The 103,832-nt window shown below is 47.3% G+C and overlaps 2 protein-coding genes across 4 annotated transcripts; both read right to left on the bottom strand.

Moving 5' to 3' along the window:
• Positions 1-3,215: 3,215 nt before the first annotated feature.
• Positions 3,216-16,591, bottom strand: PCMTD2 (protein-L-isoaspartate (D-aspartate) O-methyltransferase domain containing 2). Of its 2 annotated transcripts, none has more exons than XM_075108433.1 (6): positions 16,473-16,591; positions 13,011-13,345; positions 11,614-11,716; positions 9,662-9,833; positions 8,592-8,715; positions 3,216-7,044 (listed from the first exon to the last, which is right to left on the bottom strand). In XM_075108433.1, exons 2-6 carry the CDS (start codon positions 13,315-13,317, stop codon positions 6,662-6,664), a joined length of 1,089 nt encoding a protein of 362 aa, XP_074964534.1. In that variant the 5' UTR covers positions 13,318-13,345; positions 16,473-16,591; the 3' UTR covers positions 3,216-6,661. The 2 variants fall into 2 exon arrangements, with proteins under 2 accessions (XP_074964534.1, XP_074964535.1); XM_075108434.1 differs by lacking the exon at positions 16,473-16,591 and adding an exon at positions 15,433-15,656.
• Positions 16,592-28,708: 12,117 nt separating this feature from the next.
• Positions 28,709-92,785, bottom strand: MYT1 (myelin transcription factor 1). Of its 2 annotated transcripts, XM_075108694.1 has the most exons (23): positions 92,553-92,785; positions 73,165-73,265; positions 65,174-65,228; positions 63,283-63,313; positions 59,859-59,921; positions 58,830-59,077; positions 57,151-58,020; positions 56,391-56,525; positions 54,878-54,968; positions 53,135-53,248; positions 51,474-51,688; positions 48,696-48,901; positions 47,733-48,002; positions 46,834-46,988; positions 44,351-44,413; positions 44,067-44,135; positions 39,810-39,872; positions 39,154-39,237; positions 34,831-35,052; positions 34,156-34,247; positions 33,119-33,222; positions 32,858-33,001; positions 28,709-31,408 (listed from the first exon to the last, which is right to left on the bottom strand). In XM_075108694.1, the coding sequence occupies exons 3-23, from the start codon at positions 65,226-65,228 to the stop codon at positions 31,268-31,270; spliced, it is 3,435 nt and encodes a 1,144-aa protein (XP_074964795.1). In that variant the 5' UTR covers positions 73,165-73,265; positions 92,553-92,785; the 3' UTR covers positions 28,709-31,267. The 2 variants fall into 2 exon arrangements, with proteins under 2 accessions (XP_074964795.1, XP_074964794.1); XM_075108693.1 differs by lacking the exon at positions 92,553-92,785 and having other exon boundaries at positions 73,165-73,241.
• Positions 92,786-103,832: the final 11,047 nt, after the last annotated feature.

Here is a 103,832-nt window from a genome sequence, read left to right as displayed (position 1 = left end):
GCCAGTTAACTCCTCACCGTCTTCTCAGGCATTTATCTCAAAGCAGGCAGAATGCACCTCTGGGGACAGTGACCAAAAAAATGATGCTGTGCTTCCAGGGCTGAGCCAGGATGCAGACGGCCCCGGGTCAAGTTTTTTATGTCAAAATGTTTGCCGTAGCACACTCTCCACAAACTAAAGATAGCATCTTATCTAACAGCCTGTCAAACGCATCAGGCAGTAAGACTTTTAGGATAGAGGCTGCCTCTTATTACAAGTAGTTTCAACATCCAGCAAAAATTTGTCTCCAGCTATTGATGGGAGCACAGAATGCTACAGGTAAGTGATTTTAAAGGGGAGATTACTATCAGACCACAAATAAAGACAAAAAAAACCTTCTGATATTATGCATTCTGTAAAGTTTCTTATGCAGAATAAAAGCTGATTAATTTAAAGACCTCTTAGCTCGTATAATTTCTTTATACAAGGATGTCATTTGGAAATAAGTCAGGATTGTGGAGAAATTAAAGGCAATTGAGGGGAGGAGAAGGAAAGAAACAATGAAACCAACTGAGTTTGAGCTGTAGGAAATATAAACCCCAAATTGCTTCTCCCATTAGATGATAAAACTTGAGATGCAAAAGGGAAGACTTGTTTCTGGTTGAATTAATCACCTTTCACTATGATAAAGAAGCTCAGAGTGAAAAGAGCTTGTCTTAGGTTTTAAGTTATTACTACACAAGATCCTAAATGTGCGGGTTGAGCATTAATGCCTTACACTCATGCTAATTAGGATATAAAAGTACTTGAGGAATTCCAAACATGGCACCATTCCACATTACCTGGAAGATCAAACAAAAGTTTCCCATCAACCTGCACGTCTGCTTTATACTGTAAACTACAATATAATTAACGTGACAAAACAGTACTTAACAAGAGTGACATTTAAACTTCCCCGGTTCTCTTCTCCCTTCAAATTCTTTGTCACTTGAGTATTTGGGGAGAGCGCGTTGAGTTTTGAAGTTTCACTTACAAATTTCATGTCATAGATGGTAAAAGCTATATTTTTCCGGCTTTAGAAGGGCATTACACTGCAGGTTTCCTGCATCTAGCCCCCAGGCAAACTGTTGTTTGTTTGCCCTGACATAGCTTTGAAATCTGAGCAAGTTCACGGATCTCCTCCCCGCTCCCTCTGTGGACACAACTCATGGTTTTGAGTAGAGTGTCCTCTAGCGGCCACCCAACCCTTTCTTAGAAAAACCCATTGCTTCAGCCTTTACGTAACAATTGGCAGCTGAAAGCAGATTGCTCCAGGTGAATGACAGCTTTTAAATTCCAATTTGAGCAGTTAAGTGCATCAGAAGTGCCTCCTTCATGTGCATCAGACAACACAACGCAGGTTATGTCAAAGTCTTCAAGTTGTTCTTGCAGCCTGATTTCTCCCCTTATCTCTTTCCAAAACACTGTTAGGACAGGGTAACACAGCTACTTAGGAGCTGCTCTGTAAAGAAGTATTTCCAGGAAACTAAACAAAAATGCTCTCTTCAAACCATGCTTCAGTATTTAGGAAAGTCGTCAACACCTTCCCTGGCACATCTGGCTGCTTTACAATTACAAGGCTTCCCCCTTCTGCCTCTGATTACAGCTTGGTGCATAAACTCTGAGCTCTAAACCAACCATCTGCAAAAAAAAAAAAAAAAAGAAAAAAATCCCTTCCAGGTTTATTTATACTGCTAACAGGAGAGCTACGCTAGGCATCAGTCATGTTACTATACGTACTGTCTTTGGAATCTTATTTCAGTGCCTGGCTGTGCTGTGGGTGGCAGCTTCTCGAAGGATTGATGGGTATTTGCCTATTACTTTGTAGGAATGGGATCTTCAGCCAAGTAACCAGATTTAACAGCGGCCATACCACAGGGGATAATTCGAGTGCAAAGGGCAAGTTCTGCAACCTATACATCTACTTAGACACAGATCTTCACTTGAGCTTGAAACATACCTTACTTATCTCCCCTCTGTGACAAATGGGATGTTTGTGAGATGTTATGAAACACCAGCAATCACAGATCCCTTCATCTTGCATTAATTTATCTTATTCTCCATCAACATGACAAATGTTCAAAAAGGAGTGTGCAGCTCTGAACAAGAAGCAAAAGTTAACTCCTGAGTAACAGGAATGAAAGTTAACACTTGTGTTCCACGCGTAAGCATTTCCAGACTCTGCTGGACAGACTCTTTTACACCGGTAGAATACAAGGAAATTTGGTTTTATTTTTCAGGTGTGGGATCTTAACCGCCACCCTTTTTTGTTTTAACTATCACTTCTGCCCCAGCAGCAAGATTTCACTGGAGTAGGTGCCCTGAAGAGCTCATCACCACTTCCCAGGAAACTGTGTTGTACATTTGACTATGAAGTGAACATAAACATTACCTGACAAATTTAATTTACCTGATACCATTTGTATGACACATCCATGGCTTTCCAAAGCAGAAAAAGATTTTTTTTTTTCAGCAAGCATCACACAAAGGAAGACATTAACACTGAACTGGTCTCATGTTATAGTTGGTAAAATGACATCTATCATACACACAGATGACAGGAAGAAACACAAACTACAGGTGATTATCCTGAGGAATAAAGGTTAACACATACATTTAATTAGCAACAGCTGTATTTGCTACTATGATCAGTTTCCTATTACAGCTGAGTCCTAAAATATTATTCTCAATACTAGTGAAATGGAAGCCTTGAACACCAGCTCTCAAAAATCTGCATTAATTAATCAGCAAAACAGAGCGCAGGAGACAAGAGGAGAGTTGCAGTTCAGAATGCTTTAAACAAGCTCCTGACAAGCTCCTAAACAAGCTAAACCAAACACTGGTTTAGGCAATTCCCTGAAGTACAGAAATGGCCTAAATAACCTTCTGATATCTACTGCCTACTGGTCTAACAGCCAGGTAAGTGAATTCACTCTTTAACTGTTCTGATATATTAAATCTAGATCCGTGCTGAGTGTGCTAATTCCAAAATACATCTTGCACAACGCCATTACATAAAGGTTTAGAAATCATCAGCTGGGCAGGTTTCTTTTGAAAGATTATATTGTGAGGAGTTCATCTAAAACTATGTACCTGCACCATATTATTACGTGCTCTTTCTAGTGTCTTAACCTTCAATTACGGAAATAAGTACTTGTCTACAAAGTATTCTAATCACAACATAATGCAAAGCCATGTTAAGAAGGCTAAAAAGTCTTTACTGAATTTATTGATACAGAAACACTTACTGATAAAGTTTAAACTGCATAACACTTCTGCATGCCTCAGGCCAATTTAATTCTAGTTTCTATACATAGATTTTTCAACTTACACACCAATGATTAAAAGCAGCTTGAAGTTCATTTCTTGCTGCAAATTTACTGCAGTATCGAAACCTAAAAGGATTCACATACAATTAAAGTGAAGACTACTTAGAACACAAAAGGAAACAGTCAAAGCAGGTAAAATACCTAGACAGCTCGCAGACTATACAAAAACAGTTATGCTACAATTACTCTATTAGAAATGCATACAAAACTACAGTGCAAGTGCTGGTGCACAGGGAAAACGTATTTACAGTTCCCCTTCATTTACAGGCTATAAGCAATACTATTTTGCAATTATATTACACATAAAATTTCTACTATGGGTTTGTTTGGATCTGTGGGTTTTTTTTGGACAAGAGGACAATTTTACAACCCAGAACATAAATTTCCTGTGTATATATATTTATTTATTCAACCTTATCCAGGAAAAATAGCAGTATTTTATGCATCTTATAGAAAGCTACAAAAATCTAGCAAATGTAATAAAAAAGGCAAATCTGGTGAAAAATCTGACAAAATATCTTTTACAACTGGGGGTGGGATGAGGGTTTAAAAAAAAAATCAAACAGGAATAAGTGAATGATAATTCTCCCTCAACCGGTCAGCTTTAACAGAATCTCAGCAAGGTTTACTAATACAAACCCAAAGTTTAATGTCACTTTTAAAGCAACTTCTTTAAAAGAAGTTTTGTAATTAACCAAAGGATGACCTGGTAGCTAAAGTAAGAGGCACCCTGTACTATGTAGGGGTGTGGAAATTGTGCCACAATACAGAAAGGCACACACCTGGTATGACAGCTCTTAAGCAGAAACGCCTAATGAAGGTGACAGCCTTTGGGGAAACACAGAGAAACATTACACGTAGATTCTATTAAGCCTCTGTTTACCACCATATTCAGGATTTTCAGTTGTAGAAAGAAATTCATTATAGTTGCCAGATGGGTACTTGTATGTTTACAGGAAACCATCAGCTCAGTGGCCACAGAACTGCCCCATTTGAAAAAAAAAAAAAAAAGAAATAAAAATCTGAGGGAGCAAGATAGCTTGGGGTACTGTTTAGACTGGACATGGAGACTTAGGAAACCGGAGGCAAAACACAGCCTATGACTGTATTATGTGCCAGCAGCTACATGACACCGTATTATGAGATAATATTCTCAAGGACATACAAAAAGCCTATTAAGCAAGGAAGAATTCTCCATTGCAGGCTTAGACATACAGGAGTTGTCCGTTTATTTTTCAAAGCCACGCAGAACTTCGAAACAGTATTTATCACTAAGCAAGTTGTGCAACTCAGTACCATTAATCACAGAATCATAGCATGGTTTAGGTTGGAAGGGACCTAAAAGATTATCTAATTTCAACCTCGCTGCCATGGGCAGCGACACCTTTCACTACAGCCAGCTGCTCAAATCCTATCCAGCCTGGCCTTGAACACTGTCAGGGATGGGGCATCCACAACTTCTCTAGGCAACCTGTTCCAGTGCCTCACCACTCTCAGAGTGAAGAATTTCTTCCTTATATCTAATCTATATCTATCTTCTTTCAGTTTAAAGCCATTACCCCTTGCCCTATCACTACAGGCCCTTATAAAAGTTCCTCTCCAGCTTTCTTATAGGCCCCCTTCAGGTACTGGAAGGCTGCTGTAAGGTCTCCCTGGAGCCTCCTTGTCTCAGAAAACCCAGCATATTTTTGGCAAGACAGTCTTCATTCATTCCTCCTCAGAAAATGAGGAGACTGCATAAAAAAAAAAAAGATATCAAAGTATCAAAGTGAGTGACACCAGCTTAAGTGCTTCTGATGGGACAATACCTTGACACAGCGTTATTACTTACTGAGAGGGGGTTTTTCATGACCTCCCCAGCTTTAGAAATATTTCATATTGATAAAGCTCAAGGGTTTCTTTCCAGCCTTTACCAGTTTAGGCAGATTTTTCAAACAGGCTGAACTAAGTAAACCTCCCCTTCTAAATGGGATTATCTCCTCCCATCACCATTACAGGAAGACTTGGGAATAAAAATTAAAAGAGTTCACATCCATGGAACTGCAGAGCATAAAGTCCTTCTATACAAGCCCGTTAAAACATCTACTTATTTGTTGCAGGAATAAAATAACCTACCAAGTCGATCAACTTTGTTCCACCTATTATATGTGGACTGCATGTACACAAGTTGTATCGTAGCCACCTCGCTACAGCAGGGGCACACACAGAAGAACTGCATCAATTTGGCTTTCTAGACTGTTTTCAGATTCTACATACCCTCCACAACACTACGTTTGGCTGAATTACTGGGCACACGCCACTCCACTCAGGCTCGCACTCTGCACTTCACTCTGTTCAGCCCAGCAGACATAAGTTACCTCACACAACAGCAAAATCCACAGATTCTGCTTTCACAGTCAGTTTTCACAAACTCACTGCTATGCACCAACTCTCTACCCTCTTCCCCATTCAGAATTACTCTGTAAACATTTCCAGAGACAACCGTTGCAACCCTGACTACCCTAGCATCCTGTCAAAGCTAATCAGCTTTGCAACATTTCACTTGCCTCCATCACTTTAAAAAAAAAACAACAAACAAACAAAAAACAAAACAAAAAAAACCCAAACCAACTGTGCATCCCTATTAGACTAACGCACTAGAACAGGTGTTTCCCATTAAGGAAACCAATATTCTGTAAAATATTTTTACCTTTTACTGAAAAGTTTATATGTAGTTTATAAGCAAAACTGAGACCAACCAAAGGTGAGCTGATGCTTTCCTTCTCATGCAGAACCTGGATACCACAAGACCAGATGCCAAAAATTCTTTTCTTTCCTGTCTGTAAAAGTTGTGCTTTTTCAGATTACTGGAAGAAACAAGATTTGCCAGGTCAGTTTTTACTGATAATCTTCATCCTCCATTAAACACACACCATGGTAAACACATGGCAGGTTTAGTGGGAGAGAGCAGACAGCAAAGGTCTTTGGGGAGCTGCTTAAGAATATTTAAAAACTGCAATTCAGTAGAGCAGCCATGAGATTTTTAGAACATCTCTGTGCAGTTAGTTTTAGGGAATTAAATCCTCCTTTCCGTAAGCAGCTGAGCATTTCACCAACTTGCTTCCTAAGGAATCCCTGCTGTAGGATAAAACTATAGCACACAACTGAGAAGAAAAAAACTTTAAAAAGCTATAATGTTTAAGTATACAGCAGCCACATTCCCCAGCTAGCCTACTGCCTCGGGTGGTCGTATTAGCAGGCAAGCAAGTGGTATACATTTGTCAAGCCCTAAGCAGTACTTTATTTTCTACTTCCCACTTTCTCGAAGAAGGAAATTACTTTTCCCTGTAATAAAGCAGGTAATATTTCAAGGGATCAGGCAAAGGCAGACTCAAGACCTTTTCTCTCAAAAAGTTTACAGGGGGATCTGGCTTTAGTTCAGAGGGTTTAGTTTCTTCCTCTTCTCGTCTTTCATCCTCGATATCCTCGCTGTTGTTGTTATCATCTGAAGGGTTGGAGATACGACTAGCGAAGACCTCTTTGTCCAAGAAAACAATAGTTTCCATGCGACGGTGACGCACACGTCTTCGTTTAAATTTTGGGGGGTTCTTCAGCCCATTTCCATTTTTGCTCATTGTTTCTTGATGTATAATTTTTTTAATGGTTCCTCGGATGGCTATGCGAGCCAGATCCTGGAGGCTGCGAACAGCCACTGGGGCTAAAACAAAATGAAAACCATGAACAGATATGGAGAAACTCCCCTCAAGAGCACTCACAGGAAAAGTTGTATTTGCTCAAATTAAATCAGGCCACTTGAATTCCCTGCTGTGATTACAAAAACAGCTCTATTCAACTCCTGTCAACTCAGATAAACTGCATTGTAACTTTCCAAACAAATTTTAATTATGCATTTCTCTCATTAACTGAAGAAAAAGAATGGGATGAAAGCAGAGCTTCATATTTTGATGTCAAGTCCTCACAACTATTTTAAGATACAGAAGTCTTAAAGATTATAAGAATGCAGACTTAGTGACTGAAAATCTGACTGTTTAGTAACTTAGCAAAATATATTCTCCTACTGTAGATAACTGGACCTGAAGCCTACTAAACTCTTCTACAGTATTATTTTTCTACTGTGAAGTTACTTCAGCTTTGGCAAGTTCTCCACTTACAAAACACGAGTACTATTTAGGCTCTTCAAAAACTGCTTCAGACTTAGTGCATGAAGATGGGCAAAGACTGGCTACAAACCATTTGGTGAAAGTAATTATAGAAGCGTACAATAAGTTATTGTATGAAAATACCTCCCACATTAATGGTGTGGAAGCTTGTTCTGTCTTTTGCACTTAACTTGCTGCCAGCCCATAAGCACACAACATAACTCGTGCAGCATAAAGAAAAAAAAATGTATTGATGCACACACATCCATGAACTAAAATGAATTAAAATAAACAAAAAACCCTGTCTTCTACTGACAGGTAAGCACTCCTGTGACCTGAATGAAAGAAAAAAAAAACCCACGTGTAACATACATGCAGGTCTTACTACAAAGCCACCATACAAAGTTTGACGAAATATGCACTTAGTGGACTTTATAGCACTGGATGCACTGCTTACTGAGCTGCGCTTTGTCATGCAAAGACACCTTTCCAGAATAAGAACAAAGCCCGACTAATCTCTTTATGGAAGTATCCTGTCTTCTCGTGTTCTTAGGAGGCCTCTCTACACTGAAGCCTTAATCTAAAGATTGAGGCCACCGCATACCATCTGTATTTCAAACAGCTAACCAAAAATTACACAACTTCTATCCCTCAAGCATTCGAGGTTCAGGATAATTCTGAATTGCTGGGCAGTGAGATCCTATGAGTAGATATGTTTGTCCACAGGTACTGCTTGCATATTTTCCATCACCACATCACAGTGCCTGAGAACCATGATAGCACACAATTCAGGACTGAAACATGTCTGCATGTGCAAAAACACTGACCAAACATCCCACAACATTTAGGTACAATTTCACAAGAAATCATTTGTATTTAGAATCTATTTTACGCAATTCTGATTCTTGCACCAGGCTTCTGCAGATATCCTCAAAACCAGACTGGCATCCAATACAAGACTTAGGCAACCGTTCAAAGAAGGAAGTGGTTGGAGTAATTTTCCTTGAAAGGAATCATAGGGACGTTACATCTAAGGAAGGAAGGTGCAGCTTATAGCCAGATAGCAGAAAAAACCTCCCCCATACTCAAGAATGTCTGTACTCACGCAAGTGAACAAGCCTTGATTTTCCTGAATCTGCATGGTTAGGCTGAACCAAAGGAGCAAAAGAAACAGCAAGTATCTTCTTGGTCTCCCAGGCAGAAGGACCGGTACGAGTTATCTTTGTCAACTAAACCAAAACAAGAAGATTATTGTCCATTGTGTGAACTACAGTAAGATTTTTGAACAAAAATATGAACATACAACTTTTCTGCCCAGACAAGCAGTTAAAGTTCTAGAAGCTACAACAGTAAAAGTTAGGTAGTAAGGAGAAACACTGGGGTTTTTCTGAGAAAATTCAGAACTCCTTACAGGATTAGCCCAGAGTAACTTCATCTGTTGCAACAGAGTATGGGCACTGGCAGTTTGGGTCACCTGCTTTCCCAGTTATTCCTCAGTTCTGAACCAGAAGAGCTATGTCTGACCACTGAGAAAACATGTCAGTCACTGATGAACTTTCACTCTTGAAGGAAGCCTGCTGATCATTGGATTCCTGTTACAGCTCAAATCTCTTGCACTAACTCATTGCACTACATCTCTCTGGGAAGAAACTCTATACTCTGCTCATCTCAACCACTCTGATAGAAGTAAAAGGTCAGGTACCTACACCTCAGCTGTACAAGTCCATTAAAACAACACACCTTTACACCAAAAAGATATTATGAATTACAATCCTGAGTTCACACACAGGACAATTACCCACTTTTTACTAACAAGAATCCACTGACACTTGTAAATAGGGCAACTTGCATGCTCTTTCATAAGCCAGTTAGGGTGCAAAATTGTGTATTTTACCATAAGTGCAACACTAGATTATATAACTTGAACAAAGCCTTGCTGACATCCTTCTGTAGCATGAAAGTAAATTTATAATTAACAGCATAAGATTAGAATATGTCAAAGACCAGTAGAACTATGAATTTTTTAAATATTATGAAGAGTGCAGAGTTCATTTGCCCCTCGTAGTGAAAACTGGTGCACTTAATGCTTTCTCCAATCCGCTACAAGAAGGGCTAACTAAAGGAAGATGAGAATTAAGAATAACAAAGAGAAACACGAGTAGAAAGGCACTCAACCTTCTCTTCTAGAGGCATGACGAGAATTCCCCCAACTTTCAACAGGTTCTTCATGTAGTCTTCATGTTCCTTCTGTACTCCGGCACCACAGTAAACACGGTCATACTGAGTACAGTCCGGAGAAATCTCTAAACAATTGCCAGTAACAAAAGATGGCTCACAAAATTCAAATCTGAAAATGAAGACATATATCGTACAAGAATATTACAATTTATCAAATGCATTATGTTCGTGATACTGAAAAACCAAAACAACAAAACAACAAAATACTGGAAAACAGTTTCACAGGATTTCCCCGCTGAAGCCTGTATTTCCTAGACACTATCAGACCACAGCTAGTCTCAAAACCACAGAACAAGGAGGTGAGAATTCATAGGTTAAAATCTCCAAAGGATAAGGATGCATAATTTCATACTTGAGTTGCACATAACTCTTCAGAACAAGCTATTTTCAGTGACACGATGCTGAGTCAGTTATAATACACAAATATAAATATTAGACCTGTAATTCCACATGTTAAAGTCTTTTAAAGTCTGCAGCAGGGTGGCTTTTTTTTGCGTTTTCAAAAACTTTTAAATGGTTTCCAGATGTTGTGGGGAACTATAACATGATGTTTCAGAAATACACTTTGGTGAAACCAATGGAAGTTTTGCCATTAGCTGCAAAAAGCCTGCCATTTCACCCTTCATAAAAAGAATTTTTGCCTATAGCATTTCTGATTCAGTTTAGAAGAAAAATTAATGATTCTATAATGCTTCTGGTTTTCTTAGATGCTCCAAAATCTACATAAGCTTTAAGCCCCATATTTACAGGCTGATTTTGATAGCAGTTGTACAACGTATCCATTCTTCTACTGGTATCTTGCGAGGCAGCTCAACATAGCACCTATTTATTCCTAAACCTTTCCTGAAGCTTTCTGCCTTTGCAAAGCGTACTAGACATTCAGAGCAGCCAGCTACCAGCTCCTGCACACGGTGTTCTAACAGCATAACCCAGCAGCCATTTCTTGCAGCAATGCCAATTTTCCAGTCACGTTGATTTCTGAATTCAGCTCACTTTTGCTCCATAGCTATGTTTGTCTGGAGAGAGAAAGTCTTCCTTAAAGCACCTATTCAAGCAAGAGCAATGTGACTGAAACAAACCAAAACCAGTCACCTATGTGCAAGCACTTTCTATGCTGAAAACTTTCAGTCTGCTGCCAACATCAAGAAATTACAGCCCTCTCATCAGCAGCTTTCCAGTACAGCAGCAACAGCACAAGGCTGAGTAGCTTAAATTCTGGCATGTAACGACTTTAATTCTCTTCCTCCCACGAGAGGAGGACTATCAAGTATCCAGAGATGCTTTACTTCCTTGTTTGAACAAATTGTGAGATGGATCCAAAAATATGACAGCTACAACTTTTATTGCTGAGGCTACTATTGGCAATGGTTATCTTGCTGGAAAGTTATTACTTGTGACAGCAGCAGAATAGAGGTTCTAAGGAAGAACATAAATCAAATCCCAAGCAGTTTTAGTACCAACTTAATCATCATAAAACTACCTTCATATTTTAAAACATCATTTTTCTTCTTCTCAGATAAAATGTATTTGGCCACCACAGAAATCAGTTCATATTTTTCTGATAACTATGCATGCTCTCAAATCACAAACATTATTATTGTTATTTGCAAGTTTCAAGTTGCTACCTGCAACTGCATTTTAAAATAAGTAACCTTTTTCAGCTTCCTAAGTTCTGCAACAGCAGCACTGCTATTAAAAACACTGCAAAAATTTCTGAAACTCCCCCACAATACACATCCGCTTAGAAGGTCACACACTGCAGCTCAGTGAGCCTAAGGAGCCAGAATCCTCAGATTACCCTGAATCCAGAGCTGCACATGGGAATGAGAACTGCCATGACTAAAGCCAAACGCACAAAATTAATCCCAATGGGCATTCCACGTTCTTACTTGTCAAAGCTGTCACTTGTTTTAATGAAGAAGTCCAATTTCTGCTTCGCATATTCGATCACATCAGAATGAAGCTCCACACCATGGTTAACACCAAAAGGACCTGCAAATTGAGAACACTAGGATAATGGTAACAGGCAACAACGCAAAATCCAGCAGGACCAGATACAGTTTTGGTTACTTCCTATAACAGATTGCTCCCTGAGAGTCAGACAGTCAGCGCTTGTGTAGGGTCAGCTATCTTAGTACCTCAGTGGGAACTGCAACCCTATACCTGCCATTTCTGACAGCAAATGAAGCTGTTTTGCACAACTGATTTTGAGTCACTTGCTCTTAACTACACGCAAAATTCCTCTGTAGGAGGAAACACTGATACTGAAGAAATGCTACTGCTGTAAAACTGACCAGCTTGAAAAAATCCCAACACCAAACAATAGCCTGCATGTTTTAATAAATCCCTCAAAAAAACTGTATTCTATCCTTATACCCCCTTGCTGATATGCTAAAAACCTCCTCAGAAGAATCGGGAACACTCACCACACATTGTACCTCAATTAACAGCAAAAATAAATTGAAAACAGAGAAGTTTTTCAGCACTCATGCTCTTTATTCAGAACTGACTTAGTAACTTTCCCAAAAATTCAAAAGAATCCAAAAGCCCTGAAGTTACATATTGGCATCCTTGGTAATCTCAACAAACCTAGCAGAAAACCACAAATGTGATTCCATGAAAAGCTACGGGAGATGGGAGTGAAGCTCTACCTTGACAACAAACATTTCAGCAGCTAAAATTCTTGACATTCCCACAGAGGGAAAATACATACCCTATAGCCATTTGCTATCTCTTTAGGGCAAATTGCAATTTATAATTGCACTTTGATGCTGTGATTTGTCCCTTCTGTAGATGTGGTCATGAAGTCGGTTCTGATGCACTAACTGCCTTCCAGACACTATTCCCACCTCTATGTTGGTAATAGTCAAAATTGGATCTCAAACATGTTTCAGCCTAGACAGGACAGCGTAAAAACAAACAAGGCAGCAACAGTCACAGGTTTCTGCAGGCATGCTCAATCCTAGTTTAAACATGCCACTCCTGCTCCCAAGCTGGGCTTTTGCTTAGGGGGCAGCAAACTCAATTTGTGCCCAGTCCTGCAGAAATCTGCTACAGCCACCCGTGCAATTACATCGTTGCTTGTTCTGAACTGCCACAGAAATCTGGATCTCATCCAGTTCCAGAGAGCAAGACTTCTGATAAATCAGCCTGTTGGATTAATGCATTCTTTACTTCCCTAGCTACCTTTTAGTTTCGTTACTTGATGAATGCTTCACTCCCAATTTCAAATCTTTTTTTTTTTAACTCTAACATAAACAGTTAACACGATTGAAAGGGTATTTACCCAAGATGAGTCCAACCATAGAACTCAGATAACCAGTGCCACTGCCAAGATTCAAAAATGACAGCCCTGGTTGCAGATCCAAAGCTTCCATCACCTCAGAGTAAATGCACGGTGCTGAGAGATGAATATTTCCATGCTTCCATGCCAAGTCCTTGTAGGCATTGTCTTTGAACTCCTCCAGGTAGTAATCTGCTCGATCAATGGCTCGGAACGCCTGTTCTACCAGTTCTGTCCGGATATATTGTGCCTCCTTCAGGTTATCAATTAATTCATCATTATCTTCTCCTGCACTCACTGCACCTCCCATCTTCAACAGTTTTCTGTAAGCACTAAAACTAAAAGAATAATAAAGGAAGGTGAGGTATAGAGCATGCACTTGAACACTAAATTATGCTGCTGTATATGAAGTACTTTGAAAGAGATCTTTAGGTATTTTTCAGAAAACAAGCATCAGAAAAACATTACCACCACCACCATCCCCCAATCAAACAATGAAAAACAAAATGCAGCAGATCTGGCGTGTAGTACCTGACACTAGGGGGGGGGAGGAAATCACAATGTGCGATGCCTGTCTTCAAACACTACCAAATTTTACTAGCATGTCAGTTTTATCACTGAATCCTTTTATAGAAAGGATTTTTCTAGCTCCTATGCTTATAGGTCATTTTTCATTGCGAATCCAACCAACAGCGCAAGCCTGACTCGCCTGCCAGAGTTCTTGCCACAAGCAGACTTTCTATCTCTAATAGTATCAAGGGAAAATTAAGAGACTAAAACACAGGCAGCAAGAACCAGAAAAATCTCAAATGGCATTTTCTTTGAGGATGCAGCAGGATACTGATTTCACAGAGGTTAAAAACACCCTCTCTGACCTAGAGTACAAGCTTACTTACTTCAGCAAACGCACTTTCACACTGCTCGTCTTTATACCTTGAGCCACCGTCATAATTAAAAAAACCTTAACAATATAGACAGTAACTGCAGAGAGAATTTCCACTGAAGCCTGTGGAATTTCTTAGGTTCATAAGTCCTAGATGAGCTAACCCCCAACATGGAAACTTTTCAGTGACAGATTTGTGAATTACAAACACTTCTGGCTTCACTGACACAATCATCTCCAGCAACCTATTCAGGCTTACTGGTGTGGGGGAGAAAAAAGCAAGCACCTTCCTTGACTCTGCATTACACTAAGCATGGCTACAGGCTTCATCTATTAAAATATCTATACATTTTAAAGAAAAAGGTATGTGGGAGAAGAACATGGAAGAAATTATCATTCAAAATTAATCTAGCTTTTCTTCCCTACCCATATCTTAAAAAAAAATCCTTTTCAGAAAACACGATTTTTAAAAAAATGCATTTATTTACAATGCCTTTCTCTGCTCACAATAACCACAGAAAAAGCAGCAGCTTTAGAGTTCATTCCTGGGATCAGAAGATCTACCTACAGCTAAATTGTTGGGGTTTATTTGTTACATGCAGCAAGAGCAAATTATACACTTTCATTTTCAGAGGAAACAAAGAAAAGCTACAGGAGTCTGAGGAAATTTCAGTTATTCAAATACCATACCACCCTGATTACCTGTAAAGACACACAAAACAGGATATACTTAGGCAGGGAACTCGAGCCCGTTTTTAATACATTCATGTCTCAAACACATTAATCCAGTATCAGACCATTAATAAAACTTAAAAAACCACCACCCCTCTCCTTTCTATAGTTACTCCTTAATTTTCTCTACAAAAAAATGATTGCGTTTTATTCCTTCACAGTAGAAACACACCAAGTTGAAGGCTTAGGTGGGTTCATCAGCCAATCTGAGCCTTTTTTTTTTCCCCTCCTCTTACAAACACATCAATTCATTGCATCTGCACATCTAAGGCTGCTTATACCTTGGTCAGCATGCTTTATGTAACATTTTGCATTAAAATACTCTCTTCCCTGAGGCTACTGAATCCCTTGACTTTCTTTTGTGTATTTTGTTCTTACACTTGCTTTTTTCTTCAACTTAAGGTCTTTTTGCTATTAAAAATCTACACTTTTGGATTTAAAGTATGAATGAAAAGTTGTGTCTTTAACAGTGTTCCACTTTGGATCTCCAACAAATTCTCTCTGATGCATGCAAGCCCCACTGTGACAACTGGTCCGATCTGGTTTTAGCTCAGCAATATGATCAACAACTGTTCATGGAAGACATTCTTCTAATGGAAATCAAGGAACCTCCGTGTTGTGACAGGTGCCAGTGACTTCTGAAAGTGGTTACTTTTACTAGACACTAGCTTACTTCCAATAAAATACATGTTTTACAGGCAGAACATAGAATTCTGACATTCAAATTCCTCTTCGGATAATTCCACATCTTCTTTTAACCTTGTTTCCCTTCTATTGGAAGTGGGAACCAAGGCTATGAGTAGGACTTACGTTTAACAAACTTTTTGAAACAAAATCCTCTTCCTCCACACATTTTTTTATTAGCACAGTTGTACTTTTCATGCTTCCAGTTGAAGCACAGATTTCCACAAATCTGAGCAGGGACAAAGTTCACATGCAAAAGCTATGATCGTTGGCAGAACACCACACAGGTATCAAACCAAGCAGCCTTTTAGTATTGAAACATCCCTTCAACTGCACGGTACCATCTTCCCCTTTAAGAAAAACAAAACAGGAAAAAAAAAAAAAACCACCAAAAGCCTGACACGACAAGCTGCATTGAGACGCCTGAAACAAAACACTGAAATTAAAGCAATTTCTTCCAAGGCAAACACCAGCAGATGCACAGGGGAAGACTCAAAACAATACACAAGGCACAAAAATGCAATTTTTCGCCCTGACACATTTCCAGGGTAACCCCCGCTCTGACATCATACGCTCCAGACGAAATAACAAAAGGTGAGGATGTTTACCGATAAAAGTTACAATTGGCACATATTTCAGTCCCATCCCCTCTAACCCTCTCAAATAACAGATTAAAAAACCCCAAGCCATATAGCTCCACCGCTACCTGCGTTATCGGGCTGCTACCGAGGAAAGTGACGGAGATGAGCGAGTGGGAGGGAGGTCTAGCAAAGCCTGATGCTGATCCCCTCCCCCCGCCCACTTTAATCCCGCCCGGGTGGCCCCGGTCCCCGCACAGCATCGCTGCGTCCCGCCGAGCCCGCAGCGGCCGTGGAGGAGCCCGGGCCACCCTGAGGGGAAGGCGGGGTTGGGGAGGGGGGGAGGCCGCGGGAAGGGCCGTGTCCCCACCGCGGGGCACCCCCGGCAGGACCCCCGTGCCGGAGGAAGGGCGCGGAGCAGGGCTGAGGGGGGCAGCGGCCTGAGGGGGCGGCTCCGGCCGGGGCTGAGGAGAAGGGGGGGGGGGGAAGGCGGTGGGTAGGGGGAGGGCTGCAGCGGCCCAGTGAGGTCGGGTCGAGCCGGGACCGGCCGCATCTCAGCGGACAGGGTCTCTCGCCCACCGGCCGTACCTGAGCGGCGCTCGGCTCGGCTCGGCCCGGCCCGCTCCCCTCCCGGGCCCGGCGGCGCCCCCGTCCCGCCGCGCTCCGGAGCGATAAACACAACCCAGCTGAGCGCTTGCCACGCCACTGCGCATGCACGGCACGCACCACCGCCGCGGAGGGGGTGCGGGGAGCATACCACTGCGGTCCGGCGGGGGGCGCTGTCTGGGCTGTACCATGCCGACCCGGCGCGGGGGGGGAGACTGTACCACTGCAGGGTGGGGGGAAGTGCTGCTTCCCTGAGGGGAGGCCTCAGTGCGGGGGCGGTCGAGGGGCTCCGGGGTCGATCGCTGCGTGAGCTCGCCCTCGACTGGTGGCACTGGGACCTGAATAGAGACTGGGCCTATGTGTGGGATCTACTTACGGGGCCTGCTTATGGCCCCTGTGTATGGGCCGTATGCATAGGGCCTGGGTATGGGGCCTACAGACCACGCTTTCATACCAAACAGGCCAACGCGCTGGGCCTATGGGTCAGAGCTAAATACAGACAGGCCCTAAGTATAAACCACGTGGGTCTAAATACAGCTTAAGGTCAACAGGCTGAGCTCATAGGCAGGGCCTAAATGTGGACCAGAGCTACAGATTGGGGCTAAATGCAAAGAGGGCCAGCAGACCAGGCTTAAATATGGCTTGGTCCAGCAGCGCAACGATATCAGCCAGGCATAAATGCAGACCAGGTCTAAATACAGACGGGTCCAACAGCCTGCACCCACAGATCCAGCCTAAATATGGAGCAGGACTAAATACAGTCCAGGACTGAACACAGACTGGGACTGCCTTTTACTGATATTTCCCATTGCACAGCCCGGGAACATCTCGCCATCCCAGTGCGGCTGCCTTCCCCCAGCCCTGCACCCCTTACCCTGCCCTAATTTCTGGCTCCCTCCCAGCACAGAGCTGCATTTCCACACCTCCTTCAGCTCAGCGCCCAGTTATCCCAGTCCTCACCCCCTGCAGGACACCCTGCTGTGACAGCACATTGCCCCGGCTCCAGGCGGGTCAGGCTGCGGGAGTGGGTGCACGGAGCAGCCCGGCAGCAGGAGCCGGCGAGGAGCTGGGGAGATGCCAGTCTCCAGCTGGCACACACAGTCCTCACGCTGTAGCTAATCCTCCCACGTGAAGCGTGGCCAACACCAGATGTTCTGGTATCGTTAGTCAAGGCTTTGGAAAAAAATCATGGGAATGTAGAATAAAACCCATTACTCGGGGAGCTAATTGATATTCTGTTTTGAGCCTATGAACACCCAACTTCAGTCACATGCTTGGACGGGGTTTTTTGCTGCAACCACAAATGCCAGACAGAAAGAAATTCACTGAGAAGAAAATAAGGGAGATGTGTATTCACCTGACTCCAGGCACTGGGGCGAGAAGAAAACATTCAGCATTTCAAGACTGCCACGATATCTGACTTGCCATTCGTGCAGTGGAGGGATCCCTGTTCCCTGACGTGATGTGGCTGAGGATTAGGCACCTAATTTAGATTTTACCCACTCACATAGGCTCCTTCAGTCATTGTAACTAACACGGCAGGGCTGACAAGACATGGGGGAAAGGTGGTTCCTTTCACCCATCTCAGAATGAGAGAAATTATCCTCTAAAAGCGTGTGTCTGTCTTCATCTGTAAGTGACCAACCCAGTGTTGGCTGAGGCTACACGATCTGTGTGACCTCTAGGGCTGTGGATCAAACAAAATTCTCCGGACTGGCCTTAGATCCAGGACCTGATATTATGCATGTCTACAAAATGAGAAGGAATAACCAGATCTAGACCAGAGGCTTCCTGATTTAAGTTGTCTGGAGACGAATTGTGAAAAAAGGAATAGCTAACCTTCCAGACACAACAAGCCTGCAGTGGAAAAAAGTAAGAATTGCCCTGGTAAACAAGACTTAAATAGGGGAAAGTGAATCAGTATCTGAGATATAGTTATGCTTTAAGGTGATTATCTCAGCTCCCTTCATTAACATGATAACAGCAGACGCTGCAAATAGGCATGGGGTAATACTGTAGATCTCGCAGAAGACAGCTGCCTGGGAGAATGGGATTATTCTTGGAGAGTGAGCGCTGAAACTCCTCCTGCTGATTCAACCAAAACAGGATGCCGTGATTGCGCTCGCCTCGCCTTGTTTAATACAGAAAGCACTCAAGCGTAATGGCAACGCAGTCAAAATCTGCAAAGGCAGAACAAACTCTTTACACATGTGGTTACAGGGCTTCCATTCAGCATCTGCTCCTCTTCCTGCTAGAGCCACTTGAAAAATAGAAGTTCGTTTATTTTTTGCACAAAAATTTTTAAAATAAAAGCCGGGTAAAAAAATTTCTTATTACTGCTAGAGCAGCTGTGCTGTAGGCAGAGAGCTCGCAGTGGCAGGGCTAGAGGGAAGCACCGCTGTGCCTCCCTGCAAACTGTTACTAAGGCAGAGAGTAAGATTCAGCAGCAGCAGCTGCTCTTCCAGCAAGGCCCCAAGATCAGAAGGATCTTGAGGAGTGTGTCAGGGATTCCTAAATACCCTGAGCCCTCCCAGGTGTGTTCATGATTCCTCCAGCCTTTCACTGCCAGGATAGGTGAGACTTGCAACCCCTCCGTTTCCAGACAGACAATTACAGGCATTAGCCAGGAGAACTATGCAGGGAAGACACTTGCCCACCGCAAGTCCTCACCTCATTGCCTGTACCCTGAACATGTCAGGCCGCAGAGCCATGGGGAGGGACTAGCCAAAGGGAGATGGTCACCCCCCGAGGGACAGGTTATTTTCTGCACCTCTGACTCACTCACATCTCTGCAATACATGGCCCAAATCAGGCGCTAAAGCAGGTAATTAACAGAAGAGTCATCCCAAGCTGTGCCCAGGCAGGCATGCTTTCGCTGCTGCATGGCTCACCCCCAGCTTCCCACTGGCAGCCACTGGTTCTGCTCCCCTGGGAGATTTTTCCCCTCTGGGTTCTTTGAAAATGTAGTTATTGGTGAAAACACCCCCATGAAGGTGATAGCACTGGGGTCCAACTCTGGAGGAAACCCGAAGTTGTCTGATAATATTGCAAAAATACCCACATTTAGAAAACCAGAATGGTTGGGTATTTCATGAGTCTGCAATTGCTGATTCTTTCTGTAACTTCTTTCCCCGCACTTTAAAAAGCCCTTCCCTTCAGCCTTATGGCTCACCTGGGGCTTTGTTACCGGTGAGTTATAGTCAGCAATAGATTAGTTACTAACTCCTGTGTCTGCATTGTCTGCAAATGCATGTGGGCAGCTTCCCCCAGCTTGAAGAGCCCCAGCCATCTCTGAGAGTGGAAAAAGCAAAGTGGGATTGGGAAAGCAGGGCCCGGTGGCACTGGTTAAATCCCAGCATCATGATATTTCTCAGCTGTGTACCACAAGGTGTCTCCAGCAGTACAGTCATTGCTGCGGGGTTTGGAGGTTGCACCTCAGCATCTTCCCCTGGGCTGGGGCATGGCAGAGACCCTCGCAGGTGCAGTGCAGTCCCCGTTCCTACTCTCAGCAACTCCCAGCTCTGCAGTCTTACCAGTAAGAAACAGGTCTCCATCCTTCATTAGCTGAGATACTTAATTGCTGAGAGCAAGCAATTTTCATGAGGGCAAGCTGAAGCCAAGATTCTTCTTGCTTTTCCTTCTCTTTACAGTTTCCTCCTCCCTTTTTGTTAAACCAATTTCTTTTACAAATATTTTTAAAACACCAGTCAGCATGAATTAACTTTTGAAGTCCATCTTAGTGATGGTCAGTTAAAATGGGATATTTTTATTTATTTGAAAGAGCAAATAGTAAAAACTCCTTTTAGCGCCCATGCCAGGGCCTGGCAGGCTCAGCTCAGCCTGACCTGCAGCCTTGCAATACAGATGGCTGTTTAAGTCAGCAGGGTAATTTGTGGGTGACAGGATGACTCACATAAATTAACAGCTGGAGAAGCATTAAATCATAGGGTTTCATTTTCACCATTTTCTTTTTGTTATTTATTTATTTATTTTTATTTTGCAAAATATGCTGTGTTGCGTTTTCTGGCCAGTTTGGCACTATACCACTGTCAGGAGGGTATCCTATACATGCGTAAATGCACACATATGCTTATATATAAATACATGCAGACTCACACTTTTACACTAGTATTACTATTAACACACTAATGGCAAATCACCTGAGAACCTCCTGCCCATGTAAAGGGTGTGTGGGTGGGTGTGGGGGTGTGTGTGTGTCTCCTAAAGCTTTCCTCTTGCCTCACTTCATCAAAGGGCTCTGTGAGTAATTGCTGAAGCAAGAGGAAGAACATATGTCTTGATTTCCACTGTACTGCACCATGCATAACCACTGCCACTTGGAAAAAGGACCCATAAAGACCTGGATTCATCTCACTTAACTGCCTTGTCAAAGGAAAGCAGCCCGGAGATGGTGCAGCCTGCCTGAGAGTGGGAGAAAGCATCACCAGAGGTCCCTGCCGTTGGGGACATAGAGCAGCAGGGTGCTTCATCTCTTCTTGGTACTGCCAGGAGCACTGCTGAGCCGTGTTCAGTGCCCTGTCTCTCTCCTGTCTTGTTATGGCCTGTCTGCCATGATTTAGGAGAGGGTTGCCAAATAAAAATCTCAAAACCCAAGCTTTTCATATTTAGGGGAGAAGAGAATGAGTCCTGGATCTTTGAAGTGATTCATGGATTAAATAAAATCAATGGATTGTATGGATTCATAAATAACAAAAATACAACAAGACGGCAGCCATATAATATTTTCCTCTTGCTGCTTTGGCAGTCCCACGTGTCCTACCTGCAGACTGGCCTGCCAGGCTGTGCCAGCCACCATGTTTGTCCATCTCCCTGTAAAAACCACGGGGGCTCAGCTATCCTGCTCAGAGGGCCTTTCCAAAACTTCCCTCCTCCAGGAATAAGAAAACATCTTCAGATTTCCAATGTAAATTTATTCCTGGCCAAGATGCCCCTTATTTGATCTCCTACCTGTATTATCCTCTAACTTAAATCATTCCCCTTCCTCCCAACCTTAATGTATTTATGAAGAGTAATAGTATCCCCTCTTAACCTTTGTTATTCTAGGCTAAACAAGCCAAGCTCTTTTAATCTCCTCTCCTAAGATAGGTTCTCTGTTCTGCTAATCACCCTGCCAGTCCTTCCGTGCACCTGTTCAACGATAAATTCATCTTTTCTTTTTTCAAAGAGAGGTCCCAGAACTACCCACAATATTCCACATGAGCTCCTACCAATGCCGGCACTGCTGTTTCTGTGTCTAACAAATAAATGGTTTGTTGCATGAGCCTTTTTGCACAGCGATGGATTTGCACAGATGCAAATCCATAAACTAATAACCATAACACAATCTTACTCCAGGAGATCGCTGTTTTACTTGGAAGAGCATTCTGCTCCTTTGCACTTGCGGTCCTGGTCCTTAGCAGGCCTTAATTAATGGTTTTCTATATTTCATTTACCCTGGATGAGCATCAAGACCTTGTGTTAAAGGAGGTACTGAGGGAAGTCTAGTCTGTGTGTCACTCAGCCTTTGCTCTGGCAAAACTCTCTTTGAAATCGTGGCTGAGGGTTTGAACTATGAAGATGCAGAGTCAAATGATGAAAAGCATTTTGCATTCGTCTCTTCTCTTTTCAGAATGATTTTCGAGTTTTACTTGGGGTTTAATTAAATTTCTGTGACCCAGGCAGGGAGTTCAGCCTTTCTTGATTAATGCTCTTTTAGGTGGCTCTGATAAGAATTTAGCATCAACAATTGAGCTAACAAGCCCCAGTGAACAGTTTATAGCAGGAGACTAATTCTATTACCGCTTTGCAGTGTCAGGATTCCACTTTGAGCTGCAGCCGAGAAGAGGGATGGGGGACAGGGAGCAAATGTAAAATTTGGCAACTAAATCACCAAGGTTCAGCTTCTTTGTGGGCAGAGCTCATCTGGAAACTGTTTTAGCTGACAACATCAGAATTTCACCTGTTCTTTTTTTTTTTTCTCCTGGCTGATGCTCTGCACTCTCTTGGCTCACTGCGATAACAGCTGGGCATAAGGAGTGGAACTGAATGGTGGCGTTGATAAGAGAAATGAAAGGATAACGCGATGACATGTTACTGGGGTAGGGCCTCTGCAGTTAGCCCTGCCATGCTGGATGTGTACCAGAGTACAGGATGGTCAGGACAAAGATGCTTGTGCTGACAGTTGCAAATTAGTCTGTAGTGAGGAAAAATTGAGGTTAGTGCTCTGCAGAAATATTTCTGTTACTTTCTGATGACAACAGAAATGTCTTGCAGGTCTGTTGTGCCATAGAGCACTGAAGAAGCATGTCTGATTCACAACCACTTTTTTCTCTCTCTTTCCCTCTGCTCCCTGCCCTGCCTAAAGTACCACTAAAATCTCACTCTGTCTGTGCTAAAACACAGCCTGATACCATTAAACCATAGTGCAAGGTCTTGGACAAGACATTGCACTTGATCCACCTGTACATAGCTTCTCACCTCCAGTACCTGGAGACCCAGCTTCATACGTGTCTGCTTTGAGCTGCCCACAAACCTCATGCAAGCTTGTCCTTTGTGGGAGCCTGCAAAAACCAGAATATTATTTCAGGGATGTTTTTCCTTTCTCTCCTGGGCAGCCATTGAGGATAATCTGAGTCAACCAGGTTACCTGGAAGTTGCCTGAAGATAAGGCTACTTGGTGCTCTCTGGGTTGGTAGCAGAACTACAGTCACACCAAATGGCACAAAGTAAAAATCAGTGTCCATCACTGCATGATCTGCAGGCACTTATCATTGCTTCTTGTGTTAACAGAGAGCACAGATGCCTTTCTCCATTGCTGGTCACCGTGTCTCCTGTTGACCTCTCTTACTGCCTCAAGGCACCGCTTAGGGCTCCCACTCATTTCTGCTTTGCCTGGTCCATGTGGCTCTGCTGCCCTCTGAGGCTTTAGGAGGACCAGGGATGCTCACGGACAAAGGGGCTCTTCCAAGGCTGGAGGCTGAACAGGGAGTATGGGCTCTGCAGGGGAGCTGTGGCTCTGTTGGGACAGAGCTCTCCAGGAGCCATCAGCACCCTTCAGTGCCCTCAGAGCTGTTTCTCCTGCCCTCCTCAAGAACAGGGATGGGCACTAAGTGCTGCTGGAGCCGGTCTCTGCCAAGGAAGGCTGCAATGAGGGCTGCCCAGCAGGGCTGAGTAGCTGCACCTGTATATTCATCCATGCTGTGGTCTGTGCCCTGTGCTCACAGTATGTGCCTGGTTTTATTTTATGTATTTTACAAAGCAGGCTAAAGATTCAATTAAATTATTTAGGCAATTTGATTACCTCCACTGTCAGTGCGGTCATCAGGCAGGATGAGCAGTGTCTCGACCCCTCATCAGCATGAGCTGGTGGGGGGCACACATCCCACATCACAAACTGCCTCCTGCTCAAACCCCACCCGCTGTGCACTTCATTTGGATGACAGCTCTTTGCTGTCCCTGGATGAAACTGGTGACAAAATATGCCAAGGGCACACAGACACCCTCCCTCACTCCCCCATCATGATTTTTGCTGCAGCATCACTGCAAATTGTAGTTGTCAGCGGGGGAGCACGTTCAGAGGACTCCATCCATAATAACTATAAAGAAGTTGTGTATATCTACGTCCTGGATGCTCCCCAATATCAGATCACAGCAGGGAATGAACTAATACCCATGTTCCCTCTCCTGAAAATGTGAAGACCCACTGAAAAATCACAGATGAGGGAGCTCTGACAAGGTTCCCGACCTCTCAGGACAAGAGGCAGCCAGAGCATCGGTCCCCAAAGGCGATGCTGCTGGGGCCGGGCTCACTGTGGGAGCCACATCGTGAACAACCGGCGAACACCGACAAAGATCCTCCTGCCTTCATCTCTACAGCTGTTGGAAATGGCCTCGTGCACAAAGGGCAGCGTCCTCATTAAATTTCGTGGAGGGTTGCCATGTGGCCAGCAGAAATTTTGTTTTGTTTTATTTCGGTAAGCGGCACGGTAATATATTCACCACCTCCGAATGTAATGGGGTGACAGATGGGAGCTGGGCTCTGGCTTTCATGGGAAAGGCTCCTCTCAGCAGGGAGGCAGTAAGTTTCCCACCTAATCTTCTGTAACCTTCAGACTGGTAACAACTGTAAGAAGCAAAGCAATGGGTAGTTATTAAATTAATGACTTCATCCTCAAGCTGGTAATAAATATTTTACAGTTTTATCTCTCCACCCTGTAGACTGCTCTAGACAGAATAGACTGTTTATTAATCTAGCTTCTGGATTTATGTTATTTAATTGCTGAACAGCCTCAGCATGGTTGGGCTGGATTATTAAATGTTGAAGCCTAAGAAGGAGTCCTCTGCCAAATGGCAAAACCTGAAGAGCTGATCCTTGAGCTTGGACTTGATGAGCTTCAGGCCAAAACCAAATCCCCTGCGGTGCTAAGGCCAGGTTAGCCCCCGGTTCAGCCCAAACCATTTGGCCATTGCCTCGTACTTAGTTTGGGTGGAGTCTGGGATTCGCTGGAAGTAAGAAGGAGGCAAGGAAAAGTTTTGGCACATCCTGTCTTCAGTAAAGGCATGCTGGAGTTAACCATGGCCATGATGCTACAGGGTCAGACATCGTATCTTAGCACAGACTAGCCCTCCCAGGATGGTCCAGGCCTTCGTGCTAGTCCTGGAGCTCAGGCAGAGCATCTGTCCTTGCTCTCTCCCTTCATGGCTTGTGTTTCTTGAGATCATCACAGATAGTCACTGACATTCAAACAAAAGAGCATTGCAGTTGTATAAATGAAAGCAGGCTTTAATGGCTGTTATACTTCCTTGTTGACAGGGTCGAAAATATCTTTAAATCTGATACCATGATTTTTACAACAATTGGTGATTTATTCATCCCACTGAAAGAAGGGGATGAAGACATCTGGAATAACGAGAGCTATTTGTCTGAAGAATGCATCAATCCGCGTGCTTTCCTACAGCTTCAATCCCACGAGCCCTTCTGTACAAAGCGGAAGGTCGTTTCAGGATATATCTTCTCATAAAAGTGTAGGAGAAGTGAGTGTATTAACAAGTGCAGGCCAGAGCCTTTAATCCAGCCAAGCTGTGCTCAGTGCTGGTTGGGAGGGGAGCAGTTTCCAGCCAGGGGCTGCTCTGTTGGCTGCAGTGTCATCTCCAGCACATCCAATTGCACCTCAGCCTCAACAACATCTTCCCAGGGCCGGAGGGAGGGTTAATTAAAGGCCAAATGGGAGCTCTGAAGAGCAAAGTTGCCTTCTCTCCCCGGTAACTTGATGGAGAATGAGGCAACACCTTCCTGACCACCCAGCTGTGTGTTTTTCGGGACACCTTGATCATGGGAGAAGGATGAGATGGACCGAGCCTTGAGACTTCACCCAGAGGAGCTCTGGGGCAGGGGGAGCAAAAATCAGAAAAAAATGCATGAGGCTGGGAAAGAAACCCCTTTCTGCACATGCGTGAAAGCCGTCGCTAGAGCTCTTGACTCTCCCGGAGAGGCTAGGTAAATGTTGACAAGTGGAAGGTACCACTTGAGCAGGAGAATGGAGGGATGGATCGTTAGCAGCTTTTAGCAATTAACAGTGGCATCAGTGAGGCCAAATGACACTCTTGTTGGTCAATGATTTATCGAGGTGTTTAGAAACAACCGTATGCTGACAAGTATCTTTTCCCTTGCACCCTTGAAGCAAAACACCCACTCTCCTCTGCTGTTCAGCTCTCACCCTCCGTGTGTTGGAGGCTTAAGAGCTCTCTTAAGCACACCTATAAACTGACAGTGTACCATCTTAAACCAATTCAATTCCCTTCCCTGTGATAAAGGACGCCAGTTCAGAGAAGATAACATCTCACAGTGATGGCTCCCAAAGCTGCAATTTAACACAAATCTAACCGCTCTATTATGCAGCACAGCCAATTCGTTAAGAAAGGACAAGTGAGCATGTCTATTAGCTCTATCATCATAATCAAATATTGGCACAAGGAACTGCTCAGCGGTGCAAAGTCTAGTGAAATCCCCCATAAAACAATTATGTGCCCTTCAGAAAAACAACAAGCCAGTTTAGGTCAACCGTTGCATGAGCCTCCCTGATTTTCTCCTTTTAAGATGTGCAGCCCTTTGTGGAGGGGGCAAAGCCCCATCAACTCTAAGTTTTGTCCAGCAAAGCCTCAAAGAGAGCTTGTCCTTGGGGCTTGTGCTCTGCAGCTCCTGGGACTGAGATGGCTCCTGGGCTTCATCTCCAGCAGTCCTCGCTCCCAGGGGTGTTTCTGCTCAGGCATTTGGGATCACATGGCTAGGGTATCCAGAGCAGCTCCTAAACCTGACCGCTCAGAGAGAGGAAAGCCAGATGCTGATAGAAGAAGCTGGAGCAGCAGCTCGGCAGAGGCAGGAAGAGCGCTCACTTTCGGCAGAGCCGAGAGTGCTGCAGTGACGTCTCCGGCTTGTCTCAACATGAAGATAAGGCAGGATGGCTTGTGTCCCAGGACATCTCCTGTGCCAGACGCTGGGGCTGCAGTGGGAGCGGAGGGAAGGTCTCTTACTGCTGCACACAAAAGGGGTAAGCACGAAGGCTCTGAACCAAACCCTCCCCAGTGTCTCTGCCATGGCTGTGTTGCTTCATGGCTCCTAGTACATCCTGATTTTGCTGTCAGTCACAACTGGGAGAGACTGTGGGCCCTAAAATTGATCACTCTTATCAGTGCCTGCTGTGCACTTTTAATTGCACCTGCGATCTCTGTACTATGCCCTGCAAAGGAGGGGGAGATAGCAGAGCTGGCGGCAGAGCTGGCAACCCACTTGTCCGCTACACTGGCCCTGGAAACCCACCAGCACAAAGCAAAGGAATCTACTGCAGCCTCTCCAGGAGGGATGTCCCCTCCTCCACCATCCCCATGAGCCTGTCTTAAGCCTCTGCCAGTTGTCCTGCCCCAGCTTGCTGACACCCAGTGAAGACAGAAAAAACTCCCAATGAACACCCATATACATGCTTGAGGAAAGGCTTTAAAGAATGTTCTTTCTACCCAAAACTTTGCTCCAAATTTTTCTGGCTAGTTCTTACCCTTTTGGCTCCATGTTACTCTGCCTTTTGCCCATGTGTCTTTGCAGCACGGCCACCACCTCCTGCCTTAACCCAAGAGTGCTCATGCCTCTGCACAGGGACGGTTAGGAAAGTTCAGCTCAGTTAATCAGAGAATTTAATTTCTTGGTGATGCACCTGCCTGCAATTCCCATTTGACCCAACTCAGCCAGCTCCAAATTGCCTTAATATGATTTAATTTACTTCACCTTGGAAGCTACAGCTACAGCAAAACAAAACTGAATTTCAGTGACTTCAGAAATGATGTCTCCAACAGAGAGGCTGGTGAGAAATTATCTTCATTGCCACCACTTCAAAACATAAACTCTTTTTCCAGTGAAAAAGCTTCATTCTCCAGGAAGGTAATCTGTGAACGTTGCAGTCAGGCAGATAGAAGTGAGGAAGTCTTGTTGACAAAAAGAAGCCATCTCCCAGCATTTTAGCTAAACCTCAGAGATCAATTTCGTGAGGCTTTTTTGTAAATCCAGAAGGGGAAAGCGTCTGTCTGTGTCCTGTCCCAGCGCTGGCGTCTCCTGCACTGCTCCCGATGGCATCTCCTCCGCTCGCACACTGCCTGCGGGAGCACGAAGCTGCAGAATCCCGGGGATGCTGAGTGCTGGGGGTGCAGGGTGCGACCCCTGCCCGGAGGAAGGTACAGTGCCTGCAGCCCTCCTGCCTTGGGAAAGGGGCTCCAGCAACCAGCTAAATCAATACATACCTTTACTTGGACTCTTGATTCTCCCCATCACAGGACTAGAGGGATTTTAGGCACCCGCTTGGCTGGATGGTGACAGCTCCTTATTCTTCAAAGGCTTCAGAGATACCAAACCTAAATTTCCCCTAAATCCCCCAGTTTATTAGGCAGGGAAAGCCAGGTTTGAGGTGGGCAGTCCCTGGCTGCAGTTCCGAGCAGGGGAGATACACCAACCCTCCAAGCCACAGCGCAGGAGCAAGGATGAAGCCCACCAGGGACCCACTGGGGACACTGGCAGCAGCTCGAAGAAAGACCATAGGAACTAAAGTCACAAACAGAACTGGGTTTTATTATGAAATAACCCTGCCATTACATAAGGAAGTTCTGTCTGCAAAATACATTTCCTGAGGAAAGTAGATCACAGTATTCGTTTTCACAGAATAACATGTAGCCCGCTATAACTTTCAATGTGACTCTTTATTATTTAAATATTAACAGTATTCCTTCACATAAACAAGTACTCAGTCATCACATAACTGACACACAAACGACAAAATAAATATACAACAAGAGCACAGTTCATTTTTTTCCCGACTTAAATATTAAATAAATAATAAATACAGAATTTTCATTTCCTGTTATCAGTGCCTGAAACAATATGAAAGAAAAAGAAAAGAAAAACTGAAAAAGTCTCTCTTCCCCCCGGTGCCCCTGCCCCCACAAAAAAACAAACCAAAAAATTATCAAAATGTCTCAGTTATAAAATATCTTTAAAAAAATTCCCATCGTTAAAAGAATAAATAACAAAATATATAAAAAATAACTTGGTTGCATCAAAATTACAAGTAGGAGTTGTAGATAGGGTTTTTTCTTTTTTTTCTTTTTTTTTGGAATATCTTTTTATGGTCAAAAGTTTTAATTTTTAATTTTTTTTTTTTGCTTCTTTTATCTTCTTTTCTATGGTGCGGTGTCCAGTTTAAAATAAGTATAAAATTAATAAATAAAAAAGTTAAATAAATAGCAAAAAGTTAACATAAGGTGTTGTAAATATAAATTACATACATCTTGCCAAAATTAAATAATTTACAGGATAATTAAACTAACTACTTTTTTTTTTTTCCCTCTCTTTCTTCCAGGAAGTGCAATTTCTCTACTTTTAAATACTAACTGAATTGCAGTCACAATCAATTTGGACTCTATTTACATGTTAAGAACATTGTGTTTTTAACACCTCAGATTTTTCTTTTTTCCCTTTCTTTTGTATTTTTGCACTTGGAATGGGTTCTAATATAAGTGAACTCATGGAGTCTGATCCTGCAAACACTTAAGTACGGAGCAAACCCACTCAGGCCAGCTGCCCTGTTGAACTCAACAGGGGAACCGACACGAGCCAAGTCGCTCGTGAGCTTCAAGGCCGCATCCAGCGGCCACTGCAGTCGCTGGGAAGCTTTCTACTGACTTCTCCGAATCATGGATTATGCCCTAAATATCTGCAGGATTGGGCTCAAAATGACACCACAGTCTTGCCTTTAGTATGGGTCAGCAAAATCTTCCCCAGCTCTGCCCACCCTACCGCCAGGAGGGAGGCGGGATGCAGGATGTGGGATGTGGATGCTCCCCGCGTTGGGACCACTCAGGAGGTTTTGCCCCCTTCCGCTTCCTAAGCGTTTGCAGCAGGGGGACAGCAAGCTCCGGGCGGGAGCGAACGCGGCGGAGGGCGAACCCACGGGGTGACAGCCGGCTCCACGCGCGATGGAGCAGGTGCTGGAGGGCAGCGCCGCAAAGACATTCATAGAGTTGTTCTTTAAGTGCACAGTGGGCTGCGTGTACCGAGCTGCTTAGAAAATGCTTCTTTGGAAGAATACCCAATACCTGAATACTCTTGGGGGGTTTTTCTTCTTTTTTTTTGCCTTTTTTTTCAGAATGGCGCTTGCGCTGTGATTTTGCGCAGAATGTAGAACACCAAACCAAAAAATACCCATTGCTCTGTGGATACCTTTAAGAAATCAACTGCTGATTCACGGTAGGTAAGCACTTTGCTGGCCATCAATTAACATCTCTCTTTTTGTTGTTTTTTTGTTTCTTTTTTTTGTTTGGGTTTTTTTTTTTTTTTTGTTCATCGCAATCTCAAACGTTCTCTGGCATTGATGTATGATCTCTGGACTGGCAGTACTGCGCCACTGTAAGGATGATCACAATAATGAAAAGAACCAGAACTGTCATCAAACAGACTTCCAAAAAATCATATACACCGGACCATGACACATTAAGAATTCTTCTGGATGAAATATCTGGTATTGGCCTATTCATAATAGCTATTCTCATATTTAAGACAGACAAAGGAATACTGTAGTTGCAAACTCCAAAAGCTTCCCTGAGAACCTTTTTTCCATTGCGCTTTCCACTGGAGATCTAGAACTGCTCTTCAGATTTCTTTCAGAAAATAAAAATAAGCTACTTTATAATACTTCAGAGTTCCCATGCCCAGTGGATATCTGAACACCTCAGGGTTGGGAGGCCCAGCACAGGTTCAGATTTACAGGTAGCTTGCAGCTCCAGCACTTGTAGCAACATAGAACATAATTCATGTGTGAGTAGGTGATCTGGACATACAACCATAGACAACATGAGGGTTTAAGCCAGTCATACGCTAGTCTTGGATCAGACAAGACCCTGTTCTTGTAATGTTTTAACTCTTGGATCAACTCTGCAAGAGCATGGCAACTCATGAAAGATGCCTGCTCTTCACCAGCTACCAAGCCCTGATCTACCTCGTGGTCCAGGCAGAAAAATCCCACTTTTCTCAAGAATGTCCAAAGTTAAGTAAACGAGAACATTGAGTTCGATCAGTTCCATGTCTCAGAAATGGCCTCTTGGTTACATTTTGGTCCTTTTTTTTTTTCTTTTTCTTTTTTTTTTTCATTCATTAAACAAGTTTTCTAACTTGTAAACCTGAATACTTGGAGGGAAAGTTCCATCTTACAGTCTGTTTGCTCGCTCGTCTCCGTCCCACAGCGCTAAACCTGGATGCCCTTGACAGCTTGTTTGATGCTCTCCAGCAGGTCCTTGTTCTCTGGGTTCTGGTAGCACTCCTGGTTGGTATACATGTCGGTCAGCGTGTTCACGTATGCATCGAAGTTCTGCTCGCTAATTGGCTCCTGCAGCCAAAACAGCCAAGTAAAAGTGTTAGTAGTAGAGCAGGAAGAGGTTGAGATGTTCCTTTGCAATTAATCATCTGTATGTACCAAGAGCCAAAGGTCTCCACGTCGGCCCGTTTTTGTGTGTGGTGTTGTATGTATGGAAATCTCATTGTGCAACCCATGATCCTGCCAGATCTTAAATGTGCCCTTGATTTTATGCATTGGCCTCATGGAACTACTAACAGCACAGGTTAAGCGTGTGCAGGCAGTTTGACAGGCTTGAGGCCGACTTAAGCCTTGGAAATGAAGGGCTGGAGGACAAGAGGAGGCAGGGACTGCTGAAGCATTATGGAGGGAATCAAAGGCAAAGTTAGGACAGGAGCCCCATCACCTTGGGCTCACATCTTCTCACACCAGCACACTGCTGTGGTACAGCTTTTGCTTTTGAGGGGCATCATGGAACCCTTGCAAATATCTATCTAACCCCTAGTTAATGGGGAGAAAAGAAAGGGAGAAGGAAGAAAAAGAGCAGGAATAAAACGAGTGTACAAGTCCCATGGGCATTATTTAATTGGAGTTGCCTTGAAAAAATATTTGCTGAACAGTTTATTTGACCTTTATGTGTCAAATACTTTACAGAAAGGCACTCAGCGAGAGCATTTCTGCCAGTTAGGCAGCTGGGTGAATACTATCCAAAACTGCTCTGCTGGAGGATGGCTTCTCTCCAACCAGCCTGAAATTAAATACAAACCCTAATGAAAAGGATTACCCCCCCCAAAAAAAAATGGCAGAAAAATTAAATCAAAAGCTCATTCCTATGATCATTGTGATGGTCTTTATGAGTTGTAAGACGACAGCTTCCCCAACAACATGAGCTCCCCCTCCACACACCTGGTTTTGACAACAGTAATTACATTCCTGGGAATAGAGGGAAGGTAATTAATAGCCTTTTGTGGTTTTACTATTTTAATGCAGTCTTTTCATTTTGCAGTAACTCTGTGTAACATGCTGTGGGCTGTTAGACCTTGTGAAATTAAACAAAATACATTCTCTTTAAGAATGCTATTCTTTGGCTGCCAGCTATTCAAAACTGAATTGAAACTACCTGCTTTATAATAGGAGCTGTAAGATCTTTCTGACGTTGAAATCCAATCCCTCCTGATCTCTGCTTGTGCTGTCTTAGCCTAAAAGGCACTGGGTGCCCTTGATAAAGTTTCCTATTTTGTGATAATGCTCCCAGATGTAATGAGACAGAACAATAGATACAAAGGGAGATCAGCAGAAAATGACAACAGAAGGGAGATATAATACATCTTTAGAGATAAGGCAAAGTACTGATCTTATAAAGGACATGTAGGTGTATTTAGAGAAATTCTCCCACTCTTTAATTGTACATAAGCCTTATCGTGAATTGGGTTTGGCACAGCTCCCTTGATCATGCCGGCTGGGGTGAGTGCTGTTTCTTACCATGTGCGGAAGGCGGATATTGGCAAGACTTTGGATTAGAGCCTGGCTCAACCCTGAGAGCTCCAGGAACAGGGCTTCGTTTTGCTCCTCTATGATTTTGTTTTCCTCCTCAATGTTCTTCAGGTTCTTCTCCATGCTGGAGATCTGCAGAGCAAGCGCATGGCAGAGTTACCAACCCTCACGCGATGGCACCCACCACCACCCATGCGAGGGGCTCAGCCATGCATCCGTGGGCTTGGATGCACGTCCAAGCACGCAAACCTGTGACTGCAGTTTCACCATGGCCGCTTCCATCTCCGAGTTTGACTCATTCAGCTCGCTGATCTCCTTGTTCAGCTGCTTTATCTCTTCATCGTTCTCCAGAACTGCAGGAGACAAGGTCATGGGCAGTCAGCAAACGCTTGCAGGATAAGCAAAAATGTTGGGCCTTCTGCTGAGCGTATCCTGTTGCATAGACACCACCACTCACAAAGTCCTCACCTTTGCTTTTACGTCCTCTAAATGGGAGGCACGTCTCACCTGCTTACTTTTATTTTTATTTTTATTTTGTTAGTAAGGTTTTTAGCATCACAGTTCAATGATACTTTATAGGTCAACATGTAAATGCAAAAGCCAACGACAGCGTAGCAGTTGGAGTCCAGCACCTCCATGCACCCTACAAGGTTGATTGCCCTGAAAACTCAGGTCACTCTGTCCTGTCCTGAGTTTGAGAACATGCCATTTAAAAAACTAATGCATGTCTTGATTAGAAATGATGAGGTTTGTAAAATAAAGCAATATTTCTAGAAGAGTGCAGGTATTTATAGATTCCAAACTATGTAAGTATTCAAGTCAAATGCCTGAACCTTGTGAAATACCACAGAAATCTCAGTAATAACACTGGAAATGCAAAGTGCCATCGCTAACAGAATTCCAGATCCAGAAATATCTGCAGGATTAAAAGCCCTGAATAGGTGAAAATAGCTGAACAACTGCAAGTGATCTGTAAAAATGCCAGTGAATATTTCAAAAAATATCTCAATTTCAGCATTAATTCTTTGTGTCTGGAATTTCACTATGGAAACTCCTTTTTTACCATTCCACCTGCTCCCTCGCAGTGTGTTACTTGGGGAGCGGTGCCAGTACCCCACCGCCCCCAGTACCCAGGGAACCCAAGAAATGGGTTTTCATAGGACATGATAAGCTTGCAAATCTGAGGCCAGATTTCTGTGTTGAAACCTCCCCAGTCTGCAAAGAAAAAGATACACGGACTCAATACCCTGACACACTTGCAAAGCAAAAGGAGTGAAAATCCTTACCATCGCTGGTCTTGAACTTTGTGTTGAGAATTTCATCCCCTGAGAGTTTTCCTTTCTTCCCAGCAAAAGTAGCTCTTGGACACCCTGACAAACTGAAAAGCAAGTAAAAAGGGCTTTCAGAAATTCTCGGTATTTATAGGTGCTTATGTTCCTTCCCAACAAGAGCACGTACCATTTGGTGGAGTTCATGCTGTGAGACAGTTCTTCTAAAAGCTTTTTATGGTACAGAAGAAATTGCTTTATGAATAATGCCACAAAACTCCCCATTTATAAAGCGAGAGCAATTTTCTCTGAACAAAGATTAAAAACCACATTGTTTCCTAGAAGAGAGGGCATGACAGGTGAGGAAGGTGAGATGAGACTGGCTGCTTTGGGCGTAAAACCCCCTCTTTGGGGTGCCCAAGTCCTGTTCTGGCTTGCTCATGGAAGGACATTATATTATCAATTTTCATGGTTTTGCCCAATCCACATCTCACCGTTGCAATGTTGAAACTACTACGCATTCTCTTCCATGCAGAAAGCTCCAACCTTGGAGCAACCTGGCTGAGGTCAGCATGAGAGGCACCAGCTATTGAGCCTTGCATGAAAAGCTGAACGATGCTCAAGCGGCATCTACGGACAGGTAGTCCATGGCAATGTTGTCACGGTCCCTGTGATTTCAACCCTGTGATTTACCTTCTGTGAGTGAGGAAGCTCCCGTTGGCATGGCCGGAGCCATCGCATCCTGGAGTAGGGCAGGTTGGGCCTTCATTCTTTAACGACTTCCAGGAGAACGAGGAGCCGTTAAGCGATCCTTCCTTCTGCCTGCGGGCTGCGAGAGGGCACCCTGATGCGCTCCGGTGAGAGGCGTATTTGCCGCTGATGTGTCCAAGCCCAACGCAGCCAGGAACCGGACACCTGGACACAGGAAATTACCAAAAATTACAGCACAGGAATGAAAAGGGATGTAAGGAATTTAGGGATGAGCCAGAATGAGGAAGCCTGGGAAGAGTATTCACATTTGGGGATTTCATCTGGACTTTATGGGGTGGATGCTTAGTTGATGGAAATGGCTGATGGGAAATTAAGAGCTATGACTGCCCCTTCAAAAGACCCAAAAGGAACCAAGGTAAATCCTGCAAGAGGGAAAGACTGTGGAAGTCACTTCGCACTCAGACCTGCAGCAAAAGCAGGTCCCATTGGTGTCCCAAAGCATGTGTTTGGTGCCTGAGTGATGGCAAAGACGGCAGGTAGGGCTGCATGTTGTGGGTTCCTGACGTTACCCCAAGGCTGACATGCTTGCACTGAACCATCACACATTTACAGCTTGCTCTGCCCAGTGTTACTGCTGAGGAACCCAGGGTCATCAACTTTGTCACTCTACACTAGCACGGTCAACCCGATACAGGAGCACTGTCTGTGCCCATGGGGACACAACCCTTCCCTGGGAACCAGTCCCTGACCTGGGAGCCAGTCAGGCTTCAACCTGTGCACCAAAAAGCTGCAAACCTGCTACTGCAAGGAGGGCGTCCAAGGGGTTTCTGAGCCTGTACCCCGTCAGACAGGACAAATAAACCCTGGGGCACCACCCAGCCTGCAGCCGCGCAGGGCCTCGCTTGCCTCCTCCCCCTGGTTCACACCCTGTGGCTACCGAGAGATCAGCCTGTGCTCTCAAGGGGATAAAGGTGGGAACTACCATCAAGGCGGTGCACAAGCCCTCCCACTCCTGCGCTTCTGCCCCTGTTTATGGCCGGTTAAAGTACACAGGAGCTGTGAGGGGCATCATGGAAGCACTGACACAACTTGTGCTAATTGCCAAGAGGATGAGTGCCTCTCTAAAAGGCACCTCTTTCCTCCCTGCTCACAAACCTAATGGCATACTCACTAAATTCAGCCATTCGACAAAGCCCGGTATATCTATTAAGGTTTCTGCTCTGGTTTGCTGTTGTTTATAGATGCTAGTCAATTATGAATAGAGTTAAAAGTTTATTACTCAAGGAAGATTACTCTAGAAAAGGAGGGGTGGGAGCAAAAGTAGGGAAGAAAAGGCAAAAATAACCCCATGTCCTCAGTTTGAAAGCAATTAGGGACTTAAGTTTCCCCAGAAAAATATCCACTGAGCTGCTTCTGAAAATCGCAAGCTGCGTTTCACCGCAGAAATTATTACCCTGATTGTTTGTATTTCGTACAAAAGGGAGATGACAGCAGAAGGGAGGGAGCTGTACACCCAGCCTTTTCCCAAGATAATTTGAAAAATGCTGATCTTGATTTTAATCAGCTGCAAATGCAGCACAATTCACTTATAATATCCCTGCCAGCAGGATCCTCAGTAAATTCATAACATCATTGCTTTTATATGATCACGAGCAAATTACTGAATCCTCAGGAGGAGGGGGGGGGGGGGGAGTGAGAGAGAAAGAGACAAACCCCAGCATTTAGTATGCAGCCATTACAGCCCAACCGTTACATATTTTACGCTGTTAATCTAACTTACATTACATTTTCATTGTTAAAAAATAAACCAGAGCCTTATTGTGCAAAACAGCTGGCTTGGACATTTTTTTATTTATTTATTTTTTAATTATTATTATTTAACGGAAGCACCAGCAGTGTTTGATCCATTAGGCAGCCGTGGATGCTTCCGTTTTATGCCAGGGCTGGGCTGAAGGTTGAGGTGATCTGTTCAATTATGTCTGTAGCAAGTTACTTGAAGGATGAACAGCAAAAACAGGCACTAAATGACTTTCTCCTTGGTGGTGGCGTGCAAAACTTGACCGGGTTCCAAGTGATGGTCGGTGCAGACGGAGGAGGATTTAGAGCCAAAGCTCCTTAACGCAAACCTGTGCTGCAGGAGGCAAGACATGAACTTTTCAAGGGCTGGGGAAAGGTGGCAGCGAAGGGGTTGTTGTGCCGTGGTGTTTTGCACATCTCAGAGGAGCTTCTGCTCCTCCTGGGCACTGTAGGAGCAGGGATGCTGCCTGAACCATGGGACATGGGGGAATGCCTTCATGCCCTCATGCCATGGAGACCCTTGTGCCTGTCTGGCACTGCCTGCATCTGTGCCCACAGTCCCGCTGCCAACAGAGCAGCAGAGCTACAACCAGCCTCCAAGGTCAGTCCAGGGTTGAACGGCATCAGCTTTCTAGGAGTCAGAAAATCCCAGCTCTGATGATGCTCCAACCCCATTTCTTGCCACTTTAGCTCCCCAGCTTTTGCACCTTTAGGGTGGACTAGGAGAGACCCAACCCCTGGTGATGATGCCGGGGGGGGCCGTTGTTCTGCTGGGGACGCCCTGACAGGTTGTCCCGTGTTCCTGTACAAGCACCAGCTTCACCATAACAAAACAGGCGTATAAAAGCCCCTTCCTCCTTGCACTGGGAAGCAATCTCTTTGCAGAGGAACTGCACTGGGGGAGCCGCTAGGCACATCCCCAGCCCTGAATGGGGCGGGCAAGGATGAGGAAAGCCCCAGCTCCCCCAGCCCCGCAGGGGACATGTCCCTGGGGAAAATGTGGAGCGGGGCAACCTCCCAGCTGGGGGCCTCAGACTGCAGTAAAAGAAACAAAGGTGCAACAGCCGGCAGTTGCAGGACAGCATTTGCTGCTTGTCCTTTCCTTCACTGTGTCACTGGTTAATGGCACAGCATTACAATGCCACCAGCAACTTAGTGTATTTGAGCCAAAAAAAAGCATTTTTTCCCACAGATTCTTAAGTAGGTTGCTTAATTTTTAATAAACTCTGCTTACTCCTGCTAATTATCACACGGCTCATTTAACTGGGAGGCTTTCCTTCCTGTAGACTAAGGAGTAAGAACAGAGCAGATGGCTCAAATATCATCTCTTAAAGGTCCTTCGCCCAGCTCATGTATCCCAGTTTCCCACAGCCCCCGCGGGGTTCTTCCACACCCACCAGTTCCTGCTCCAGCTCAGCCTCTGTCCCAGGGCAAAACCCAGGTACACAGAGGTATCCACCTCTGCTCTTCTGCAAGGGCAAGACCTGCCCTAGGGCTAAAATGGGGTAAGAGATACATTTGGGGACAGTTTGCTGAGCCAAAGGGGCCTCTTAGAGAGGTTTGATAAGTTTTTCCATGTTTCTTTTTAACCCCCTCCACCTGCACTTGCTGGGCAAGTGGACAGGCTCCAGAAAGGCTGGAGATGCTCTGGGTTAACAAAAAAGAGGATGCTGAAGTCAGTGCAGGCCCAGCCCTGCTGTAAAGGTTTTGATGTCCTGTAGCTGCAGGGTGGTGGAGACACAGACCCCAAACCTCACATCAGGTCCTGGACACTGAGCCTGTGATGCTAGGACTTGCTAAAAGTCAGGACAAATAGATTTCACAGCAAATGAAAGCTCCTGAGGCAGACTAAGAGATTTAAAATTACTGTTGCCAGTAGGAATAAACCCCCTGGCATGTTTTGAAAAATACAGCCCAAGGCAGCAGAGGAAGCCTTTTTCAGTTCACTTTGAATATTCAGCTGTGGCAAAGACTCTACAAAACATGTCTTATTCAGGGTTACCGGATCCTGACCTGACTCAGTGCTGGGTAGTTTCTACTTCTTCCATGTTCCTGGGAGTTAAACAAGCCCTCCAGCACCCCTCACCTGCCCATTACTGCCCCAAAACCAGCAACATTTTGCTTGACTGTGGCATCTTACCCTCATTTACAACACTGGTGTTTTTTTAAGGAATTATTAAAAGCACAGGTTGGACAGGAACTGTTCATGCCCTACCAGCCTACTTTTCACATCTACTAAAACAAACTAGAAAAAATACACTGTTACCTCCCCACTGCCCAATTTTCCAATTAAATTTCAGAATTACACCACCGTTCTTGGGATCAGGAAAAACTACCCGGAAAGCAGCAGGAGAGCTTTGGCAGGACCCGCTCCAGTGCAGGCAGACAATGCTCCAGCAGCGTGAGCAAGGGAGGATGCGGGATGGATGCTGCTCCCCCACGTAAATCTGTGCGCGGCAAAGGGGATTGAGCAAAAACAGCCCACTTGGGAGTTTCATCCAGACTTACTTCATCAGCTCCGGGTCTTCTTTATCATCCTTCGTCGGGGTGATCTTGATCCCACTTTTCTTGGCACGAGGGCAGCCTGACAGACTGTGGTTAAAAAGAGAAGAAAGGCCTGTCTCACTGGCAGAATCACTGCATTTGCTATTCCCCCGCTTCAGTCATCTTTCCCTTGAATTTCACACTGTTTTTTTGATCTCTCTCGTTTTGCAGCTTCACATCACGAGAAGTCAGGAGAAAAAAAAATAAAAAATTGAGGGAGATGGACAGTAATTAATGGTGTCTAGATAAGAAGATATCTGCTAACAGCCTGCGATGTTTAATGGAATTGTTGAAACAGAAGGCTCAGATCTCTGCTATTAATGTTCTAAAGTGATAATAGAAGTCATAAATAGGTAGCATTATTAACAGGAACATTGCATCAGCTAAAATCTGACCCTTTGTCTTTTACTCTGTTGAAGGGAGCTTCTAATCAGATGCTGGAAACATCAAAAAAATAATAAAAAAAAGAGAAGTTAGATTAAAGAGATGAAAATAGGCTTCAGTTGTCAGTAACATTAATGTTTTATTCAGAACTTTACAACTCTGCCCACTGCGGGGGGGGGGGGATGACACACACACAGAAAGAGGCTACAGAGAAAATAATTTAAGGGAGATCTTACCTTCTATGCGATGCATAATTTCCCGTTATGTGACCAGAGCCATCACAACCAGGAGTAGGGCACCTGCGGAGGAAAAGGATGCTCAGATTAGCCTGGGGATGCAAGCAGGGGATTGATGCTTTGTGACAGCTCATTTCAAAGAGAAATCTAGGGACTGTCAACACAGAAGCAGGTTTTTCTTCCTGCCTCTTCTCCCTCCATAAGAACAACATCTGGTCTGTAATATCCATGACAGCAAAGTCGATGCATCACTGCATGATGTCGGCGTTGGAGAGGAGCATTGGTGGGAAGAGGTCAGGCGTTGGGAGTGCGGCAGGTATCTGCTTTCCAGCCGAGGGACATGGGTCCCAGCCCCTGTCCCCACCTTCATGAAGGGGGCAGCTCAGGAGATGATAACAAAGGAGCCAAAAAACCCCTCCAGGACAGTGTCCATCTTCCTGAGGAAGACATAAGAGATGGCAGGTACCATCCAGGGCCATTGAGCTGGATGCAAGCGTAGAGAAGAAACCAGAAAAATAGCCTACACATCTGGACAACTTGGCCATCGAGCTTTCTCTTCTGGGGCCACCTCATCCAACACCAAGGGGAAGCCCAACAGAAGTTCTCAGCTCAGTTCTGGGTGATTTGACAGGGGCTAATCTCAATGAGGGCAAACAGACACCTCACTGCAGGAGGGTCCTCAGAGTCCAAAACAATTTGATGCCTCTGATGGAAAGTAATGAAGGAAAAGCAGGGAAAAGGTTAGGTTAACCTCATGTCTCCTCCTTCCGTAACACCATGGGCAAGGGACAGTGGGTTCTGCAAGGGGACAGCTGCCTGCAGGGCCTTGGGCTGGGGATCACCAGGTCACCATGCTTGGTGCACCAGCAGCTTTTGGTGCTTCTATGCAAAATCTGCCCCTCAGTCTTCAGCCGCTGCCATTACAAAGGGGTCTTTGAAGATGCAGCATGATCGTGGGTTTGAAGGTAAGCATCCAGCACTCCAGGACATGATTGAAAGCAAAGCCTGAAGAATAGTTCTGTGATCACACAAACCTGCACAAAGGCTAGCAGGGGCTGCAAGCCCTACCAAGCGGCAGCAAAGATAATGGCACGAGTTAAGCACCGCATCATTAAGGGTACAGAAACGAGAAAGGTGAGGGGATATGAACTACCACGAGCACAAAGATGTGCTCCAAATGCTGTAGGTGACGCGGCAGACATAAAAGTTGTCATGGGGACAAGGAAGAGAGGCGAGGAGTGCCTGCCGAGGATGTGCACGCCAGCCTGCCAATTAGCCAGGGCTGTTTGAGTCAAGTGATTAGTGCCGGGGGAGGAAATCCACGGTGCTGCTGCAGGATGAGCAGGAGGGTCTCAGCCACTTGCGTCTGAGCCAGAGCGGGCAAAGCTCACGGGCTGACTGCAAGCTTGCAGAGTGCCCTTTCTCTTCAGTGGAGGATTTTGCTGTGCCCCCACTTTCTCAGTCCTCAATTTTAAAGCCACTGGTGCCTGGTTTGGTAGCACCGGTTGGTACCCCACCACAGAGCAGGGACTGATGTGTCTCCAGGACACCCCAGTGAACAAATTGATGGGCAATACATGACGGTGCACGGGCAGCCCCTGAGGCCAATGTCTTTGGGAAAGCTCATGCTTGACCTAGACAATGGTATAGTTGGGGTGCTCCAGCCCCTGAGTGTCAATGGAGCAATGATTTCTACAGATGCCTTTAGTTCTGCAGCTTGGAAAATGGCCTTTTAAAAAGTCCTCTTTTTTTTTTTGTTAGAAAGTATCAAAATTCTCCTCTTTGCACCATCTGTGAGGAATGGTTTGGCATTTGCGTTGACGAGTCTCCACTGGCAAAAAAACCTGACACCTCACCTAGGATGGGAGACTGGGGACACACCCTGGTCCCAGAAGGGTGACGGGGGACTAAGTCAGGACCAAGGCTTGGCCTGCTCAGACCCAGGAAAACATAAATGTACATAGATCTGGTGCAGTAAGAGAAGGGACACATCCAGCAGGACCCCAATGAGGGTGCAAATTCTCTAACTCATTTAGAAATTACAGGTTTAGGAGATGACTATGACATTTCCCTGTATATGCTGTTAAAATAGAAAGAAAAACTGTCTCTTTGTTGTTCTGACTTCAGGGTGGGATGAAATTATGAAAACGCTAACACCAAACTCCTTTTGCCTTTCAGGACTTGAAAAAGGGAGAGTAGTGATTTGAGTTTTATTTTTAATTATCTGGAGACAAATCATATCGACAGAGACCTTTTATTGCGTGTTCCAGCCTGGAGCTATTTTTTTTATATCAGGGATATTAACCCCTGAAATAGAATTTATAATAGAAACACTGACATGGCCTTATCTGAAGTTGTGAAAAGCGATGACTGTGCTATCTGTAATATCTCAAAATCCTCTTCCCTTCCTCCCTCCTCTGCTCTGATCCTCGCCAGGACATAGAAAAAAAAGCAGTACTTGGGAAATAACATTAAAAAGCTTTGTTTTGGCCAGAAGTCTCCTGTTTTATATAGTATTTTGATAAAAATGCTGACATCAGATGCCCAAGGTGAGCAGGGGATGCTGCACAGCAAGGCTCGGCACGATGCTTGGTCTCAGGGATGACCCCATTTGTGTTTTCTCTGGGCCCTTACTGGAAATAGGCACTGTTCCTGAGAGCTTTTAGTATCTTTAACGCTAATTGCCTGATCACTGGGCTACTCTTTAAGACTGTTGGAGAAACACCAGTTCAGCAAAGATCTCTTAAGAGGTTCTTTCAAAATGTATATCGTCTATAATGCATGATTAAGTGTACTTAGCACTAATCATGCGAGTCCTTTCCCTCCACTAGCATATTCTATTAATATCAACTAATCCAGCTACTTTTTCCACCTCTGTGATAAGCAACAGGCAGTTAATGAATATTTTTCCTGGCACCAGCACCGGCGCTGACGGTGGGGTGCGGAGCAGACCCAGACCCACACTGCCCTCTGAGCCACCAAAACTAGATTTGGGGCCTCACTGACCACCTTAATGACCAAAGGGGCTCCCACCTGACTTGACTATTCTTACCATGGCTCCAAACATCACTGATTGAACACAGGACACAGGACATATTTATTCTTTTATGATGACCCTGTGCAATGTGAAGTCCCCCATGAGGTTTTACTCTCAGTAGAAGCCATTCAGTTATAGTTCTGAATATCTCCGTGCCTAAATAATCCTGAAACTGGATTCAACAAAGCAGGGAGCTCAGAGGAGAATCAGCCTCCAAAAATAGGCTGGCTCCATGGAAGTGATGTCGGGAAAAAATTCACAATTAGCTTTTCCCCAAAGATGAAGGTTGGGTGGAGGAAAATTCAGGTCCCCCCAGTGTCTCCATGTATTTTAAATACTATTTCTATTAAACCTTTCTTTAGTAGAGGCAACCTAAGAGAGAATTTGGGAAACCCCCTTGTGAAGAATAAGCTCCTAGTGAAAAAGAGGAGCTTTGGGAAGACAGCAGCAAAGCTGAAAACAGGATTCAGAGGAAGATATTTGGATAAAAATGTGAAGACCAGGTTCCTCCCATCAGGAGCAGAAATGGGAACAAAGAGTTTGTGTGCCTGTGAGCCCTTTGCCACTGGCTCAGGATCCGGCCTAGCCAAGCCTTTGCTTGCTCCCTCTTTCATTCCTTTGCAAATCAAACTCCCATGGAAATGGACAGGAACCTCTGTCACCGCATTACAAACAACGCCTAAAATTTAGCATAAAATTAGCATCTCAGGTTCTCAAAAAGAGTTGGCTTCTTTTCACTGTGTCCTGGTGGTATTTTCCCAGCTGTGTCTCTACCCAAAAATAAAGCGCTTGCCTTTATCTAGGCTTTGGATTATTTGAGAGCCATACAAAAACATTGAATGAAAAGGGTTATGGCACAAACTAGGGAAACAAGAGCTTGGGAAAAGATGCCAAATGAAAAAGAAAATTGTATATGTCTACAGTGCCCAAAGGAAACCTGCTAGGGGTCCAGGTTATGTCTGATCACTGCCGTGATCCCCCCTCCCCAAAATAAGCCTTGCTCCGCGATGCTGACTCTTCCCAATGTGACAGCTGGAGGCTGGGCTCCGCCACAGCTCCTCGCAGGTGGATTTTGATCGGCTCTTTGAAAGGAGAAGGGAGGGGATGGAAAAGCAAAAGCAGAGCAAGAAGAGACGGTGGGGCAGGGAGGAGGAAGAGAGAGAAAAAAGGGGGGGGAAAAAAAGAAAAAAAAAGGAGTTCCAAGTTGAGCGCAAACATACTTGAGGTCAGCAGAGTGGGCAGCCATGAGGTTTCTGAGGCTCTTGTCAGCAAGAGGACAACCAGAAAGGCTGAAAGAGAAGAGATGGAATATCTGGATAAGCAAAAAAAAAAAAAAAAAAAAGGAAAAAAAGGAAAAAGAAAAAGGGCCAGGGCGGGGAGAGGGAGAGGGGCAACAGAAGGTGGGGAGGAAACAGAACCAAACTATCCACATGGTCAAAAAATATACTAAAAGAAAAAAAAAGTTGTCTTTAAAGTCCAAACCATGAGAAAAAGGTCAACCCACCTGCGGTGAGAGGCATAGTTTCCCGTTATGTGTCCACTGCCGTCACAGCCTGGGGTTGGGCAACTGGGCAACAACAACAATGAGCGTAAGTGCTGGAAAGGCAGGAATTCACCCGAGAGCTACGGATCTGCAAAAGCAGCTGAGCCCTCCTCGGGGTCTGTCTGTGGGGGGGCTCAGCCCAGCCCCAGTGCCAGACCCCTTACACCGGCTCCTTCCATCGGACCTCACCATGTGTTTATATGTTTGCATGCAAATAAACCAGCTGTTTCCCTTTCAGTTCCCCTTCCTCCCTTTTTTGTTCCCAAAAGATCACAAGGACCCTGAAAAACTTTGAAAAAATTGAAAAAAATTGTGGCAAACATGTTCAAAATACTTAGTTGCTTAGCTTGCTCGTGGCAGTGGAAGACAAAACAGCCTGCTGGGTGGCATGAACACCACTGCCTTGGTGCTGCCAATTTGGATAATTTTTGCAATTCTGAAGCTCTGGCTGCAGGAATCAGCTTATTCTCTGAAAGCATCAGATTTCAGCATTCTGAAATATTCTTTTCAGCCCTTATAGCTGCAGACAAAAGCTTGAAAACACTGTTCACTCCAGAAAGGGAATAAAAGTAACCTCTGACTTGTGTGCCTGGGGGCTCCTAAACTGAGGACGGGCAGAAGCTGCCGCATCCCACCTGCTGCCTTCACCGAGCTGCGTTTCCCACCCGTCCCTTTCCGCTGCCTCCCCAGAGAATTGCACTTGTGCTGGCAATGGGAAAAGGTGTCATCCCTTCTCGGAGTTCAGGGGATAAGATCCAGTTTGTGCATGAGCAATGAGGTTCTGGCACAGTTGTGCCCTGCCTGCCCGAGGTCACAGGGTATGCAAGGGAGCAGGGATGTCCTGGGACAGCACAGGGATGTCCTGGGATGATTTGGCCTGGCAGGTTGAGTCTTGGGGATGCAGCTATTCCCTGCTCACCCTTGAGTCCTTTTCACAGCCACAACACCCACACAAACACAGCAAGCCCTAGAGCCAGCACTGACATGAAGATGTTCAAGCAGCAGTGACGTATGTTGCGTGGTACATGCTTGTGTGCCGACAGCAGGGCAGCAGGAAGGTAGAAGTGAGGAGCACCTTCACAGCGACTGCCATCAGTGCCTGGAGATGGCCCAAGAACTGCACCCAGACACAGAGCATCAAACAGACACAGAGGGCAAGTCTGCTCCTGAGTTAACTACAGCTAATTCATTACAGCCCTTGGGCCAGAAAGGAACAAGGATGCTAAATGGGGAAGAAGGCTCAGGGCTGCCCATGACACCATTTATTTATTCCAGGGCTGTTTCCATTTAGGAAATTTCTCTACCCTCATAATACAATTAAAGCACAGGAGGACTTCAGGGCTCTACCTCAGAAATCGCTATTCACATCGCTGCTGGTTTTTAACAAAGCCTTTAGAGCTTGCACAGGGCAGCTGGTCTGTGCTTTGCTCTTTTAGGGAAGATGCTGCTGCTGCTCTGCCCTCATGGCTCTCCTCCCTGCCTGTGCTCCCTCAGCCTCCTGCTTGCGTAGCCAAATAATGAGCCACTTTGTAAAAGGTCAGCAAAACGATTCCTGCCGACTCTTCCCTGTTTAACATATGGGAAGGTCAGATGCACAGGAAAAAGGCCCAAGCACAGCAGATCTGCTGGGATGCCTAGGAGGTGTGACCTCCCCATCACAACCTCCAGACTGATCCCACGTTGCCATTAGATCAGAGCCAGGTCCAAGCTGCAGCATTTGTGTCAGACTCTAAACATTAACCATTGGTTTGGGGGATCAGTGTGGATGCACAGCAATACTCCATCTCATAGAATACACCTGGGTCTGTATTTCTACCCACCCAATGCCATGAATGCGCAGATGTGAGTTTGGTTAAGATCTCTCCCCCATACAACCTTGCTGTAGCCCTAGTTCACATTTTGTGGCCCTGCAGTATCACGGTGATGGGGCTCATTGCTCTACGTTAAACAGCCAACAAGTCTTGCCTTCCCAGTGAGGCACCTTGAGGTTCAACACCCCCATTAAGAAGGTACTGAGATCCCTTGGGTGCTCTTGGCTCCACAGCAGCACCAAGTGTCCCAAAATGAGGGGGCAGGAGATTGGACAGGCTCCATCACTGTGCCAGAAACACTCTTGCAGGAAAACACCAGGGAAAATGGGCCCTGCAAGGAGGTTTCCGCACCCACACCTGTGAATCCTGAAAGCACTGAGCTCCCCAGAAAGATCCCTTCATCACTGCAGTTTCAAGGCCATATGCCTCATTGATCAGCAGTTGTATAAGAATAGGGTTTCTCTTTGAGTTTTCATTTGAACTGCTTAGTTAAGATAAACCAGAGTAAGAAAGGGAACTACACTTCTAATTTTTAAAATGTATGCATTAAAAAATTTTGCCTCCTACCAGCCTCGCTGTCCTGCATACAGATTTTATACATTTTGGAGGAAGAGACAAGAAGGCAGGGCTTACGTAAGCAGCTCTTTCTTGATGTCCTTGGAGAGGAATTTAAGCTTGAAGTTGGTTAAAGTAACTTCCCCAGGGTATTTTCGTTCTTCAAAGTTTTCCTCTGACACTTCTTGCTCATCAGCTTCCGAGGAGGCAAAAGAATGAGCAGCAGGCTCTGACTGCAAGAAAACAGCCAGGTAAAGTGTTTGTAGTGGTGGTCATTGATGCTGAGCCATGGTGTGAAAGGTTCCCAGGTTCATCCCAGGTAGCGCAGCATTGCCAACACTCCTGCGCCCTTTGCAAGCACCTCGAAGTACCCAAACCAGAGATCAAATAGTCTGCAATTTCCCCTTTTTATAGGAGAAAGGTGTAAAACACGTCTGCACAGGGATTTACACCTGGCTCTCCCAAGGTCTTGAAGGGATGAAGATCAATGCAATCCCCCAATACTCATTCTCAGCAGCACCTGCCTCCCCTCAGTGTGTTGCTTCCAGGGCCAGGACACTCACCCCAGCCAGGAGGTAATGGCTGGGCTCCCTCACCTGCAAGGATTAATGTTAAGTGGCACGCAGGGCCGTATCTGCTAATGGCAGACAGAAATCATCCTGGGGAATGTCACCAAGAGCACCACTGCTGCAGATGAGCTGAAAGGATTTACCACAAAGAAAGCACTGCAGACCCAGGACAACACAAGTGGTGGGTTCTTCCTTGGCAAGAGCACCCCAACGGATCCAAGAGCATCTGCCTCCTGCCTGATTGTCCACAGCTGATGTCTGGTAGCATTGATGAAGCTAATAATACTTCTCTCCTAGGCTCAAAGGGCAAACTAGGGGTTCTGGGGGAAAACAGGACAACTGTGCAAAGCAAATATGGCGTTCAATCCCCCATGAGGTGTTATCTAAACATCAAGAGTCACTGCTCACCTCTTCTGGCTCCTCTTCCCGCTGACGGTTTGGTTTAGTGTAGTCAATGGGCCCATCCCATTCATCCTGGCGGGAGGTCTGGCTGGACTGGGGGGAGGTCATGGTGCTGCTCGTGGCACTGGTGCTGTTTTGGCGCTGGGACACATCTGGGGACTTCATGCTGGGACTACTGCTGCAGCTGCTGCTGCTGGGAAAGGTGCTCTCCCGTTTGCGGTGCTTGTTCATACTCAAGTCCAGAGTCCCATTTTCATCCACCTCAATGTCCATGGACTGAAAGGTTGGAAACATGCCCAATGTTAGCAGCTGCCAGCAATCCCCTATGGGGACTTGCCCCCATTTGTCTTTTGCAGTGCAGGGGGCAGGTTATTCGTGTCCCGTCCTCTTCACAGTCAGAAGGAACTGAGTGGAAGGGATGCTCTTTCATAAATATTTCCAGAAACATGCCATGTAAATGCACTTCTCTACTACCAGCAATGTGGCATTTTGATTCAATTCCTTGAACACAAGCATCTAGTGCCATTTAAGAAACCCCATGGCATCCAAGACATCTGCCCAAGGCTGGGGGCGCAACATGGGACTTCCAGAAAACCTCTGTTCCTCTGAAAAATAGCTGGAGGTCAGCCTGGATGTAACTGGGGAATCTCAAATGGCATCAGATACAGACCAGTGAACAACTGAAACCAGCCCTGAGGCTCTGCTTGGGAAAGATGCTGTCTCAGGTGGGTAATTTGAACGGTGATGCATCTCCATAACACACTAAGAGCCAAGATTACCGCCTCCAAACTGCATCACCTAACGCAGGGAGCGAAAGGGTGATACGTGACAAGTCTCTGCATTCCCTCTATATTTAAAGATTAAAATGAATGGAAAGGTAAAAAAAGGTATTTCTCCCATCCCAAACTTCAAGTCTTAACCCACTCTGCTGTGTGGTGGTGCAGTGGTCCCCAGGCACGCTCGGCTCACCTTGCCGGGGGCCTCTTGTTGCTTCGTGCTGAGATTCTCTGGCATTTCCCAGCAGCGGGTGGAGAGGTTGAGGATGGCAGTGGCAGCCATGTGTGCAGCCTCGGCGTCGTGGGAGTAGTCGAAGCCTGTGGAGGAAGATGAAGTGCTCTTCACGTAACTGCTGGAGGGGCTGTGGCTGGGGGAAGAGGCCTTTGGAAAAGGTTTGGCTGGAATAAAAAGAGAAGGAACAACACAAGGCTAATGTATAACCAGCACAGGCAGCAGTGAGAGGTTAAGTCAGTCCGACACAGATAATGTATTAGCAGTTCCAGTGGCAACTGGTGGTTATTACCAAGCCAGGGGCTATTTCGTTGCTGGGGACGTGCAATAGGAGCAGTGCTGGCTGTGACTTTTGCAACGGTCTCTCAGTGTGAAAACTTAATTCATTAACAGACTCTGCCATCAAGTCCCCTAAACACGAGTGCTTTTCTTCATTAAAGCTACTCCTTGGTGGAAGCAGTTAAAGGAGAAAGCTTAGAGAAGCTTCCCAGCTCTGTTTTTATTGTTCATAACTTATTTGCAGAGCTGGCTTATGAGGACATTTCTTGTAGCACATTTGAAAGCTTACAATTTAAAAAATTACATTAATAGCAAAACCAGGGCCATGAAATACGAGCTTCCAAAGATGACACCAGTGAAATATGGATTTTCTGACAGCTGACATATCATTTAAATATACCTGAATAACAGGATTTATTACACAGCTGCACCCAGCCACGACACCGCACTGTTACTGTATGTCACAGCATGCAGCAGTGCAATCCTGGAGATGCAATTTCTCTTTACACCCTATGAAACGAAAGTGAGTATTTACCAGGGTTAACCCACAATAAAACTTGCCCTAATCTTGAACCTGGACCCATTTAGGAAGGCCCTGACCCACACAGAGTCCCTCTGAAGTCAGTAGTTTCAGTGGGTACAAACAGGAGACAATCTGATACTCAGCAGTCACAGGATTGTATTCTGAATCAATTAGCAAAATCTTCACATTTTTAATTCATTTCACTCTGCCCTTTTTGGGGAGAAACATCCACCCCTTCAGTGGGAGTCTCACCCAGGGAAGACTTGTAAGCTTTGGCCCAATGGTGGCAACGCAGCAAGACAACCTTGGCTGATGTGGCTACAGAGCAAAGCGATTTCATTACTCCCATTACAAACTTGTAATATAAGACACTATAAAATGCTAATCTTCCTGAAGACTGCTTTCTTCCTCGTTGTGTGCGTATATAATGCACATTGACATTAATGGGAGTTACGCGCACACATGCAGGGAAATATAAATCCCTCTGGATGAAGATCTCTTTAAAATAAGTTCTCAGTGAAAGGAACAGATTTCCCTGCTATGATTGGCAATCATATTCATCTTGTCGCTTTGATTAACTCATTGGAGGTTTGCCCAAATGGTTATTCTTGTGTATGGCTGCTTGTTTTCGAGTCCAGTTTAATCCATGTCTTGGTGGCAGCATGTGGGTATTTGCCAGCCCAACCTGACAATATCTGGGATCGTGAGATGCCAATTTCAATTTCACACCGTAGGCTCAGCGATGCCTTTCCATTTCATAAGTATTTCTACCACTAATAGACTCGCAATCAGAAAATTAGTGAAATAAGTGATGAGAAAAAATAGAAAGGATTATCCTAGTGGGTCTGCTGGAATTATTTTTGTCAGTACAATTACCCTGAAAATTCTTTGCTAATATTGCAAATAACACAATCTATTCAGCAAGAGAATCACTTGTGCTGGGAAACAAATTACTTTTCCATCAGCCCTAACCCAGGATGACAGTGGCAGTTGTGCTCTCTGGCCTCCATCCAATTTCATTGTCTGATCCTTTACAGATTTAGTACTGTAATAAAGGGCGCTTCCATTGTAGTGCAACAACCGGGATGCTTTCAAGTACGAGCACTTTTTAGAGAGCAGCTGCATCAGGATTAAACAGGATTGTGGAAGTGGGATTAGCCAGACAGAAAGCCCTCTTGAGGCTGCTGACTTCTACAAACTGGGCTGCTAAATCTTTTTTTTTTTTTTTTTTCCCTCTCAGAAAGATGTCTTCAGGTGCATGTTTAATGTCAGAGGGAAGAAGGACGTTTAACATCAGTATGCTGCAGACTGGCTCCCTATCCAGCTTCCCTCCTGCTCCTGACAGCCCAGCCCCTGAGGGTTTATTTAGCCATTTCATTTTCACCCACACTTTCTTTGCACAGTGTTGTAACCAGTACAAGGTCCTCGGCACAGAGCAGAGGTGGGTGGCTACAAGAGGAAACAACTGGGAGATAGGAGGTGGGTGATCGATAGGTAGCGGAGCCGGCGAACAGAGCACAGCAGAGAAGACAGATGGGTAGAGTGGGCCATGTATAAGGCGGAAGAGAAGAAAACTATAATCCATTTAGCTAGATGAGGGAAGACAGATCAATAGATATGAACTGCAAAGCAGCAGGGACCGACTGAGGACAACTATGTAACTTATCCCACCAAGAGACATTGCTCAGATTCATGTTCCCACCACTTGATGCAATTCTTCCCAAAGCTGAAGCCACAGGCTCCTCTCTCCACCATGTACATGCCACAAGACCCATCTCAGCCTCCCCCATCCCCATTCTTCCTCCTGCAGCAGCAGGAGGGATCCAGCAACTCAGCCCAAGTCTCCAATCACCCCAAAGCCACGGTCCCAAGAGCCTCGTAACATGCTGAGGAAGGCAGCAAATGCAAAACCCAGCCCATCCCTGCTCCCAACTTACATTTAAAGGCTTTAGGTGAGGTTTCGCTAGTCTGAATCTTTGGGGCAAGCATGCGTTTGCCAAAAACCTGAGCATCAAAACTTGCATAATCGAAGGTGACCTTGGAGTACTTCTCCAGCTCCTTGGCCAGGTTGGCCCGGGGGGTTGCTGGGACCATGTTGGGCCGGTAGCTTCCATACTGAGGGATCTCCAGTTGCTTCACAAAGCACATAGGCCTGAGGATGAAACAACGAGCAACAGTGATTTCTCTTTTCCTCGATGAGATGGTGGTTGGGAGGGGACAGGATGCAACAGGGACATGTAGCTGCACCTTGTACCCAGGGAGTTACTGGGGAAGCGGAGTCGGCAACAGCCCTTTTGCTCTCTCTCAGTAAGTCAGCGCCTGGTCTGGGTCTCTTAGATTCTCTTTTTTATTCTTTTCCCCTTTTTTCCTTTTTTTTTTTTTTTTTTTCTTTTTCTCTTTTTAGGCAAAACACTGAGGTGTCAATCTCATGCAAAACAATATTCTTGCAGGCTGCTGTGGTGTAACAGCACTTTTCCAATGGTGGTAGAAACTTGGGTATCAGCCATCTATGGGACCCATGACACAGGATGGCACATGAAGGCAGGCGGACACCAGTTTAGCTGCAGATTCGTTGCAAAAGCACCAGGGTCTCTCCCCTGCCTGCAGAGTCCTTAAAGACCCGCTTCTGCTGGGATGCCTATCATGAATCAATTTGTCTTGCATATAAATTGTATATAAATGGCCTATTGTTATTCTCCTTCCCATGACCTCTTTCCACCAGCGAGTCCTCGGAGCAGGAGCTCCTTGGAGCATGGACCGTCCTCGTGATGTGCTCGGAGCGCTTTGCGCCCAGTGCAGGCTCTGCTGCAAATAAATAAGTAATCGCCCTAAATGGCCTTTCCAAAGCACTGAGCGCTGGTGCACCAGGGTGCTCAGCAGTCCTGGGGAGCAAATAAATAAATTAATCAGACCTCGATGCCTTTGTGGGAGTGCTGCTTAGGGCTCATACTGTGGTTTTTATCCTGCTCTCATTGCAAAATAACTAACCATATTACAATCCATCTGTAGCCTCATGAATCACATCAGCTACGGAAGCCAGCATCTATCAGGGACATCTTTAATGTGAGACAGCCCTTTCTCCTGGGAAGATAGAGACGGGTGAAATAACAAAATAAATGTGACTGGTTTGGAAATGAGTGGCAGGTTTTTCTCCCCTGGACTGTGCAGGCTAAGGAAGAAAAGTGGGTGGACTTAGGCAAAACTGCCACCAAGTGATTTATATGTAGCCTAAATCTCCTCCTCCCCCTCCCTGAGCCCACCCTACTTATAATGCTAATATAATAGCCATCATTCTCTGGCAGTTTGCATTGCAGAGCAATTGGCACAAATGCCTTCTGCTGCACTGGTAAAACCCTTTGGCCTGTAGCCTCAGCATTAATTGATGCTACAGAAGCAATTCATTGTCCTCAATGCCCTCCCTGGGATCATCAATTAAATATCTCCCCACCTTGGCGAGACCTATGATCATAATAACAGGACTCGGCAGTATCAAGATACAGCCGGAGGGAGCCGTGACGGCTGCTCCTGCGAGCGTGGCATCGCGGGGAGGGCTGGGGCAGCGCGGTTACGTGGCGCTGGGCTTCGCGGTCCCATTTACCTGAGTATCCGGTCAGAATTGGAGCTGGTCTTCGAAGGATCACCAGTCTGGGTTTGTTGCTTTTCATGTGATTTGGCTAATTTTTCAGCAGCAGCAATGGGGCACCCAGATAAACTGTGGGAGTTAGTTGTGTTTTTTTTTTTAAAGGGGAGAAAAAGAGAGAAGAAAACCAAGCATGAGGGATGAGTATGAAAATCTACATTTCAGGGACCCAGAGCTGCACTGAGTCCATGAGAAAATTGTTTGTGTTTAAAGGTTTTTGTAATTATCATTATCCTAGCTTACTTTTAGTATTGGCTAGCAGCAAAGCAGCCAAGCATCAAGTGACAAATCTCTTCAGGAGGAGCCCCAGAGTGTCCCCAGGGCCTGGAGGTGGGTGGATCCAGGAGGCAGCTCCCCCTGGCTGGGCACAGCAGGGGCAGAAGGGGACAGGCTGGTTTCTCTGAGTGGTTTTAGCAGTTAAATGGCATTTTTGATTTGTATTTAGTTGGATCTTTTGCACGGGCCGTTTGAAGGGAGCCTTCTGAGGGGCACTTGTGGAGAAACATTCTCACTTCCAATGTGCATGGCTGCCAGCACACCGGTGCCCAGGGGAGGTCAGGGACTGGAATGGCTTTTGCTCACATACGCCCTACGTGTGAGCCTGGCTCTGCCTGTTTGGGACAGTTTCGCTTTTATGGCGATCGCTCAGGGAAGCTAAAAGCCCCTCACAAGCAGAGCCCACATGCTCCCAGCCGACCCCAAGCCATCACAGGCATCTTCATCACCGGAGCAGCCAGCACTGACGGAACCCCAGCCCAGCCCCATGTGAAATTCAGGACTCCGACCCCACCAGGTCTCAGCTCAAACCACTGTGCCCAAAGCTCGCTGTGTAGCCCAGTAACACCAGTGGATCACCTCAGTCTTGCTGCAATTGCAAACTACCTGCACCCAAGCAAACTTCTCAATTAACCATGCAGATTTCCCTAATTTTCCTCCTGGAGCTATGGCTACAATGAAGCATCCACCAGCTGCGTCTTTGGCTGAACAAGTAACAACACAAACTCACCTCACGCCTGCAAACGCATCGACATTCACAGAGCCATCACTCTCTGCCAATTAAGCTCAAGTGCAACAAATGGTAAATCATATATTAATGAGCGCATCCCTGCAGCACAAGCTAGTCTGGCTTTTTGGAATGTTTCTAGCTTTTAAGTGCACCATCCCCTCCACTTGCAGCCTTCCCATTTGTGAAAGTGCTCAAGTTCAACTGAAGCCAGAGCATGGGGTATAATTAGAGGTCCCAAAGCGCAACCCTGTCCCCTCCTGACCACGTCTGGGCTGAGGTCCTACAGCAAGAGGACTTATATTCCCAGCTCATCAATAACTTCAGTCTAAATATTGTGGAAATTCCAAGAGATCCTGCTAAGTGCCACACCACCAAACACAAACATCACCCTCCAGTCAGCCTTTCCAGGCACCCTCTGCTTCCATAGCACCAAACACCTTGTCCATGAACCCCACCTGCACCTACCCCTCCACAGTCCCACCCGCGAGCCTCCGAGCATTGCTCTGCTCTATTGCCCAGCCAGAAATCACTGCCCCATCTTGCTTGCCCATATTATTCTTTGTCTTAGGGTCATCCCTACTTCACCCATCTTAGTTGCACCATGTCAGTACAAAAGTAAAACCAAGGCTTCTGGGGATGGTTGCCCGCTGCCATCCTTGTCCTGGCTGTTATGGAGGAGAAGTCAAAGCTGGTACCTCCTGTGCGTGTTGCGGTTGCTGTTGACGTGACCCTGTCCTGTGCAGCCTGGCGTGGGGCATTTCAACACGTTCTCGTGCATCGCCAAGACTTCAGAGCGAGAAGGGGAAGGGGAGAGGGGAAGGGAAGCAAAAACAACTTGATAAAAATCAGAGAAAAAAGAAAAAAAAAAAAAAGACAAAATAATCATGTCGTGTATGCTGGTTTCCTAGAAATCAGGGAATGTAAAATGCTGTAATTAGAATTCATCTGCATAGAGAAAGAAAGATTTACAAGGCAGCAGTGCTCAGGTCAGCACTAGATTAGCATCTCTGCACACAGCTTGGGCTTTCTCCTCATTTGCCAATTGCAATCCAGTTTCCCCCATCCAGCCCCTCCTGCCCACCACTGTTTTGGAGCCAGATCTCCCAGTTTCAGGTAGTTTTCAGTGATTGAAGTTGTATCTCTGCTTTTATCCTCAGGACTAGCCTTTGTCTGTTTGTTGTTTTTTTTTTTTAATTTTAATCTTCAGGATTATTCCTTCCTGCAGCGCTGACCTTAAAAGTAAAGAAAATAATTTGGTTTGCAAGCTTTTCTAAAGCACACAGCTTGTGTTAGTTATTTATTAATATTTTGTCTTGCATTCAAGCTTGTGTGAAGATAGCTGTACTTTCTCCTTGTTTCATGCAGTTCTGCGCTTATAGCAGGTCTGCAACCTTTGAAATTACTGATAAGGAAGGGCTTTTTTTTTTTGGTCTATTATGCCATTATCATAAACATACATTAATTTTTTTTCATATACACAGGGAAAGCTATTTAGGATGCTGGTAGAGAGGTAGAAATAATATATCTCTCTATGTGTGTATGTATATATATATAAATCTGTTGTCATGATGATAAATATTTTCTGATGAACAGATGAATCTCGATATAGCACCTTGCAGATTTTACAGTGATGAGAGTGTAGGAGGAGACTCAGCTATCCTGCATGTCCTGCACAACTCCTCTCCTTGGCTGTATGGCAACACCTTCAGCACATTTGGACAGTAGGAAAGGAAAGAAGCATTTCCCCTTCTTCCCAACATGACATCCCAAATAGAGGAAAATATGTGACATTCAATGTAAAGATGGGAACAGCTTATCACACTCAGGAAGTGGGCATCATTTTTAAAGCACCTCCTTGATTTTCAGAGAAGGGACCTCATTCTCCACAGGATGGTGCTAAAATCTTTAAGAAGGGTAGGACTTCCTAGTAATCTCCATAGCGTTTCCCAAGAACAGTAACACTTTGGTGGATAAAAGCATCCCAGAACAAGTTGGAAAAGCACCATCCCATGCCAGAAACTCTATTACACACCAAGGATTAACATCAGGCTTGTGCTAGGGACCTGGTCATAAAATTCACATCAGTTGGAGCTATTTGGAGTGACCATTGACCTTGAGACGGCTATACCCATCAGGTGTGAAAATCCCCCTATGAAACAAGGCTTCAGACTAATTTAAGCAAGCCTTGTTATCCCACCATGTACTCACTCTCAGGAGGGATCCTGTCTTTGTGCGGACAACCAGAGAGGCTGCGATGGTGAGGGTAGAGTCCCGTGACGTGGCCAGTCCCATCGCAGCCAGGAGTTGGACATTTGATTTCTCGCTTCTCGGGTCTTGAGGGATCTAAAGATTGTGGGGAAAGGGCAGTGGGAAGCAGGTTAGTGGATTTGCAGGGGAAGAGGTGGGAAGGAGAGAAAAATTGCCAAGGATGCTTCCCAACACTTTTCCAGTCAAACAGGGAGAAACCTTTGGGTTTGGAGGTTTTTTCCTGAAGGTGGAATTGTAACAGTTGAAGTTTCAAAAATTAAAATCAGCAAAGCAATTTGAATAGCTAACCCAACTAGGAGTGTGGAGCAGCTCACAGCGACTGAGCAGGTAACCCGGCTCAGCACCTGGGGGACTCTGCAGCCCCTGCCAAGTGCCTCATGTTGCTATACTCAGACTCATACTACTACATTAAAATCCACTTGGATTTTAAACCAGCCCTACTGACTAGACTGAGATTTTCAAGGCCAACAGGCAATTTAGCCAGGCAATTCTCCTGCTGAGATGTAGAGGACACCGTCATTTCGCGCATTCACTGTTGACATCTAGGATGTCCCCATCCCTCTAGGCACTGAGGGTTTGTGGATAAATTCCCTCTGTGGGCTGTGAATCCCCCCAGCAACCTAGTTTTCATGGGGTGCTGAGCAGACAAATTCAGCTGGGGATGGGAAAGAAGGAGACATGTGATGGCTCCTCCCCATACCTTTGCCGTAGTAGCTCTTTCGGATGCTGTCCAGTGGTTTGCTCTGTTTCTCATCCACCTGGAAGTGCTTTACATGCTCTCCTGGCAGCCGGCTGGGCTCCCGCACAATTTTCACCTGCTCAGCCTTCAGTGCGATGGCTTGTTCCAGCAGCCCCAGGTTCCCCCTCGTCATCATGTCATACATCTCTGACTCATCGGTCACCGCTGATTTCTGGGAGCGGGCGTCATCGTCTTTGTCATCATCTGACCGGACCTCCACGATGACGGAGTACTCAGGCTTCGGGCTGAACTGCCCTTCACAGTGGCTTTTCTGGGTGTCCTGAGAAGTGTGAGGAGCTTCTTCACAGATCACTTCAGGAGCCATCTCCTCCTCGTCTTCATCCTCCTCTTCTTCTTCCTCTTCCTCCTCCTCTTCTTCCTCTTCCTCCTCCTCCTCCTCATCTTCATCCTCTTCCTCATCCTCCTCATCCTCTTCTTCTGCTTCAGCCTTTTGCAGTTTGCAGGACTCCTCGCAGTTCGCATCATCCCGGTGCTCCGGACACAACTCGCTGCTGCGTTCGCTGGTGACCTCGATGACCTCCTCCGCATCCTCCGTCTGGATGATGATCTCCTTGTCACACTCATCCTCCACTAACTCCTCTCCTGCATCCTCGTGGACCAGGTGCACAACGTTGGACGGTGGCTTGGAGACCTGCAGCTCAGCTTCAGGCAGCTGCCCTTCGATGGCAAGGGTTTCCTCCGCTATTTGGCCTAGGTTTAGGAGAGAGTTGGCGATTATTTCTTGATAGCTGCTATAGTTGGCCTTGCTGGGCCCAGATGTACTTGTTGCAGTGTTTTGTCCATACTGAGTTGATTTTGCTGGGTTTCTCTCTGAGGGGGGGGGGAAGCAGGGAAAGAAGGAAAAAGGGAAAAAGTAAAAGGACATGAAAAAGAAAATATGACGAAAAGAAAAAAAGGAAGAAACAAAAAAAAAAGAAAGAAAAGAAATAAAAGGAGGAGAAGAAAGAAATTGTATCAGCTTATAAACATCTTTGTCTTACTTAAGCTTAATTGAAACCAGAGCCTGGCTGTTATATCCCTGGAGCAGCCTAATTTATTGCATTTGGGAATGGCAGGTAGAAAAGGAATTTCCATTGGAAGCTTTTGCAGGGCTCAGATGTGTGCGGCTTCCAGCCCCCCACCATCAGCAGCCATCTGGCCCCCTCGCTCTCAGTGCTCCCCAAGCCAGGGGCTCTAAACCGGGGAGCGACAGTGCCAGGACCCCGGCTGGGCAGCCGGCACGTTTGCCCGTCACTCCTCTCGGAGAGCAGCTGGATCCAGCCAGGGGGGTGGCTCCTACACTGCAGAAGGCAGCCGAGCCCCTCGAGGCACCGACGTGGGACCCCGGCTGTCTTCCCCACTGCCGTCTGAGCCACGCAGTGAATTCCTCTGTGCTTTCCGTGCGTCTTTCCCCAGGGAGCATCCCTGATGGAAAAGCTCTCATTTTTAAGACACCAGAGACAATCTGTGTGTATCCCCTCAGCTTAACCAGAGCTTTGCCATTGTGTTTCCACTGAAGGTAATAATTGAAGGACCCATCCTGTACATAATTCAGAGGAGCTATAACTCCTGGTTATTAACACTCCCTGCCCTTTATTCATCTGCAGAACACAGCTCTGCAATCAATAATGATAAAGCACCTTCTGCCGGCTCGGGGCTGCGGGTCTCCTCCTGCTCCACCACCTCCGCCTCGTCCTCCTCCAGCGTCCCCTCCGACTCATCGGAGCCAGACTCCTCCTTTGCCTCGGCCTCCTCGCTGCCGTCGCTGTCGACATTGTAGCCTTCATCCAAGGCCAGCTTGAGCGGATGGGATTTTCTCTTCGACACCAGATGTTCAGCCTCCGCATCCTGAAGTTTCCTCTTCTTTGCTAGAGGGCAGCTTTGTAAACTGCAGATGGGATCAAGGAGCAGAGAGGAGGCATTGCCGAGTGAGAAAGGCATGGCTGTGGCATCTGAACCAGTTAGGCAAAGGCAAGTGGGACAAATAAAAAAATACTAAAAAAACACCAAATCACCCAGCAGCCCAGATTTTTAGCCGTTTTAACCCTTCGTGGCCAGAAGATCTGCTCTCAGACCTTGAATTTTTGCAACTATGTCAACTTTACTCTGAAGTCAGCGCAAGGCTGCTGGGCTCACTCCAGCAGTCTGGCCCATGGGCAGTTGTTGTCCAGGGACCAGTAGAACCAACAGCTCCCAGCACCACTGTTTGTGACAGCCACCAGGGCCACCATGAAACCAGGGAGAGGATGCAGACCGACCCCTGGGGCATGTCCACCAACCACTTCAATTTCACCATTATAGGGTGATTACAGGCCAGCTGGCTTCGCCTCAAAGGCAGCCAGCGTGCTCTCATTTCCCCTCCCTGTCCATAGAGGCACCAGGCAGACCAAAATTTCTGCCTGCCGACAGGTCCCATCAACTCCGGGTGCCCAAGCGAGGTACTTCTGCCTGGGTTTGGGGTCTGTGGAAAGGCTACTGTTAGCCTGGTGAAGCAGATCCCCGAGGATCCCTCATGGACTAATGGAGAGACAGAAAATTGGCTCTTTGGTAGGCACATTTGGAGCAGGTGAGTTGGGTTGCTGCTCTGAACCAGCCTCTCTCAGTGAATGTCTCTCTCTGGGTTTTCTAGGGGCATTTTTCCATCCCCACTACCTCTGACCCAGCCTCACCTTCTGTGTCTTGCATACTTTCCACGGATGTGTCCTGAGCCGTTACAGCCTGGGGTTGGACAGCTTGAGAGGGAAACAAGCAAGCATCAAGAACAGCAATAGGACTTGGAGAATTCATTTTTAATTAGAAGTATATAAACTATGGTCAGTTAAACAGGTCCTGTGCACAAGGAAAAAATAACCACAAAAGCGAAGATAATTTCCCTCAAATGATTCAGCTTGTCCCTTTGAATTCCAAGCAAGGAGGGCAGGAGAGTAGCCTTGAGTTTGCTAAAAATTAATGGAATGACTCACCCCATTTAATTAGATGAACGGTTCATTATAGTTTTATGAGTATGTTTAATTAAAGATTTGCATGTGTAAGAGCAAGCTTTTAAAAAGCAGACAACTACTGCACTCTGCCTCCCCACCGCCACTCTTCAGCTTTCTTTTTGGCTGGTGCAGGAGAAAGACATGGGCTTTTCACTTATTTGATGGGTTATCAGGGAACTGGGGTTCCTTGCAGTAAGAAATGGGTGGCTTTTTGGAGAGAGCAGGCTGGGAGTGGATTGAGGAGGTTTTAGCCAGAGCACATTGGGTGGAGATCACCAGGGCAAAAATCCCCAAAAGCACCTCAGAGCCTGACTTTTGGGGGAACAGATGGGATTCAGGTGACCAGACCTCCCAGACCCCTGCATTTGTTCCTGCTGCTCTGCAGAAGAGGATGAGTTAAAGATTTCCAGGGAGCTCTGGGCAGTGCTTGCAGCCGCTGCTGGCTTTGCCATGGGCAGCAGCGAGGCAGCCAGTTTGCTGCATCCCTCAGCGTGGGGCCACACGCCTCCCCTGCAGGGGTAATTAGTCCCAGATCCAGGAGCTATAAGGGCTCCAGATAAGAAGCATTAAAGCAAACATTTTCTGGCAAAACCAGATTATGGCATTGATTAAAGGATGCCCAAGTGACTTGCGTGATGTCTGAGGAATTCTGGAGTCATGTAGGATTAATAACCTCATTTAGTACCATATCACCCTCGGCCCGGGAAGTTGGAAGCGCTAATGAAATCTCTTGATGACAGTGCAAAGGGAGAAGGCATTGCCAGCCCAGAGGGGATCTGGCCAGCTTGTTATTCTTGGAGTAAAAGACACAGGACAACGTTAAATAATACCAAGTGCCACGTCAGGCTTTAGGGACTCAGAATCTCTGTGCTCAGCAGAGTGCTCAGCCCTTGCGGAAACCGAAGGATAAGGAGGGTCTGAGAGCACTAATGGATGCAGCAGCTCTGGGTGCACCGGTGGGTTATTAATGGCTCAGCTCCGCAGAACACCCTGCACAAGTCAGATCGCTGTGTTCAATGAATATAATTCAACCCAAAACTGGGACAGGAAATGGCTACTGAACTGTCAGCAGAGTAGGAATCCTTCCTTCAGGGAGACCAGCTTGCTTTAGCTTAGCAAAGCTAATGCTTAGAGGGCAAGTAACAGCAGCATATCCCCTAAAGGGACACGGTTTTCTAGATGAGGCGGATCTGTGGCCGTGAGTGTAAGCTGCACCTCCTGGCCCCTCCAAGAGCAAGTCCCTCCTTCCTGCTGTCCCCTTTGCTCGTGGGGCAATTTCAGCCTGAGATGCTGAGCATCCTCCAAGGCCATCACTTGGGGGACGGCTCCCAGCTTTTTCGGCATGCACACACAGCCCAAGCCCTGCCGTGCCTGGGATCTTGTCTGCAAGCGAGGCACCCCTCCCCAAGCAAAACGCTCAAAGTCATATATAAAAAGATCTAGTTCTGCTAACGTGTAACTGGAAGAGGGAGCTCTCCCCTTTGCTGCTCCCCCTGCTGATGATCTGAAAGTCTATTTAATTTTAACTGTCCTCAGTCATGACTGAGGCTGCTCTGTCCTGAGCAGCCCCAGACACACTTTAAGTGACTGCATGCCAAAAGGCAGAGCAGTGTTTATGTTACCAGTGACTTGCCTGAAAAAGGCCTTATTCAGTGGGAAACAAGAGCAGCTCTGATAAAGACGTTACAGGCTTTTATAAGTTTTCTCACATCAGTTAAAGCTGATTCTGCCCCCTCCCCCTCAATTTTGATGTGGGGAAATGAAGCCTACAGTAAAAAGTAAGTAGGAAAGAGCCAAGTAGTTCAGCATCGAGGTTTTCTGAAGCAGGTGTCGAGTTGGGATGTCTCTGGCTTCAGTGCATTAATTTAATTCCTTTAAAAATCACCAGCACAGAGGTGATGCTCAGCATGTTCTGGGATGGGCTTTCTCATTCCCACTCTCCTCTGGAAAGGTTTCATGTATTTTGGCAGGAGATCCAAAAGGGGAAAAGGGCTTGGAGGTCTATTAAAGCTACTCTCCTTCCCTGCAACAGCAGCCACACCAACCTGCTCTCCCCCTCTCAGCAGCCTTCATATGCTTGACAAAAGGGCCTCTTATTGTTATGCAGACGATGCCCTGCTTCCAATTAGTCGATTAATTGTCCAGTTAATCAGGCAATTAGGTGACAGCTGCAGAGATGGCTTTGTGAAGGACTCTGTCCTGCCCCTTATATATGTCACCTGCTCCAATTACCACCTCCACTCAAGTGTTCAGCAATAAAAGTTGGAGAAGTGGCATGCCTGCCACTTGCTCCTCCTGTCTCTCCAGAGTAATAGGAGAGTGGAGGAGCAGAAATGCTCTGAAATTGGGTTGGTTAAGGTCCAATTACTCTTTGACACACACGGCTTTCTAACAGAGGCTGCTAGGAGAGGCAGCCCCTGCTATTAGCGCCTGTCCAGGTTAAAGACTCCTACCTCTTGCGTAAGCCCTTGTGCAAGGTTTAAAGAGGAGCTTAGCAATGGGGGAAGCTGTTATTTATGATGAGAAGCTCTGTAGAGCTGCAAAGGCTCTCTCTGGCTCTTTTGGCTGCTGCTGTTGGCATGCCAGTGCTGCTAAATGAGTGACAACAGGATCTTGGTGACTCAACAGGGAACATAGGGCCAAAGGAGGAGCACCTGGCACAAGGAGTGATGTGACACAACATTGTTTGGGGGCAATAAGAGGATGTAAAATACATATAGAAAAGAAATTCTCGCTAGTAGGATGTTGTCCCCAATGATCCTGCAATACAAAATGTGGGCATTAGGTTTTGCTAGGGTTTAGGTCTGGGGTGGGATGGAGGATGGCTGGAGGATCTTCAGTCTAATGTGACCCATCCAGAGCTCGTGTTTTCATCCCTTTAACTCCTGTGGTTACTCTGATGCATGTTGTCAAGTGGTGCCCCAAGGACTAGGACACAATGAGGTGTCTATAAATATAAGCCCCCCGCAAGACCTCCACCCCATGAGTCCCATGGGTTTGCCTCCCTCATCCAGGTTCCCAGGCCTGTAAGGAGCTGTGGGGCTTTGCCCAAGCCAGTCCCAGCACGGGGCCTCCCCTCCCTCCCATCGCTGAGGAGGAGCAGGGTCCTTACCTCACCTCCTGGCCGATGAGCTCCGTGGGCACTGGGCAAAGGGGCAGGATGCAGCAATGGAAACAAACACAAGGTCAAAAACACAACAGGGGTGCCCAGCCCCCCCAAGACATCCCCCTTCTCTGGGGGATCCTCTCCTGCTTGCTGTTGGGTTTCTATCGCCCCCTTGGGCATCCCGTTTGGGAAAGAAAGGGCAAATCTATCCTGTCACCATTTACTGCATGCCAGCCTGTAGTAAATCACAATCCTGCCTTGTAAATCCGCATGCCTGTGCTTAATTTCAAGCACACGAGTGCATGTTTGCAGCATCAGGAACTACCTCTCTAAATATGGGATGGCTTTAAAGTCAGTGAAGCTATACTGATATACCTGCATATGACTCAAACACTTCTAAGTAAAGACCGAGTTTTCTAATGCCTTCTTCTCTATGTCTGCCTTTAAAATATGTTCTTCAGTTACTTTTTGCACAGTTCACTACTGTTTTGCTGCAATGGCCAAATTTACCCTCTACCTGTCAACAGGCAGAGGCCCATTTTTCTCCTCCCCTTGTCACACCGGACTGATGTGGGAGCCCCTGCCTACGCTCAGACCCATGGTAGGGGATGTGCTACATGGCTTTTAGGGTAAACAATAGTTTGTAGGGGTCTTAGGGATTATTCCCCACTTGTGAATAAGAGGACATCCCACTGCTTACAATAACAACATACAACAACATTGCATCACTGCTGAAGCCTTACATCTATCTAGGAATCCAAATAACCAGGAGGAAAAAAAAATCCCCACAACAAAAGTCTAAACTTGCCCAGGCTAAAAAGCATAACACGTTTGCTCAATTTGTTTGAGCTAATTGGATTTCCTGGGATCCAGCTTCAACAAACCGGAGGCAGTGGCAAGTCCCAGGGCGTATGCAGTAAATTACCTTTTCACATTAAGAAACCCAGATTCAAGTGCAGAGAAGGCAGGGTGCAAGAAAATAAATAGAATCAGGGCATTCATTAGCAACCTGAGCGAGCACCTTTATGTACATACAACAAAGCAACGAAACCCAAAGATCTGAGCTCAATTCAGCACAATTGGCAGCATCTGGGGTCTGTTTTGTTTTTTGAAAAGATGCAGATGCTGAGAAGAGCAAAGAGGAAGGTGGGTCGGGACAAAGGAAGGTGGTCCAGCACAGCTGTGTGGGTGAAGCTGCAGTCCCTGCAGCCATCACACTTTTCTCAGCCAGCCCCATTCATCCCTTGCTTCCAGACACCTTTGCAATTCATCAAATCCATGGCCACAAAAAAGGAGCCCAGAGAGGCCAGTCTGTAACCATCACACGTGGCCATGGGACCACACGAGGTGACACCCTGTGCTCTGCATCAGAGCAGCTTGCCTTCTCCCAGAGAGAGCACGCAAAGAAAGACCAATAGCAAAAATAAATAACAATCAAGTTTTGCATTAACAAGTCGTTTGTCCTCACATCCCTGCCAGAGGATGGCCCCGTTTGCTTCTCCAGCATGCACTACTTCTGCCAGGCAATCTCAGATGTGTAACTTCAAAGCCGCTGGCAGAGTGTGCATGATGAAAGCCCCAGGAGCTGATCTGAAGCTCCGATGATTGCAATCCCCCTAAAGCAAAGCATGCAAAGGGGCTTTTTTTTTTTTTGCCTTTTTTTTTTTCTTCTCCTGAGTATAGCGGGTGAGGGTTAAATATTATGAGGACCTGTAAAGATTTGTGGTTGGGAGTTTTCCAGGTTGTAGACAAATTTTGCTAGGGTTGGAGAGGGGGAAGTTAGCATTACTTAAAGAGTTAAGCCTGGATCTGAAAAATCAAAGCCTATTTGGAACACACAAAGTGCAGGGAGCTCGGGTCTATACACCCCCACGCTGCAGGATAACCAGCTGCTCACCTCTGATAGACTTCGATCGCGTGCGTGCTCTCTTATCGTCATTTTCTAAACTCATCTGGAATGGAAAGAAAAGATAATTGTTGAAAGATAACAGGAAAATTATTGCTAAAAGACAATCTCACATGTGGTTGTCGCTCTGTGTAAACACCTAGGCGCCAGGGAAAGCTTTCCCACGTTTTTGAGACAGATGTTTCTTGCATTGATTTTGTTGTTCAAACCACAGTGCCCAAATTTAGCAACCTTAAATTAATTTCCACAACCTGGGACACAACAAGGACTCTCTGCTGGTCAGGTTCCACAGAGGGACAAACACCCAGATGTGATGGAAAATGGCTGTGTCTGAGAGATCGCTTGTTAAGGGCAGAACGATTCCTCTGGATTTACACCACAGAAATGCTGTGAGCACCTAGGTGGGTGGCCGGCACATATTCAGAAATCTCTAAATACGCAGCCAAGCTCATCTCGTGCCCAGGAAGGGCAACTTTTGGTGTAGTGCCCTAAAGAGCAACCTCTCCTCTCTGCTTAAATTTTACACAAAGAGGGTTGCGTCTAAATAACCCCTGCAACATGGACATCAAACAGGAGGGTCTGCAGGGAATATGGGCATGAATAAGTAACATCGGGGACTTCAAAGTGCTTGATATTAATTAAACATCACAACATGCCACAAGGTAGCAGAAGGCTGAAGTGCAGCCACCTCTGGGGTGCAGCGCGGGGGCCGCACCCACACCCTGGCATCAGGGAAGCTTTGAAATCAGGCTGTGCCTGGAGGTGGGAGCAGCAAAACCAGGGGACCTGCACAGTGGGGCAAGAAGATATGGTGAGAATAATAGAAATGGGATTTCATTAAACTTGTCAATGAAGTTGCTGAAGTGGTCAAAGAGCTGAGTTTACATCTCACCCTGACACAGATGCTCTCTCTGCAGGCAGGTGCAAGCGAATGCCAAGGGGTTACGCAGGACTGGGGTGTGAGCAGGGAGGTAAATCATGCCTGCTAGTTTGGGGACAAGGCAATTTGGGTTTTACTGTAGTGCTACCTTCTGGGACATTTCCTTCTGGGATAGGGAGGAGGAGAGAGAAAAGTGGGGGAAATGACCATTTCCAAGTGGGATTTAACATAATAAAAACAAATTCTCTTTGGAGCATCCTCTACAGGTCCAGTTGAAGAGGGATGCAACCAGCTCCCATGCCATCCCAAGTGAGGCGGCTCCACAGCCAACCCTCTGGCACCCCCGGTAGAAGGGGGGACACAAGCAGCTGCACCTCCTAGTTGAGGAGCAGGAAGAGACACGCATGCAGAGCATGTGCTGCTTCGCTGGCAGTGGGAATAATACACACATGGTATGTGCCACCACATCCTCACGTGCACCTTGAAACTCTTTCTTCATGGCTGCTGCTTGCAGTCCCCAGCAGAAGGGGCCAGGGGTCCTCATCTATCACCCTCAAAGGATGTGCTGCTAGGTTTGGGCAGCTCTTGTCCCCACTGAGGTTTGGGGGTGGTGAGGAGGGAGGGAGGCTGTTGGGCAGGAAGGGAGAGGGGATGGAGGTCCCCAGCCGATGGTGCACCACAGCTGAAAACACCTCAAAGGGGCAGGATGAAATTTCATCAAGTGCCTCTCACCCTTCCACTGCCACCCTCTGGAAACACAGGGTTAACATGCAATGATTTATGTGATTTGTTAGATGGGGAGACTGGAGAGGAAAAAAAAATAAAAAGGGAAAAAAAAAATCAAAACCTGGAGCAATTTATGCATCCTGTCAGCATTCAGCTCGTGGCGCCGCGGTGTTGTGCTCCACGTTTATTACAATCTTCCCAATAACACAGCAGACAATTACTATAATTTCTATTTTTAAAGCGCCAGTTCCCTGCGGACCAATGGCTCACGTTTAAAGTGTGGAGAGGAGCAGGTGTCAAAGAGACTTCATTACATTTATGAGCCTTTCAACATCGGCGTGCACTGAGCGAGCTAGCTAATGCCGCCGCTGCTCGCCGACAATACGACTAATACGTTTGATTGCTGGGAGCCTGCCTCCAACCCAAATGGATTTCAGAGGGGTTTGGGGGTTTTTTTTTGGACAGTTTTTTCCGGGGAATCGGCACGTGTTGGGCTGGTGCCTTGGCAATATGGGTTTCCTGCAGATAAATTATTCAAAGCAGCAGAGGAGAGAAGGCTGTGGGAAGCGTAACAGGCACCGCCTGCACTGTGCCAGTACCGGCCAAAAAAGTGGAAGGGCTGGGACCCTGCGGGGACAGCGGGGGAAAAGCAGAACAAACTTCAGTTTTCTTAAACCTGCCCTTCAAGGACAAGCTGCTGGCTTATTAATTGGGGAGATACAATTTCATGTCACATTCGTCTTCAAAAAAATTAGGTATAACATCTGAGCTAACATCCAGGCTCCTCACTACACCATAGAACCTCATAAAGCAATTCCTCTCCTTGCCTTCGACACCTCTTTCAAGTCAGGATCAAATGCCCTGGGAAGAGAGGAGCACTCTCAGTCACTGCATGAGCAAAGGGGGCAGGAGCCACCCGAGGCAGGGATGCACCCAAGCTTGCTGAGGACCAAAGGATGGAAAAGCCAAATGGACTGCCTGGCCTACTGTACAAAGCAGCCCTTTTTAAAAAAAAAAAAACGAACCTGGGGTTTTTCCCTGTAGGGAAGATTCCATGGCTTGGTTAGAGAACTTCACACAGCTCCGCCACTGTTTATTTAAAATATTTCACTTAGAGCACCGGAGCGATGGGGTGGGCTCTGCACACCCAGACTGTGTTTTCTACCATCAGGCTCCTTTTCTCAGCTTAAATCAACAGCAGCAGCATCCTCAAAGATATTAATTTCCCACCAAAGTGCAGAAACACAAGGAAAAAGATCCATTTCTGAGTTCAGCCCCTGCTCCTCCCAGGCAACTTAAATTAACTGACATGGCCATTACTGTGCTTCTGGAGCCTCTGTAGTTATCGGCCTCAGATGCATGAAGGTTACATGAAACCACTGTCCTTTATTGTTCGCCTCCTCAGCGAGAAGCCCTCTAGACAGATCGTTTCAATGCAAAATTTCAGGTCACATAGTGCATGTTTGCAGCCTTGGAGACTGAAGGGGTATTTTCATTTGTTCTGTCTCTTGTTCTCATAATAGCCAGGCTGAGAAGCTATCCAGATTTCTTATTATTTTAACTCTGAATGGAAAACAAAGCAATCTGAAAGGAAACCTGCAAATAAATTATTGCTACCAGATGCCAGCCCCAGAGCATGTTAGTCCAGCTAGAACAAGACAGAGGTTTATAGTGCTCCTCCTCACCTTATCGCTGGATTTTCTCTCATATTAAACCAATATAAGGATCTAGCGGATTTCCTAACCCAATGCCAGGAGTCAACACAGTGGAAAGGACCCTGCGCTGGATCTCAGGGTACTCACTTCAGGATTCAGCTCATGCTCTGCCACTGCCAGGGTAACCCCGAGAACATCACTTCATCTCTGGGTCCCCCCTCTTCTTCCTAAAGGTGCTGTGGCGCAGGCGCTATTTCTTACCATGAGTTTGCCCTGCACTAAGGAGCTTCCTGACGCAACCATAATACAAGCTATACCGATGATGTCCCAGTGCTGCAAATCTAAATCAATGAGATTCAGACAGATAAACTTGAAAGACAGTTTAACCTGAGTACAATGTGAATTTTAACAGCCTACTTCTACATTAACAGTCTTGCTCTCCCGCCAAGACTACAGCAATACAGCGCGGGAACAGCAGCACAGATATGAAGTTTAATTTTATGGAATACCTACAGGGTTGATATTTTCTTCTTCTTTCTTAACTTAATACACATTTCTTTTCTGATGGAAGACAGAGGTGCTAACATAAAACCACTGGAGCCTCCCGTGCACTGATGCCCAGGTGTGCTGGGGCTTCAACGGCTCTATGCAAATATACCATTAAGGGCCATGCTGAAATTCCCCACAGTCAGCGGTAATACTTTATATGTATTCAAGAGCACCATGGAGCTCAGAGAAAATAAACACGCTGCAAAAGCCTTCGGCTGGACAAAGGGAGGTGAGGATTCAGCGGGAATATTTATTTTACTCTGAAAGCAGCAGAGCTTCCATCAGTGCTTATTTGTGGATATAGCAAAATGCCATTTGCAAGAAGCTGTGTCTGAGCTTTAGAGGGACAGACAGACAGAGCAAGCCTCTATTTTTAGTTAAAAAACCAAAACCTAAATTTGCCTAGCAGCAGGTGAGGCAGGAGGAGGAAAATGCCAGAGGAAATTGCATTTTACCTACAGAATTGTTGAAAAGTGGTTTTCTACTTGGTCCTTCTCTTCTTCCAGATCCAAGGAGCCCCTTCTTTAGCTCCTCACAGGAAAAGACAGTACCAACTGCCCTAACGAGGCAGGACCCCACTATACCTCACTCTACCCTGGCCACGCACAGTCAGAGATGGTCCAGCTCTCACAACCCTGCTTCAGGGCTGGATTCAAAGCCAGGATGAGGGAAGGGAAGGGAGAAGGATGCTGTGTGGGAAACCTCCACCATCACCAGCTTTGTCCCAGCAAACTCCTTCAAACTCTCACCGGGGAAGATTAATTTTTTTATTAATGTGTTCTGCTTCTTTCCTACACAAGGATCACCACATCAGTGCAAGCCAATGAAGGGAGCAAACCCCAAGGTCCAGCTGGATATGGACTATGGAGCAAATCACAGCCAGGCAGCAAAACTGCCCCTCAGCACCCACCAAGCAGTGAGGATGGGTTTGAATAGCCATCCTGATTTCTTTTGGAGGGTTTTTATTTTCTACTCCACGAGGAATACCCCCTTTGCTGCTGCAGGCTGAATATGGGTGGAGAGACCTGGATCTGAATCTCCAAATCTCTCCTGCCTGCTCTCTGCAAAGTACCATGGCATCATCAGTCATTGCAGGAAATGAAGGGGGCTTCGTCCTGCTGGACTTTCTCTAGCTGTTAATTTTGTTAAAAAATAAATAAGGGGTGGTGGAGGAAGAAATACCCCTTGATTAAGAGTCTCCCTCTACTTTAAAAAAAAAGGCTCAATAGTAGCTCCCAGCTGCTATTTTATAACCACACTCTGAGGTTAGGGGGTTTTTTTTTCCTTCTTCCTTTAGGGTCTTCCCTGCTGCTTGATTTAAATCCTCCTGACGTTCCACCTATTGTGAGTCCCGTCCTCGGCTGAATAAACTACCATCTGCCTTTTGCTCTTGCACTGCTTCCAGGAAAGGACACCCTGTGCAATGTTCTCGGGCTTGGAGTCGGGGGGAGGATTTTGCCTTGACATCTTTAGATGCAAAACCGCAGCTTGTACCCCCTCAAATTAAAAATTACAGCTGTGTCACAAACATCCTCCTGAAGCCGTGCTGTCAGTTTTCATTTGCAGAAATGGTCCAACCCCCACCCCAAAAAAACCCCAATGCTGCAAATGAAACGCTTACCGAGCACTAATGCTCTGTAGCCATAGCAGAGGCATCCTCCGCACAAGTGAAGCAGACCAGAAAAGATGCTCCCAAGCATCACATTTGACACAGCCACAGCTGTACCGTGTGCCTCCGCAGAGCTGGCATTCAAGCATTAGGCTGGGGTGATTTCTTATGCAGTAGTTTAAGTTGACATATACTTTCCTCTTGACTGTTTGAAAGTGTTACAACACGCAATCCAAACGCCATTTCACGCACAGAGACCCCTAAGTGGCTCTGTACGTGCAAACAGCTCTTACTGCCAGAAGGGGGGGGGGTAGGGGAGGAAGAGAAACATCACAGTTCTTCAAACCCATTGTTTTCAAGCTCAGTAATAAGCTGACTTTTTGATAAGATTATCCTCAAGTGGGACAATGCGCGGTGATTGCTGAAGTGAGCTATGTGCACGTCTCCAAAGAGGACTGTGGCAGCCGGTGCTGGTGGCAGGGGATGGGCTCTGGTGGCCCCATCAACATCAGCCCTACCTGTCCTAACAGCAGCCAGCCTTCAGCAACAGCCTGCCCACTATTCAGCGGTACCCCCAGCTAGCTCACCATAGCACAGGAGGATAGAGAAGATTTGGGAGAGAAAGGTTCATTTCTCCATCAGCCACCATGGTCCAGGGCGAGCGCAAGCAGGAGCATCCATGCGGACGGTCTCAGCTGGTTCTGTGCAGAGAGCACCTCTCCCCAGCACTCGTCAGGGATCTCATTTCAGAGCTGTCATGGGAAATTTTATCCTGCACCTGGACTTCTTTAGAGGCAAAAATAAATAAGTAAACGTGCCCTACATCCCATTGTCCTTCACCACTGTGCATCCTGTGAATTACAAGCCATAACTGGATGAAAAACTATGTTTAAATACAATATGTATTTATGAGCACACACGCAAGCGCAAGCATGCGCACAGTGCAGATCCAAAGGTTAGAGAGCGAGTGAGATAAGAGGGCTGCACACACACAATATCCAGACCTAAACTATACTAAGTTCTACTTGGATTTTAGGAAAATATAGCAGAAAATAAATATGCTGCTGCACTGATATGCAAAGAAATATTTTTTAAGTTTGCCTAAATGGATTTAAAGTAATGCATGGAGAAAACTGCTCATAGAGCACCGGCAATAGCCTTATCAAAGCCAGCAACCTCCACCCCCTTCCTATTCAAGTTTAATTTGGGTTGTATAATGAAGGACCAGAATTCATCTATTGCTCACTTGCACATCTCTGACCAACAGGCTCGGTCTTGCAGCCAGAGACGGGCAGGATTAGGCCCCTGAGTACCCCCGACATCCCACAGTGACTCCTTGTGGATCTGGCTTTGCAGGACCAGCACTACCACCTCCAAAAGCTGCAGCGCCCCAAATCCTGCTCCTACTTCAGATGCCCCTTACCACCTCCTCCTCTTGCCCCCAGACCAGTCACTGTTAAAACACAGGTAAGCAGAGCTGGGGATTGCAAGAAACAGTTAATATTAGCAATGTGCTTGGCAGAGGCAGAGCGCTAGATGAGCACCAGGTACTAGGAATATTACCTTTTGCAATCATTGCTTTATTAACATACAACAATCTTATTAAATCTAATCTAAGTGCTTATTTGGCAGGTTCAATAGAAAAGCCTTAATTGAGCTCATTTTAAATATAGCAACAACTGCTTACTCTGCTTTCTAAGAAGGTGTGAGTTTTCCTGGTGACACCTGCTTGCCACTGACAGCTTGTTAGTGAAGAAGGATGTTTTCTAAGGGTGGATTTTTGCTGGCTTGGGGTTTTCCCAGGGCTCAGTTTATTTGGGGATACAGGAAGAGTTGGTAACATCAGTTGCCCAAGGAGGGCTTCCTCCACCGCCCAGGTGGGTCCATCCACCCATCTGAGATGGTGCCTTGTTGCCGAGAGGCCAAAATGGGACAGGAAGTGCCATTTGCGTAATGAGTAGCCCAGTTCTATGCTTAATTAAAGCTTCCTAATCTGCTGGCAGTGAATCTGCCAGGAGGTTTGACAGTCTTGGCTGGACCTCTTTCATCAGCCACAGCTGCAGCAGTAAATGAGTGGCTCTGTTGAGCCCCAGGAGCTGCCCGGGGTCCCAGTGGGGATGAATGCCTCGCTTGTCTCCTCCAAAGGCACCACGGCTTCACCTGGCGTATGAGGGGCTCCTTCCGACCAGCCGGCGCCTTGGAGAAAGGGCCTATTTTAACAGGCCTGAGACTGACCTAAATATCCAGATCTGAGCCACCCTTGAAGGATGGGACAGGAGAGGAAGGCAAGGATTTAAATATCTGGACTCAAAGCCAAATCTTGACAGCTGGAAGCCCTCTCTGCCCAGATTCACCATACAGGAGGTTTGCCTGTAGCAAGGAGGCAGAGACTTCCAAGTCCTCCCATCGCTTTGGGTACCGGAAAGGCTCCATCCCCCCAGCACACCTGGTCCATAAGGACTGGAGCAGCACGTGGCCCTTGTCCTGTGGCCAACACGTGGGGCAGCGGGTCACCGTACCGAAAAAGCACATACTCATGGAGGACAGAAGGCTTTCTGCTCACCTTGATGCGTGTGCCGTGCAGGCTGGCGGCCCCCTCGCAGCTGCTGATCTTCTCTCCGCAGGTCCACCTCTGATTCAGCAGCTCGCCCCGAAACTCATTTTCTGGGGAGAGAAAGAGGAACATGGGGTCAGGATGCAGGGTCAGCCCAACACCCCATCAGCAGCATCAACTGGAGGCAAAAATGCAATATTTTTTCCCTGCCTGCTTTCTTTAATGGCCCTTCCAACCCTGCCCGAGGGTCTCCATGTCCCAAGCAGGACCACCTGATGCCACTCCAAGGCCAAGACCCCCAGCATGGAGAATTTGCAATTGGATAAATGAAGGCTCAGACACCTAATGGGCTCCCACACATCAGCTGCGTGGCAGAGCAGCCCATGTGTGCCCTCAGTCTACCCCAAACACTGTACAACACTGCTCGGCTTGGTTGTAAAACATGGTATTAACAGTGAGTGTCAAGGCAGCTGCCAGCACCAGCCCGGGAGCCTTGCAGTGCCCATGGCAGCTGGCAAAGGGCTTTTCTGCCCTTCACACTTGATCCACCCTTACACCCTCTTCTCTTTCCAGAGATGAAGTTTATTTTTAATCTTTCACAAAAAATCACACATCTAAAGCAGTGGATGGGGCCCATTAGCTGGACATCACCAAGAGCCGAGTAGGGTCCCCGCACAGGTTTCTGTGACACCAGTGTTTCAGGAATCGGGTCATTACAGCAATAGGCAGTGAAGGGAAAGATTATGGGAAATACATGCCTTACAAGTGGATTCTTGGCACTTTCCCTTCATCTAGTACAACTTCAAACATATTCAAGGGCCAGCACCAGCCCTGCCGCACACAGATGGATCTGCAGTAGCTGGGCCAGTGTGGAGGCGCTGCCATGGCACGGGAGCTGCATGGCACAGCTTACCCTGCTGCACAGTAATTGCTCACAGTAACGAGATCGGAAGCATTTGCCCCCAGACTGTGGCCTCTGGGCCCCCAGCGTCACAGCTCATCTCGGCAAACTGTTGTCGCTTTGGGCACCGCAGCCGTGAGCCTTCCCCCCACATCTTTAATTGCGGCTCCCTCTGGCAATGAGTACCGAATAATTACTGCCTGGTCTCCAAGTCTTGTTCCATTCATCTTCTACCACCAAGGCAAAGGAAAAATGAGAACACCACCCAGAAGGGGGCACATGAGGAGCTACATGAATGCCGGCACACTCATTCGTCTCAGGCTGCTAATAGCCTGGGGAAGAACTCAGGGCAGAGGCTTTGTTTCCTCTGCTGGAACAGGTTCCCATGCTTCCTTGACTTGGTGTTTTTATTGTTGGGGTGATCTCAAAGACAGCAAAAGCAGGGAGAGGGCTTACACATACTAAAGGAAACCATGGAAGGTGGGTGATTGCTGAGTGTGTAGGACACCAGCCAAGCAACTTTGGATCTGCTGTGCCACAAAGCAGCTTTTAGGAGAACATGCAGAAAATAGCTAGAGAATTTATTCCTCAACTGCCTGTGTCTGTTCTTTACCTACAAGTCATTAAGGAACAACCAGTGTGTTCCACAGTGCTCTTGCAAGAATAAGTACATTGAAACACTAGGATAATTAAATCCTAAAGTGATGTACAATCCAAGTTAGTGCCTAAGATAGATGACCGTGAAAGTCACCTTCATGTATGTGTCCTAAAACAGAGCTGTTCTGAAGCCAGGAGGGCAGCTTGGGGGACTTTTCCTGGTTTCACAGGAGAAACATCTGTGTTGGAGACCCCACGCCAAACCTTGTTTGAAGCACTGTGTTCCAGCCTGGACCCACAGGAAAGGCACAGGGCTTGGAAAGAAAATCTAAGAGTTGCTGAAACATCATTCTGCTTTGGAAAAGCTCTGAGGAAAGGGAACAGGGAGGCACAGATGGCCAGACAGATGATGAAAACCAAGCAAAATGTGGGAAAGAAGCTAGAAAGGGACAGAAGAAAGAAGAAGAAGGGGGGGATTATCAAATAAGAAGAAATAAAGATGTTTCTATAGCACATTCATAGGACAGTACAGCCTGCCAGCTTATCTGAAGCATTTCACTAAGTATCCTTCTCCCAGGCAGCATGTTTTAAAGCTGGAGCATCCTCTCAGGCATGCAGTGGGGACAGGAGCAGAGAGTGGGTTAAACTGTAGAAACAATGAATTCTGGATGCAAGATAACCCTAAAGACAGCTTAGAATACTTTTTGAAAGGTTGAGAGGTCATGAGATTCAACCTGAGGAGGAAAAAATAGCAACACACACTTATCCTCTTTGGGCCTGTTTTGCTCACATGTGCCTAAGCCATAGGCTAAGGGTGAGCTCTGGAAGCTGCCGTGGTAAACCTGGCCAGAGATGCCAGCTTGTCCCTGCCACAGGCCCTGTCCCAACCTCCCGTGCCTTCATCCCTGTGAGCAAGAGGGGAAGGGGCTACGTGTTGGGGCAAGAAGCTTTGGCCAGGCTGAAGGTGCGTTGGCTGCACCAGCTCAGTGCCCTCTTGCCCACTCCCGTCCTTCTGCCCAGCCTGGTTCAGGTGGCCAAGGCAGCTCTGTCAACACATGAGTCAGATTTCCTCTACTCCATGCTGCTTAAATGCATCTGGTCTCTAGAGAGGATCAGCTTGCACTGCTGGCTGTGCCCTTTCCACCTTGCCTCCGGACCCTGGGTTCAGCATAAATGCAGCTTACTGGTTATGTGAAGGACACTTCTTTTAACCCCTACCTGGACCACCCAAGAGGAGTTGGGGGATATTGCCTTAAATACAAGGTTTTACCCATGGGAAGCAGATCCCAGAGGGAACAGCACACTTTGGGGTCCCCTCCTGGCATTGAGGTGGGACAGCCAAATCTCTCACAGTGGGAGGACTTGCACCCACTTCCCCTTGAAAAATAACGTAGATGCTCAGCTGATCTGATAGACCACTGCCTGATGTTCACATCCCAAAGGAAATCACCAGCTTTCCCCCACCTGCTCCATCCTCAGAACCCACAACCTAGTCAGGACTGGATCACACACTGGCATCCCTCATTAGATAGGGTGCTTTTCCCCATCAACATTTATGACAATCCACCACCAAAACAGCAGTGTGTCCTCTTCCAAATGAGGTTCTTTCCCAAACCTTGAATCTCTCTGTCCTCTTCTGACCTTCAGAAATATCTACAGAGAAATGTCAGCTGTGAACTGAAGCAGTTGTGCAGATCCTGGCAAAAGAGAGCAAGTTCTGTGAAACCTTTGGGTCACCCTCATCAACTCCAAACAAGAAGATCTGGAAACCTGGGGGGGAGACCACACACATGTCAGGGTGTTAATCACGCTTGGGTGTGTTTGACTTTCCATTTCCAAAGAGAGAAGAAAGCATTGATTTGCCAGAAAAAAAAAAATAAATTAAACCCTCCAAAGAATGGCAGAACGTTCTCCCAGAAATAAACCCAGCAAACCTCACAGGAAGCTTTGGAGTGCAGAAGGTGAAAAGCAAACAAGGCAGGAGGCTGCAGGAGGGGGCTGCCTGGGTGGCAGCCAGCTCCCACACGTATCCTTACAGTGCCAGGGGGAGCCCCACCTGCAGGCTACTTGCAAGAGCAGCACCAGCCTGTCTCCAAATCTATGCAGAGGTTACGCCTGCTACAGCGAAGTGATGAGGTGAGAGACAGGTTCCTTAGAGAAAAGATGGGGGGTGAAAGCTTTGTTTCCTCATAAGATGTGTCACTGCATATTTCAACTGAAAGACTAGAAGAAAAACATATCAGTCTTCATTTGCTCAAGTACTTTGCTTTTCAAGTACAAGAAAAGGAGTAAGATTTTTCTTCATCTTTGTTCAGGCACATTTTTCATAGGAAAGGTGAACCCTGTGTTAACAAGGCAGCAATGTGCTGAGAACAGGCTGGGTCCTTCAGTGTCCCACCAGACAATGCAGACTCGCTTCTCAGAGCAAACTCAGCAGCAGTGCCAGGGATAGGAGGGTGCCCTTTGGACCCCATCTTTCATATAAATTAAAAAAAAAATATCTCAAACCCAAAGTTTACATCTTCTCTAAGCTGCAAAAGCCAGCCATTATTACCCCTACCCCTTCTGCACTGCTTGCTGGCTAACACCCAGGTGTTTTGCAGCACATCACCCACAATGGCCGCTGGCCACTGCCTGGAGAACAACCATAACTGCGTTTGCTTTCCTGTGCGGCCCCAAACCCATGGTGCAATGAGGGCTTCTCTTCCGGCAGGCAACATGAGTCTTATCTTTTATTTAAGGCTCCAGCCTCAGATCCTGGCTGCATCACTGAACCCCCTTGCACAGCCCCCAGGACTCAGCCCAGCCCAGCCCAGCCTGAAGTACAACTAATTGCCCCACGCTCCTGCCCTACCCTTGCCAAGAAAAGACCCCTCTGAGCTGATACCCAGTGCGAGTGCCTGACAGTTCAGCCTTCACACATGCAGGAGTGCAGCAGCTGTGCATCAGGATGCTTTTTTTCAAGGCAGATGAATTAAAACCTCCATGGGGATCAAAATACACTGAAAAAGTAGAACACAGCTACCTTAGCAATTCTTCTCCATTCTTCTCTGATGCCAGGAGCGTTGGTTTAACCCCCTCTCAGGGCACAGAAATACCACCTATTCAATGCAATTATCGCTGTTTACTGCAGCACGGCTACATTCAGTGCTTCAAATTTAGCTTCCCAAACATGCATTTAATTTAAGATTTAATACTGGATGATAATTGTATATTGCACAGTAAATGACTGATCATTAAAACATATTAATTGAAGTTTAACAGCTGTGTAATAGATATTACATCTCATACTTACCAGCAAATATGATTTAATAATCAGTTAGGGCAGGATGTATGGGTGGGAGATGTAGCATGGCCAGCTAGACTGCAGGTCATTCTTTGTTCATTTGCTGACCTAAATATACTTTTCCTTAGCATGTTTGGAAAGAAGCTTGCCAATCACCAAACAGATGTTAAGTTTTGATGCTCTCACGTGGGGACCTTACCTGGACAAGGCCCAAAGAGTCGATAATCTCTATAAAAGGAGAAATGGGGGAACCATGAGCAGTTTCCTCCTATTAAGCTGGGGCCGAGCTGTAGGGACCTGGCCCCATGACTCTGTTTGCACCAGCAGCAAAGCAGGGAACTAGTGAACCCCAGTGGATGGGGAGCAAACGCTGGGAGATGGTCATCCTCCCCAGCACCTGGGGAATCCTTTCCCCCATGTGCAAAAGTCACAGCCATCCTGTACTTTCTAATACTAACTCTTATTTAAAGCAAGTTGACGAACATCATTGCCCTTGACGAGAGATAAGTATATCCCAACCCGCACGCACTGGGCTGGTCTCTGGGGCAGTTCACCTGAGCACTCAGCCTCCTGCTGCTCCTGTCCCCTGGCTCCACCATCGCACTGACCAGCAGATCCCACTCCCCCAGCCGGGGGCTCGCTGCTCCTCATCCCTGCGTCACTCCCAGCCGTGCTCCCTCTCACCAAAGCACAGAGCCGGACAGTGCCTTCCTGCGCTGAGCGGCTGTTTGGAGACCCAACAACTCATCATACCAGTGAGCTGAAGTTTTGATCCCACGGCCCTGACAAACACACAACACTGCCTTAACCCACTGTGCTACCAAACCACAGGCTGGAGCATCAAAGCTTATGAAATCTGTGATGCATGCTCTGATCTTCTATTTTTCCCTTACCCAAAGGAAAGGAAGGGGTTTGATTTCAGTAGGATCAAACCTTTCTAGTGCTTTCACTGCCAAACGGAGGTTTGCAGTACGGTGTGTGTTGCTAACCCGCTGAGCAACCAGCTCAGCACCAGCACCGCTCAGAGGTGTTTGCTGCCAACAGCTGAGTAGAGCCCTGCTCAGGTCCTGGGGGCACAGAGGAGAGGAGGGGAGCGCCAGGGTTTCCATCTGGCTATGCAAAGGGGAAGAGGACAGGTCATTGCTAGTACGATGCCACCGTTCCTTCATCTCCAGCCACAAGAACCTGCCACCCTCCTTCCAGTGATTCCTGCTGTAGTGCCTGGGGCCAGCCAGCAGCCCAGGGAGCATCCCCCACCTTGGCTCCTCCTCCAGCACTGCATGAAGCACAAATGACTCACGTCTTCCTTCCTGGCCCCATGTCATCTCACCTCTTGGCTCATCCCACTTTTGAGGCCATCAGCTGCCACCTCTGCCCAGGCAGCCATGGCAGCCCCTGTGGCCACCTCGGCCATGCCAGCTTGTGCTTTGCCCCATGTTACCTGGCAGCTTTGGATGGTTTTGAACTCTCTTTCCCGGGTTCTTGATGGGAAAAGAGAATCATCCCTTTCCCATGGCCCTGGGACAGAACCGAGAGCAACTGGCTTAATTACAAGATTCAGATTTCCCAAACACATGTTACAATAGGAAGGGAAGAAGTAGCAAAACCCGCTCCTTGGAGAGAGAGCAAAGCCCTCAGCAGTGGGGTTCAGCAGCAGGTTAAAGGTCCACCAGGAGCAAGATACAGACATCACCCTGCCATGGGACCTGGCACCGCCAGGATCCTGTGGTGGCTGTGCTGCCGTCCTGCACCCAAGGCCCTCTCCCCATCTCTGCCCAGCAGCTCTGCACACCGAGCCATGAAGTGCTGCTGGGCAAGGACCGTTTTGCCCTGTTTCTCTGAATCACCCAGTGCTACAGGAGTGAAGCCTTCAGTGCACCTACAATGCAAAGGAAGCCAAATGAGGTTACAGTTTCTCCTCATTAAGTGCAATATTCATGCTCCACTGTTCATGGCCAGTTAATAAGACTTTTTATTAGAGTCTTTTTTCTTTTTCTACAAAGTGGCAGAAGCACTCTACACAGTACTGCAGAAGATATAAAAGAAGGCAGTTTTTACTTTCCATCCTTGTATCACTTGTGTACTTTTCAAGAGAGGAATAAATGCTGCATGCCACAGTAGCACTGCTGTCTGCACATTGTTCTTAAGTATATTGATAAAAAAGAATAAAGCATGAACGTTGGTCAACATCCCATCTTCCCCCAGCTCCCTGGAGGAGCTGTCAAAATGCAAAGCTGCTCCAAGCATGGTGAACAAGGCCACCACCGATAGGAAAAACAAAGCAATGAGGTTCTCCAGTGGAGAATCCCTTTGGGGTTTCCAAGGCCCAGGGCAACAGCAGGGCCCGGAAAAGCTCTCAGTCAATGCTGACCCCATCCAAGGCGAGAGCAAGTCCTGCGCCATGGGCATCTCTGCCTCCTGCCTTTGCCCTGCCAGCCACTAAAAGGTGCTGAAAGTGTGCCTTTTTCTACTGCAAGAGCAGGAACTCCGTACGAGCCTGCTGATTAATTCCTCTCCAAACACACGCAAGCCTGAACGAAAAAAATTTAAAAAGAAAAAAAGAGAAAAATATCAAGCAAGCCCCAGCTTATCACTTCCAAATGATGACTGCCAGCATCCCCCCTTCTGCCAGGCTTATCCACAGCATGGACCACTTCTGCCACCGCCTTCGTCTCCAGGGTCCATCCTTTTGTGCACGCAGAGGGAGCCCTGCTCAGCAACGCTCATCTGCTTGTGCCCGGCGTGTGTGCAAACAGGCGTGTAACACGTCAGGCACGCAGGAGAGCATCTCCGAGAAACAGGATGTTGTTTCTTTCTTCTTGCACGTTTTCCTCATTATTTTGTTCTAGTTTGGCTTTCCTAGTACCTTCTCTATTCAATAAAAGCCAAATGCAAACCTCGTCCCTTAATCTCTGAAACAGCAGCTCACCGCTGAGAAAATAATATAGATGTAACTTCCAGCATCACACACTTTCTTTTCTATTTATATGCAAATGCCGACCTTTCACCTAAGCTGTCTCAAAGAAGTATTTCCTTAAAAATGCAAATAGCATGTTGCAGGCAGTTATTCTGGCTGAGTCTTTCTTATATTATTATTATTATTTCTTTTAACCTTACCAGCATTGTAAAACACAACTGCTAAACTGCACCCCAGTAATAATTACTTTTCATACCAAATCGAAAGCCTCCGTGGAGCCAATGTGTCGAAACACCAGCAGGAGAATTCAGCGCAGATTAATTTTTAGAGATGGTTTTAGATAAGCACGTCTTGGGCCAGGGGGAAGGAAGCAGCTCCAAGACAGTGCTGCTGCTGAAGGGAACGACCCAACAGCTCAGGGTGAGATTACGAGAGCATCTTCTGATTTGTAAAACCCTTCCCATGGTGCTGCTGACACATAGACTCTCAGGAAGGGGAAATCAACCTGTGTAAGCTGGGAAGGGTTGCGTGGGGTGAGCACAGCAGGCACAAGGTGTAAGTCCACCAGCACTGCCGGTGTTGGACATGGATATCCTTTCCTACCTGAGGTGGTCTGGGAAGAACTTTGTGGGGGGTGTTTTTGTGCACATGGTGTATCTGTGCTCTACAAAGGGGCTCCAGTGCAGCATTAGGGCTCCTGGGGCTGAACAGAAAGAAGGGTGGTTGAAGAAGGGGCTGGTGGGCAAGCAGCCACAGAGATGATGAACGCAGTGGAACAAACCAGATTAGGGGATTTCAGCTCCAAGGCTCCCCTAGTTCAACCTCTCCTTCTCGCAGCTGTTGAGAGCAGTTAACCTTGAGGAGCTGGGTTAGACTCAGGGGAGAGCAGCACCGTGCTGCCTTCACTTGCACCACGGCAGCAGTCCCAGCACCAGCAGCTGCACACGAGACTGCCTGTGGCTTACATCTCCTCACCCACCTCACCCATGGGGACAGGGGGGTCCTCTCGCACCGGGAGCGTAAGCCCACCCTGGCAGGTTGAGGGGTGAAAGGAGGCATCAGCGATTGCTGCAGCCAAAGCCTCCCCTTTCTCACAGCGGCTCTACACCTGCACAGGGAAGTACTCCCAGCATGGATGGATGTCAAACAGACCTAGTTGGATGCATCGACCCAGCTCAGGTATTTGACACCCTGTGTCCAAGCTGCTCCATCATCAGTTTGGAAATTGGGAGAGAAGAGGAAGAGCATGCCTGAACGTTGTCCTTGCAGAGGGGGATACAAGGCTGCATGCTGCGGGGAAGCCAACTGTATAAAGCAAAGGTAATAAATGAGGTTCTTCACATACAAAAATAGCAAGTGAGAAAAGCCAGCTGCGGACGGCCTTCCTGGCATAGGGCAACACATCATTCAGCTCAGGACCTGTTTCTGAGCAGCAAATACATATTTCCCCAGTGTGTAGGGAAAGAGTAAAAGAAACAGGTGAGACATGAACTGATCTTTCCGCTATTGTTTTATTCATCTGTAGATTTAGCTGTAACTTCTCTTTAGTTCCTTTAGGACTTTTTAGTTCCTTCTGGGCTTCAAACCTCCAGAGATGTCCCAGTGTTGACTGTCACAGCCCAAGTGAATTTGAATCTGCCCTGGGACCTTACCCTCCGCCCTGTAGGTTCTGGGCAAAACACACAGCTGAAAAAAACCCCACAAAACCTTCAAAAAACCCACATTGCTTCTCCCCAAATTTGGCCCAAGCTGAGCACACACAGGGGTTTGAGGGACACAAACCCTTTTGCCCCCAGCGCAGGACTGGGGTCCACCAACAGTGTTTGCTCAAGCAGGTGGTTTTCTGGTTGGGGATTTATACCACATGTGACACCAGGTCAGGCAGAGGAGAGAGAAGCTGCCTGGAAGAGCCAGGGAAGAGGCTGGCAGCGCCTCTGACGCAAAGTTAGATGACTAAATGGGCTACTTCCCAGCTGCCAGCTTGTCTTTATGATATTAAGCCTTTCCTCTCTGCTGCCATATAAGAAGTGAAAAGTTGACACGTAAGCATGTGTCATACAGAGTCAGAGAGACAGAAGCAATAAGGCATAAAAGGAGGTGAGATCATCATGCAGCAACAACTCCCCTGGGGTAAAAGGCAGCACTGCACAGCACCCGCTAGCTTTCAGCCCCCCACATCCCCCACCAGCATCCCTTCTTGTGGCAGAGGTTCAGCATGCTCAAACTGAAGCTCATTTCCACGCTAAACCTCCCAGACCAGGAGCACACACAGGGTGCCACATTGCTCACTATTAAATGAGGTGATTAAGCTGACCCTTCAGATGGCTTTATTAAAAAGGATCCTCCGCCACAGCACGTGGCTCTGCCAGCCATAATGTCACAGAGCCCAGGATCATCTCTGCTGAATGGGGCAGCCGCTGTGTGCCATTTGCTTGAAAAGAGGGAGAATCATCAAATATGTTAAGTTTATAGCCCTGCTGGTACTGCTCTTAGCGCTCCTGCAGACCCTGTGTAATTGAAATTAGAGGTGAGTGATACCTTTCTGTCCTTCCTACAGCAGCCTGGGCTTGCTTGTGACTATGAAGTGGGAACAACAAGGGGGAGGAGAGATGGGGCAGCATCTGGGTGCCCGTGCTCTCAGAGCAGCTTTCATCCCCCTCCCAGCTGCTTGCACAGGCTGACCCCCCTGTGCTGCACCAGTTTTGTCCTGATGCTGAGCTCCAGCCCAGCCAAGAGCAGGGAAACACCAAGACCCCAGCAGTTCACTCACTCCCCAGACCCTGCAGCCAAGGATTCCTCTAACTGGGAAGTTCCTCTCTCCTCCAAAGCCACTTTTTCCCAATCTTCCCTTTCTGATGGGGAGTGCGTGCTCTCCTCAGCAATGCTCCGTGCTTGGCGGGCGAGCACAGCGGGGAAGCAGCCGACCTGCCAGAGCTGCTCTGCCAGCACGGAGGCGACCGGACTCCCCAGCAGCCAGGAAAGTCACTCCATGACAGGAGGGAGCCGAAAGTTTCTAAGGGATGTGCAAGAGGAGCTGACAACCCTGTGCTCCTCTGAGACACTGCAGGCAAAGTTAACTGTTTAGACTGTCATGGTTTTTTAAAGCAACAGCATGGCTCCCAGGCACTTTTTTTTTTTTAAATAAAAACCCAAAGCAGCTCTCTCCAGAAGGCTATTAATCCTCTCCTGTCACTTGTGTTCTTGGAGAGAGCGTTTCTCTGGGCAAAAGCAGCTAGTTGCTCACTGACTAATTACATCAAAATATTGAGGGCAACAAACAAACCTTTAACTCCACTTGCCAGGAGATACAAAGCTTCAAAACTGTGGAGGAGAAACATACGCATCAGTAGGAGAAGCTGGGACTCAGGACTCAAGATGTGCTCATGGCCACATCAGCTTTCAGAGGCATGAACTCTCTTCTTTACAGAACCACTGAAGTTGGGCTTTGCCCAAGATAACTTTACCCAGAATATCCCCCACCCAAGGCTTTTGATTTCTTACAAATAAAGAGTTTTTGCCTTTACCAGGGAAGGGAAATAATTTTTTTTCTCTCATTCCTGTGCAGGTGCTTGGTTTTTAGGTACAGAGTGAGGACTGGACTCATGTACCCAAAGGAATGCTCTTGCTTAGGTGTCAAGCCTCATTATAAGGAGGTTTTCAAAAGCACTTGGCTGAAATCAAGCAACTTCTCTCAAAGCCCATCTGGCACCTTCACTTATCCCGGCAGCAGCCTCTCCTTGGGACACGGCTTCGCAGACCAGACCCTTTCCTGCCCCAAAACTTTCACTGGACATTCAGCCGACAGGGTTTGGGCTTTGACGTCACTTCCATCCCATCACCCCGCATTGCCCATACAGCCAGAATGGGAAAAGCCCGTGCTGAAAGAGGAAAGCCCAATTCTGCATTTAGGTGCTAAACCTGATGTTTTTCCAAGAGGGTTTGGATGTCCAAGAGCTGAAACAGGTGACTCAAGTGCAAGCTTCGGCCCCAAACCCATGGCTGCCAGGCAGACTTCACCTTCCACCCCCAGAGCTGCCTCTCCCAGGCAGGAGAGCACCAAGGGCAGGGAAAGGTGACAGTCTCTGGCTCTGCAACACCTGAGGCCACACAAGTTAACCAAAGGCAGCTGCCGGGGAGGTTTTTGTGCACTACGTGGGTGTTTCTACGCACAGGTAATTGGGTACTCATCACAAAACTTAACAAGCAACACTCGGGGAGCCCAGCGGCAAGCACAAGGCAGAGTTATTCAATATCAAATTGTTGGTTTCGAGGGATTGTTTAAAAAAAGGAATTCAAATGTTCTCAGAGTGTCACCTACGGATTTTGCCAGCAATACCTTGTTTTTTAAATACTGTGTGCATGAAAGCTCCCCCAGAGCCATCTCTTGTACCTTATAATAATTTTCACCAGGGGATCCTCCTAATGCGGGGTTTGAATCCATTGCTGTTGAATACACCTGACTCCTTGACTCGCAGAGAGCATTCAGGTAAACACACCCACAAACTACTGCTCAGAGAGATGATTACAGTCCTCAGCATCGATCAGAAAGGTCTAATGGTACCCATGAGGAGTGAGAGGCTTCCCCAAAACAGGCACAGACCTGACTTGCAGATGCTGTCCTAGGGAGAGCCACACGCTTGCCAAATGGTTTCAAGCAAAGGAACGAAGAAACCCGAGTCTCTACTGCAGTTTATATTTAATTAGAGGAAAGGCAGCTTACGCAGCAGTTTCAGAAACATATTGTCTTACAGCATATTGGATATTTGTATCTTAACAGCTCGACATCGATTTCTTTTATGTAAAGGAAGAGGGGGGAAAGAGAACTGCGTGCCCTATGTTGTGTTAGCTCCAAAGAGATGCCTGTACCGCTTGGACTAATGTTTAGAGTAATCAAAGGCGTGAACTCATGTATTATGTATGGGAACGAGAGTTTTCAGTCTTCTGCAAAAAGGAATCTCCAGCGTTTGGTATTTTGTTAGCAGGCTGGCACCATATGGCTCTCCCCTGCTGATATTCTTTCACACCAGAACTTTATGTTCAGATGCTTTAGTTAATATTTTACCCAGCAAGCATAAACAAGATGCAAAGATTGCAGTCGACAGCAACCTTCTCTTAAACCATATACCCATGTTAATAGTGAAGGCTTCTTTCAGCAAAGTTTACTGAACACATGCCTGGCTTCTTTTTTTTTTTTTCTGTAGGGGTCCAAGCTGGGCCATTTTAACTGCCTTAGCATCAAACAAAACACAAGCAACAAACCCAAGAAAGATGCTTTCACTCCCTCCCTTCTCTGTTTTCTGGCTGGTCCGAGGCAGCGCTGGACGCGTGCAGGTGCCACACACATATGTGTCGTATTTCTGTACAGTTTAAGGCTGCATCTCTGCTTGTGTTTTGTTTCAGACTAGATTTTACCTCAGGAAGGTAGAGTTGCCTCTTCTCCACTACTGAAGCAGGGATGGAGCACCAGGCAAAGCTTACAGCCCACAGGGAAGCCTCACCCAAGCTCTAACAGCCTAAACTGGCCAAGCAAGACCAACAATACAGAGCATCCAACTTGACAGGCTTTATGAAGACTTGTGTTTCCCCCTACCCTGCCCCAGGTTAGACACAGAATCTCTTTGGAAAACTGCAGCTCAGAGATTTGGCTCTAAATATTACATTTAGATTTCCTCCACCCACCCCCCCCCCTCTAATATTCTTATTATTCTTTAATATTCTTAAAACAAATAGGACCGAACAGATGTCTTTCAGCCTGCACTCTTATTAATGAGAATATTGTAAGAATGGAAATCAGGTCACAAATGTTTAATACTTTGTTTAAAAAGTCTTCAGCTTCTTTAAAGAGTTCCACTAATCCCAACATGACAGATGTACAAGGCAGTTTTGCTTGGGGCAGATTAAAATTCTCGCTCTGATTTGCTCTTTCATTTGGTCTGATTAAAATAACATTGCAAATTTTTTTAATGTGCTGACTTCAAAATAAAAAGGGAAAAAATAAAATGACCAGTAAAGGCCAGCATGATCACAATAAAAGCAAATTTATTGTTGTTAAGATAAAAAAGCAAGACAAAAGGAACTGAGAGACAGCCAGCCCATGCCCAGGTTAGCATTAAAGGTCTCAGTTAAAGATAAAAGGAGAACCTTTCCAAACTATATTTTTCCATTTGAAAGTGTTTATTAATCTATTGTCACTGAAGCAAGAAGTTCAATGAAAGACAGAGATCAAAAGTATTTTAATTCAGGCGAAATCTTTTTTTGTTTTGTTTTGTTTCTTAAACCAAACTGAAATGAAAAGCAGAGTATTACAGAATGTACCACTTCATTATTCTGCTCTAAGACTGACACTGGGAACAGCCTGGCTGGGAGGACAAGGTGATCTCAGCCACCCTTTCCTCAAACAAACCGTGCCCAGAAATTCCCCATTTCCCTCCCTGACATCCTTTCACACCAGACCACCCTTCTCTGGACAAGCTTTCACAGCTAACTTAATTTCCACACTGCTAGAAAACACACCAGCAACCGAGTCATATATGAACGCGTGCGTGGCAATTGATGCTCCAATCAGATCAGCAGAGGAGCAGGGAGGCAGGATGGAGCCCTAGCTACACTCACAGCCTGTCTCCTCTCCCCAGGCTCATCCGTAAACAAGCCAGAGCCACATATGCCTGTGCCCTCTTGGGTTTGCCCAAAACCAGCCACAGCTCCCAGCGCTGGGTCCCTTCAGGGCACTGCTGGACCAGTTTTATACAGGCATTGCCTCACCAAAGGCTCCTGTAGCATGGATGGAGGAATTGCTTTAAAAAGCAGCCACTGATGTTCAAAATACAGTCCCCTGAAGGGCAAACTCCTGCTTAAAGGGACCCAGATTTCACACTAAGATCCCAGGCTGTTAGTCTGCACCTTTCTGGCCCAGAAACCTTCTCTGCCTCACTGTCCCCACCTGCCAACCCACAGCAAGGCCTCGCTGAAGTGTTGTCGGGATGAATAACCTCAACAATAGAAAAACAGTAGTGTTATGTATTTAGCCATTCTTCCTTAAAACTCCAGCTTATGCCTTCTATAAAAGAGCCCACAGAAAATCTGCAGAATGTTTCAAGTTTTCAAGGAGTTGCTCCATTCAGGTGATTTTTAATGTCTACATTCTTTAAATAAAAGCGTTCAACACTCATTTATGCCTTCAAGGCATTCTCACCTCAGTGCCCACCTCCAGCTATTCCCACAGCAGTAACAACCTCCCCTCCATGCAGGATGTTCCAGCAAAGCAGCTCCAAGAAGTTGAGGGATGCCTTCCCGCAGGGGAAGCCCAGTGAATCTGCACAGGGAGGAGGCACTTGGAAACTGCTCTGCACCTTCTGTGGCTCAGTCCTGTCCCAAAGGGCCAAGATACCTCGCAGCTGCTCCCAGCAAATCAGCTCCCAAGCTCTGCAAGGGCAAACGCTGCACTTGCAGAAATTCCCATCCACAGATTAACCTGCCAAGAAGGGACACATCCTTCCTCCAAATATACACACTCAAAGCTCTTTTCTCCTTGGTGAAAATATTTAGGGGGAGTGAAGGGTGGCAGATTTCCCTCCCATCTCTGAAGGGAGCAGAAGGGATGCCCCAGCCCTGCTCTTTGCCATTGCTTTTGGCCTTGCTCCCAGATCCCAGAGCAGAGATCTCATGTAAATTCATTTCACTCTAAAAGCAACATGGTTCAAGGCATTTCTCCCACCCCAGAAGCTTTTCATAGTGTGTGCTTACCACCACGCTTCTCTATTCACACTATGATCTCCTCTCAAAGGACTAGGTGGTGGGTCAAGTTCCTACTTTGCAAAGGTAAACAGGCTCAAAAGTGATACAGAATATGGGAGGTTTCACACAAGCCAGCCTTAAGGACGTTAGAGATGCCAGGGGATTCTGCATCACACAGCCAGGGAGACCAGTGCTGGTATGTAGGTGGTGGAGTTATTCTTTGCAGAAAGCAGCAAAAACCAGGAGAAAGGTGGAAAGGGGTGGGGGGAAGAGCAAGGTTTCCTAACAGTGACTTCTGCACTGTCAGATCTCTAGAAATACCTGGGAACCAAGAGAGTGGGTGAGAGTTAATCTCAGCCTGCTAGTCCCTTTCACACAGCCATTGTAGGGCTACATCCCCAAAAGACAAATAAACCTGGGCTCTTGAGCCCCCTTAGCCTCCCTCCTGGGTGTCAGCATCCTTGTCTGCATACCCAGGGAGTAAAGAGCATAGCTCAAAGAGCAGGTTTCTTGGGGAAAGAAGAGTAACACACGGTGATGCATTCCTAGCTCTAAGTTTACGGTGTGGATCCTTCACCTTCAGCTCCCATGTACAAGAAAAAGGAACAGTTATAAAGTGACAACAGGAGATGGCCTTTGTCAGTAAGGAAAGAGCTCTAGCAACAAAGCCATACAGTTCACAGCTGTAAAAACTAAGTCCTTCCATTTAGAAACGCACACACACACAAAGCAAAAGGGGAGAACCAGGTCTTGCCCCTACTTTGCCGTTAAACTCTCACATCTGACTTCCAGGCGGCAACGCAGTGCTTCCCCCCCTCCCACCCCCGCCATCTACCCCCCCCTTCCCACAGCTGATTTCATGTCTTCTGGGAAGCCCAGCCCAGCCATGGCAATTTCCCCCTCATGCTCCGGCCTTTACTGTAAACCTGCTGCTTTCCCTCATCACTCAGCTCTCAGGGGGCAAAGGGTCGCCCCAAACCTTTGAGTGGGGCGGATGCCAGCACCCCTTGCAAAATAAGCACTCCCAGGTTGCAAAAGGAGGGCTCTGTCCATCACCGGATAGGAACTAGGGAACATTTTGCATTGCACCAACTGATTTCTGGGGCTCAGGAGTATAAACTCACCTGCCCTGCTCAAGCCCTGACGCAAAATCACATTGGGATTTGGGGGAGGGAGAAGAGTTTACATTCCTGAGCTCTAAAAGCTGCATAATTCAGCCTGTATAGGGTGTATTGCTCACTTAGGTGCACCGTTCCCCCCCAAAGCCCAAGAAGAACAGCACACCCCATCAAAAGCCAAGTTTGGAGGCGGCACCCCAAAGCCAGGGCTTACAGGGGGTGGGGGCGGAGTTTAGCACCATCTGCTAAAATGGCAGCTGCTCTGACGCCAAGCTACGTCTTGCAAAGTCAGCCCTGCCCTCATCATCTGACTGCCAGGAACCGGGGCCGCTCCGCTGCCGGCTCCCCCAGGGCGGGGGGGGGGCACAGAGCCGGACCGTCGCCTGCCCCTGCGCCCTCTCTCCCGGCCCACAGCTTGCGGCTTTGGGTTGTTAAGGAAAGTCCCGGCCCAGCTGGGTTAGTCGCCGGCGTAATAACTTCCCCGAGCTCCCGGCTAGAAGGCACCTGGGCTCGCTGTGGCTGTCCCCCCCACCACCGCCCCAGCCCGGGGCCATTAAACCCACACAGCCCAGCTCTACAACGCAAGAGCCGGGGGAGGTGGGGATCCGCCGCCCCCCCACCCCCCCCGCTCCTCCCCTGCTCCGTGTCCCCCCTGATTTGGGGACAAGGATGAGCCCGGGGGCAGAGGGACCTGCCACCGAGTACCAGCCCGGGCGGGGGCGGGGGAGGAAGCGGGAGGTCTGGGCTTTTCGGGACGTGGGGTTCTTCCCCGTTTCCCACCCAGGGTTTGCCCAAAGGGGGAGGGGGCACTCCCGTCCCAGAGCCACCAATGCCACCCTTGGCAGTGACCTTAAGCACTGTCCCGCAGCGGGACCTCCCCCGCCAGCCGGGCCGGGGTCTGCGCCGGGCCAAGAGCCGGGCCAAACGCCGGGGATCGCCCGTGCAGGGGCTCCCAGGACGGGGGTGAGGGCGGGGGTCTGCATTTCTGGCTTTCCTACGGTACGGGCCGTCCCCGCTGCCCCCTCTCCCCCCGCGGGCTCACGGCGTCCCTGCGGAGGCGGGGTGCTGTTCACGGCCCCTTGCTCGGGGATGCGCAGGGGACAAGTGGCTCTGCCCGCCCAGACCCGTCCACGACGGGACCCCCGGGAAGTTGCCCCCCCCCGGGGGACAGTGCCCCCCGCCGTAACGGCACCTCGGGACAGACACGGCCCCGCCGCTCCGGGGTACAGGGACCCCCAACTCCGCCGGGACACAAGAGGCATTTCCCGTCTGCTTTCTGGGAAGGGATAAACCCAACTTTGTGGAGTTTTCTTACTCTTCTCGCCCTTGTGCAGCGGGGATCCTACAGCCCCCTAAAACACTTGCAAATAAAAAAAAAAAAAAAAAAAAGGGGGGGCCGAAGGGGGGAGGCAAACAAAAATAAGTTATCCTTGGTTTTCCCGAGGCAGGAGAAAGAGGGGAAGGAAGGGGAGAGGAAAGCGGATCTGGGAAAGAGCTGAAGGGGACAAGTCGTGCCCGGGTTTCTCGGGCCGCAGCAGCAGGCGATGGTTTGCGCTTTGCAACATGCGCCTGCTCCAATCTGCGCCGCTCGGGAACAATAAACAGGATCATACAAAGAAGTGGAAAGGCGGCATCTTTGCTTCTGGTTTCTATGACAGCATCAGAGACAAACCAACTATAAACTCTAATTCCTGGATTCCGCGCACCCCCCCCCCAACCCCCTTTTGTCTGCCATTAATTAAAGTGGCCATATGGAAAAGGCTGATAATAACAGCAGATGAGCCAACGGGGGGGGGGGATAAAAAAAAAAAAAGAAAAAAACCAAGCCCAAACCTAAAAGTAGCGGCAGGGCGATGGCGAGGATTTAGGCTGGGCTTTTTGCACTTGTTTTCAGCGGCTGCTCGGAGCGAGGGAATCAACAATAGCGGGAGGGGAGCGGAGCGGCGGGGCCGTGTGCGGATGCCCCCCGCACCGCTGCCCGGCCAGGTCGGGGGGAGCAGAGGGCAGCTCCTCCCTTCCCCTATCCCGGGGTGGGGGGTGCGGGGGGTGTCGCACACCCCAGGCCTCCCGCTCCGAGGGGCCTGATCCCCGCGACCTGCCCCTTTGTGTGGGCGAGCCTCGGAGGGTGCTGAGCCCCGCTTCGGGGCCGCCTCCCCAGGGAGGGTCGGTCCTGCCCGCTGGCAAACTGCGCCCCAAACTCAGCCTAACTCGCAGGGGTCGATCGCAGCGCAAGCATACCCTCAGGCATCGGCCCCCTTCCCTTCACCCTCCCCTCAAATTACCCACAAAACAACAACAACAAAAAAAAACTTTGCTAAAATTGATAAAGAGATTAGCCAAGCAAAGCCTCTTCCGAGCTAGCTAAAAATAAGAACCCGCAGATTTCTGTCGTGGTCAATGTACAGAGAGAAATCCACAAACATGGCACGCTTTCCTTGTTCCTCGCTGCTATAAATAGAGAACTCTAAAGTAGTCAATATTGGGGGGTGGGGGGAGCGGGGGGGGAGGAGATTAAAACAGAAAAGAAAACAAGAAAAAAAGAAAAAGAAGAAAAGTCAGCTGGTGGCAAGCTGGAGCACCCGGCGGGCGACTCGAGCGGGCGATCGCCAGCCCTCCGCACACGCGTCTATCGGGGAGCAAAGCGCGGCCCCCCCCCCACCCCCCCCCGGCCGGGGCGCGGAGCTCCTCACAGACCGAGGAGTAAGAAACTGCAGACTTGGGCTGGAGTTCTTGTAGTAAAGGGGCTGGGGATGGGGGGGTGGGGGGCAGGTGAGGGGGGGTAGAGCCCGAGAGGGACGCGCGCAGCCCCGGCCCCGCTCCGCGGGCGCGCACCGCCATCAGCACCTCCGAGAGCTCCGCGGCCGCGGAGGCCGCCGGCGGCGCAAACTCCTCCCCGGGAGCGTCTTCTGCTAACACCGCGCACGCTTCCCTCCGGGTAAACATCCACCGATCTCGCGGTCCACGAACCCGGCAAGCATCCTCTTCCAGAGATATTCAGAAAGTTTCCCGGCTGAATGCGACGTTGTGCTTTTTTTTTTTTTTTTGCTTTTTTTTTTAAAAATAAATCTCCTTTCTCGTCTTATTCAACCTCTTTTCAGTCAGAAGCATAACATGTCCACTAGCGTCTCGCAGCCAGCGAGAGAGCGAGCGAGCAAAGATGGACCTAGGAGCATGATGATCATCATAAAAAAAAATCCCCTCGGTTCTCCAGTGCAATTTTCAAAACAACAACCCAGCCTTCGTGCTCTAAAGGCGAAACGCCTGCGTCTGTTTACATCAGCTGTGTGCTCCGAAAGCCTTTCCCCTCTGTCTCAATCCAAGGAGGGGGGGTGGAGGGGAAGGAGAAAAAAAGAGAAAAAAAAGCCAGCATTATCTGCCTTTGTCAGCGAAAGAACATAATATTGACTTACCTTTCCCCACAGCTATTGTCTGCCCCTTCGCAAAATGACATCACGGAAACCAATCATGAAATTTGCATGGGGGAGGTTGTGGGGGGAGAGTTCTTGGAGGGCAGCCCACTTCCCTACACCAGTAACACGCGTGTAAGACGGGTTGTTGGTTTCAATTAAATATCTGATACTCCTTAGTGTGTGAACTCTTAAGCCTGCTAAAGGCAATGTCTCATTTACTTAATGACCGCTCTCATTAATGGAAATGGCACAGAGGGGGCTTGCTGCGCCTTCCCTTTGTAAATACACTACCCATGAACCCTTGGGGTTGCAATATATCTGTTTACTCTCTGAGGTGAAATAAATTTACAGTATAGCATCAAAAAGAGAGAGAGAGAGAGGGAGAGAGAGAGAGATGGAGCTGCTGACTTGAGTGCACGGAGAGTTGGGGCTCTCCCAGCCCCGCCAGCCCCCCCCTCTCCCCGAGACCCAGCAGAAGGTGAGTGATTTTACCCGAGTTGATTCATAATTAATATGCACGAGGCTCGGGGCTCCTTTGATAGCAGCAACACAAAAGGACGGCGAGCGCGACAAGCGCCGTGCCGTGTCCCCCCCCGCGCATCCCAACGCGTGGTACGGCCCAATAATTCCTAATAGCAGCAAGCAGCGAGTGACAGATGCCCTGGGTTAGCACAGCTCCAGCGAAAGTACTTTACAATATTTATTGGTGGTTAGGAAGATGACCTATCACCATAAAGAACAGACTGGGAAATTTATCGCCTCTATGAACCTGGAAGTATTGCATATTAGCTGATATACATATTCAAAAGCGAGTGGTTAAAAGGTGTATAAATATTTTTTTTCCCTCCCCTTAGAAAAAAAAAAATGACACAACATATTCCCAGCAGACATCTCCTCACCTCGGGAAGGACGGACTGTGGCTCAGGCGGTTACAGTTTGGGCTTCATGATGGGAAGGAGAATAACATAAGTCCTAAAACAAAACGGTGACTCAAATAGTTCGAGGATTGTTTCTAAGTGAGAAAAGTGCGTGTTCTTCCATTACCTGAGTTTTCCTCCCAGAAAGAGCCGCACTTTCCAGGAGCTAGCATCATCTTTCCTTGAAAATGCTCCTGTTCGGTGGAGGTCTGGCCATCCCGGGAGGAGAAAGCCCTCGCCGAGATGGAGGGAGGATCTGGGGAGACACCCTGGCCCCCTGCAGCAGGAAGGGCATCAGCACGTCCCCTCCCTCCAGACAGGAGCGTTAGCACTTGGATTGCAACTTTTCGGGAAAAAGACAGGCGTGCTGCAGCCCCACGGGGCGTTGGGGGGGGGTGTGTCACCTTCCTACCCAGCGCTTTTTCCTGCGCCCTCACGGGATCCCCACCATCGCCGAGACGATTAAGACTTTACTGTCATCTTAAAGAAGATTTCTGAAAAGATGCGGGAGCTCACAAATGGACGGAAACCCCGGGAGCCTTTAGAGAGCAGAGGCAGAGCCTGGAAGGGAAAGTTGAATCCTGCTGGGGATGCGCTTTCCTGTGGGAAACTCCAGCTCCAGAGCTGCGGGAGCCCCAGCCGCCCCTCTCCACCTTCCCCCGCCCCCACCCCCGGTCAGATTAGGGGCAGGCAGGACAGGGAAAAGCCTCCGGAGCTGCCCGAGGTTTCAGCCCATGCCCGATCTCAGCTCTGCCGGACACCCGCCCGGCAGCATGGGCTTGGGTGAGTGCTGGATGCAACCCCGTCTCGCCCACGGACAGCCACGGTCGCGTGGCAGGGGAGGCAGAGTGGTTTGATTTCCCATCTCGGGCGTTTTATTGAGGAGAGGGTGACGGAAATACTAATTTTAAACTGTTGAGGCCGCTTTGGAGGTTTTTAGGGTAACCCATTTCCACGGCTTGCAAGCCTGGTGTGCTCCTAAGGTATTAGGCGGAGAGCGCTCCTGAAAAGCTGTTTTCTATCTCCTTCGGACACACCACGAAGACAGGGATATTTTACATCCTAAACCTTTGGCATTCAGAAATTCTATTAAACTCTTATCTGCAGGCAGCAGGCCTGGTGCTACACTGCATCTCCATTGTTCTGCACCCGCGATAGAATCGAAGGGAGGGACGGGAGGACTCAGCTCCTCTCCGCTCACAATGCTGCCTCGTCCTCTCCACCGCTATTGCATTTAGAGACGTAATGCTAAAACTTGAGAAACAAAAGCACAATAGGTAGGCTAGAAGGCAGGAGGAGACTGGTTTACTTGCATGTTTCCACATAAATTTGCGTGTACACACGCTGCACGTGTACGAACACACACACACGAGCAAACATACCTGTGCCTTTCTATTGGAACAGATGAATTTTATTGTTGCTGTTGTTGCATTTATTAACACGTGACGCACCTAGGAGCCCCTAAGGCAGCTGACAGCTTTGATACCATTCTACTAGGCTCTGGGTTGCGAGAGCGTGTTTGGCTTTTCTTTGTTCCCAAACTCCCCAGACTTCCCCCTCCCCTCCTCTCAAAACCTCCCCAAACACTGCCAACAAGCAGCACCTCACCCGGAGTTTATAGTTCCCACAAACTTCAGCAGCCGGCAGGATTTCCCATCTCCCCACCCCCCCAAACCGCTCCTCAACCCCTGAAGATCTCCGGGTCAGGCCGGCCACCAGCCCCCCTACGCTGGAGGCGCCCGCGGGGGCCAGCGAGGCCACGCGTGGGCTCCCGGCGGCGGCGGGTCAGCACCACAGCGGCGGACAGCTCCCGCCCCGCCCCCTCCCGCTTTTAAGGCGTTTTCGACCCTTTTAAACATTTTTAAACCTTTTTCTGTTTTGTTTTTGGGGTTTTTTTTTTAGTTTTTTTTTCAAGCTCTACGGAGTAACTTTGCAGCCGTTTTCTAGGACATCGTTATTGTGTGTTCCCAGGTCTGAAGGAGCTGCCGCTTCCCTGAAGGGAGCCGTAAAATAAACATTCGCGTGTTTTCGCCGTCGGAGCGTTGTTTGAGACGGGCGCTCCGAGGGTCCCTGCCTGCCTCTCGCCTGCAGAAAGGAATGCCAAAAGGATCTTTAAAAGTAGATTCCCTTCCCGCCCTCCCCCGCCCATGCAATTTGTTTGTTGTTTTTTTTTTTTTTAATAAAATCCTACTATCCTCATGTTTTCAGATCAAGCGTTTCAAGTTTGAGATTATTTAAATTAAAATCGCGTTTGCGTGTGTAAATACAGGCATAAAAACACCGCGCTGCATTTCGTTGGCTTCTTTGACTCTATTTCAAAGTAAATTAGATCTCAAACTTTATGGATTTGTAATTGGCACCAACTTCTCTGGTTACCAGCTGGGGGTGAAAGATTTTTTTTTCTCCTTGTTTCTTTCTGAAAGCTTCTATGCAGATGGGCTGGCTGCCTTAATGCCTCAGACTACAATTAGTGCTGTTGTATGCCGAATAGAAATGGCCAGCATTAATATTGTATATGGAACAGCTGAAGGGTTGAGAAGAAACCTGCCCACTACAGGCCCCTGGCAGATGGAACAACATGCACAGGCACAAAAAACTTTTAATAACCCTTTGCTCGCTCTCCGGCGCGCCCCTTCTCCCCGATTTGGGCGGTTCCTTCCCGAAGGGGCAACGTCTTTGTCTAACCCAAATCTAGAGCTCTTTTCTCCTGAAGAACAACAATTGGAGCAATCACCGTCTTTTGCAAAAGGCACGTCACATTATCCCAAAACTTTCTCCTTTGTGCCTCGGTTAATGGAGGCACTGAAACACCCCCAGCTGAACAGGCACAAACTAACTTTGTGTTTAATGACACCCCCTCGCCCCTTTATTATCCAGCAACGTGCAAGAGGAAAAAAAACCCGTAAAATCAAACTAAACCAGAATTTTTCTCCTCATCCCCCTCTTCGTCCTTTGTAATAAGGTAAAACTCCCGGTAGTGGGGACAAAGCCCCGCCGGTGCCTCGGAGCAGCAGCACCGGGGGCTGTGCACCCCCTTCGCCCCCCCCCCCCCCCAACACACACACCCCCGCCCCGCACCTGCAGCCTTTCGCAGCTGAGCCCGGAGCAAAGCAGGGGGGACCGGGGCGGGGGGGGGGGGGGCACGACACGACGACACGGGGGACCGACGAGCCCAGGACCTGGCTTGCTAAACGCAAACACGAGAAACCTGCGCTATGAAATACATTCGGGAACATCTTTCCACCGTGCTATTTGGGGGACGACGACGACACACGGATATCATAAAACAAGGGGGAAAGGGGTGGTTTGTGGGTCCGCGGTGCCCCCCCCCCGCTCCCCGAACCGTTTGGCCAAGGCGTGGCCTAGGCAGAATTAAGCTGCTCGAGTGCTTTAGAGAAGAAATGCGGAGGGGGACACACTCGAGAACAGCCCCCCTCCCCCTCACACTCACACCCCCCCATTCTCCGGCGAACGACTACGAACCGAGGAAAGTCCCGCAGAGCTTCATCCTTGCCGGGTGGCGGTGGCTGCCTTTGCCCGGGGCGGTGGCGGGAGCCGGGCGGGAGGGAGCGGAGCCGCCGCGGGGTTACTCCATCATCCCTGGGAAAAGTTTGCCGTCCGGAGCAAAAACTTATGCGCGGCGGCGGCCAATGGGACCTCGCCGCAAAATCACTGCAGCGCACTCGGCGGCCAATCCGCGGGGGCCCCGCACAATGGCTCTGGGGTGTGTGTCCTTCCCCCCCCGCCCCGGGGATTCGCCCCCCCGCCCACCCCCTCCTCCTGGCTGGGCAGGGGGGGAGAAGCTGGGGAAGGGGACCCGTCCTCCCCAGCGGTGGGGGTCTCAGCACTTCACTTCTGTGGTGAATTAGGGCAGGATGCACATCCCGGTGGAGGATCGGGGGGACCAGAACCCTCCTCCAGGCGAAGCATCCCCAGGAAGCCCCATGCACCTCCACTACATCAGGGAGGACCCAAAAGACACTGTATCTTGCTTGCGGAGTGACAGTCCCCCCAGCTCACCCCAGGGCTGGGCAGGGGGACATCCCACAGCCCTGCAGGCAGTCTGTGGACTGGCAGGGCTCTGGGCAGCCCAGCAGTCAGGCCGCTGGACCTCTTGCACACCCGAGCCTGTTTAGAAATGCACGAATCTAATGATGGCCACACACAGCTCGTTGGATGCTTTGGTCGAGTCTAGGGTGCATTGGGGAAGGGAAAGGGGGAATTGCTTCTGGGAGAGATCCAAAATGGAAAAGGATGTCCCTCTGCCTCAAAGGACAGATGGCAACATTGGATTGAACTGATCCCAGCTGGAGAAAACTGGCTACAGGCCAGTGAGGAACACTCTTGCTGGCCTCCCAGATGGAAAAGCAGGGAAATAGTTACCAGGAAATAATAATAATAATAATAATAATAATAATAATAATAATAATAATAATAATAATAATAATAGAAAACTAACCAGGATTGTGATTAATATGTGAGACAGCACTGAACTTTCTTACCCCATTGGCTTGGAGGGCAAAGTGCCTTCCCTAGGTTGTGTGACTCCCCCATGTTCTGCTCATTACCCTAGATGAAAACAAGGCCAGCTCCTGCAGGTCATCCCTGACCTGCAGAGAGGGGGAAGTGCCACTTCTGAAAGCGGGAGTGAGGAGGGAATGCTTGGCAAAAAGCCTGATCATCATCAATGTGAAAACACAGCACCCTGACCTGGGTGGGTAAATAACTGCATTTGCAGAGGAAGAGCCCTCCCAAGCCTCAGCTCGGGTCATTTGGGAAAGGAAAAGGGGGAAAACCTGTGCTTGGAGGGGCAGGTGGCACCAGCAATAAAGAGCCTGGGACAAAGCTGATATATGAACTGAAGGAGAGTTGAATGCAATTTATCTCAGCAGGGCATGCCTGTATATTTGGGTAATTTTTTATTTTATAAACATAAGTGGGGATGCGGTTGGTATAAAGGTTGACAAAGAACGTAGAGCAAGAGGCTAATTCACTCTTTGGTGCAAGATCCTGGGCCGAACTCTTTGATGAATACAGCTAACTCCTTAATGCAGATTTCTTTGAACAGAGAGAGCTGGAAGAGGGAGTGGGGAGGAACAGCTTTGCTGGATTGGGACAGGGGTGTGTTTGAATATCAAAGTGCACCTTTTCTTCTGTTCATCCATCATGGTCTTCTGCTGGTCTCAGGGAGGTCTAAGAAAATAATAATACTAATAATCATTATCAACATCATTGGACTGAATTGAAAGTCAGGAGTTTGTGTCAAATTAAAAGGGCAACTGTTGAACAGGTGGGCTTTTTTTTTGAGTTCCTTACTCATAGAAGGACCAGCTTAGCCAGATCACTCACCCAGGCTGAATATGGCTCATAAAGGAGCTGGAACTGGGCCCCCTGTACAGCTACATCTGACTGCACAGATCTCCCAGCAGAAGCGGGTGTGAGACAGCCTGTTTGGGGTCTGGCACCTCTTCTGTCTTTGAATTAGCAGTTCTGTCTTTGCAGAATATTCTGTGCTTTATTGTCCCTTCAATCCCCACTTTGCAAGATGAGAGGTGACATTGTGGAGCGCTCTACACTTGGAAAATGACTTTCAGAATTATGTTCTGGCAATTTGAAACTTTTGCTCTCTCATCTTCAGCCTCTTGGGGCTTTAATGGGAGACAGCAAAGTGCCTCCTCCTCCTCCCCTCTTTTCTTTTCCTTCCCTGTTCTCCTGCAGCTGCAGCGGCCTGAATTCAGCAAGGTCACTTAACTCCATTGCTTCCTGCGTGTAGGAGATCTCAAATTAAGGGGTGTTGGGAGCAGCCTGTTGAGATGAAACAGCCTTCACTCAGCTCCAGCAAGCAAGGAAATGAAACCCATTCGCAGTGGCTCCAGACTGGCCCACCTTCCCTGCGCTTCAGCTGGGGAAAAGGTAAAGACACAGAGGAGAGAAAAGCAGGGTAAAATTAGTTCATCTTTGAGCTGGAAGCTGTTGTCTTTTGTCTAGCAAAGGGAGCCTCAAAATGTGCAGGAGCAGGCCCTGTGGCTGCAGCTCTCTTTTCCACTCCTTCCTGGTGTTTTCATCAGCATCTCACCCTGGTTCTTGTTTTCTCTCACATTCCTGCTGCTGCCTCCCCTTTCCCCCACTTCATGAGTGAGGCAGAGCTGGCCCTGGCTCCCCCAGTCCTCTGGTCTCAGAGCACAGTGCAAAGACTTGGGAGCTTATCCCTTTGGGCTCTGGACTTGCCAGCGATGTGATCCTCTTCCCAGGTGCCACTGGCCTTAGTTGTGTGCAGGCATTAGGGGGACCAGATTCAACTCTGGAGCTGAAGAAAGAACAAATGAGAATGGAGAAAAATCACAGAAACTCCACTGATATCTAGATGGTTCCCTGCTGTGGGTCCTAAGAAGACATGTGGCTCACGCAGAGAAAGACCAAAGGAAATACTGTCCTTATGTAGGCTGTGATTTCTGCTGATGCACTGCCAGACCAGGGGGAGTTTATTCCATGCATGCAGTTTTACATCTGAAAAAAAACCCCAACAAACCCTATCCACCAGAATGTTTCACTGCACTCCACTACCATCTTACCAACAGCCTGTGTTATACTTTCCCCTTCTTAAACAACTCCCCTGGTCTGCAGCAGCTGTGGCTTTTTCACAAAGAAGGGGATAATTCCAGTTATCTGTAGACTGTTTGCTTCTGTCTTAAAGCTCTTCCTCCAGCACCTCTCTCATGGCTGCGCAACGGAAAGCCAGAGAAGCAGTATGCAGATATTGTCAAGCTCAACTTGATAGGTACTGTCAAAACTGCTAGAGTGTGGTGACAATAAACATTTTAGCTGGCTAACAATTTGCTGCAAAAAGGGTTGACCCTGAAATCAAGTTCTGCTGTAACGAACACTTTGTCTCCAAATATTTGCATTTTTGCTGACAAGGTTCACTCTCCAGGAGATTTCCTCCACCCGTGAGCAATCTGCCTTCAGACGTGATGGAGGACGGATGCAGTTTCCCGAGCCAGTTTGTTATCTGGTGTGCGGGAGGGACGTGCACATGCCTGAAATCAGAAGAGCCACTGTGGATGGGGGATGCCCAACCAGGGGAGCTGCTCTGCTCCAGAGTGTTGCTCACCCTCATTGACAAAGCCCTTTTCTGCTACGTTCTGCATGGCAGTGCAATGCTGACAATGAAAAATCGAAAGTGATGATTAGCCTCATTTAACAGATGGGGAAATTGAGGCACATGGTGATTTAGGACCATATTTGGACTGTCTTTGCTGAGCCAGAGAGGCAGCAGCCAAGAAAGTGACAGTCAGTGCAGGCTGCCTGTTATCCAGGGCTGCCCCAAACCAGTGGTGGGAGGAGGCTGAAGCCGTGCTGGCACTCTCATCAGCTTGGTTTGGTGCTCTCCTCCTCTAAGCACATGGAAAGCTTGGGCTTCCCACCCTCAGGAGCTGCTGTACTGAATTTTCTTCCACCCTCTTCAAAGTGGCAAGTGATTTGACCAAGGTTTCATAGAGAGTCACTGGCAGAGTTAAGAGTTAAGTATCATCTTCCTTAGCCCAGAGCCCAAAAGCCCAGCTGGCTCCACTGTATCAGAGAAGATGCTCAAATATCCCTTGCTGCAAAGGCAGAGGTGCAATGCTTATGTGTTTGATGGTGAAGTTTCTCAGGACAACTATATTTGCAGGGACGATCACCACCTCGGTGGGCGTATTTTTGTCTCCTCCTGTTGATATGGGCAAATGACCTCTATCTAACTCCCCAGGGGCAGGGTTTCCAGCCTGAACTAGGAGGATTTACTTGCACAGTGTGCCTCTGTGGATTAAGTGTCCTCCATGGCTTACCAGCGCTGGCCTACCAAAGTCAAGCACTTCCTGCACTCTGCATCAGCACAGGGAAAAGCTGCAGAGTTCGATCTTACAACGTCCAAGATGCTGCATGTGGGCACTTCTGTCAGCAGCCATCGAGTGGGTTGGTGCACACCTGCATACCTCAGGTCTCATGGGTGCAATTTGTCCCAACACTGAGAATGGGGCAGAGCAGCAGCAAGGGCAGGATGCTGCTTTCTGGCTTAAAACATTGGCATCCCAGCTTCATTGTGACAATTAATCGTTAATACTCGGAAAAAAGTTCCCAGGTGGGCAGGTTCTCACAAGGACCTAGGAAGTAGGAGGTCTGGATTTCATTTCTACTCCTGCCACTGATTTTTGAGGGTGGCCAAGGGAAAATGTCTTCACCCATTTTCCCTCTGACACTGGGCTTCTCTGTTTTGAGTAAAAGGTGCTCAGAGTACACATTGCCTCTTCCTGTGTCTATTAGCGGTGCTTGCCAGATTGGGACTGTGATTTGCTTGAGGTCCCTAAATTCCTAGACAAATACGCAATAAATTGTAATAAAACTTCACACTGCTGGAGGAAACTGGAGGTGGAAAAGACAGAAAGAATCCTTACAGGTTTGCAAAAAGGACATAAAGGGAGGAAAAGCACAGCTTATTTCATTTTTATCTCCCTTTCCCCTCCCTGCTGTAATGAAAGGCAATTTTCACTAGCAGTGTTGTCATTTTGCCAAAGAAAAATTCACAGTTTTGTCCAGAGAGTGTTTTTCCTACTATTTTTTTTTTTTTACCCTATTCGTGACAGAGAAGCGTTGCGTTTCTGGCAGCAGTGGTAGCACTGTGTGCCTTGGACGGCGTCTGGCCTCCCACCTCGATGGTCTCTGGCTCTGCCGTCCCAGGCGGTGCCTCCTCGCTGGGCTCGCCACAGCTACCGCGTCCCAAGCCAGGTCACATCAGCCAGTGATGAACATCTCGAAGCAGCAGCCTTGGCAAGCCGGTCACCATGCAGTTTTGGCATAGAAGTACAGCAAGTTACTACAGAAATAGTCTGGTGGTGTGAGGGGGGCAGAGTTAAACACAGAGTTTTTAATTTAAAATGCTGGGTGAAATGCAATGCACTAAATAAGTATGAATTATTTTGGACAGATCCCATAAACTGGGCACTAACATGGTCATTAATATCAGTGAGATAACCAAATGAGTGCTGCTGTGCCCGGTTGTGCCTGGCCAGCCCATGCGAGCCCTGAGAGGAAACGTGAGCCATCCCCCATCAAATGTAAAGCCTCTGCAAATTCCCACAGAGGAGCAGGAAGGTGTACCCACATCCCTGCAATCTTCTCCCTATGACCCCTCTGTTGGTCTCTGAGGATTTTTTCTCACGTGTCTTGTTACAAGGGAGTTTCTCAGCACTGGCAAACATCATTATTATCCTCTTAGCCCTCCTGGGCTTCTCCATCTCCTGGTGGATAGCCTAAGGTTACCCCTATTTTTCTTCTCCGTTATAAACTCTGGGAGCCACTGGGAAGAAAACACCCTGGTCAAAGGCTACAAGCCAAGTTCTCCAAGTCCCCATTGACTCCAAAGAGGTGTTTTTCTCCTTTTTCTTATTCTTCGTCTCCTTCTCTCCTCTCTGGCACAGGACAATTACCATAGCTCAGAGACACACACCACGAGCCCCTTGCCAGCTGAGCCATTTCACCCTGTCCTCGTTGCAAGCCATGCTGGGAAGCCCATAAAGCACAAGGGAGGGATAATTACTAGTCCCAGCACTGTGATGATAATTAATACTCTGCTAAAAGGAGAGCTTGTCAGGTCAGGGAGCAGGAGGAGGGATGGGAAAGCAAATAGGCAAAAATAAAAGCTGAGCAAAGGTTTGCTGTGAGGAAGGGGCTGGGGGCAAGGGACATGGAGGAGCTGTGGGATGCAGATGTCCAGGGTGATGGGGATGGGGTCTGTGCTCATCCACAGGCCATTGGAGAGG

This window comes from Phalacrocorax aristotelis, chromosome 13, assembly GCF_949628215.1.
Source record: "Phalacrocorax aristotelis chromosome 13, bGulAri2.1, whole genome shotgun sequence".
In the NCBI taxonomy this organism is placed as follows: domain Eukaryota; kingdom Metazoa; phylum Chordata; class Aves; order Suliformes; family Phalacrocoracidae; genus Phalacrocorax; species Phalacrocorax aristotelis.
Note: the sequence above shows the minus strand (reverse complement) of the source record. Positions and strands in the feature narration are given on the sequence as shown.

Bases quoted from the DNA above. Each gene is read 5' to 3' on its own strand.
- PCMTD2 (XM_075108433.1), bottom strand. From the start codon at position 13,317: ATGGGAGGTGCAGTGAGTGCAGGAGAAGATAATGATGAATTAATTGAT. The intron at 8,716-9,661 runs GTTGAGTGCCTT...GTTTTGGTTTAG, and splicing joins TCATGCCTCTAGAAGAGAAG to TTGACAAAGATAACTCGTAC. The intron at 7,045-8,591 runs GTGAGTACAGAC...ATTTTGTTTTAG, and splicing joins ATCAAGGCTTGTTCACTTGC to CCCCAGTGGCTGTTCGCAGC.
- MYT1 (XM_075108694.1), bottom strand. From the start codon at position 65,228: ATGAGTTTAGAAAATGACGATAAGAGAGCACGCACGCGATCGAAGTCT. The intron at 59,078-59,858 runs GTGAGGCTGGGT...TCCCATCTGCAG, and splicing joins AAGTATGCAAGACACAGAAG to TTTACAAAGCTGCCCTCTAG. The intron at 54,969-56,390 runs GTGAGTACATGG...CTCGCTCTGAAG, and splicing joins AGACAGGATCCCTCCTGAGA to TCTTGGCGATGCACGAGAAC.